The 144179-nt window shown below is 40.0% G+C and overlaps 1 protein-coding gene across 1 annotated transcript; it reads right to left on the bottom strand.

The window, feature by feature from the left end:
• Nucleotides 1–93019: 93019 nt before the first annotated feature.
• On the bottom strand, nucleotides 93020–143453 carry nomo (nodal modulator). The gene is made up of 31 exons (XM_052020972.1): nucleotides 143199–143453; nucleotides 140811–140900; nucleotides 140342–140387; nucleotides 138480–138580; nucleotides 138057–138160; nucleotides 137893–137965; nucleotides 137106–137258; nucleotides 136672–136809; nucleotides 134282–134371; nucleotides 132218–132323; nucleotides 130629–130779; nucleotides 130334–130508; nucleotides 129325–129466; nucleotides 127361–127492; nucleotides 127122–127258; nucleotides 125979–126066; nucleotides 121323–121386; nucleotides 121134–121229; nucleotides 118276–118485; nucleotides 116784–116866; nucleotides 114521–114677; nucleotides 112038–112164; nucleotides 110852–110965; nucleotides 108802–108929; nucleotides 105094–105235; nucleotides 103012–103095; nucleotides 100775–100885; nucleotides 100231–100332; nucleotides 99995–100114; nucleotides 95353–95445; nucleotides 93020–93584 (listed from the first exon to the last, which is right to left on the bottom strand). Exons 1-31 carry the CDS (start codon nucleotides 143412–143414, stop codon nucleotides 93453–93455), a joined length of 3705 nt encoding a protein of 1234 aa, XP_051876932.1. The 5' UTR covers nucleotides 143415–143453; the 3' UTR covers nucleotides 93020–93452.
• Between the last annotated feature and the right edge of the window lie 726 nt (nucleotides 143454–144179).

Below are 144179 nucleotides of genomic sequence, written 5' to 3'. Positions count from 1 at the left end.
GTGGCATAGATGTCATGAATTAGGCTGGGGAGTCTAGAATTAGAGGGCCGAGCCTTGCGATGAAGGGTCAGCCACGTAGAATTCAGATGAAAAGATATTCTTCTCTCAAGCCAGAGATGAAAATGAGCAAGCATGAGCCAGTGTTTTCTCATCCTTCCAGCATATGAGCACTCATGCGAATCGAGGACGCGTGGCTGGTTCATTTGGTATATAGTTTATACATGAAGAAAGCAGAATTTCTATTCATTTTATATCACTCCTTCTAACATGGAAAATGGCAAAGTATCTCACTGTTTTTACAGACTAAATTCATTTACTGACCAGCAGTCCTTGAAATTAGTAAGAACTATCCTGATGTAGACCACATACATTTGTGCCTTGACTTGGACACTGTCTAAAATGAAAGCACAACATTTCTGTTTCATTTCCTGTTTGCCTTTCAAAACTTCAGAAAGCTTCCTTTTTTGCTAAACAACGAGCAAGTCAAAGATTTGACCTTGACTAGCCCATGACTCTCTGCATCGAGAATCGGCTCCTTATATCACCAATCAAAATTACTGCTGCTTCCACATGAGGTCTGAACCTGGGTGTGGAGGAGAAATTAGTACCTAGGAATGGTAACAACCAAATAGTGAATTTTCTATCAGTTTACTTTTACATTAAAAAAACACATGTATAACAGATACAGCTATTCCTCGATTTTTGAGAAGGACAATGTTTTGTTTAATAAATTTCATAAATCATAAAGATTGGGTGTTACAATGTATTTCTATGCAGTGTGACTGGTGCACTATAGTGAAGAATAAATTTGTAAATTGAAGACATGAACAAAAATGTCAATGGCCTCGTAGCAGAAAATCAAAAGTTTGTAAATCAAGGAAGAGCTAAGGTAATGCAAAAAAACATTAAAAAGCAGAATTTTGCAAATGCTGGAAATCTGAAATAAAACAGAAAATGCTGGCAATATACAGTTGATCTGTGGAGAGGGATATCTGACCTGCTGTGTATTTTCAGCATTTCCTGATTTAACTTCATACTACTGAAGCTGCACATTCTGTACCATATTACAAATCTAATATCACTTCCAATATTCTAACATCCATTTTTGTTTGGATTATTCTTCATGTAATATCTGGAAAGGGAAATCAGAATGCTGATTCAAACTATAACAAAATTGTTCATGAACCTGCCCAGTGATTCTTTGTGATGGAGAACTGGTATGAATAGGAAAGAAAGCAAGTCAAGGTCCATCTTAGGTACTCAGAGGACCCACAATCAAGGACTTGTTTAAAAAAACATAACCAAAATCACAGGTAGTATGGAAGATACTTGGAAAATATGCACTCACTCGACCTTGGCCATAAACTTAATCCACTGGGTCAATGGTGAAAATGGGGATACCATAACCCCCTGGGACCACTCCATTTCAACCTCCACTAGCTACCATTAAGAATGTAAGAGGGAAATTAATGTCCAAACACTAAACCAGCAAGATGAAAAACACGATGATGCTGGAGGAGCTCAGCAGGCCAGGCAGCATCCATGGAGAAAAGCAGGTGGTCAACGTTTCAGGTCAGGACTTTTCTTCAGAGTTCTTCCAGCATCACAGAGTTTTTCATCTAGATTCCAGCATCTGCAGTCCTTTGTTTCTCCACTAAACCAGCAAGGTTTTTTTTTCATTGCAGCATGGACCTTTTATTGGAAATTCAGTATAAATGCAAGTTAAACATAGACAGCAGGATCCCATGACATGAGGCTGCCAACAATGAGCCCATTAATAATTGCACTGAATCCTGTTCCTAGCCCATCTCCTGCTCACTATTGTGCTGCTTGGGAGCTCCAATACTTTCTCTTAGTATGAAATGAGCTAATTTTGGGTCTTTGAGCCAACTGAGACAAACAAATTCAAGGAATTTTATGGATTTTCTTCAGCTCTTGGATTACTTCAGTGGTTACATAGGTGATTAATCATTGTTTTTGTAACCAGAGTCGTAACGAGTTCTCTTAATGCCTTATTAGCCTTAGACATTCATTTAAATTAGGAATAATTAAACTACTCCCTACTAAATAAACAACTCCCATGAGATCACACTGTACATATTTTTGACTGGCGAGTTGAAATGTAAGCCTACAAGATAAATGCAAATGAATAACAGCCTAAAGATTTTATTTACCTGGCCCCATATCTTTAAGCACTGTATGATCTGATATTATTATCTGAAGCAGATTAGCTTGGAGATCTTGTTCAAACAAAATGTCACCAGAAATTGGATTGGGCACACGTATGTGCTGTTCCTCTCAGTGTAGCTGAGGTTTTCCTGGCATCAGATGCTGCCAATTGATACATATTCATACATATTTCAGCCGATACCAACAAAAGCTGGAGCAGAAAGCTCCACACTACAAGCAGCGTGGAGCTGTCTCGTGGACCCAGGAGCACACTGTCTCTTTACTACTTGAAGTGACACTCTTCAGATTTTTGGAGCCCTGACTCGACATCTTCAGAACTAGGTGGTAGGCTGCTCAGACACTTTGCAAGATCCACAGAGGATGCTTAAACCAACAGGAACTGTTTGTTCCAGCAATTAGCCACCGAGATGCAGATTCAATGGGGCCCTCAGTGGTGATGCTGCTGCCAGCGCTCCATCGTTGGGAGGCAACCTCATAGCCACAACTTGTTGTTCAGTGGAGGTTGGTCATCTTGAGTCAAGAGTCAAAGACACGTCCATCAACATGGATCCTACTCCCACGGAGCTTTCAGAGACATCACATCCTACCTGTACTCACAGACACAGGTTTTTCAAGGTTTTCATCACTGAGGTATGTAACACTCAACTGGAAGATTGTCAGCCACCCTCTCCTGACTGGAATTCTTTCTTTGCACAGGTCGGGGTCATGTTCACTCTCAACTTCCTCACCACAGGAAGTTTCCGAGCAGCTGCAGCAGATCGTAGCCATGTTTCCCAGAATGCTGCTCACACCTGCATCAAGGAGGTCAACCTGACGCTGTACTCACAAAGCAATAGCTTCATTTAGTTTGATTACAGCGAGGTACTGGTGGCATCTCAGGAACTGGGATTTGCCAGCATTGCAGGTTTGCCATGAGGGCAGGCAGCCAGTGACTGAAACCATGTAACCAGAAAGGTTTGCCTTAATAATCCAGAGCTTTTTATTGAGCGAATTTCCACTTCCTCAATGTGCAGCTGATTGTAGATCAACCAAAGAATGTCCTTATGGTGAATGTCATGCTTCCAGGAAGCACACATGACTCCCTCATTCTTTGCCAGTACTTTCCACAGGGATGGATCCTGGGCCACGAGGTCTAGTGTCCATTTATCTGGCTCTTCAATAAGGAGCACTCACCCACCACAGCAGCTGCATGCAAATACAGTGAAAGCTGTGTATGCACCAGAGTCACAGTGAAGGCCACATGTTATTGTCTACACCAACCCAGCGGCACATGACAATGCTGATCAAGAAGTTGTGGAGGCTTCATTGTCATCTGTTGCATGTGGCACAACCTTACCAGCAAAACTGAAGAACAGGAATGAGGCTGGAGTTTGAGGACATTGAGGTGGAACCTGGAGAGCATCAGCCTTGCTCAGCAAAATAAAATTCCAGAATGTAACGTAAGTGACCCTTCACACTAACGTGGTACACCAATAATCACCGGGGAGAGCCCAGGTAACTTACAAAACCCCCTCACATCCTGCTGTATAGGTGCCACATACAACACATGAATGAAGGAATCCCTGATCTGTTACTTTTGTAGCTTGCTATAACAGTTCTGTGCTTCCCGATGAGGGACATTTTGACTGCTGGAACTCAGACATCAGATATCTGCATAAAATATATTTTTCTGTGGAGGATCTCTACCCCATAGGTGTAAACAATGGTGCACATCATCTTTCACATATAAAGATTTTCTTCCCCGCCCCCCCCCCCCCCCCAAGTCCTTTAGCCAATTTTATTAAGTCTGTGTCCTCCAGCCACCAACAATCTGGTGCCAGGAATCAACAGCTTCACAATGTCGCCATGAAAAAGAGCCAAGACCTACACAGGATGGTAATGCCACAGTGTTATGGTGGACTGGGTGACAATGCTTTGCCAAGAAAACAGGATGAGTGGCAGTAGGTTCTACTATCAGACACATAGATCATTCTGGTTGCATCTCAACTCTTGAGACATCATTTCACATATTCCACGCATGACTAAGAACGTTCAGTGATGCCCCAAGTTTCAGAGGAAGCTGGAGAACAGCTGAGAAAGCCAACATTCTTTATACTTAAGGTAGATTTTCTCCCCGTCTCCTCTATGAAGTTTGCAATAGAAAAGACAAATATGCCTTAGATTTGAATAAAATGTTTTCTTTATCATGACACAAAGTAACATTTTGAATGTGAATTACTAAACCTACATGAAATGTTTGAAAAGTAAATACACTATGAGGTTGACTGATCCTTCAAATAATAGGTTCGTTGGTGGAAAAGTCAATGATTTGAAGGTCACCTTACTTCACAGTATATATACAGTGTAGTCATCAGATTACTTTAATGTTAAATTACACATTTCAACATCTGACAGATGACTAGCTGCTCAAAATTTCAACAAAGCCAAATCTCCCAACAACACGCTCAAGATAATGAAAGGACTTCAAAACCATGTTGCACACCAGCTAACATCATTTATCAAGGAGACACAAAGATGAATCATGAAGAGACATGGCAATAATGAAAGGATTTGATACATTGATTTGATGGAAATATATACGTCCTGAGACTGCAAGTAATTAGTTCTCGTTGGAAAACTTTGAAGTCACTGGATGTTAGATCAAGTTCCAGCAGATGGAATTGAAAGATTTGAAAACTGTGGGAGGTTCAGGATTGAATCTATTTCTCTGGAATTTCTGCAGCCTGTTTGAATCATTGTCAAAACTCATTTTGTTGGGTGTCTGAATATAAGAGATCTGCAGGATAAATTATATAATCTCCTGAAAAACATTATTTCCTCGGACCTTGAGAGAGACTAGTGTAGAAATTGCAGGGGCCCTGGCAGATATATTTAAAATGTCCTTAGCCACGAGTGCGGTGCCAGAGGACTGGAGGATAGCTCATGTTGTTCCATTGTTTAAGAAAGGCTCAAAGAGTAAACCAGGTAATTACAGGCCAGTGAGCCTGACATCAGTAGTGGGTAAATTATTGGAAGGTGTTCTGAGAGATAGGACATATAAGTATTTGGACAGCCAAGGGTTGATTAAGGATAGTCAGCATGGCTTTGTGCATGGTAGATCGTGTTTAACGAATCTTGTGGAGTTTTTTGAGGAGGTCACTAAGAAATTAGATGAAGGTAGGGCTGTGAATGTTGTCTACATGGACTCTAGTAAGGCCTTTGACAAGGTCCCACATGGGAGATTAGTTCAGAAGGTTCAGTCAATGGGTATCCATGGAAAGGTTGTAAACTGGATTCGAAATTAGCTGAGTGGGAGAAGACAGAGAGTGGTTGTGGATGGTTGTTTCTCAGATTGGAGGCCTGTGCCTAGTGGTGTGCCTCAGGGATCTGTATTGGGGCCATTGTTGTTTGTTGTATATATCAATGATCTAGAAGATAATGTGGTAAATTGGATTAGTAAATTTGCGGATGACACTAAGATTGGAGGTGTAGTGGACAGCGAGGAAGGCTTTCAAAGCTTGCAAATGGAAAAATGGTCCAGAAAATGGCAGATGGAATTTAATGCAGACAAGTGTGAGGTGTTGCATTTTGGAAGGACAAATCAAGGGAGGACATACACAGTAAATGGTAGGACACTGAGGAGTACGGAGGAACAAAGGGATCTGGGAGTTCAGATACATAATTCCCTGAAAGTAGAGTCACAGGTAGACAGGGTTGTAAAAAAGGCTTTTGGCATCCTGGCATTTATAAATCAAAGTATTGAGTATAGGAGTTGGAATGTTTTGGTGAGGTTGTATAAGTCATTGGTGAGACCAAATTTAGAATATTGTGTGCAGTTCTGGTCGCCGAACTACAGGAAGGATGTCAGTAAGATTGAAAGAGTGCAGAGGAGATTTACAAGAATGTTGCCGGGTCTTCAGGAGTTGAGTTACAGGGAAAGATTGAGCATGTTAGGACTTCATTCCTTGGAGCGGAGAAGAATGAGGGGAGATATGATAGAGGTTTACAAAATGATGAGGGGCATAGACAGAGTTAATGCAAGTAGGCTAGTATGAGAGGACATGGCTTTGGGGTGAAAGGGGAGAGGTTTAGGGGGAACATTAGAGGGAACTTCTTCACTCAAAGAGTGGTGGGAGTGTGGATGGGCTGCCATCTGATGTGGTAAATGCTGGCTCGCTCTTAACTTTTAAGAGTAAATTGGATAGATACATGGACAAGAGAGGTATGGAGGGGTATGGGCTGGGGGCAGGTAGATGGGACTAGCAGAATCATGTTTCGGCACAGACTAGAAGGGCAGAATGACCTGTTTTCTGTGCTGTAGTTTTCTATGGTTCTATGGTTCTATTATGGAGACACAATAAACAATTAATCCAGGCCTGCTGATTGAAGTGCAGGCAGCTCACCAGCTTCATGCTATCTGGATATTTTAAAGATTTTGGTATCAAGCCAATGTTTATCAGTAACCTGGCTGAGTGCAGCACCAGGAGACCAATGGCATCAGTGGTCAGCACCAATTAAACCAGGCTGTGCTGCTTAAACCCAGCCTGTGCTTCTTACAAAGCAGGTGTGTGTCTGAAGCAGGCACCGGGTGCCCTGCAGAAAGTGAATCGGGAAATGGGAATGTGTGAAGATTGGCTCAGCCTGAGAGAGTGAGGGCTCCAGGAATTTGGACACAGCTTTAGATACCTGAGAGAACAGAAAATAACCTTAAGGCAAATACAGTCATTAGTTTCCATTTCTCTTTATTTTTGATAAAGTTTGGCAGTAAAGCATCTGTAGGATTGATAAACATTAATAATTTAGTTACAGAACATTAGTAAAGTCCACTTATTTGTCGGTTCCTTTTAAATGAGAGGAGCCAAACAATAATTAATCTTCATTTCCTTAGCAGAACAATAAATAATCCAGATGTTACCTCCAGATGAAAGAAGGATCCCATTCTGATATGTATTGGTCATTGAGGTAATACCTCAGGAAAACTGGGTTTGGGGATAACTAACTTAGGGGTGTTATATGATTAGGGGTCAAACACTTTTCATTTATATTTTATCCATAAACTTGCAGATGTGAGCGTTCCCACAATTATCAAATGACTTGGATTTTTAACATTACACATAGAAATTCTAATTCCAAATTTGCAATAATGTAATGGGAATCTGTGCTCATGTTCCAAAACCATATCGCAGTATCAGTATACAACTGGCAATATTTTAGGAAGAGAACAACTTACCTTCCGTTGCAATTGCACATGACTGAAATCAGATCTAATGTCCACTTATGTGGCTTTCAGTATGTTGAGAAAGCAATCTCGGAAGATGTCATAACAAATTATCAATTGCTTTAAGATATCAGCTTCTTTTCTCAAAACAATATCCAAAGTATTGTTCTTCTATAAAACTCATCAAGCTATGCTACATTTAATTTTCAGAAAAATCGTAAATATATTTCTTCAGTAATTTACCTGACCATTGGAATCTGTAAAAAGCAAATGGTTGTTTTAGCAGAAATGTAAGATAACCAAAGATCCAAGGTAATCACTATTATATCACAACATAATATAAAAAAGAAATGTTACAGTCATTTTACAATTTGAATTTAAAAGTAATACATTATTAACACAGTGAGGCAAAATAGCCATGTAACCATCATTCCCTGCAAAATTAATACTATACTGAATGTCTGAAATGGACTTCCAGGCAGAATGGTGAAGCCCAAAGCTCAGAAATCATTTGTGTAACAACTAAATCCAGACATTTAAGGTGGTGTGGAACTCATCTCAACTAATGAAACTAGCTGGCCTTAATGATCATCTTCACCCATAAGTATCTGGTGATTTTATAAATAAAGAACTTAACTACAATTAAACATTTCAGCAAGTTGTATTTCCACAAAATTTCTGACCCAGTCTCAAAAGTAAATAAGCATTAAAGTAAGCAACATAATTTGTCTGTGAACCAGTCCTTTTGCACAAGGGAGTTCAACAGCATTATGTTTTGAACTCAAAGGCTGTAGGACTTGTCCACTGAGGAAAGGTTAACCAGGTTGGGCCTACACTCATTGAAGTTCAGAGGAATTAGAGAACAAAACATTCTGAGGATCTTGAAAGGGTAAATGCTGCCAGAAAGTTTCACCTCACGGGACAATCTAGAACTTGGACCCACAGATTCTGAGTTTGGGGTCAAGTATTTAAGGCAAAGAAGAAGAGGAAGTTCTTCTCCCAGGGAATTATGAATCTCTGGAATTCTCTACCTCAGAGAATTTGGAGGCTAAATAATCGAATATATTCAAGGGTGATCTAGATTTTTGGATTATCAGGGAATCAAGGCTTATAGGGAATAGGTAGAGAAAAGGAGCTGAGGACAAGGTCAGATCAGCCAAAATTTTATTGACTAATCAAGCAGGCACAAAGTGCCATTTAGCCATCTCCTGCTTTTATTCCTTATGATATTACACTATTATGATAATGAACCTTTGAAATTCTCCACCCCACGTGATTGAGAATATTCAAGATTGAGATCAGTGGATATTTAGAATCCAAGGCATCAAAGCCTATTGGATTTGTAGCAAAGTGGAGATGAGGCTGAAGATAAGCCATGATCTTGTGCAAGGGCCCCTTTCCCTGCTGTAACCATTCTGTGACTCTGGTAACAGGAGAGCAGGCTCCGGGGACTATGTAACCGATCCTGCCACTGTTTCTTATGTTCTTCTCTTATGAAGGGAAATCGATTATTTAAGCCTAGTCCTGGACTTTAGCTCATCATTAAACAGATATTTATTTGGATCGAGCAAGAAAAATTCCAAATCTGGTGATGGCTTTAGCTGTGAAAGGTTCTTTATGGATGATGGTGGAACTACAGAGCATTTTTAACATTCTCTGTTCTTGTTCTAATTTTTTGATTTTTATACTTATGCAGAGCATTTAAAAATGAATCAGTGACAAGGCAATTAACTACCTTTGCTGATATATCTATTTTACATATTCATTAAAATGTGCATGGGTGGGTGGGGGAGGGTTCAAAGGTTTTTAATTTTTCCTTTTCTCTGATCACAATCTAATTTCAGTGGAGACACAAGAAACTGCAAACGCTGGAAGCTGGAGCAACAAACAATCCTGCTGGAGGAACTCAGCAGGTCGAGCAGGGTTTCCTGATGCAGGGTTTCGACCTGCAATGTTGACAATTCCTTTCCTCCCACAGATGCTGCTCGACCCACTGAGTTCCTCCAGCAGATTGTTTGCCAGTATACCAACTGCCATCTACATCAGAACAGGTCAGGCAGCTGCTATGGGGAGAGACATAATTATTGTTTCATCAGAGTCAACTACATTAGCCCAAATCATACCCAAGCACACTTAAACACTATTTCAAAGGTCACCCTTTACTGACCATGCAACTCCCAATACCCTCAGGGCCTTGTTGCTGCAACCATCCCATGATGTGGGGCAGTCCACATTTGTGGACCAGGCTCAGATGCCAGAACCTGAAATCCTAGCCCCAGGTTCCTCTAATGGCCTTGTAACAGCTTGTACTCTCAAAGGCTTTTTCAGCTGACTACATGTTGCTGATAATCAGATTTAGAGAAAGTTGAAGTACATTCTATGAGTTTTTTTAAAAAGTGCATTTTAAAAATAATTAAAAATAAAAGAAATAAGTTTAAGTAAAATACACTAAATTACTGCAAATTTATTAAAAATATAAATAGTGAAATAAAAAAAAGAACAAAAACAACCTTCTGCTTCATTTAATGAAGGTTGATCATGCATTAGACATGCCAGCCTAAAGCTGAGGAGCCTGATGTGAAGTGTATCCAGCTTCTCAGCTCAGGACAATCTAGAACCTCCCCTGGACTCAGAGGTGAGTTCAGCAGTGGGAGAGAGGTTAGATCGGTCAGCGTCTGATCTCCAGTACATTTAGGACTTCCACCTACAATAGGCAAGCACAAATATTATGACATTGACCATGAGAAGGACAAAGCCAGCAGTTCTCTTACAACCCACCTACCAAAGTTAAGTGTGATCAATCGCACCTTATCTTCCACCTCACTTTAAAAAAAAGTCTTCTCTTAATCTTACTTTCAGAAATGAAAATAGATCCATACAAGTTGAATTGGTACCTAATTTGAGGTCTATACTGTAGATACATTACAGCCACTCTTCAATCCTCATTATGTGTATGAAATTTAGATGCTCAAATCTATGCACAGAAATATCAATGGAAAGGAAGATCAGACTGGATTTAAGATGGACTGCTAATTTGCTCATGCTTATTTTGCACTACCATCAAAAACTAATTTCATGCCCACAGACTCTGGTTTGTAAGTCAATTAAAATTTGTTGTTACATATTCTGGTACATTAGCTTAAGCAAATATGTTTTAAGATCATTGTGATAAAGAAGACAGCAAAGCCCTAAAAGTTAGTTTCCTTATGCCTCTGTTGATAGTTTGTCTAAAAGAGAATTCCAGATATGGTCCTGGTTATGGCTTGGGTATTGCCCTGGTAACTTAGATCCTTGGCTAAGGGCTGATGTTCTACCCTAACAATATAATAGGATCCCAAGGCCAGCACCATTAAACTCCAATGAGAGTTCAAACCCCACTGTGACAGCTGGGAAATTTATGTTCGTGAAGTTAAATAAATCTGGAATCTGGGATGACATGGTGGGGCAGCAGGTAGTGCTGCTGCCTCACAGCTCTGGAGACCCTCAAACTTTGCACATTCTCTATCATCCAAGTACCCCAGTTTCCTCCCACATCTGATGGGTTCATTGTCTAATGTAAATTACCTAACTGAGTTAAATAACAGAAAAAAGGGGCAGGGTTTCTGAGTACATGTTAGAATAAGTTGCAGAGGTTCAGGGAAATAGGGAGAGTGGAATGAGATTGATGGGATTGCTGTCCAGGAAGCCAGCATGGATCTGATGGACCAAATGACTTCCTTCTATTTTCTGATCTGTGCAAGATGTTTGAACCAGTACGACCATACTGTATCTAAAGCTGCCCATGATATACAAACCAGTATGACCATATTACATACAAAGCTACTCAAGATATATGAATTAATTTGACCATATTATATCTAAAGCTGCCCTTTCGAATTTGTCCTTTGACATGCTTTTCATAAATTCCATAACCTTTCACTATAATGGACTGAATGCAGTATTTGTACAATTAAAATTCCCCCCCTTGTACCACATAAAAATAACTTGCTGTAACTTCTTGTTCTCCCACCTACCTCCCACAAAAGACCTTGATATTCTTGCAGGATTGGATCTGGAGGTAATACTCCACACGTAGCCTCAGACTAATACCCAAATGGAGAAATGTATGAGGAGAAATAACCTCACAAATGCAACCACGAAAATACCTCATTAATGGACAATTGATGTAGAATTTGACACTGAGGCTTGGGCAAAAAAAACTAATATACAAAAGCTAAATTGCTTGCAATCTATTTTAAAATTCATTAATAAAAGTGTTAGTTATGCTAATAAAAACTGACAAACTTATGAATCGTGATCGTACAAATGTAATCTTTATTTGTAAACAGACACTATTAATAATTATCAAAGCTGTGCTTTTGTGCTTTCACTTTAAAAATATATGGGCTTCTGTATAACTTATATCACTGTGATGTTTGAAACATGAATAAAGCACAAAATAGTAACTAAGCAAGACTAGTGAAGGAATGCTCCCATTGTTTTTTCTTGTAAAGGGCTAATTCTAACATTGTACTGAGTGCAGCCAAGCTCAATAGCATCCACTCATCTGGGCTTTAGGGAAACTGATTTGGAGGAACCTGGGTACCTATAAGAGTGGCAGCTCATTTTTCAAATATTATCATCTGGTTATACGTCCATGTTTAAAATTATTCATTGAATCATTGGTATACATGACAGAAGGAGAAACTTATCCTATTGACTCTACTCGTGCTCTTCCGTCTCTCATAGACCTTTAGCATTCGTCCTATAGCTTGTTGTCATAAGGACATTGGAAGTAGATGCAGGAATAAGCCATTCAGTGCCTTGATCCTGCTGCTCTTTGGCCTCAGCATCACTTTCCTCTCATGACCCCATGTCCTTTGATTCCCTTAATATTCAAAAACCTATCAATTTCTGTCTTGAACATAATTAGTGGTTGAGTCTCCACAGCCCTCTTGACTACATAATTCCAAATATTCATTACCCTCTGGGCAAAGAAATTTCTTCCCATTTCAGAGTTCTATCTTGCATCTGTGAACCCAGGTTCAAACACCCCAGCCAGGTGAAGAATCACACCTGTATCTACCCTGTCAAGTCCTATAAACATTTTATATGTTTCAACATGATCACTTCTTATTCTTACAATAGGACCAGCTTGCTTAATCCCTGCTCACTCCATTTCAGCAATCAATCTGCTGAACCTTTGCAACACTCCCTGGAATCACAAATACACCCTTCCTTAGGCAGGGAGACTGGATCCATGCATAGTACTCCAGATGTTGTCTGCCCAGGATCCTATCTAATTGCAGTAAAACATCTTTACTTTTGTACCCAAATCCTCTTCAATAAAAAGCAACACACCATTTGTCTTCCTAATTTCTTGCTGCATGTCAAAAAAGGGTGATTTGTGTACAAGGATACCACAGTGTCTCTGAACACCAGCAACCTTCAACTCAACATTAAAAAAAATCTTCTTTTCTACAGTATCTCACAATTTTCCACATTATATTCCAGCTGCCATGTCCTCACCCACTTGCCTTATATCTCTCTGAAGTCTCTGCATCCTCCTCATAGTTCATGCTGTCACCCAGCTTTGTATCATCAGCAAATCTGGATATATTACACTTGGTTCCCTCACCAAAATCACTGATATGGATTGTAAACAATTAGGCCTGTGGAACTCAATTAATCACAGCCTCCCAACCGAAATGTGACCTGTTCATTACGACTCTCTGTGTTCTATCCATTAACCAATCCTCATTCTTTCTCAGTTTAATTTCCCCTCTGAAAGGTGGCACACCCAACAGTGTAGCACCTACCCAGCGCTGCAGTGGAGGATGAGTCTAGGTTTTTTGCACTCAAGTCTTTGAAGTGGGGTTTGAGCCCACATTCTTCTAGACTTAAGGCAAGAGTGCGACCAATTGAGCTATTGTTGGAGCTTCCTGGGAAATGCTGACAGATCCCTAATGAACTGCTGGCATTTAGGAATATAGAAGCATAAAATAAAGAGTCAGGAGTAAACCACTCAGCCCTTTAAATCTGTTCCACCATTCAACACAACCATGGCTGATCCTCTATCTCAATGCCATATTCCTACTCTCTCCCAGCACCCACTGATACTTTTTTGTGTATAGAAATCTTTTTTGTGTATAGAAATCTATCTCCTTCTTAAATATATTCAACAACTTAACCTCCACCACCATCTGAGTAAAGAAGTTTCTCCACATCTCAGTCCTAAATGTCTTACCCATATCCTGAAACCTCAGCCAAGGGAAATGTCCCTCTCATATCCATTCTGTTGAGGCCTGTCAGAACTTTCTACATTTCAATGAGCTCGTAGAGAAGTCTATAGGTTCACTATCAATGAATGAAGAAATTTCTCTTGATCTCAGTTCTATATGCTGTCGGATCCGGTTGTTTTCGAATCTGCAGGTTCTTTCAGGAGTCCAAGAATGAGTTGAAAACAACTTGGTGCTTCACAAAGTTTTATTGGAAAAGTTTAAAACAAAGTCACAGAGCACATGGCACTAGCCTTACTACTAAGAGATGAGCCAAGACAAAGGATCTAAAAATGAGCTAAGGCCGGGGAGGGGGAGGGGAGGGGAGGGGAGGGGAGGGGAGGGGAAGAAAGCAAGAGAGAGAGATAAGCAAGAGGGTGATTAACAAAAAACAACACCTTTTATACCTGAGGTAAGAGGAGCTCCTTAGCTAACAATAGTCCAATCATAAAACCTATTAGATACCTGTGGCAAAACCAACCAATGAGAAAACACATATTCACCTGAGGGACAAACCAATAAGCTGAGAAGTGGCCATTCCTTGTACAGCCACTTGAGGTGTATTAAGCACTATACATGTTTAAAAACTACTTAAAGCAGTCAAATTCAACACTGCCTTACCCCATATCCTAACACTTTGGTTCTAAACCTCCTGGCTACATCCAGCTTACCAAGCCCTGTAATACTTTTGTATGTTTTAATGAGGTCTGCTCTTATTTTTGTCAACTTCAGTGAATTCTGGCTGAGTAGACCCAAGCTCTCCTCATACAGCCGTTCCACCATTGCTGGAATTAATCTGGTGAACATTTGTTGCACATCCTCTGTGGCAGGAATATATTTTCTTAGATAAGGAGATCAAACCTGACACAATATTCAAAGTGTGATCTTACCATGAGCTTGCTTTCAGTGTCAGGAAGGCCTGAACTTGTTACCCAAGCTCTGATGATGATTCCCCAGCTGTGCTCTGACATGGTCGCTTCACGGTTTAACCTGTTCATTTGAAAAGAAAGGATCAGTTGCAAGGAAAAGGAATTGAATTCCACTAGATTTTAGTGCACTAAAACATCGCAGTGTGATGCATTAACTCCAAATTGGAATCCCTGCAAGAAATTGAGAAATAAGACAAAAACAAGCATAAAAGAGTGAAAGAATGATGTACATGTATTAGAATTGGATGTAGATTCCTGAAAAGCCAACAGACCTGCCAGACCTTTTGAGGAAGAACCTGGCAGAGGTGACTATGAAAATCCATACATCATCAAGCAATGTCCTCCCAAGGTATGTCAGGATAACCTACCTATCGCATTTGGCACCTGCAAAGTGGAGATCCTCGAAGTACAATTTACATGAAAATCTCAGTTTAAGCTAGGCACCACTCGTCGGGAAATGCAGAGGTGACGTAGCAAGACATTTCAGTTACTGGATCAAGCATCCTTTCATTCATGAGTGATAATCAGTGCAGATGGTCATGCACAGTGGGAGTTGGGCAGTATTATGCCATCTGGTCTCCTATAGTAATGTGCATAATTTACATAGTAATATACGTAATCAAATGTATATGGTTAATAGCTGCTCTTTTCCAAGCTGCTGGTTGTTTCTGGGAGCTTTCCTTGTGCACAGGTTTGATCTTTGGCAGACACCATCTCAGTTGATCTCTGTAAAGGCAGACGTGAACTCAGCAGACTTGCAGAAAATAAACCGATTTCCTAAAGAACAAAACATAACCTCCACTTTTTTTGTACGTTAAGATATAATATATCCGTGATAAGGAACGTTGACCCGAACTCAGGAAGAGAAGCTTTTTCAACAAAAGAAGGGAGACAGATGAAACAACTGTCTGCTTTTTAAAAATAACAAGGCAAGGAAAATGGCCACAATAGGTCTGTTGCAGCATTTGACTCTCAAGCCCAGACACAGGAGGAAAATTGAGAGATACTGATGAACTTCTTCACTGCAAGTGGCATCAATGATGAAAATGAACAAAGGTCTATCCCAATTAGTGCAACGGGAGCCCCTGCATGTAGTTTAATGAGAAACCTATTGAGCCTGGAGAAATCTGGTAATAAAAATTGTAAGGGATAGGTGGATTTGTTGAAGAATCACTTTAACCCAAAGCTCATTTCGTTTGGTTTCCACTGGGGACCATGATTTTGTAGGCTCATTACAAAAAAGTGCCTCTCTGTTAGAGAGAACCTGAAATCCCACATGAACAATGCATTCCTCCCCCACCCATGTCAGGGGGGATGATATGGTGGACGCCAAGCATGGACATCTCCTTGGTGGCTTCATCTTTCTTCTGTTCCTCTTCTCCTGCTGATTTTCTGGCTCCACTTTATGATCCTCAACCTCTGGGCCTCCTTGTTCCTCTTCCTCTGGCAGCAGCTGCGGTTTTGAAGGTTTTGAAGTGGTAAGCAGAGGCCAATGAAGTCTCCACATCAACAGGCAAGTTCTAAAAGGAGCCCTCGTACTAATACGCACTACAAAATCCCATCTTCAGGAGACCAGTAGCATTTTCCACCATGACCCTGGAACTAGCCTGGCTCTCGTTGTTCCTACACTCTGCTGCCGCAGTTGGAGGGCGCACCATTTTAAGTAGAAGGTACGCCTTATCCCTCAGGATCCATTTCTCAGTGTCTGTCGCAGAAAATGTCTGGCAGTGCAGACTCCCCTAGGATGGAGGAGTCATCTGTTCCACATGGAAACATGACATTCACCATCAGGAAATTCTTCCCATGACCCACCAGCAACTAGTCAATGGTTATCTGCACCCCTGGGAAGCCAACAATGCTGACAGATCCCAGTGCCCTAGATGACACCTGTTCCTCTCTCAAAGTAAATGAAATAATTCCTTCATAAATATGGAGTCTGGGTAAGCAGCAAATTGAGAGAAAAAAGATCCGTTGAGACATTTGAAAATATCCTGCAGTGAGGAAGTTGTAATATAACTTGGCCTCAAACTCTGTGGAGAGAGCAGTCCAGGATCAAGAACGTGGCTGAAGATCCTCCGCAGAATCCCACACATCTCAGTGATGGCAGCCTCAGAAAAGCTGAGCCTGCAAGTTCATCGGAGAAGTGAATGTAGGATGTGGTGTCCATCAGGAGTCTGTACTGCCAGGCATAACATTGTCTGTAGTAACTGAGATCTTCCAGCAGTATCACCACTGAGGCACCCACTATCTCAGCAGCTAAAGGCTGGACAAAATGTGCACTGTCAGCTTAGTCAACTCTGCGGACCAAGGAAGGTCTCTGCACAGCCTGAAGTCAGGTCTAAGGCTACCCAGTGAGTTCTCCCCATGTCAGTAGAGTGTCCCTTTAAATAGCAAGAAAAACACCAAACTAGTGTGGTGTCCTCCAGCTATAGTGGTGGTTGTGTGGAGCTTGGAATGCCCATTTATGACTATATGGTGGAAGTCTGCATTACATAAATAGTGATGTTGTTGTGTGCATGCTTGCTGCCAGGAAAAGTTCAGGCATGCTAACACACACAGCACACAGAAGTGCCTGGTCCAATTTTAAAACTGGCCTGATTTCAGCTGGAAGTGATCACTAGCAGCAACTACTCTGGATGACACCAATAGTGGATCTTAAAAATCCAGTACCACACAATTCAATTTCTCAGCTATGGCAATTTACCAGAACTAAGAATTAATTTCAGTCTTTTACTTTAATTGAGCTCACATTGATTTAATTGATTGAAGGTGTTTTGAATGGCTTTTTGCTTACTTATTTTCTTAAGTTTTCAGCCATTTTCAGATTTGTCAATTGATTTGTTTATCTTGATGATTTTGCATGTTACTGAATGCTTCTGAACACTTTGTTAGGTTTAAGGTCTGCAAGACTGGAAGTGCAACCTAATTAGCTGACAAAGCTTTCTCAGCCATCTCGGGGTGGGGCATTCATGTACTTCTGCTTGGAGTACAATTGAAAGACCCCCCTGTCACACAGTGCCTCTCCATATTGAATTAAAATCCCTCATCCAAGCAACTTCACAACAGTGGATCTGCTAAAGTTAGATCCCAAGCACACTTATCAATGGCAAATCCAAGTGGGTAGCACGGCCAATTCCATCTTTCCATTGTTTCAAATGATTTAAGGAATGCAGTTTATAAGATTAACTATTTTGTTCAGAAAGTCTTCCGATGAAAAATCGCATTCCTTTCACCAGCTCTGATGTTTTTTTGTAAAATTAACAGAAGATGAATTTCACCAGAGGGAAACTGAATGAATATCCTTTGGTGTACTGGATTGCTCTGAAACTCCATCACCTCCATCAAACTCCTATAATCTAATTAATTTGTTCAGTGAACTGAAGTATGAATTCCCAATGGAATAACTTACAACAAGAGAAAAGCATAATAGAAGTTGCATTTTAAAATGTGATACATCCAAAACCAAAATGAAATTGCTTCTCATTTTCATCCTTTGTCAAGATTAACACAGTGTTTATTCATCGCATAAAAGAAGACAATTAGCAGGACAAAAACAAATTGCTTAAAATCTATTTTACAAGTTCGAACGGTGAGCTTTCTTTTCACCTTTCTTTCAAGGGCAATGGAAAATTTCCGAGCTCCTTCTCTCACCGATCCCCTTTCCAATCATAAAACCCTTTGCGAGACAGCAGATCCCACCATAAACCTAATCTCAGCAGATGGCTTGTAGGTCCTAAAATTTTCCATTGTCTCTGTGTTGACACCCCACATCGATGGAGTCATCATGGCATAGGAGTTGGTCTAGTAGCAGTTCAAGGAAGCCTTTGAGTTAACATGGATATTGAGCCTCATTTATGAAACAGAAGGTGACTTTCAAGTTCATAAAGGAACAGCAGCAGAATTGCCTTGACTAATGATCTAAAGACATGTGTTCTAATTCCAATATGACAAATGGTGAATTTTATTTCAGCTTGCTGATGAATGAAAAAATAACATCACTACTTGCCAAACTTGAGTTAAGTCTTATGCATATTAGGGTAAATAACCTGTGGATTGTGCCAGCAGAAATAATCCATATTTTTAAAAATTAACAGCTCTTGCAATAGTCAGATAATCAATTTTTGATCCTGTAAAATGTTATTGCAAACAACAAAGCAGGGCTGTTTTCTATCACTAGTTTCTTATTCCTGAATGACTAACATCAGTATGGTTTTACTATTTGATCCTTTTCCCAGTTGTCTGCATTAGCAGACATTGTACAAACTAGCCCAAACATAATTGGTTGACATTGATCTAGACAGACATGCATCAGACATTTTGATACATTGGTTTTACACAGAGATCATTTCTTTGATGTATGATTCACATTTCTTGACATCACTACATATGCATCAGTGAAAGTGAATTAGATATATTTCTGTTCAAGTAATACCTTAAATGGCATCAAAGGAAGTTATTTCTTTTATCCATCCTGGTGTGTTGTCTGCATTGAAGTATTGTCAGTGCAGTCAGTATGGTATTCTTTAATCTGGGGAAATGGTGCTGAATGGCTGTCTAGCCTAGTATCTAGGGATATAATAGACTGCCATGTAGCTATCAACACTCCAGAAGACAAGCCATGAACTTCTGTGAACAGGCAAGATTTTCACTCCATTAATATGCCGCTGGTGTGTGATAACTACAGAGCATTCATACAATCTGTGCCAGTTTCCCTGCCAGCTGCCATGATAGATTCACCCTGCGACACTTGTCAACTTTTCCATTTTTCCATTCATCCAGGAACATTCTGTCAGGCAGTGGGGGATTGCTTCTATGTTGTGGCTGATAACTTTCTCACCAGACCTGATCAGCTCACTGCTTATCACAGACAAGCAAAAACCACACTACAGGTATTTTGGTGCAAAGATTCAAGCACCTGGATGACTCAAGACTTCCTACAATGTGATACTTTGTAGTGTAGTGTGCTACATTCCATGCAGTTTGGATTGCAGCTCAAGAGAGAGCAGCAAGAAGAGGCATCATCTGTTGAGGAAGAACTGGCTGAAGGAGAGAGAGAAACAGAAGGATTTGTAGCACAAATAATTGGATCCCAAAGAGCCCAGATGGAAGGTAAAAGAACAGCATTTTCCTTTCTACTTTCATTGCACTTCCAGGTTAGTTGCAGAAAGCCCCTTGTGTAGTGGTTAGCGTAATGCTATTACAGCGCCAGCGACCCGGGTTCAATTCTGGCCACTGTCTGTAAGGAGTTTGTACGTTCTCCCTGAGTTTCCTCTGGGTGCTCCGGTTTCCACCCACATTCCAAAGACGTACGGGTTAGGAAGTTGTGGGCATGCTATGTTAGCGCTGGAAGCATGGTGATACTTGTGGGCTGCCCCAGAACTTTCTACGCAAAAGATGCATTTCACTGTGTGTTTCGATGTACATGTGACTAATAAAGATATCTTATCTTTAAGCATGCAGCCAACTTGTGCACAAATATCATTCAAATCATGAAGTTCAATACGGCAGACCAAAGTGCCAAATGTAATACATGTGATGCCAAACAAATAGTACCTCCTTGGTTACTTGTCATAGAGTTGTACATCACTGAAACAAGCCTTTCACTCAACACGTCCACACTGACCATTGTACTGATCTATGCCTATCCTATTTGCCTGTATTAGGTCCATAGCCTATCATTCCTTGACTATTCAAGTGCCTATACAGATTCCTCTTAAACGTTATTATGTCAGCCTCCACCACTTCATCTGGCAGCACGTTCCAGATATCAACAACTCTCCATGTGAAAAACTTTCCCCTCAGATCCCTTCTAAACCTCCTCCCTCTCACATTAAACCAGTGCTCTCTTGTTTTGGACACAAATATATAACAGCGGCTGCTCATGCACTTGGATTCCAAAATTCACTTACATTGAAGTCAATAAAGCATAGCCACCAGTATACACATCATGCATGCAACCAAGGATGAATTGCCAACTGAACAACTCCACTACTCCTTTGTTGCAAATTGATGGAGGAATTATTGCTCATGTTTGAGATGGGCAACATTGGGAACATCTTGGGGCCCAACTACAGGCTGCCGAGGGTCACTCTGGCCCAGTTAGTTTTCCGGCAACAATTCGAGGTAGCGTTTGAAGAATTGGTAAGTGAACAGGCTGGTTTCTCTGGTGATGGATTGTGCCAGTCCTGCTAAAAGTAACAGCTCCAACAAGTTTGGGGATCATCATTCCCATTGATCTACAAGAGAGTGACTTCAGAAGAACAGTGATTCCTTAAAGTCTGCAGCGTGGTAGGCATCAGTCTTTCCTAAATGTCCACTTCCTTCCTGGTGTCAGGACTGGGCTGCAGCATCCCTGAACTAGACTCCATTAGACTGAGCATCGAGTCCTGATGCTCTACAAGATGATATCATGCAGGGTGCAGGCAGACTCTTCTGTTGTTTTATCTGTGGTGCTGAAATTTAGTTGGCCTGTAGTATATCACCCAGGGTGAGTAAAGCAGATTCCTTCATGTTGTTGGGCCACTGAAGTCCCCATCACTGTCCTCCCAACAGAGCTGGGAAATGACCTTATCCCCGTAAACTGTTTCATGAGCTGTCAGAACCTACTGTGGTAACTTGTGCTTAGACACAATAGAACGACCAGCCTCCTTCTGTGCTCTGGCAATTCTTTCATTTCACGACTAGTGCGATATGTTGCAACACAATGAAGCACTGCGGGAGCACCATTTCCCTTTCTAGGTTCCCATGCAAGTGTTTACTTTGGAGCCCCTCGTATCAATAAAGTCAACATCTTTTTTTCAGTTTGACTCTGATCAAAGTCATTGGTTATGTAAATAGGATTTTAACTGGCACAGAGATAGTATATCAAAAATGTAATTTTTATTTAATAGATTATTCACAAACTCTAAATGTCACCAATCTCAGTATTATGGTCCATGAACGTAGAACTGCAGAAATATTTATCAAACAGCATTTTACTGAAAGATGAAAAGCATTAAAATGCATGATTCATTAAAACACATTTAGCCGAACACATGTCAGAGTCATGATGCCCTGGCTATTTATTATTCAGTACTGAGATGCCTTTTGAGATTATATATTTCCATTGCTTATATTTTAAGTATTATTTCTTTACATGTTAAAGTTTAGCATCATTCCTGATACTTTTTTCTGTACTATCCATTTCAAATCCGTTCAGACTTCAGATGGCTCCTGTGGCCATTTCAGATAAGGGCAGCTGCAGGTGTTGCCCAGATAACATCTGCCAAAGCTTCTGAAACAGATTGTCTGTTCACAGCTCCAATCACCCCAGTCATGGCTTTTAAAAGAAAGTTTGCATCTGAAGTTTGGAGCTAAATTGCCTGGAATTGCTGAAGGCTGATATTTTCTTTCAAGCCCTACTATCTAATGTAGAACACTTGCAGCTGCAAGCAGTCACACGTTACAATCGCACCGACCACAGTAAAGAAAGTTCTCTGAGCTTCATCAAGTTCAGGTTTGGCGTCCTCTGTGATATGGAAGAGAATGCCTGGCGCTGCAAGTTTTAATAAGGTGTTTGCTGTATTTGTACTCACTATCTCCAGAGTCTTCTTGTTTATTTATTGATAGACAAGTGTGTTGCTGTAAGGACATTTATTGCCCATCCTTAATTCCCCTTGAGAGGTTGCCAGTGTGTATATTAGAGAAGACCTTGCAGGAGGTGGCGTTCCCTTGCACCTCTTGTCCTCCTGGGTGGTAGGTGTGGGTTTGGGCAGTGCTGTCAAAGCAGACTTGGTGAGTTGCAGCAGTGCATTTTGCAGCCATGGTGTGCTGGTGGAGGGAGTGAATGTATAGGATGGAGGATAGTGTTCCAATCAAGTGGTCTCTTTTGTCCACTTTGGTTTTGAGTTTCTTGAGAGTTTTTGGAGCTGCATTTACACCACTGACTTACAGATGGAAAGGCTTCTGGGAGCTGAGTTATTCACTGCAAGATGCCCAGCTTCTAACCTGTTCCTGGAGCCACCAAACTTTAAGTGACTGGTTCAAATAGCTTTTTACACTTATCGAAAACTTACAAGATCAATGTTTTATCATTTATCAAAATCTTGCATATATAAACACAATTAGTCAGTACAATTTCACCCTGCACCAGATTCGATTGTGGTTTCTGAGACTTGCTACACCCAGAGAATTCTTTCATTTGTTAAATAAATGGGATTCCAATGTGTGCTGGGCTAGCCACAATTCAGCCTCTCCCTTTCAGCCTTTGAGGCAAAAAAGGGAAAAATTAAAAAACCTGACAGCAAGACGTGTGGAGAAGGAAACCAAGAGGAGATCCTTCCATAACCGCATCCTCCAGGATGTAACAGAAAAGATATGGAAAAGAATGAATGGCATTTTTAGATCACCTTTGCAGCAATCCAAGTATTTCTGAAGTGCAATCATTACAGTAATATCAGGCAGCCAATTTATACACAGTTTGGTTCCATGAACAGCACTGAGATAACGGCCATATTCTCCATTTTGTAGGATGTTGGTTGAGGGATCAATGTTGACAAGGGCATCAGGAAAGCTCTCTTCTCTAAATAATGCCACAGTTTCTTCTTTCTATGTGGGTTTTAGTTCGATGTCTCATCTAAACACCTCCGCCAGTGCAATACTCCTTCAGTGCTGCCTTCAACTATCAGTCTCTGAGTGGAGCTTGGATCCACAATCTCTGACTCAGATGTGAGAGCCAAGGTTATTTTAAGGTTTGTTTAAGGAGACAACTGTTCATTCCAGAAATACTGCAGAAACTATAGCAATAGAAATACAAAATGACCCAAAACCTGATGTTTAGACTGTTGCATGCAAACACTTCCAGCACAGTTGAAAGGTAGAGACACAAGAGACTGCAGATGCTGGAATCTGGAGCAACAAACAATTTTTGTGTTCCTGCTTATCTGCCTCCAGCAGCGGTCTCCCATCCTCACACTCCCCTCCCCCCTCCTTGCTCCGTCAATTTTATTTTCCCTTTTTCCTTTCTCTCTTTGTCTGCCTCCATCTACCATACACCTGCCACTGTCTTCCCACTCCACCCACTCCACCCCCGCTCGCCTCCCCTACCTGGCACGACCTGCCTGTCACCTCACACCCCTCCTCAGTTGACCAGTCACCTCAGAATCCTTTCTTGTCACTCCCCTTCCCCTCTCTATACCGGCCATCTCGCCCCTCCACCCTCAGTCCTGATGCAGGGTTTGGACCCAAAACACTGACGATCTCTTACCTCCCGCAGATGCTGCTTGAACCACTGAGTTCCTCCAGCAGATTGTTTGTTGTTCCAGTTAGAAGGTAATTACCGCCTGGCTGCAGACATGAGAAAACATAGTCAAAGGAACTGTAATAATCAGAAAAGGGCATCCAGATTAATCACCGTTGTGTTGGAAGCCAAGTCCAGACAATGCACTGGAAGATAGGGATCCTGTTTTTCCAGGGGGCCAAAAACCCTCCAAGTCACAACTCTGGGCTGAGCAGCCAAATTCAGAAGCTTGGTGTCCAGTGATAAATGGCTACATTAATGAAAGTTGTTCAAAAATCTTCCCAAAGTTGTAAAGGTAAGGATACGGCATCCAGCACCTCCGCCCAGCGCTTCACCTGTGAGTCCGAGGGTGTCATTTATTGCATCCGGTGCAGCCTCCTGTACATCGGTGAGACCCGACGCAGATTGAGGGACCGCTTCGTCGAGCACCTTCGCTCCGTCCGCTGCAACAGCCAGGACCTCCCAGTGGCCCCCACTTCAATTCCACACCCCACTCCCACACTGACATGTCTACCCATGGCCTCCTCTACTGCCACGTTGAGGCCAGATGCAGGTTGGAGGGACAACACCTCATATTCTGCCTTGGGAGTCTCCAACCTGATGGCCTCAACATCGATTTCTCTAACTTCCGGTAACCCCACGTCTTCTTTTTTTTTATCCCCCTCCCCCACTCCTTTGTCTTCCCTTATTCCTGTGGCTCCCCTTCCCCAGCCTTGATGACCTTCCCACCTCCTGTCCTCCCCTCCCCCATCTTTTATTGCATGGTCCACTATCCTCTCCTACCGGATTCCTTCTTCTTCAGTCCTTTGCCTCTTTTACCTATCACCTCTCAGCTTATTACATCTTCTCCCTCCTCCCCCACCCACCTACCATCCCCCTCTCACCTGAACTCACCTATCCCCTGCCTGTGTGTACTCCTCCCCCCCTCCCCCCACCTTCCTATTCTGGCTTCTGCCCTCTTCTTTTCCAATCGAAACATTGACTGTTTATTTCCCTCTATGGGTGCTGCCTGACCTGCTGAGTTCCTCAGCACTTTTTGTGGATTGCTCCAGATTCCAGCATCTGCAGAATTTCTTGTGCCTCTATCCTAACTACTTATACAGATCCACTCCCCTCAGCTTCCTTTTACACCCAACAATCATTGCACTGTCATTCATTCCACTTCCTTCTCCTCATTTACACAGTTACCACCAATGAAACCTTTGTTGTCTTCTGCCTTGTACCTTACACACTGGACCAGTCGTACCCTCTAAATGGTTCCCAGGGCTTCCATTGATGCCCGCCATCTCGCAGGGAAGTTCCAAGTTCTTGAGAACTGTTTGTAAGTCAGAAATGAATGGAAAGAGTGTGTGGGAGTAGATCACAGAAACAGCTGTGACAGGAGAGTGAGCAGGCACAGGAACAGCAGGGCTAGCCGACCGCACTGACTTAGCAAGTAAGTGTGCGGCCGCACTGACTCAGCAAGTAAGTGTGCGGCCGCACTGACTCAGCAAATAAGTGTGCGGCCGCACTGACTCAGCAAGTAAGTTTGCTCAGATCTCCCAGCTCTGCTCGGATCAACCCAGCCCCCGACTGTTGCAGCTCGGGCGTGGGGCTGGGGAGAGAATGCACACAGATATGCCCCAATCCCACCCAGCAGAAGATGCCTATAGCCCCACAGCAACTGGCAAATCTATCCCCATCCATTCCAGCAGCCTCCCAAACGCTTGTTCATGTGTACGGGGTGTCCATAAGTCAGGTGGTAGTAGGAGGACCTGTACATTGAGTTATTCCAATGTACTGGAGCTTTGAATCTCATTTAAATTTCTCTTGGTGTTGTTGCATAAACCAGTGTCATAAGCTCCAAACAAGTTTAAATGTAACAGAGGAAATTCAATGTGTTTGGAAAATTCTTCTCCATCTGCCCACATACCAGTTAGAGAATTGCAAACTTTTTTTGACTTTACAAGGAAACATTTATCTGAAATGGAATGAAGAACTTGCTCGAAAACAGCTAGATTACAGTGTGGGTGTGGTATGCATATCAAATATGATCAATCATATTGACAGAATCCACAGTGATATCTGTAGTGGAACAGAGAACCTAGTTTGTTTACATTATAATTTTGTCATCACAATTGTCAGCTGTGAAATCTTAATTATTCCTGTGCTTCACAGAATGAAAACTGAAAAATTCTACATTCCACTGAACTCCTACAAGGACGTTGCAAATAAATAAACCTGCTTAAGAATTTAAATGTAACAGTGATGAAGCGCTGTTCAAAAACTCTAAATATCTCTTTAATAATCCTAATATGTCCCACTGTGAATCTTTTCACCAAAATCAAAATACTTTGAAGGTAAAAATTGACTTTTTTCCTATAATAATGTACACAGACTAGCTAACTTTGTTCTTTCATACAGTTTCAATTATTTTGTCTTTCTTGAAATGCTCCAAAACAAAGCATTCATCCTTTCAAAGTAGCAGGTAACAAAGTTAAACTGTTTAGAATCTATTTTGAACCCCACCTTGTACACAGAGGGAGAAACAATAGCCACGTAACTGGCTTGAGAAACTTCATTGTCAATGTGCTTCTAGTTTCTATTGTAATCTCACACTGACACACGTTGCTCAGCAAGTTGGATAGCAGAATCACATCTGCACCATTTACAGACATGCCAGATGTTTGCAGCTGATGACATTAATTCTGGTCCAACATTAACCTGATGACAGCCTTGCCAAATTGGGCTGTGACTATTCAGTGATTGGGAGGGTAACCTGTTGTTTAGCAGCAGGAAGAATTCTCCACCTAAGCTACGTAGAAGTGCCCCAGGTAACTACTTTGGTAGACATTCCACTTAGCCTCCTGCATGGGAGAAAGAAGAAAGGAACTGAAGGCCAGGTTAACATGCCAAGAGAGAAGAAAAGGTGGAGGAGGATTCTGGCCAGGAGGCCCTATACTGCTTGAGAGTTTAGGGAGAAGGTGCCTTGTGTACAGTACTCTGGGCACAATGAGTTCAGAGACACAAATGTTCAAAGGAAGTGATGGCAGAGAGCTGCACCAAACTGAAGTTAGGGCTGTTTCCATGGAACTCTCCCTGAGATGGAAAAGTCACAATGGAGGCATTTTTCACATCTGGCATATCCAGGGTTGTGCGGGAGTCACTAACAATGTCTCCCAGCAGGTTGTCCTTTTACAGAGGCTTTTCGCTTAAGGAAATGCAAAATCATCACCTTTGACATACAGCAGCAGCCTGAGAATTCACACAATGCAGAATTTCAGCAAGGTTCCTCCCCTAAATGTGTACGTTTCAGAAGGATCCAACGAAAAGACCCTCATGATGAATACCTGTCAACTGGAGAGCTCACGCTGCTCAGACACTTCACAAGTGACAGCTGTGCCCTCTGTATTGAAGCCACAATGCACAAACAATAGCTGGCTTTTGGGGGACATGACTATCCCCTTTACAGTTGGCTCCCCACTTCAGTTAGGGCTCCAATTGCAAGGACTCCAACATGCTACCAAGAATATAGTAGAGAACCACCTCTGGGTTGTTGAAGTCCATGCTTTTGATGCCCAGACCACTTTGGAGGCACATTTTAGTATCGTCAATAAGAGTCTCTTATTGTGTGGTGTCTTGAGGAGGAGGGTAGAGAAGGCTCAGTTGGACATGTAGTCCAAGCCTGCAGCAAGATCTGCCCAACGTTCAGGCTTGAGCTGATAAGTGGCAAATAATATTCACACCACACTGATAACAAGTGTGATCATTTCCACCAAGGGAAAGTCTAAAATGTCCCCTTGTCATACATTGGAACTAGCACCGCCAAATTCACCTCTGTCTACTTGCCAGAGTTTACCATTGACCAGAAGCGTTGGCACTGTGGCTACAAGAGCAGATTAGAGGCTGAGTGTCTTCATCAGATGACTCAGCTCCCAAACCCAATGAGGCTGTCAGTCATCCACAAGGCACAGGTCAAGAGCATGAAAGAATATTCCACTCTTGGCTAGACGAATGCAGTTCCAACAACACTTAAACAGCTGTTGTATCATCCAGGACCTGACAGGTCATTTGACGGGCATCCAATCCATCAAACTGAAAATTGCTTCCCCACCACCACCATACATCACAGATGTTGTGTGCACCATCTACAGAGTGTGATACAGCATTTCACAAAGGCTTCTTCAACAGCACCTAGCAAAGCCCATCACCTCTTCCATCTAAAAGGACAAGCTTGGTAATCACATAGCAACTCCACCACCTTCAATCCTGACTTCTGCAATTCCCTTCTTAACAATTCTGTGGGAAAATTTTCATCACAAGCCCAACGGTTGTCCAGAAAGGTGACTCCTCACTGGTTTTCTCAAGGGCAATGTGAGATGGTCATTCAGTATCAGCAACACCCACAGTCCATGACTATCTGAAAATAAAGAAAGCTGTGTGCCTCATTGAACCACAGTTCCCTTACCTCCCTTCTACTGCTGACCATCCCAGTTTCTGCCTGACCATGATTGACATACAATCCACAACCAAAAGATCATTCCACAGCCTACTCATATACCCACTCCAGAACAAAGACAGCCTTGTGCATTTCCTTATTGTCCATCTATTGCAATCTTTTGCCTGTGTAAAGTTCCTTTGCATTCCTCCCAGAGTGACCAACGGGAGGCCTGGAGCAGAGGAGATGCAAATGGCCCTGACAGGCAACCTTGAGCAGCCTGCCGCAGTTGTCCTTGAACCAGACCATCTTGTCATGACTGGCAACTGTCCGTCTGTTAAGCCATCAAGACCAAATGCACTGACACTTGATCACTAATAATGACAGCCTCAGACAAGACGACAAATTTGTTTTCCTGCTATTCCCCACATGTGTACTTCAGCAATCCTAGTAATCTGAGGGAGGACATATTGTTTGTGTGAGGTGACATTGTCAAAGCTTCTTTCAATAATGGCAATCAGAGCCTTGATAGTGACATGTAAGAGAATTCAGGCAATGAGTTAGCCATGAGTCAGAGCTTCCACAGTGGCATTCAGATGCTAGGTGGCTTCTGCTTGTGCTGTGTAAGAATCCTGCCTTGAGAAATATATTGCACTAGAAAGTGACTGACATCCAAGATATCAGCACAGTATTGGAAGATGGTCCCTATGAGCACAAAGAAAGCCATCATTTGGCTTTTACATCGTACTACAGACCCATACAAGGATTCTATTTAGTTGTCATAAAATAAAAACAAAGAACCAAATCATGGACTTTAACTTGATAGTATATTTATAGCTTTAACAGATGAAGTTGGTTTTATTTTTGGTTGATTTCCAACATCTGCAGTTTTTAGCTTTTCTGTTGTCCATCATTTAGTGGATTTACAAGATAGGCGACATATATTGCATGTATAACACTTTCTGGAGTTTACATGTACACGTTCTCATGTATATACATTAATTTTATGGAAGTTCCCTATGTGACATGCAATCTAGTGATCCCTATTATCCTCCACTGGAACTGTGGAAATTCTATTTATGGAACTCCAGATCTGATCTTGATTGGATATGTGGCTGCTCACATGTAAGCTGTTCAACTGAATTTCCTTGAGCACCAGTAATGTTTTTCTTAATATAACACTACTTTCTTGAAATAAATTTGTGAAGGAATATAACTCTGTAAGATTCTGATTCATTTCTTAATAACATTTCAGAATAGTGCAGTCTTCTTGTGTTTTTTCAGATAGGCTTGGAGATTAAACAGCACTCCATACTGGTAGTGCTAGAAATACTCAGCAGGTCAAAAAGCAAAAAAAACTTCCAACATTTTCTATTTTTATTTCCGATTTCCAGCATCTGCAGTTTTGTGCTTTTCTATAGCTGTTGAATTAATTGCCCCTTCTCTTCCAGGAATGCTATCCTTGAAGAAACTCTGTTCTCCCCAACAGATGAAAGGGCATCAACCTGAAACCTTCAATTTGAGTATTTCCAGAATGTTCTAGTTTTATTTTAGACTTCATGTGACTGCAGTTTTTTGTCTTGCAATGGAACCATTCTTACGAAGGACAGTCTTCACATTGGGTAAAGTGTGTTTGCTTGCAGCATATATAGCATGTGGTAACCCAACTTTCATTATAATAGTGATTAATGTTGGGATCTGATGTTCCGAAGAAGGGATCACATTTTTATTGGTATTGGTATTGGTTTATTATTGTACAGTGAAAAGCTTGTCTTGCACACCATTCGTACATATCAATTCATTACACAGTGCATTGAGGTAGTACAGAGTGCATTGAGGTAGTACAGGGTAAAAACAATAACAGGATAAGATAAGATATCTTTATTAGTCACATGTACATGAAAACACACAGTGAAATGAATACGGAGCTAGTGGAATGACATATACCTTCCTTGGAAATTATGAAATCTTTAGCCTTCTCTGCCTGTGGTTTCCATCGTCTCTTCTGCATGACTCTGGCCACACTCTGGGAAACTCACAATTTAGAGTATAAACTGGGTGAGGAAAACTCTCGGTGAGACAGAGTCAGACACATTCTCAGTCCACGAATTAAGTGGATCAGACAGATTTGCTGTGTTCTCCAGGTAAGAAGGGAAATGGTAAAGCTTGCCCTAGATTCAGGCTTTGAGGTATGTGGAGCTAGATTGGAGCAATCTCAGCTCACATTTGTTCTACTTAAATCAACCTGACACATTTGCCATCACTTCATATCTATCACAATTCAGCAAAGTGGATTTTGCTTTAAGGCTTTTGAACTATGCACTTTTTACAGCAATGACCTGTTCTAGGTGATGAAAGAGAGGGTGAAGAAGTTCAAGGCACAAGATTAAGATTCTTGACAGTACTGTGGTTTGGGTTTCAACTCCACCACTGGCAGTTGGTACAGTCATGTGTGAAACCACAGATCAGCTCTCACAGGGGAGGAAGGCCACTTTGAAAGTGGTTCACTGACAGACCAGCACAAAACACCTGACATAGCGATGCAACAAATGTTAACTCCACAGATCATTGATTGGGCTAACAACCAAATATATTTTGCCATTTTTACCTACATAACTACATTGCAATTTGAAGGAGTAAAATAATGCATTCTGTTTCAAGTGTTATTGGGAGAGAAAAAACTCTCATTAGCAAATTTACATAACATTATTTTATTTGTATGCAAGACAATCCTCCTTAGAGCCTGTGTAGCACTGAACAAAAGGATGATTGTGACCTATGTTGATGTTTCATGGTTTATGTTACCCCCTAGAGGGAGGATGCAGCGGAGTGTACCACAATCTAGCACATCAATGCTTCCAACTGAAACCAAACATGACAGATTTACAAATCTGCAGACTGTTCAATTTATTATTTAATGCTTTCAATAAATATTTGCATGACCTGACATTGGGGAGGCTTTCTAATAATTCACAGCACCCTGTATGACAAATTGTACAGCATTAGACTCTCAAATCAGCGCCTCATTCTGCAATTCTGACTCATTTATTTATGCACATGCATGCACACTACATTTCACTGCTTTCATTATTCTACTGAATTTTAATTAGCAACATTCCAAAAATATTAAGTTTGTTGAAAGCCACTTCCATCACTGAAGATAATTGTGCCATGCATTTTGATTTTAAAATGCATTGGAGCTGTGGAAGAGTTTGCAAGCACAATTTCACAAAGTCACACAGTTATAAAATGAAATTTTGAGGTTAACTTTCTTCATTCGTGCACAGCATCTGGCTGTCCCTTACAATGCTAGCAGTTCTTGCTCATCCCTATTTGCCCTGAAACTAAATTGATTGCTGGGTCATTGTAGTCGCATGTAAGTTAGATCTGATAAGGACAACAGATTTCCTTTTCTATAGGACATCAGAGAACTAAATGGATTTTTATAACCTTGGATAGTTCCATGGTCCCTGCTTTGTATTCCAGGTTTTCATAATTAAATGAATTAAAATTCCTCAGTAGTGGGAATTGAACTTGTACCTCTTGCCCATTAGACTAGGTCTCTGGCTCACAAGTCCAATAATATAACCAGTACCTAACCATGTACTATATTACTGTACATTTTCAAATAGCTTCTTATGTTGGACTAAGAAGGAAATTGCCAATTGTCAAAATTTCAGGGAGCAAAATATAAATTTGGTGGCTGTAAATGAGATGCTGACACCTGGACTTCCATCAGAAAGGGCAAGGAAACAAGCGCCTAGCAACACAACTGTCTGTGGTTTCAAGTCCTGACTTGAACCTATTTCATCATTCCTTCGGAGCTGGGTCTAAATCCTGGAACTCCCTCCTCAACAGCATTGTGAGAGCACCTTCAGTAGAAGGACTGCAGCAGTTCAAGGTGGCACATCACCACCTCCCGAGAAATTAGATGTGGGCAATAAATTCTAGTAACACCCATATTGCATGAAAGAATTTTTCAATGTCTGATTATATTACAACATAAGGGATGCTAAGACTGATGTAATGTCAGCATTCATTAATTATGATCAGAAATATCAAGGCTTAAGGCTGAATTTTAATGTTGTAAAGATGCAAAGCACAATTTGTTCGATTAGAGCTCCCCTTTATCAGGGTATAACTCCATGCATTGCTTTGATATCTTTGGGGGAAGTCAACATCAAATTGTCTGATATTGTGATAACCTATTTTAGACAACTGCCAAATACCTAAGGCACCATCTAAACCTATTATCTGCCTTTACCTTTCCTCTCTGGAAATAAATGCACACACCTCAACAATTATTCCAAACACTCTCTGTTTCAGGGACACCACAAGGCTCATTTTTATGCAGAATTACCAAAGTAAAGTCAAGATGCAAAATACACAATAACTTGATCCTACACCTCATTATTAATATGAATGTTTAAAGCAGAGAATAGAGGACTTACTAGAACAAGAGCACATGAGAAATGAAAAAACATTATTAATTCTGGGCAAATCAAAGCAGAAAATGCAGACTGTTGTTTATCGATTACAGCTCAGTGTTCAACACCATCATCCCCTCAGTACTAATCAACAAGCTTCAAAACCCGGGCCTCTGTACCTCGCTCTGCAACTGGATCCTTGACTTCCTTATTGAGAGACCACAGTCAGTGAGGATCGGTAGTAACATCTCCTCCTCGTTGACAATCAACATAGGCCCACCTCAAGGATACGTGCTTAGCCCATTGCTCTACTCTCTCTACATCCATGACTGTGTGGCTAGGCACAGCTCAAACGCCATCTATAAATTTGCTGATGAATCTTTTTGGTAGAATCGCAGATGGCGATGAGGAGGCGAACAAGAGTGAGATAGATCGGCTGGTTGAGTGATGTCGCAACAACAACCTCGCACTCAACGTCAGCAAGACCAAGGAATTGATTGTGGACTTCAGGAAGGGGAAGTCAGGAGAATACACACCAGTCTTCATTGAACAGATTCAGCAGTGGAAAGGGTGAGCGGCTTCAAGTTCCTGAGCATCAACATCTCAGAGTATCTATCCTGGGCCCAACACATTGATGCAATCACAAAGAAGGCACGCCAGCAGCTCTACTTCATTGGGAGTTTGAGGAGATTTGGTATGTCACCAAAGACTTCTGCAAATTTCTACTGATATACGGTGGAGAGCATTCTGACTGGTTGCACCACTGCCTGGTATGGAGGCTCCAATGCATAGGATCGAAAGAGGCTGTAGAGGGTTGTAGACTCAGCCAGCTCCATGACGGACACAACCCTCACTGCCATCAAGGACATCTTCAAGAGGTGGTGCCTCAAGAAGGCACCATCCAGCATTAAGGACCCTCACCATCCGGGGCATGCCCTCTTCTCATTGCTACCATCAGGGAGGAGGTACAGGAGACTGAAGACCCACACTCAATGTTTCTGGATCAGCTTCTTCCCCTCCACCATCAGATTTCTGAATGGTTCATGAAGCCATTTATTCCTTGTTATTCCTCTTTTGCACTGTTTACTTATTTTTGTAACTTATTGTCACTTCTATGTCTTCATGTCTTGCACGGTACTGCTGCCGCAAAACAACAAATGTCATGACATATGTCAGTGATAATAAACCTGATTCTGATTCCGGAAACACGGATTTATCCTGTAGGCATTCATGAGGTGGACAGATAACATTACATATCTTGCATAGAAATTTCTTCAACAATGAAACATAGAAGCCAGAAATGTGTATTGATATAACCAGAAAAGAGGGGAAATATATATTTTATGTATGTATGTGTGTGTACATAGGCACAGATCATCTCAGTCAAGTAGCGGACAGAGGTATTAGTACGTGAAAGAAACAAAGAATAAGGAAATAATGAGGGAGTGGAAGATTCGTAGAAACAAGAATGGATAAGCCTGGTGAAAAGCTGAGGGCATTGTATAGAAAATGAAGCCTTTACTTCTCATCTGAGACTTCTATTCTGCTGTGGCCAATATGATCCATAATCGGTATTTCCATGTGACCATCCTTATCACACTCTCCCTCCTCTCTCAGCTGTGATAGTTGCCAACCAGTCCTTTCTTTTCATCTTTTCATCCTCCAATTCACCAAATCATTTGCCTTTTCTCCCACCTACAACATGACCACACCAACAAACACACTTGCCAGTGATTAGCTCAGATAGTTTAAGTGGTGGAGACTATAGATCTTAATGCAAGATCTTAATACAAGTGAGACCAAAATTCACCTTCAATAACCATACGGTGTGAAGGATGGTGAAAGTTCATCTTGTTCTGAGGTTATTTTAAGAAAAAATCTGGAAATATTACCTTCTGCGCCTTAAAACTCTCAAAAATCTCAGAGGACAATTTATAAATCTTTCTATTCCTGGAAGGTTTATATTAAATTGCACATATCCTTCCCTCTCAACAAATTAGCCAGCTCCATTTTGAAAGACTGCAGGAAATCCATGGTCATTCTTCAGTAATATATTCCAGAGCATAACTATAGCTGCATAATGAAGTATATCCTAATACTTCTCCTTTGCTCTGTGAGAGGTGACAACTTCTTCATTACAGTTAGTTGGTCCAACTTGAAGCCCTAGGATTGAGCCCCACCATTGAATCCTGGAAATCCAGCACACTAAATCCATGGATATCAATCCTCTTAAGGCCTAGGTTTCTAGTTTGCTGATTTACGCTATTTGAATTTTGTAGCTTTAGCGATTTGGAGATACCTTAACACAACCACCTCATTGGTGGAAAAATTCTTAATCACAATGTTAGGATCGTAAATCTCAACAACCTGAGAAAGATGCAAGTAATGGGAACATAAAGTGAAAGACTTTTAAGACAGCCAGCTATACGGCACTGAAGACTTACAACTGTTATAAAACTTAGCATGATTTTTAAAAACTTGAATATTCTTGAACTAGAATAATCGATTATCAATAATTAATCTTTTCATCCACATAAGCAATTTTTATTCATCTTTCTTCAATACTTGTAAACTACTTTCCTTACCATGTACATGATTCACTGGTCACCGTCATTTGCTTAGAATTCACAGTGTGGGTCCTGTAATACCAAAGCCACACAGTTCATAATCAATTCTAATTCATGGTGACATTTTTCACTCTCAAGTGAAATGAACAGTATAGTTTTGCCAGATTGCACAATTTGCACAGATTTTCACATCATAGGCAAAATTCCTACTTTTCTTTTTCATAGTATTAGGACTTTTCCTATAAAGTAAGCAGCACGTTGAGAGCTTTGCAAAGTGTCTGGGGTGAGTAAACGGAAATGGTAAAGTTAATGCATGGAAAACTCTAAGGTATCCATGCCTTAGGCTGGAGATTTCCCAGGCATGTTCTTAACCATCTGCAGGATTTGTAGCTTTAGAACTGGAGTTGTCTATCTATCTCCTTGGTGACCACAATACACGGCTGATGTAAAAGAAACTGACCTTAATCTTGGTACAATGTGTACTATTTTACTCAAAACATTTTACCCTTGGAGTTAAAAAAAAAGCTTGGACACATTGAATAAAACACATAGGTAGTGACTAGAAATCTTTGTTTACTGAGCAAAGCCTTCAAAACTGTGTCAAATATTTGCAAGAGATTTATTAAAGCATTTAGACCTGAGATGGATTTTCAGCTAGGATTAAAAGCTTTTCCATCTTCTATTGGCATATTTACAGGACTTCCGAAAAGAATACATGAGGCAAATCTTTAAAGCTCCTTTATTGATACTTTCTTTTAAAATTCATAGCCAATTATCTAGGTTTTCTGTCTGAAGCTGAATCAATCTACCATTTCTTTAATGCAGCATTTCACAAGACTATGTGAAGATAACTGATAAAATTACAGAGGATTTATAATCAATGCATAAGAAGCAACTAATGTCACGTCCACTTTGAATTCAAAGTTGCACCAAGCAAGAGACAATTTTTATGATGGTCATTATAAGGACATTTGTCTGGAATATATTACCATATCATTTAAAAGTGAGCAAATACTGTGAAAAAGTTATTAAAGTTCCATTTACCTCAAAACTAGATGTTTATAAGCATCTATCTGTACAATGGTATATGAGATCGCTAATTGACCCATTGCCTTCTCTATGGGTAAAATATGCTTTAATGTCAGAAGGCTCTTTCTGTGTAAATTGGATACAGTTATGGTAAGATGGACATCATTGCTGAATATATATCGAGCACTCAAGCGCATCAATTTCAAGCAACTCAGTAGATTTTAGTTCCAGCATTCCTGCAAATTAAGCCAGTAAATTCATTACAGTAAATTGCAAGTGTAATTTAATGAGCCCCTGGTGCAAACTGAATGTAGCAGAAATAGTAGTGCCCTCATAATTAAACTGTAAGCACCTCACACACTTGAAGTAAAAACTTAGAAAAATGTCCCTTAACTTTTAACACTGGCTCATTCTGAAGCAGAATTTTGATCATGATGCTTGTTCAAATACCCCAATTAAGCTATCTGAACCACATCCATTGCAAGTATTTTAATGGGACCGAATGTGCAGAGGTGAGTACAACTGACAGCCAATATTCTTGTACAATATTTAGCACTGGTAATTAAAGACGAGTTTCTCCTATTTCTTCACAGTGGAGAATCGTGATTATGGGAGGGATGGGGTTTTGGTGGTCAGCATCCATTTAAATGAGTTGCTATTTGAATGTCGGGGAAGGTTAAAAGGGATGTAAACAGAAAATGCTGGAAATTTTCAGCAGGTCAGTCAGCACTTGTGAAGAGAGAAACAATGTTTCAGGTCAATAAGTTTCCATCAGAACTCTCTTGTCACACAGTGGGGAATACAGAGAAATCCAGAGAGATCAATTTATTAAAACAATGCAATTTCTAATAGTAGATAAATATTTGAAGCAGAAGAGTATCCTGTGGTATGGATAGAGTGCAAGGCCAGGGACAAGTTAAGCATTTGGGGGATAGGTTGGGGGGAGTGAAAAGAAGACAGTCCCTCTGCACTTCCATGCAATCCCCCTTTAATATATCAAAACACAAGTATGTTTTACTAAAGACCATATGCTGGCCCTGGATTCCTGACAAGAGTCCTTAATATGGTGGGGTGCCTGGGGCTGTTTAACTATGAATTAATTTATCCACCACATAAGACAGTCCTAATATCTTCAACATGAAACATTACTTTTTCTCTTTCCAATGATGCTGCCTGGCCTGCTGAGTGTTTTCCAACATTTACTGTTTTTGCTATGCAATGTATTTAGTTTTAAACTGCTGCAGAACACTGGTACAGATTCAGTAGTTCACTGGTGCAATTCAAAGCTGTAAACTCCAGGGCAAGATCTCCATCCTTGGTCACAGCAAGCTCAACAGCAACTGCACAGTCTACCCCACTTCAGAAGAGCTGTTTTTTTTTACAACAAATGGAACTAGATTTCAGAAGTGGAGTACAACACACAGTGTTATACATCTTACATCTACAAGCTTGGACAAATTTCTACCAACTCCCCTCCTTTGTCTCTTTTGAAATTCAGCCAGGAACAAAAAAAATTCAAATCACAAAATCAAGTGAAACTGCAATGAAGGTTAAAGACCGAAAACACCTACCCTGCAAGGACTCCTCTCACATGTCAGCAGACTCCAGTAAATAGGAATTGGAGACTAATCCATTTGATACCTGCTCACAAGATACATTTGATTTCAACTACTTACTGGAACTAAAAAAAAATGCAGATTAGCACATTAACTCTCGACACATTCAATGTACATAAGAAGCACAGTCCTGCACACACTGGAAATTCAAAGCCAAAAATTATAAGGCTGAAGAAGCTAAGTAGTGAAGGCAGTCTGTGTCAGCAAAGCATGAGACATTTGACGTTTCAGATGGAAAAGCTTTTTTCCAGACTCCTTGTTGAAATAGATTTGTGCCAAGCACTTCTCCGTCTCCAAAATTTCTCGTGTTTTCTAAGATAATATCTGAAACCAGGCACAAAGAAAGCAGGGATTCATCCCAATATGTGGCAAAACGATATTTAATACTAAATAGTTTTTAGTTTACCCAGATACTAAAGAGAGGTAATCAGATTGCTTGCAAATTGCCTGTTAATCTTGAGGCTCGTGATGCATATGCATCACATGATTATGAACCTTCAGTTGAGTTGGTGCAGGCAAAGGTCCAACAGTGAATTCCAATGTGCTGGGAACTGAGTAGCTGATGTATTCATGGCCCAGATTCATACAGAATCCATTGCCCTTGTGATGTGCATGGGAATGAGCTTCAGAAAACAGTCTAAAAGCAGAAATCAGCCTGTGCTGAAGTCATTATTCAATTCATAAGGCTGAAACAATATTTACAGATGAAAATAAAAAAAACTGCAGATGATAGAAATCTGAAATAAAAAGAGAAAATGCTGGAAATAATTAGCAAATCAGGCTGCATCCATGGGAAGAGAAACAGATCAGGTCAAAGACCCCTTGCCAGAACTCACTTATAGAAAACTAACTCATCGAGCTTTGCTATTAGCAACCCTGAGCCCAACAAATGCTGAAGGAAATTTTCCTTTTTTTGCAATCAGTGCAGCTTTTTCCCCGAACCAAGGCTTCACACAACTTCTTGAAGGTTATCTTCAGAGTGAAAGGATTTTTCTTTGTAAAAGCTAATGTGCAAAAATTATTGCAATCAGATAGAATGATACTTGCTCTTCAAATGACCTTCTCTTTTGAAGGATTTGCTCAGAACTTGTAATCATTGCTAAGCTTTTTTATTTAGTAAATTCAATGTCTTGAATCATGCCATTGAATGAGTCACCTCCATACTTACACTGCAATGTCCGTGATCCCTTTTATGCCCCACAGCACAAGATGCTGATTGTTGAATCCCCACACAGTTCAACAAGGCTGCTAACCTACTGTTGTACAAGTGGCATGTACAGCCAGACTTGCCAGCTTGTCACAATACTTTTCCCACACTCTCTACTCATGCCAAAGGTGGTATATCCTGCAGAGAGTCATACAGCATAGAAACAGGCCCGTCTGCCCACTAAATCCCCACTGGCTATCAAGCACCTATTTACACTAATCCTACGTTATTCCCATTTACTCTCCTCACATTCTCCTGACTCCCCCGGATGCTATCACTCACCTACAAATTAGAGGCAATTTACAGTGGCAAATTAACCCACCGACCCACACATCTTTGGGATGTGGGAGGAAACCAGAGCACCTGAGGAAATCTACACAGTCAGAGGAAGGACGCACAGACTCCACACAAACAGCACTGGATGTCAGGATTGAACCTGGGTCGCCAGAGCTGTGAGGCAGCAACTTTATTAGCTGCATCACTGTGCCTTTAAGATCTGCAGTTGGCAGATTTTAAATGGCTGCTTGTGAATAAATTTGAGTTGAGTCTTTTCCAATTTAAACATAAAACTTTATAAAACTTTATTTATACAGTTTTTGGCCCAATGAGTCTGTGCCGCCCTATTACACCCATGTCAACATATGACCCTGTACGTCTTTGGAATGTGGGAGGAAACTGGAGCACCCGGAGGAAACCCACGCAGACACCTGGAGAACGAACAACCTCCTTACAGACAGCAGCGGGAATTGAACCTGGGTCGCTGGCACTGTAATAGCGTTACGCTAACCACTACACCACCGTGTTGCCCCCAAAATTAGACAAGATAAGATATCTTTATTAGTCACATGCACATCGAAACACACAGTGAAATGCATCTTTTGCATAGAGTTTTCTGGGGGCAGCCCTCAAGAGCCGCCACGCTTCCGGCACCAACGTAGCATGCCCACAACTTCCTAACCCATACGCCTTTGGAATATGGGAGGAAACCTGAGCACCCGGAGGAAACCCACACAGACACGGGGAGACACACTCCTTGCAGACAGCGACGGGAATTGAACCCGGATCGCTGGTGCTGTAATAGTGTTACGCTAACTGCTACGCTACAGTGCTACCTTACCAATCAGGATTTGAAGTATGACAGCTAAATGATGGAACTGCAGGACTTTTGATTCTGAAGGTCCAAGTCTGATGTTACTCCAGGAGATTCTGCAAAGGTTTGTCCCTTTGGTGCTGCATTTTACCATCTAACCACGATTCTTGCTCAAAATATGGCAGACCTTATCAGAAACTCATTAAGGCAGGTACGGTAGTGTAACAGTTAGCGTAACACTATTACAGCACCAGCGACCAGGGTTCAAATCTGGCCGCTGTCTGTAAGGAGTTTGTATGTTCTCCCCGTGTCTGCATGGGTTTCCTCCGGGTGCTCAGGTTTCCTCCCACATTCCAAAGATGTACAGGTTAGGAGTTGTGGGCACGCTATGTTGGTGCCGGAAGTGTGGCGACACTTGCAGGCTGCTCCCAGAACACTCTACGCAAAGATGCATTTCTCTGTGTGTTTCGATGTACATGTGACTAATTAAGAAACCTTATCTGGTAAGGCCTTGCCTACTTGCAGCAGCAGGCCATGGAATTCCTGATCCCTCCTCTGCTATCATTAATCAGATTCTACTAAATCCTCTAAATCATTTGTATACATTGCAAATGGTGGTAAAAGGCCCTTGCAGCCTTCCACTAGTTGCACCCCACTCTCCCAAAAATGTCCTCTTCTCCACCTACCAATCACTGACCTACCTTTAATCAATGTTAAAATATTGCTCCCAATCTCATGATCACTAGTGTTCTGTAATATCTTGCATAGTGCATTATCAAAAACCTACTGAAAATCCAACTATGTTCTATTCACTGGTTCTTCCTTATCTACACTGTTAGCTAAACAACAATAACAAAAGCAACTTGCACTGAAAAGCAGCTTTAATGTCAAGATCAACCCAGCACGCATTACAAGTGTTATGTCAAACTATGGTACAAATGAGGGCAAGTGACCAAAAACTTGACCACAGAGGGAGGATTTAAACAATAACATTAAAGAAGAGAGTGATTTAGGGAGGGAATTTGAGAACTTAGGGTCTTGGCAGTTGAAGGCATCCCCATTAGTAATGGAGCAATTATGTATGGAGATACTGAAGAGGTCAGGGCAGGAGAAGCAAATGATGATAGGGCTAGAATAGAGAGATGAATGTATGGTTGGATATAGCAAAGAAGGATAAGACTGGAAAACAGACATTATTTTGCCAGAAACTGATGTAGGCCAGAACGCTCAGGTGTGTTGGTAAATGGGAAAATGCAAGATAGGACATGATCAGGAGAAACATTTATTGCCCTTACCTTTCTATAAACTCTAACAGTTTGCTCAAATATTATTTTCTCATCATGAAACTACATTAACTTTGCCCAATCGTATTTTCACACTGCATGTTTTTGGACTGACAATATGAGGCAGTACGTTGCCTTCCAATTTGAACAAATGTATGTTTTGTATTTGTTTATGGGATAAAGGTAGGAACAAAGGAAGATCAGAAGAACCGCCCACACTCAATGGCCATGGACAACATATGTAAAGAGGGGACTATCCAAATGTCAACTGGGATACAGTTATATCAAGGTGCACTTTGTCTTTCTAATGCTGATGGTTTTGTACTGTTCCTCAACATTATTATGTTTGCATGCAAGTACCCAAGCTAATGGTTCAGGCAACAGTGATGTGACAGAGGTTGTGTGAGTGTTTCATTTGGAGCACTTATTTCAAGGAAGCAAAGAAAAGCAATTTGAAAGTAATTTTCAGGTAATTGGGTTTGACAATCTAATCATAGCAATATAATTTGTGGCATCACTCTAGATCTCAGCTGTTTTAGCTGTTTGTATTCAAATCGTATATTTCACTCTTTCTGAAATCATTGAGTAATTCATACTCTATAATAACATTGTACATGGTATAGTCTTCTTAAATTAAAAACAAAGAGAAAAATATCTCACACTCCACATTAATTCTTATTTTTAAAAGGAATATTATGAAAAACTATGTTCACTGCTACAAAGCCAAGAACACGACTAAGTCATCCAGAGGAAACGTTGTAACCAGCATTTCTCATTTGCAAGGCTAATTAAGCTTATTGCAGCTACCCAACATAAACATCACACTTCAAAAACACATATTTCAATTTTAATTCATAATTTGTATTCTGCTGGAATTGTTATGTAAACTTGTCCAACTGCTACAGAGAGTGACAAACCACATTACTACTTACATTAGTATTGCAGGATAAAAGGTATGCTGATTGATTTCAGCCAGTGGATCACTGCCGCTGGCTCTTCTGCACTTTGAACTACTTGAAAAAACCTCAGCAGTACTCCCAACAGAACAGATGGGAAATGAAAGGTTCACCTCAGTGTGACAGTCAAGTTCTGCCAGTATATGTCAGGAGCATCTGCTACGAGAAAGCTATTCTGAGTATGGTGTCAGTTAGCCAGACAATGTACTTAGCTCTGGGAATATTGACAGTACCATGCATTTGAGTACTTGAGACTCAAAAGGTTTGCACCTCATTTATGGAAAGTGAGTCACATTGATCCCACTGGCAAAGCAATATTGAGGATTTGACATTGACTGTAGGATGAACAGGATGTACTGAGGAATCTAAGTAACAAAGTTGTATTTTAGGAGCCTTTCCTTATTTACGGTTCTTCTGCGTCATATTTACATTCTTAGCTTTAGGAAGTGAGGCATATAAATTAGGGTCTCGTATATTTTTAATGAATTTAGTATTGTCACTAAGCTGAGAAAGGTTTAATGAGTGCTTTTTATTTGCTCCCTATAGCAGCAGCCAGTAACATTTCACCAAAGGCAGCCACGTGTTAGCTGCAGCATACACTGGCCAGTCTCCAGGGCATTGCTGGTACAAGGCACGGGCTGGTTCACCCAGACTTCAGTGAGATTAGAAGGACATGCTGCTCTCATGATCACCTGTGGGTTTAGGCAGCCTATCCCCTTAACTCACAAAGTAACAGTTATACATAACACCTAGTATACACAAAACCAATATACATACACCACATACATCATGAGTTTTGATAAAACTGTAAATACCAATGGACACATCAAGGATGAAGCTGTAAATGTTAAAACCCAAATTTGCAACAGAGTAGACATTTGTCAACACGATGCTAATTGGATAGGAAGCAGACAAATATCTTTTGATCAGCTCAGGTGTTGGAGGTTCTAATCTCATGCTTACCAATGTTGCGATTAATGGTTCTGCCCACAGCCAGAGTGTTCTGAATATTTTGGGGATGATGTACAATTATTTTCTAACCTGTTGATTAAATCCTTCATGCGACCTCAAAAGTCCCTGTGCTGCTTGTCTCATGTCCTTTGTGCAATTTCCGGCAGAAGCTGCAACTATTCTAAGGGTATTGCATAATGTTGTATCAAGGATATGCTGCAACAATGTTGTCAGAACAAATGGCAGAGGTCATGAAATACCAGGGAATTTATCACTCATTAAAAGTACTGACAGTGTTATGTAGGAATTCTGCTGTGTGCGAAGGAACACCAGTCTGAATCCACTTTCTGTCACTTGAAGCTCAGACTCCAAAGAGCGGGGTGGGTTACGTAGGTCACACCCACCTATGAGTATTAAATGCCAGAGCTCCTCACGGTGAAGCGATGAGTCGGACCTGATTACTTTGATAGTTGGAGGCCCAAGAGGAATAAAAATCGGAATGCATTTTTCACTAGGAACTACAGTCTCCAGTTACAGAATTCTACTCTGTACTGATTATTTGTTATCATTTTTGTTCTGCATGCTCCATTGGGACAGGATAAAAAGAGACAAAGGAAAAATTGTACAACAGCCTGTGAATGGATGTGAAGCTCATCCCATAGTAAGATACACAGGCCTATTTCACATGTAGAATGAAAATGGTACTAAACACTTTTCCACATGTCATTTTGTACAAACTATTTTCAATTTTGAAATTACAAGTCCTGACAATGCTTTTTTTTTAAACTTATTTGGTGGCTGGAGCAGAGCTTTCTGCACAAAAATTATTTCCTAAAACCACTCAAGTGAAAATAATAGAAATTCACTGTAAAGAGGTGGCCATGTGGCTCATTGGATCCATGACAACTGTACAATGCTATCCAGACCGGTCCTGCTTCCCAGCTACAGGTTTGTGGCCTCATCAGATGCTCATCTAAATACTTATAAGAACTTTATTAGTCACATGGACATTGAAACACACAGTGAAATACATCTTTTGCGTAGTGATTTTGGGGGGGCAGCCCGCAAGTGTCGCCACGCTTCCGGCGCCAATATAGCATGCCCATAACTTCCTAACCTGTACGTCTTTGGAATGTGGGAGGAAACCCACACAGACACGGGGAGAACGTACAAACTCCTTACAGACAGTGGCCAGATTTGAACCCGGCCTGGCTCTGTAAAGCATTATGCTAACCACTATGCTACCATGCCTGCCAATGAATGTGGTAAGAGCTTCAGCCTCTACCAGCCTTTCAGGCAGTGAGTTCCAGACATCTGCCACCCACTGGGTAAACAAAAGGCCTTAAAATTACCTTAAAATTATTGTCAACCAGTTACTGACCACTCTGTTGAAGAAAATAAGCCTCGCACATTAATCACTCCTGGCTCTCTCATATAATTTTATACATTTCCATTTAATAATGCCTAGGCCTCTTCTGTTCCAAAGAAGACAAACTCAGCCTAACCAATCTTTCTTGTTTACTTTTATCTTTTGTAGCTGGATTTGAAAAGGTAAGAAATAGTTGGGCAGGAACTGTTAGCATAACACTATTACAGCACCAGCGACCCGGGTTCAATTCCAGCCACTGTCTGTAAGGAGTTTGTACATTCTCCCCGTGTCTGTGTGGGTCTCCTCCAGATGCTCCAGTTTCCTCCCACATTCCAAAGGCATACGGGTTAGGAAGTTGTGGGCATGCTACGTTGGCGCCAGAAGCATAGCGACACTTGTGGGCTGCCCCCAGAACATTCTATGCAAAAAATGCATTTCACTATGTGTTTTGATATACATGTGACTAATAAAGAAATCTTATCTTAGTTCTCCTTATCTTTACTGCTGAATCTAAATGGGATGAAAATAGAAAATCTGAGTGAAGTTTCTAGTGTTTGCAATTTACAACAAATCAGGTCCTATTATGTCAAGCCCTTATTATATCAAGCCCCCAGTTTGCAAAGGCAAGGTCTTAGGGGTGAAATTCATCCTGGAGACACAAGAGACTACAGATGCTGGAATCTGGAACAACAAACAATCTTCTGGAGGAAGTCAGTGAGTCGAGCAGTATCTGTGGGGGGAAAGGAAGTGTCAACGTTTCGGGTCAAAACCCTGCATCAGGATTTATCCTTTTTGTTTGCAGTAAATGTGCTATTTAGTACACATATGCATTGAACATTTCAGACTTGGAGTTCAGCCCACATATGTTGCCATATTACAGATTTAGCATGCAGCGGAAAAATAGTTCCCATTGTCTTTTTCAGGTAGGTGCTATGAATGCCTGTAAATTACAGGCTTTCAATGTTCCGATTAGTGCATATCCTGAGGAAATCACCCTCAGAAACTTTAGGCCTAAAACCTTTCAAACAATGTCAAATCTCTCTCTGAGTCTCTTGATTCTAGGTCAAAATCCATTAGGAAAATATAAATTGGTCACAGTGCTATGTTAGTACAGAAATATTTTTAATTAAGTCTGTACAACTTAAGATATCATGCCCTCCAATATTTTGGTTACTTGATAGGCTCTGCTCAAAATTCGTGCTGTGTCTTGCTCCTGAAGATTTCTGCCAGTTCAGCATTACTCAGCAGCAATGATGGGAAAGCTCAGTGAAAACTGATCTTGACACTTTTTTATTGTATGCTAGAATCTTTCAATCGATATTGTACTCATCTTCCCAAGAGCAAGGACAAATGCAGGAGTCTTTTGTGTCTGCCAAGCTGTACCAGGCCCTGGGGGAGAAAGAATGCAGACATTTGAAGAAAATTGTTGAATTAAAGGCTTTTAAAGTGGCTATTGAGTTTTGAGCATGGAAGTGTGAAACTGGATCAGTTTTGATGGTTAGTGGTGAGTTATTTATGTTACTGTACAAGAAAGATGGATCTGATAAGTCTATTTGTTGATACCATTTTACAGATACACTGCAGTTTGCATTAGCTGGTTGAGACTTCCAAAGTCAAAGTGGAAGATATAACTTCCTAATTTATTTATGGAACTTAAACAATGAATGCTAATTCTTAATTATGAAAACAGTAATTGAAATTTAGATCAAAAAATTAAATGTATTGTTTTTTTGCTGTGTCATTGAATCAACTTTCTTGCAAAATAGCTGAATGTGGATTTATCAAATAATGTAGCAGAGTGGAAAAGAGCAAAGAATATTGGGTCCAGGAGGCCCAGAACAGTGTGTGATGGCATTGTGGTTATGTTTCCTCCGCAGAGTATCCTTTATTGTTATTATTGTGCATTGGTATGCAACTATTTTAATACTGCTTATGCTGCTACATCTGGAGGCCGACAAATAAAGCTGGTGCCCCATGGGAACTTCTAGGAGGAGCTCAGAGTGATAGATACAATTGCCATCTTTCTATCATTATCCATCACTTGGTTTTAGTTTTTCCTTTCTCCAAGTGATTCCGTTTTGATGGTAGGAGCTGAGGACATAATTCACAGTAAGGCTAATTGCAAGTTTTCCCATTTGCCTGGTGTTCAAAAGAAGTAAAAAGAGGTGAAAGATAGAAAAGTGTATATTTGATTTGATGCTCCCATACTGTGCCAATTCTGTGATAGGTACTTGGTTGAAATTTTACATTGCATTTCTATTGCCCAACTGATGAGCGAGGCAGGCACGGTAGTGTATCGGTTAGCGTAACGCTATTACAGCGCCAGTGACCCGGGTTCAATTCCAGCTGCTGTCTGTAAGGATTTTGTACGTTCTCCTCGTGTCTGTGTGGGTTTCCTCCGGGTGCTCCGGTTTCCTCTCACATTCCAAAGATGTACAGGTTAGGAAGTTGTGGGCATGCTATGTTGGCGCCAGAAGCTCTGCGACACTTGCGGGCTGCCCCCAGAACACTCTACACAAAAGGTGCATTTCACTGTGTGTTTTGATGTACGTGTGACTAATAAAGGTATCTTGTCTTGTCTTCAGTCTCTGTGTAAGTCTTGTACTATCAGGAATACATTTTTTGGGGCAATGATTTGTTTGAGAGCAAATCTAAAGAGTCAGTTTTAACTTTGCATGGTGGGAATAATGGTTGATCTCATAATAAGAGGGCAAAATGCTGAGATCCTCATGGATTTCAACAGGACACCATTTCTACCACGCAGTCGATCCAATGGTATAATTCAGATCCCAATACTATTTAGTCCAAAATCATAACCGTCTTATCTAGCTGCAAAAGCCCAGTAAGATCCAGTCAGCTTCAGAGTGCCTTTTCTTATAATTTGTCCCTGGCTTACTATCAGCGAGCTCCATCTACCCAGCATGGCCATCACTGCTATTTGCATTTGGATGGAGGAAGAGTAGAAGTAACCTTAGCCTCAGCAACCATCACTTTCCAGCAGTTATTCCTTACAAGAGCAGTGGCTGAAAGAAGTTCAAGCCACTCCAAAGCACTCCTCTTAACCAAGCTTCAGGGCACCCCTCAAAATTTCTTCTTAGATTTCTCAAATTTTATCAGTAGTTGAATGTGGAGAATGGAAAAAGGACTTGCATTCATATAGCACAGTTTACTATGTCAAAACTCTACAACCAATGAAGAGTAATCAGTGCTGTAACATTGGAAACACAGCAGACACTGCACACAGCAGGCTCACACAAACAACAAAGGGAAAATGACTAGATAATCAAAGACTAAGTTATCTGCTTCAGTGGTACTGAAAGGAAGTGGGTGTTGATTTTATTTGATTAAGACACAGTTTGAAAGGGCAGGGTAAATGTAGCCATACACTCAAATGGCTCCATTTTGCTGCTTCGCAATATACATTGCAATTTTCTTAGCATGCCAGATGGAAACATAATAACACTGCTAAACCTGATAACATTGCTGAACCTGACAACAACAGCGGTATATAATTCAAATGGCACAGTTAATTAGAGGACAAACAAATATCTTCTCTGCTTCGATGTTAATTCACCATGTAAGATCAAAGAAAATAAGAGCACCAGGGTTCATTGCTGTTTGTATCATTCTGTGAGGATCCTCATGCTACCATTATAGACTTGTATACCTGAATGTAGACAATCCCTTTGTGCATTGTTGTTTCAGTCATAGATCTACTTATCTGAACAATATTAAAAATGCAGCAATAATTTCACCTCTAGTCACTTTATTTCAAAGTGGGAGAAAGAACTCTCACAACAAGATTTAGGGGGAACATTTTCACTCAGAGAGTGGAGGGAGTGTGAAACGAGCTGCCATCTGACATGGTAAATGCAGGCTCACTCTTAAGTTTTAAGAATAAATTGGATAGATACATGGATGGGAGAGGTCTGCAGGGTTATGGACTGGGTGCAGGTCAATGGGACTAGCAGAATAAAGTTTCGGCACAGACTAGAAGGACCAAATGGCCTGTTTTCCGTGCTGTAGCATTCTATGGTTCTAAGAGATAATGTGAAATTGTTACAAGTAGATTCTCATCAATTTGTGGATTATAATTACGGTAGCATAAATTTCTTATGGAGGATCCTATAAGATCTCACTAAGTGAAGTTGCATTTCCCTTTCTCTTGAACTGGTTGCTAACATGACACCATGGAAAACCTTAGGCTAACTTGCTGAATGACATTCCTTTCAACAAAAATCTCACCCAAGAAATAAAGGCTACATCTCGCAGCCTCCATCTTCTCAACAAAGGCATGAAGTATACCTTTGTGTTGGTGGAATACTTGAAAAACTATTTGAAATTGAATATCTTTTTACAAAAATCTCTTTGTGAATCAGGCACAAAACTGACCTTGAGCTCCAAACAAAAGGCCTCACTTTGCAAACCAAGGATGAAAAAAATTGAAAAGTTCTGACAAAAAGTGGAGATGAAAAGAGTGAGCTGCTAGGAATATGTTGGCAGAATGTTCCTGAATGTACATGAAAATATAAAGGAACAACCTACCCATCACATATATTTGTTTGTACTAATACACGTATCTTATTTTTGTGAGGACCTGACTGTCCACTGTTTTGCTGTTACTCTCTCTGAAAAATACAAACTGACTATAATCTCTGCAAAGTCTTGAAGAGCAAATGATATTAAAATGGAAAGAATAGATTATATTAGTTTATTGTCATATACACCAGGGTGCAATGAAATTCCTTGTTTGCATGAAGCTCATGGAGTAAACAGTATACATGGTAATAATGCATATAACAATATATACGAGTGCAAAACAGCAGAATAGTGCAAAAATTGTAGTTCAATGCAAAGATTGTAGCCGAAGATAGGTCTCAATTAGCTTAATATTCAGTAATGCTCTAATAACATTATGTTTTTGTTGGCCTGGTTATGTAAGTGTACAATGAGATCTAAGAGAGTATATTTAAGAAAAAAATATAACATTAGAAATAGTAGCATGACCTCTTCCACCTACTTAACCAAATACAATTCCTCCTTGAATTAATATATATTTTGTAGTGAATCAATGCTCATTGTTAATATGTTCCTGTTCAAATTTGCCAAAAGCCTGACCAGGGAGATTGGGATGCCCAAGAGCCCTTGATGAGTAATGTTCAATTAAGTGATGTCCTACTTTATCTGACAGTTCGAATAAATGATTTGACCTGCATGATCAGTCCATCCGTAAAGCAAACACTGAACTTTCAAAACAAAGTGCAATTTTTCCAGGAATTTATTCTTAATATTGGAACATCCTTTACCATCCTTTTATCATGCTCACAGCAAAAAGCAGCCCCACAGTGGATTAGTGCACCTTGGAGATTAAAATCTACAACTTTATATATATATATATATATACATACACACACACACACACACACACACACACACACAGAGGGAGAGAGAGAGAGAGAGGGAGAGAAAATATATTTTTCATATATATATTTGAAGCGTAATCACAATTGCAATGTGGGAAATGCAATTGGCAATTTATGCACAACAAGCTTCCCCCAACAGCAAGTGTATCCATCACCCACCTGGGAGTGCAGACATTTTCTTGCGTTAGTGTTCTAAGACCGAACCACCATATTGCCAGATATCATTGGATTGTCAACCTAGATTGTTGTGATTAATTCACTTAAGGGGGACTTGAAACCACCTCTTGTTTACTTAGGGGCAAGTGCATTAACATCTGAGCCACAGCTGATCATTGCTATGATGTGGAGCTGCTTGTAGATCACATTAAAAGAAGCACAGGAGCAGGAAGAGGCCATCCAGCCCCTTGGTTTGTACAGTTAGGTAGCTAATCTGAGTCATCACTCATTCTCCCACTTTGAATTTGGGTTTCTTGGCACTCTTTCAATCATAGCTTTGACATTTTTAACTACTTAGCTTTAGCGAGGTTTTGGGATGCAAGCTCCAGATTTTCACTATCACTTGAGTGACGAAGTAATTTCTGACATCACCCGGGGCTGCCTCATTCTAATCTTAAGGTTATGCCTCCCTGCCCTGCACTTCTCCACCAAAGTTAAGCAAACTCAACCTGATCAGGAAAATGATCAAAGCAAATTAAAAGGCTGCCTGCTTTCAAAACTAGTAGCAATCTCTGGATGGTTTTTGAAGACAAGGTAATTCTAGGCAAAAGTTATTCACTTCCAACAATCTCACATAACGAAACTAAATTAGAAACAAATCCATACTATAATAATAGAACGATCATTTACTCTTATGCTTGGTCACTTATTCTACCATAGCTCTTGTTTTCAAAAAGGCAGAGAGGATCCAATAATCACTCCATTCACTACATGGATTGGTGACCTTTCCTTTGTGACCTTTGGCATCCAGAGCTAATTATGGTGATGCTCCATCACACTCTTGCTCTTCACTGATGAGTTCAGAAAATGATGAATCCTGGTGCCAACAAGATGGGTGGAAGTAACAACAGCCACAAAGAGAGAAAAAAAAATCAATGCTGTAGTATGATTGCAAGTGAAGTAGAACGTAGATTGACAGTAAGAGGCAGTTCACCCTTGTGAAAAACAATGTGTAAATGCCAATGACCTTGAACTGCTCACTGTTAGCACAGATCAATTGCTCTAACTTCGTGAAGAGTTGAGATTACTGCAGGTCAGCAAGTATATTTTGCATTACCTGCTTTAGACTGATGTTTAAGCAGTCCTTGTGAATGAAACACAGAAAACCAACACATAAGTGCAGCAGGTAATAGGAAAGGCTAAGGGAATGTTGGCTCTTATTTCAAGTGGGTTAGTGTATAAAAGTAGAGGAGTCTTACTGCAACTGTGTAAGGCTCTGGTGGGACCACATCTGGACTACTATGAACAGTTTTGTTCCTCCTGATAAGATAATATATCTTTATTAGTCACATGTATATTGAAGCACACAGTGAAATACACCTTTTTGCGTAGATTGTTCTGGGGCAGCCCGTAAGTGTCGCCACGCTTCTGGCACCAAAGTAGCATGCCCACAACTTCTAATCCGTACATCTTTGGAATGTGGGAGGAAACCGGAGCACCCAGAGGAAACCCAGGCAGACACAGGGAGAACGTAGAAACTCTTTACAGACAGTGGCCGGAATTGGACCTGGGTCACTGGTACTGTAATAACGTTATGCTAACCGCTAAACTACTGAGCCTAAGATATTATTTCATAGGAGGCAATTCAGAAGCGGTTCACGGGTATGAAGGAAAGATTGAACAGGTTGTGACTGTACTCATTACAGTTTAGAAGATTGAAAGGCAATCTTATATAAATACACATGATTCTTATGGGACCAGACAAAGTAAACATGTTGACAATGTTTCTTCTCATGAGGGAGTCCATAACCAGAGGCCATGGTCTCAGAATAAGGAGAGCCCATTTAAGTCTGAGACAAGGAAGAATTTCTTCTCTCAGAGGACTGAGTCTTTGGAGCTCCTCATCACACAGAATTAGGCTTACTGGGGAGAAGTCAAGAGTCCTGTGCATATTTAAGGCTGAGACAGATAGATTTATAATAAGTAAGGAAATCAAGATTTATGGAGAAAGGGCAGGAAAGTGAACTTGAAGAACGTTGTATCAGTCATGATCCTATTGAATGGTGGAGCTGGCTCAAGAAACTCAATAGCCTACTTCTTTACCTTCTTCAGTGTTGCAGTAAAATTAATTTGTTCTTATTAAGTTAATTTGTGGCCTTCAAATCAACAAGTGATATGAATGAGGAAACCTTTACATCTAATGTTATGGTAATGTGGTATTTGGTTAATTTAGGGCAATACTGTGAAGATAAGTTTTGTATTACTGGCCTTAGCTATTATATCAATAGAAGTTGAATGGCCCATGGCCATTGTCCACAGGTTGAAGATGGTAAACCTTGGCACAGAGTTTTCTGACATCAGTGATCCCCGCACCCTCTCTGTCAGATCTGGACTGACCTCCAGCAGATCTTCCAGCAGTAGATTTGTTAACAAAGATGTCTCCAACATGGTCTGTGAGGTCTTGCACAGTACAGGGCTTTCAGCTGTAAAAGGCAAGCCCCACCCACAGAAGTGCCTTGACATCCAGTCGGCCACAATCCCAGGTTTAACTGCATCAAAATTTGAGTGCTTTTGAATATCTTTAAAAATTAATCACACAATGAACATTTTTTATTAAAGGTACATAAAAATTAGAAAATGTAAAAGCATTAAATACTTTTCAATTAATTCAATGTGCTCAAGGAATATAAAAATACCTGGAGCTTACAGCTCCCACATTCTTCTCCATTGAAATGAATGGAGCTGCTGAACTTGAGCATTTCAATAAGCAGATTTCCAAGCATAATTGCTGGGAAATTGCAGAAAGCTAGCACTCTACCAGCCACCAGGAAATTGCCGCAAGAACCAGTCAGGATATTTGGGACTTCCATGGAGTTCTAAGCTCCCTGACAGTTACTGAAGGAAATGACGGTAGTTCCATGTGACATTTCTTAGGAAAATCCAGACCACTATCTTCATGTTGTTAGTTCTTATGACTTCAAAGCAAATTTACTCTTTACCGATGGCATGAAGTGGACCAATAAAGAGTGGTAGCCTGTTCCACTGGATATAATGTCCGATGAGCTGCTAGCTCACCAGTGTGCTCTTTATGTAGATGAACTTAACCAACACACCTCCAACCCTCTCACCCTAACAATGAGTATGTTTGTTACTTGTGAAGGCATTGGAATTATCACTGATACACTATGCATTTCAACTGCATTCTCTGGAGTTTATTTCTATATTAGTGAGAACCAGGCTCTTCAAAATTAAGCAAGTTAATTGGGGGCAGAACATTTTATCCTGCTGTGTTGATGAAGGAGGAGGAGGTGGTGGAAGAAAGGGAGATAGATGGCTGAAAGCAGAAACAGGAAGGAGGGAGCAGAGAAGGAAGGAAGGAATGATAGAGAGGAGGTTAAGGAGGTTCGGCTTGTCACTGAACACTCTAACAAACTTCCACAGATGTACTGCTGAAAGTGTCCTGACTGGTTGCGTCATGGTCTCGCATGGCAATGCGAATGCACAGGGACATAAGAAGCTGAAGAGAGTAGTAGACTCTGCCCAATACATCAAGGGCACGTCCCTCCCCACCATTGGTAGTATTGGTACTTGCCACAAAAAAGCAACATCTATCATCAAAGATCCCCACCATCCGAGCCATGCCATCTTTTCGCAGCTACCATCCGGCAGGAGGTACAGAAGCCTGAAGTCTCACACCACCAGGTTCAAGAACAGCTACTTCCCTTCAACCATTCCGTTCTTAAACCAACCAGCAAAACCCTAGTCACCACTAGTTTAGCAAAACTATGACCACTTTGATCACTTTGCACTAAAATGGACTTTGTTGTTTTTTTGTTCTAATTGTGTTTTTTCTTGTAAAAATTATGTATAATTTATGTTTAATTTATGTTTTTCTTGTGAATGATGCTATGTCCCTGTGATGCTGCTGCAAGTAAGTGCTTCATTGCACCTGTGCAGACATGTGCTTGTGCATATGACAATAAACTCGACTTTAATTTGACTTTAAAGGAAGGACAGAAGCTCAACTCCGGAAAAAGCATGATGGTGCTGAGGTGAATTATTCAAAGATTGCACAAGCCTTGCCGAATCAGGACTATCAGCAATTCTTAGCTAGGAGGCAGTATGAAAACACTAAAAATGATTTTAAATTTCAATTAAGTCATTCCATTTTCTCACCTTCATTCCACGTTACTGTTTTGCCACCAGATTGTTGTCATGTCAACAGCAGGATTTGACAGACTTATCACCATTGTCCTCAAGTTGTTTCAAATCCCCTGTTTCATATTCCAGAAGCCTTAGGGTGCACATTCTGAAGAGGAAACTGAGACCTTTAATAGATAGAATGGAACACTTTACAATTAATGTAATGGTAAACAAATACAAGACAATTTTAATATTCCTCCCTAATGTACGCTAAAATGCACTGAAGAATTGAAGTGTTTCTTCAGACAGCTTAGCTGGAAAATGATCAGCAACCAAACTCAGCTGCAAGCATAAGGTGATCACATATCACATCATGGACACAGAGAAAAATGACAGTAACAACCCATCACCACAGCTCCTAATAACCAATTCAAGAACAGTATTGATAAAGTCACAATGTAAGTTTTTTTTTGGACTGTCAGTGATAGCTGGGAACTAAATTAAATACAAGACATTTTTATTGCCTTTTTTCTTAAGGAATATTGGTAAAAAAATGGCCAGTCTATCAGGTACACTCCACATTGACACTGTTTATAATTATTCTATTATTGGGGTCAAATTCCTGAGGGATTCTCCTGCCCCATAACTTCAGGAAAACAGACCAGTGAAGCAGGAGAATTCCCGAGGACATTTATCCCATAGACTTCTTCAAACCCTCTGCCCTTTTGGCCCCTAATTGAGGGACAGCTGAAGTAGAAATTTACCTTGGTTGGCAGAGTGAGAGGGCAGGAATCTAAACAGGCAGATCGTTCAATGAACTGCCAAGGCACTATCTCTTGTTTTTCACCATCTCCTGGGTAGAAATAACTGCCCCATTAAGTTCGTTCCTCTAGGCAAGTGGATTTTAATTAAGTTAGGAAAGGAGTAATCTATTTTTGACCTGAAAAAGGATAAATCAGATTGCTTTCTCAATGGCAGTGGAGGTTTTGGCATCAACGTGCAGGTACAAAAAAATGACCAAAAGGTACTAGAGTAGATGTGGCTAGAAGTAATGCTGCAGCTAGAGAAAGCCCTGGTTAGACCATATCTGGAGTACAGGCAACGGTTCTGGCACCACATCTTAGGAAGGATATTGTGAGCTTGGAAAGAGTGCACAGTAGATTTGCAGGAATGTCGTCCCCTCCCACTGTTCTGTCTGAAAGGCTGCCTGATTCCCCTGTGATACCTCGCGTCTCCCCTATTTTTTACTTCAAGGATCTAGAAGCCACTGAGCTCTCTCCCTCGACTGGTGCACCATCCTTCATGATTAGCCTTTGTTGTTGAATGTCTGCATCTTCTCTATGAGGTACAGTTTGCTTTAAGGGGGGTAGTCACTCATTATACTGTTGCAGAGCCCAGGCAATTAACAATAAAGCTCGTGCTGGCTGAAAGTTAGAGTCAGTAGCCTCTACTGAATGAGGGTAGGCTTATCGAGCATCACTACCCCACAGTCCCTTTGTGGGGTTCCCAATTTCCCCTTGTAGGTTTCCTGAAATCCGACACCACCTTTTAGAGGTATTGAGTCAGTCCAAGGATAGCTGAACATGTGCAAATAATGCAAAATATTCTTCAATGATCAAGAAACAAAAAGAATTAATTATTTATCACAAGAGTGGCTAATATTCACTTTTACCAACTCATGGTGATTTAAGCTGAAAAACAATAAAGATTATTCTATTTATGTTAGCCTGCAGCATAAGACAAGATGCCTCTGGCCCTGTATTACTGATGTCTTTTATCTGTGTTAAAAAAAAACATGCTGTTACCAATCATTTTTACTAGGGATGAAAACTCCTGGTGTCGCCAGTTTCTACAGCAATCATCATATACCAAGTTTCTATTTCTTTCAGGGCACCCCACGAAGGGGTGTGGGGATGCTCGATAAGCCTACCCTCATTCAGTAGCGGCTACTGACTCCAGCTTTCAGCCAGCACGAGTTTTATTGTTAATTGGCTGGGCTCTTCAACAGTATAATGAGTGGCTATCCCCCTTAAAGCAATGACTGTACCGGAGTTCGATAAATTGTCTCCTGAGGAAAGGAAACTGTTAACCTGAGCTGATAGAACCACTTAAAACAGGTGGGCAGTTATATCTGCTCCCAAAGGACAGATTCTCAGGGCTGTATCCTACTGTTATAGGAAAAAAAAGCAACTTCCTAATGCTGGCCCCTGGGGAATACCAAGATTGTTATTCAATTGTTTAACAGCTTTTCCTCCATCTTTGACCCTGTCTTTCTGCATGTTTCTGTCATTGTTTGAACTGTGTCCTCTGGTCTGTTCACAATTGTCCGCCTGTAGTCCAGTGAGTTTCAGACTTTCTTTTAGGTGACCAACTTTAACCAAATAGTTCACTCATGTCACCCAATAATAAAAGGGCCCCAGGTCTGCGGCCCAGCATTTATTTAGAGATTGCGACCCATTTTTTAACATCCTGTGACCTACCCAAGGATCAAGTTCTCCACCTTGAAAGCCACCAGTCCAATCTGTAAAAGGATTATTCAGAACCACTCTCTGATTTTTGTCTCCTCGGCAATTTTAATGACATGAGCTTCAACTTTGTTGTCTGGCCTATTGAATCAGGCACTTTTTGAAGTTCAATCATGTTACTTTCATTCATCCTTATTGTTCCTTCATCAATGAACTCTTGTCAAACGTAATTTGTCTTTAACAAAAATCAAAAAGCACTCCCTTTGCCTCTCTCGCTTCCTTTTCTCAGTTCAGCCCTGTCTTTTTCTGTATTCAGTCTGATTTACTGATATATAATGAACCCATCAGTTATTATACTGTAGGCTTCTTCTTTCTGTTCCATTTCAATCTCTGTTGCCTTGAAATTCACCTCCAACCTGTAACACTAAATGCCTTATACAGTAGTGCTGCATATTCCATTCCGCTTCCAAAACCTGGTTTAGCTTTACCAGCCTGGTAAACCTTTGACTTACATCATTAGTCATCCAGGAAGCTCTAGCTTTGAATGCACTTCCTTCACCCATCATGGTAATGCATCATGTGTGACCCCATACTACCTCTTCTTTAAAAGTATCTCATTGCTTTTGATCTGTTTTACCTGTTGTAACGTATTGGTGCTCATTTGGCTTCTTAACCTTTGAATGAAGTCCATTGCTGAATGCACAGTCACATTGAATATGAAGTGTTCCTCCAGCATTTTGTGTTTTACTGAGGAGTTTAAGGTCTGACTAATTTATTCAAGGGTTCATCACTGACTTTCTCTGGACCTCCCTGTAAAATCTTGTTGCAACCCAAGGAACAGTTACTCACATGACACAGTCATTAAACTGGAGGCAACAATAAAATAACAATCAATGCAACTTACAAATACTAAATAAAAACATAAAATATTCAGAGCCAGCCAATGATCAAGGATAGTACATGCAGTGAAGAAAAATAGGTCAGTGTTTCAAGTCGAGGTTGTTTCATACCATGCCTGTCAGCACTGATTTCGACCAAACTGTGAAGAAGGAACCGGTGACATATTTCTAAGCTAAGGACAGTTTGTGATTCAAAGAGGAACCTGGAGATAATGATGCTTCCACACACAGTTGCCTCAGACCTTCAAGGTGATGGGGTTATGGGTTTGGAAGGCATTGACATAGAAGAGTAGCACGGTACTGTAGCAGCAACTTGTAACAGTGCAGGAAGAATTAGATGTTTGTTGGTAGATGGTGTTGAGACAGAGCTTTGGAGTACATTGTTTTCTGAATTGTAAACATGGCAGTGTTATTGTTGCTGTGATCTTTCAGGCAAGTGGGGAATATTCCATCTCACATCCAACATATACCGTACCTTGTGGGTGAACATGCATTGGGGAACCAGGATCTGACTCACTCCTGACAAAATTACCTAGTCTCTGACTTAGCTCTTTGTGAGCAAACCATTATCTGTCTTGTTCAGTTCTGTTTCTGGTTATGTGTGACACTGGGAAATTGATAGTGGGAAGTATAATGATAGCAATACTATTGAATATCAAGGGAAGTGTGGTTAGCCTTCTCTTATTGATAATGATCACTGCCTGACATTAGTATAGTGAAAGTACTTGCACATGGCAGATTACATTGAAGGCCAGGTCTTTCTGCACATAGGCATAGACTGCTTCATGATCTAAGGAGTGGTGAATGGAACAGAGGACTGTAATCATCAGTGATCATTCCTTATATTGCTGCAGGAAAGGTTATTGAAGAGACAGCAGAAGATGGTTGAGGAAAGGACACTGTGACAATAACCCACAGGCTTATGTCTCATCGGCTGAACTTTGAGGTCTTATCTGCTCCCTTCAGCGGTGGAGGATATTTCCACCCAATTTGTATTTCCAAAAGTGAAGGCATTTGCAGAATAAATACCAGATTTGGCTGAGGCTACAAATGTTGTAATTTAATGTTATCATCATGCAGAAACGTTAGTGGATAAATTACTCCTCCAGATTTCTAACTCATTTCGAATATATATCTCATGGTCACTTTTGTAGGGAAATTCACCACCCACCACGTCCTTTGCCTGGAGGGCCTTAGTTACAGTGGAATATGGTACTGACAATACCAGCAATCTTTAATATCTTGGCTGAACGGTTTATTCTTCACCTATAACCCTGTATGGGGTCAGCAATCCAAGAACACAGCTTCCAAACTTGCCTCAAAAATGTTCTTATTCTTCACCTCACTCTGAACAATCCACATAATGAGCTTTGCTCCATGGGGATAGTCAATATACACAATGGAACAGTCACTTGGCCTCAGCCATTAGTAGTTGCTTAGTTCTAATTGCAATTTTCAAGCTTGTATTAAATCACAGAGTTTTTGTGAACAGCTGATGAATGCTGGTAATTCTCTCTCCCTCCTGTTGAGTCAGAATTGCACACTAGAGCAGTAGCTCACAGTGAGTCCAATTACAGTTTTAAAAAACATTTCCTGCTTCCAACAAGCACATACATTTCCAAAACAGCGGATGTTCATTATTCACTTCTATATTTTCACTTGTAGACAACATTTTTCAGAAAATCACGAAGCTCAAGGTAAGTCTTGCTGCTAACCTTTCATGCCCCTGTCCTTTGCAATGGTATCTACCAAGGAAGCATCCATGTTCTACCTTTGGGAGAACAATATAGGATTGTTCACTGCAATGTTAGGATATCTTTATCATTGCATTAAATACACATTAGCACCTCCATCCAAATAAATTGTTTTAAGGGCTTTGGAGAAGAAGTCTATTATAGTGACTGCACATTGCATTTGATTTCTTAAATATGGTTCCATTGAAATTAATAGAATCTGAACTTGGGGACTGGAGTACAGTGTAGGAAGTCCAGAATCAGATTTATTATCACTGACATATGACGTGAAATTTGTTAGTGATAATTAATCTGATTCTGGACTTCCTGCACTAGATAGGTCCACTTACAACACTGGTGTGAGGAGTGTGACCTTGGCCTCAGATGTAGACAGTGGGTCAGCAGAGGAGAATGTGAGTGGATATATTTCAAAGCAGCCAATAACTCGAAGCTGACTAGCTCAGTCCTGTGATTCAGCCCAGTTCGTTTGGCAATTGAAATCATGCTTGTTTAACCACTCACTGACTCAGTGAGATGAATTTCATTTCAGATGGGAATGTTAATTATGCCTAGTTAGTATATATTTCTCTTTCTCTTTCAGAGGTAGGTTAGAGGAAAGGAAAGAATTTGCACTGGAATTTTCCTGGAAAACACATCACGCTTTGGGAGGGATAAATTGGAAAATCAGGTAAGGGGAACTTCTCTGAAGTGCACTCCCCAAAACATTGTTCTGTTAGCTTCCTCCCAACCCTGTCTGCTACGTGTAAGTGAAGATGGGCGCAAGCTGGGATCCCCTCCCCTTAATTTCCCCTCACTTTCTCTCAACCCCCAACTTCAGGAAATGGCAGCACTGTGGGGTAGTAGTATTAGAAACAGAAATTTGGGGATGTGTGGGTTTTAACTATGCTCCTCACGATTTTATAAACCTCTATAAGGTAACCCCTCAGCCTCCTATCTTCCCTGGAGAGAAGGAGGTTAAGGGGTGACCTTATAGAGGTTTATAAAATTGTGAGGAGCGTAGTTAGGGTAGATGGCCACAATCTTTTTCCCAGGGTAGGAGAATCTAAAACTAGTGGGCATAAGTTTAAAAAGAGATGATAAAGATTTAACAGGGGATCTGAGGGACAAGTTTTTCCACACAGAGGGTTGTGGGTATACGGAACAAGGTGGTAGAGGCAGGTACAATTACAATGTTTTAAAGATATTTGGACAGGTATGTGGGTAGGAAAGGTTTAGAGGGATATAGGATATGGTCTAATTGCAGGTAAATGGGATTAGCATAGATAGGCATCTCAGTTGACATGGACAAGTTGGACCAAAGGGCCTGTTTCTGTGCTGTGCTACTCCATGAATCTAAAGTTAATGGTTAAAGGTAATGTTCATGCCATTTGAAAACAATGTATCAAAAGCTAGTTGCATTGACGCAATGTAAGAGAATGTATTGAATTGATGGCACAATGAACGTAAGGAAAGACATGTCCTGACTGTATATATTAAGGTGCAGATAAGACAACCCTCCATTTCCTCATGGAGTCTACATTTGCCAAGAAGGTATGCAAAGGGATGCAGTGGTCCTTGTTGAGATTCATCCCAAGCAGTTCCATAACACAGGACTCTCGGGTCTATGGACTGTTCCCAGGGAAATATACAGAGACGAACATCAACTGCTGCTGAAAGACTGTCAACTCAGTGAAAGACACATGTTGCTCTGCCCATTTGTAACCAGTTGTCCATAAGTGATTGCTTCTGACTTGCACATTCCAAGATACAGGAATATGTGCTGTGGGATGTACTGAAGCTCAGTGTAGACACCACAGAGGCTTTGTGAGGAAGAACCACCGGACACTGAGAGACTAGGTCCTGTGTAACAGCTTCTCATATGCCTTCTGGAAACATGAGTGGCTGAAAATGTATTGAATCGACAGCGCAATGAATATAAAGTAAAACACATCCTGACTGTATTTGCCGTATGTATTATGAATACAGTATATTTTTTGAAAAACAAAATAAGGTCTGATTGCTGGATAGAATGCAGCATTTAAAATGAAATTGACTTCAGGAAGCTGCGGACTTCCCTTTTGGAATTCAGTTTCCCGTACCTTCCTAAGGAATAAAGGTTGGAATTCATTGGGAGAGGTGTGTTTGGGATCTGGCATCATATCCACAGGCAATCCCTAACTTACCCAGGTCAGAAGATTGACAGGTACAAGGAGTCAGAGATTGATTTCTCTGAAACTGGTTGCTATTAAACCAGTGCATACCTTTGTTGCTGATTGGAAAGATAGCAGCAGCTTGAAATTTTTATGCCATCACATATTTCTAGATGGCCTCAGGTGACCTAGGTCCCATAAATCAGTCAGGGTGCAGATGATGAATGTTCTTTTCAAGCAGGCCTTAGATTTCATACATTCTCCATAGACTTTCTGTAAAAGAGAGCTACACACTGTCGTTTTTCAACTGATGGCTCGGATGTGCTATTGAAGGCCCTTTCTCAAAAACACCAGTCAAAGGGGCTTCCATTTTGGTGAGTTTGCAGTTAGTGTGTGATGCCAGCACTACCTGTCTACTAGTGAACACACACTATTCATGAAAGCTGTCTTCATCTATTTGTTCTCCAACAGATACGTGCATTCATCAGTCTATTCAATGCACCGAATGGTTGCTGAGAGACCAAGGTTCCCTATTCAAGGCTGATGAGGCCAGTCCATTAGAAAGACACTGAAAATGGCAGCAGGTTCAATGAAGCCCCCATAATGATATTTCACACACAGTCTCATCAGTATACAGCATTACTGATTTTCTCTTCATTATCTCATTTTACTGTTCAGTATCATGTGACTATTTCTTGCAACTAAGATGTTTCACAAGAGAACCCTTATTACTCTTAACACCTCAATGCTGTAAGATAGACAGATTTTCATAGCTGAATTTGTGCCAATGGAGCAGTTGAAGACTGAGATGACCTCTTGGGAATGCTCTCCTCCTTGCCAGTCCTGCTTCTAGTCTTATACTAGTCACATACTCGACTTCTACCAGGTTCTGGCCAGATGTATACCAGCGTGTGTGCTGGCAATGATGGGGCTGCACTATTGCAGGCACGTTACGATGAGTGTGAGAATCAGCTACATCTACAACTGTTTGTGGCCATGTGCTTGGCCAAGCTGATGAGCTGTTTGAGATTGGATTAGGAACTGAAGGAGACAATGTGGCTGCCACTACAAGAGCACTGATCACTCTCAGATCCTTCATCTGCATCCTGGTAACTGCTGAAATCTCCCAGACTACCAGCTTCTCTTGGGCACACTACATGCAATGCCTGACCTCCTGCAATAGGTTCCACAAAGGATCGCAAACTCTTTCCAATTTACCCACTGGGCTTCCTCCAGGTGCTCCAGTTTCCTCCCACATTCCAAAGACGTACAGGTTAGGAAGTTGTGGGCACACTATGTCGGCACCGGAAGCATGGCGACACTTACAGGCTGCCCCCAGAACACTCCATGCAAAAGACACGTTTCACTGTGTGTTTCAATGTACATGTGACTAATAAAGATATCTTAATCTTATCTCCAGTACTTCATTCTGCCCTGGCTAATAGAACCACCGCAAAAACGGTTCTCCCAAACAATGTCATTTGAGGATTCCTTGGGCTCAAAGTTCAGCATATATTGAGGAAGACACAGGTCTTGGAGTAAGCACATTTACATGCAGCTCCCAACAAGTGACCAGACAGCAACATGATGTGACACACTAAAATACTATCCCATCATCAAAAGTTATTTCTGAAAGGTAGCCAATTATGTATTAGCATTTCTATTGTCTACAAGTTTGCCAGTTTATTTCAGACTACTGGAAACCTATATTTAAGTTTGAACAAGTCTTTAATGGAAGAGGATAGATGTTAATCATGCCCCTGCAGCTTGCTCAGTTCATTGATGCTGGTACAATGTGGACGTGTCATCTTCAGAATGCAATTCTATTTCAGTGCATTTCTATGCAAATCCCATCACTCAATCCTTGCGCAGCTGCATTTCCTCGATAAGATCCAGACAGCAGATAATCAGTGCCAACCTCAGTTAATAATAGGACTGCCAGGGAATTTTATGCTATATTTACACTTGTGAACATTGTGACTACTTTGTATTTATCGAAGTTTTTAAAAATTGTATGCCTTGTGCTGATCATGGAGAACGGGGTGTGTTACTGACTAGGGTGAAAGTTCTCCCTGTGACTGCATGGGTTTTCCCCAGAACATCCAGCTTCCTCCCACATCCCAAAGATGTGCGGGTTGGTAGGTTAATTGGATATTGTGAATTAGCGCTAATGTAGGTAGGTGACAGGAGAATCGGAAGATACTGAGAGCCAGTATGGACTCAATGGGATGAATAGCCTACGTTATAAGGAAAAACCTGAAAGACGTAAGAGAGTGCAGCACACCCTTGGTACTATACTGGAGATTCAGCCTGGATTTAAGTCTCTGAACCTGGGTTTAGTGTCACAGTCTGCTCTCACAGGGTGACAGAGCAGTCACAGAGCCCCAGTGACTGCACATAGTATGATCTGCTAGATCCACTGACATTACTTCAACAGCAGCTCTCAGCCTGGTTTCCATACCACTGAGGATTCATCAAATAATGGGGGAAGACCACCTCCTTCAGTTTCCCTTCAAGTCACACCCCATCCTGAATTGAGTACATCTCTGCCATTTCATTGCCAGTGCTGGGACCCCTCCATCATCAGATTTCTGAACGGTCATTGAATCCATGAACACTACCTCTTTATTCCTATTTTTTGCACTATTTTGTAATTTATAGCAATTTTATGTATTTGCACCATACTGCTGCTGCAAAACAACACATTTCACATCATATAAGACAGTGATAATAAATCTGAATCTGACTCTGATTACCTGGATAATGCCAACATAGAGTGGGGGGAAGGAGGGGAGCAGGTACCATTTGGGGAAAGCCAGGAGCACTGCCTCAGGACAACTATGGATGGACATTAAACATGGCCTTAGCATGACATTCTGAGACAACTTAAATAAAAGTTCTGCCCTGGCTCCCCTTCAATCCACGTTGTTTATTTTATATAAACTGCCTCGATCCTTTCATGAGGTGACCTGAAGTCAAAATATTCATTAACTTTAAGGTTTGAACCAACAGTAGACAGCAATTTTCATTTCAGCTCAGCGCAGCACTCTATCTTTATATCTCAACTGGAACTGTTAAATAGCCGAAGCCATTCATTACACGTTGCAGAGATGAAAGTCCCCATTAACAACTGCAAGATGATTGAACAGGTCGAGGTGAACCTCATGCCAAGTAGAGGTAGCACAAAACTGTAGATATTGGAAAATCTGAACAAACGGGACTGCTTTGTGCTGTTTCCCACACTATGGGGAGAAGTCATCAGCTTTCAGTTTCAATACAGCATCAGAGTTTTACATACAGCACAGAAAGAGGCCCTTCAGCCCAGCTCGTCCATGCCGACCAAGATGCCCATGGAAGCTAGTCCCGTTTATCTGTGTTTGACCCATATCCTTCTAAACCTCTCCTAACCATGTACCTGTCCAAGTGTCTTTTAAATGTTGTTATTGTACCTGCCTCAACCACTTCCTCTGGCAGCTCATTCCATTTACGCACCACCCTCTGCGTGAAGAAGTTGCCCCACAGGTCCCTTTTAAATCATTTCCCCCTCACCATAAACCTATGCCCTTTTGTTTTTGATTCCCTTTCCCTGGGGAAAAGACTGAGTCCGTTCACCCTATCTATGCCCTTTATTACTTTATACACCTCTATAAGGTCAACTCTCAGTCTCCTAAACTCCAAGGAAAAAAGTCAGGCCCTTGAGTCTCGGCAACATTCTCGTAAATCTTCTTTGCACTCTTTCCAGTTTAATGACATATTTCCAAGAATAGAGTAACCAAACCTATACACAATACTCCAGGTATGGCCTCACCATTCTCCTTTTAGTACAGTCTCCTGTCTCAAAGATCTGACACCTTCACTTTTTCCTAGATACTTGCCAGCTAAGATCCAAGCCAAGTGACTTGTTTATACTCTAATCTCAGATATCCAAAAATATTCCACTACTTATTAATTCTCCTGGAGTGTCTGGCCTAGGAATTCCTTTACACGTGCTGTGCAGTTGAAAATCTGCACTATTGTGATGATTTCTACCTGTCCTAGCAGCTTTGGGAAATTAACCCTGGCAGTTTTTTTTTACTTTTGTTTGCCCTAGCACTTTTTTTCCCCAGCGTTGAACTCCCCAAGTGACATCAGCAGTGTGCAACACCCAACATATGTTGCCAGAGTGATTGTAATAGACAGCTGGACAAGTCCTTTTTAATATTTCCATTTTCAATCTGGTCTGGTCTGAAAAACAACTCTTCTTACGTACTCACTGAAGAACTGGGCTTTGCTAACCCACTCTCCTCTGAAATTGGCATCTAAACAGGAAACACTTAAGTCCGGTCCTTGCCCACACCGAGATCTGAGACCCCTTGAACTCTCAAAACACCTACACAGACCACTTGACTTTGGAGATCAGGGCCAGTTTCCTGGCCTCAGGATCATTCCAGTCAGAGATCTCACAGTTTGTCACTCACCGGTGCATTAGAAAAACACCTGGCTCAAGGAGAGAAGACTTCAGATCCTTTAGCCTTTTCCTGAATGCTTGCCTACCCCAAAGTGCAGGCATTGTGGAATACTATGCTCACATGCAAAGATCCCAGCAAATCCCTTCCTGGAGGATGTCCACAGTTCCATATCAAATATGCTTTCTGCAAAATGTTTCACACCCATTTATCCAGATCCCAGTGATGCCCTGGGAGCATTCTCCCAGCCCACTTCCATTGTTGCAGCAAATATTCCTTCAGTAGCAACCATCCCCTGAGGTCCGGAGATTGCTACTTGTATTCTGGTGTGTCCCTTTAGGATCTTTAAACCAAGATCACAGCTGCTAGGCTATATGTGTGCAGCTGCAACAAGTTGTAATAATAGAAACTAATACAGCAAAAAGCTATCCAGTGAAACCTAACAGCACTGTTTTGTGTGCATTCTCTATCCCAAGTGATTAAACTAAAAAAATTGCAGACGGGAACAGCATGTCCCATGTTATACCAGGTAATAAATGGTAATTATCAATACTGCAGCTCCAGGACTTCATTTTAATGAAATTTCTGGCAATCTTCTGAAGTAAATTGAACACCCAGATTCAGCTCTCATGTTAATGAAACCTATTCCAAAACAGCAAAATGGAAACATGAAAAAGAATTTGTCCATCTGGTCCTCGCCATCAATCCTCTCCTGTATCCAAGGTGGTTGTTAATGACGAGTTGCCATGAGAAAATACTCAAGATCAAGACTGCTCTTATTATTAATGGAAATATTTACTTTATTGGATTTGCACATTGCACAGTAAGATTGTAAGAGTCATTTATTTGTAGCATAAATTCTGACACTGACTCTAATCGAGGTTCGATGGTAACATTTGGGTGGTGCACCAGTGTCATTGTCACCATCGTCAGTAGGGTGAAGATCAGCAGCGTCTGATAAAGTAAATAATCATGGTGAGGGAGGGGGGCATAACCCAGTTGATAATGGCACAGGCAGCATGTGCCTCCTCCGCTGCCAGGAGAATTCCAAACGCAGACTGGAGGAACAGTACATCATTTTCCATCTTGGAACCTTGCAGCCTCACAGCATGAACATTGAATTCTCCCGCTTCAGGTAATCCCCCCCCCCCCCCCCCCCACCATGCTTCTTCTCTTCTTCCCTTTCCTAGTCTCTCTCTCTTTTTTCTACCCCCTTTTCTCTCCTTACCTTTGACCCATCCCCCGGTGGATCTGCTCTCCCCTCCTCCTCCACACCTGCCTGTCACTATCTCTTACCTGCATCTACTAATCACCATCTTGTGCCCACCCTGCCTCCTCTGTTTTGTTCACCCATCACCGCTCTGCTTTTCTCTCCTATATTGGGCTTCCCCTTTTCCTATCTTCAGTCCTGAAGAAGGGTCCTGACCCGAAACGTTGACAGCCTGCTTTTCTCCATGGATGCTGCCTGGCCTGCTGAGTTCCTCCAGTATCATTGTGTTTTTCATCTAGATTCCAGCAGGCTACAGTCCTTTGTTTCTCTGTGCCTCTATAATACATCTCCTGCAGTGTCCGCCCATCCTGACCCACCACTCCAGTTGTGAGAAGGATCAGACATACAGCCAGGCACTACAGGGCTCCTCTCCAGCACCAGATGGGTAGGTATGCCTGTCAAAATTAGGGAGCAGAAACGGTACGGCACGTAATCCACATTAATATGATTCCGTGCATTGTTGTGCAAATCCCCTGGCATTAGACTGTCATCACGCACACAGCCCAAGGTCTTGGATGTGATACAAGATCTCGTAAAGGACTTTCCTTCTTTTGTGGAGCTGGCAGAATAAGTCAGTTGGGCTCCAGATCTGCAGATCACCAGGGATGGTGGGGTGATGGAGAGAGGACTGGGGGGGGATTGAAAAGATCAGGCCAGTCAGATGTGTAATTGGGGCTGCTGGTTGGTCTGGCAGCTGACCTAGAGCTGTGAGAACATCGGCAGCAAGAGAGACTAAGTGAGGTGGTAGAAGAAACTATCTGGAAGCAGGTGGATGCCTCAGGTCCTCCAGCAGCAGATCAGGTCCCAATGTGCATGGAATTCTGTGAAAGTGATACCAAAATGGGCACCATAGTCCACCCAGAATCACTGAGCAAACCTGGGCAGCCAACATGCACATGGACCTGGAGTCCACAAAGTACCTAATCATTGTTAGCGATCAAGTCAAAAGGGAATCACATGCAAAAGAATTTCTAGGGCTTGCCGTTTGCAGGTTTCTATTATCATAGTGAACTGTGTTGAAGAGTAACCACAAATTCCTCTGTGGCTTCTAGTCAAGGTTTTGCATTTAGAGTGACAGTGTGGTCAAAAGCATCACCACTGGTAAATCAGCTAACAACTTGTGGAGCAAACACAAGTGCAGTTAAGCATGGAAATCCAGAAGTTATTCTATCCCTTTACAGACTCTGCTATAACAGACCCCACTGATGGATAGTTGTGTTGGGGTTTGATTTACCCATTAATTATCACCTAAACATTCTAGAAGAAAAAAATCAGGACTTGATTATTCAGGTGTAAATGAATTGTTCTTGGTGTGATAACTCAGTTACTGCTGAACTATTCCTCTGGCACAGAAACCTCAATTTTACAAGTGTTAGACCCTCATTCCTTCAAAATGTAATTAGTATTGGAGATTTTAAAAGCACAATAATGCTTCAGTAAAAACAAAGTAGCAAAATAACAATCTAAAATAAAAGCAGATGGTGTTGGAAATACTAAACAGGTAAGGTTGCATCAGGGGAGACAGAGACACACACATTTTTGGTCTCTTTTATATCTGTTTTGTAATTCTATCTTTCCTTTTCTCTCCATTTTATATTTTATACCGGATCTAATTAATGCAAGTTATGCTTCCTGCTTTATCTCGAGGAGGATTCTTTAATGATTGAATGAAGAGCCTTACTGCTTGTTCTGCTCATCTGAACCCCAGAGGGTGTATGCTGTTTCAGATGCCAGGTCCCACAGAGGGTGTATGCTGTTCAGATGCCAGGTCCCACAGAGGGTGTATGCTGTTTCAGATGCCAGGTCAGAGCAGAACTCCCCTTGGAAGCCCTTAGAAATGTGGTGCAGGCAGCTGCCACCATGAAAAATGGTGACAACATTCCTTCGCCATTGACTGCAAAATCAAAACTGATACTTCAAACACTTGAGAGCACAAACAAGAACACAATTCTACAGCAGAGATTAACAATTCCACAGGAAATGCAATACGTTGAAGATTTTTTAGTGATGTACATTAGCAAAACTCAAGACGGATTTATGCTCCATTTCCAGTTTTTCCTACACCAGTCAATGACCAGAAAATTGAAACTGAGCATAAATCCATTTGAGAGTTTAGCTCCATTTGAGTAACTATAATTTTCTTTTCAGCACAGTCACTCTAGCTGAAAATATTTCATGTACTGATAGCTTACCTTCCCAGTCCACAGCTCCTGCTCCCTTCCACGCCTTTACTTATTCTCTCGACTCTCTGCTCTCCTGAATTCTTATCTCTTGTGTGTGTTTCAGTTGCCCACTGACCCATATGTGTTTTATACATGCTGCCTTCTGCTATTTCAGCATGAGAATATAAGACGATTTCTCCAAGTTAGTTTTGGACTTAAAATGGCTACAACTGCAGTGTTATTTTTCAGTTAACAATGAAGTTATATTTTACACAGTTCTTTACATCAATTGAATGTTCTCTTAATGTATAATATGCTGCTTATTGGTATTAAACTATCTTCCCTTTCTGTGTTGCTACAATTAACTGGCAGAGGGATTACAGAAGCATTTATTAGATATGGGTAAGGATGCAAAGCATCCAGTTTCATGTCACTTGCTCATAATACAATGTTCAGCTGCTCCAATGTCAATAGTACTGAGCATCAGACGTCACCTACACAGCACCAAGAGACATCCACCCATTTGGCATTTCTCTCTCATGCCTGGTTTCCCTTGCTCCATGATGAAGATAATCTGGTCATGATTGTATTGTTGCTTGTGGAGGCTTGCTATGCACAAATCATCTGCCACATTCCCTGTATCACAATAATTACACTTCCGAATGATGTCACTGGCTGTAGAACACTATGGGATGTCCTGAAAAGGTTGCAAAAGAAACTACAGAAATGCAAGACTTCCTTCTTTTGTAGAGTATTTTAAAAACAACCGGTAGCTCAGGCCAAGGCAACAGTTCTGATCAATGTTAGGTGAATGGTTAATTACCTTCACTGAACATCTAGTTGCACAGCTGAAAGTGTCATCACAAAAAAAAACTTTGTGTATGTAAGATTGCAATCATTAGTTTAGGAAATCAACTTCAAGGTTGGCTCTTTACTGGTGATTTAATCAATATTTGTAAAATCATAACCAGATTACACAACTAACTTAAATTTATTTCTAGTTACCCTCTGTAATGTTGCATTCATGTGATAAACAGAAAAACATTTTTATATATATTAAGTGTGAGTTTAACAGTTGCTTTTAGTCAAGCACTCAAGATTATTGTCTGATACTTTTGCCTCAAAATAGCTTCTAAACAAATAATCATCTTAAACATTACTCACTCGCTGCAAAAAACCAGGAAGTCTGGATTAATTCTGCAAACATGGTTGACAGTGGATTTCTTTTGTACTTTTACCTGTCTGTCACCCACTACCAATCTTCTTCATCTTGGACTCACTGCCCTCCTCTCTTCACTGAATCTGTCCCCTCCATCCACACATCGACGGCCCCCCCACTCCCTCCACACGTCGACCGCCCCCCACTCCCACGTTCATGAGAGTATGGTGTGATTTTGTGTGTGTGTGTGTGTGTGTGTGTGTGTGTGTGTGTGTGTGTGTGTGTGTGTGTGTGTGTGTGTGTGTGTGTGTGTGTGTATATAAAGGTGGGGGGGGGGGTGATTGAAAAGATATGAAAGCTGAGGACAATATAATGTGGTGCTATGATGATTTCTTCTTTTCCATGAAAATGGAAATGTATGTCAGGGTGTTTCTCATTCAGACTCTCTCATAAAATGTGCCTGTACATCCCGAGACATCCAAGTGGGAAGTCTACAGTGTGTCTACAACATGCATAATTTTTGAGGTTATTCCCTCTGGATGATCCAGTACCGACTATCAGATGCCAAGTTTTCTATGGCACGAGATGTGAAGCTTACATTTTTTTAAGCTGGCTACAGTTGAAAATTTAGATGAAACGCATTGAAAACATTTGTTACTTTGATCAAACAGGCTGCATTTTCAGGTTAAAAAGCATCTCCTGGTGCTGTTGTAATATGTGCTTGACAGAGTCACCCACAAAGCTTTGGAGAGAGAAAATAGACACATGATGTCAGATCCCACCTTCAGAATATTTTAAAAGGGTTTTTTTTCCCAGCCTTAGTTTCATAAAGCTCTCCCTTGTTATACGGAAGATGAACAAAAAGAGTTAGATTGATGCTAGTTTAACTAATGTAGTGCAGCTAAAACAATTCTTTGTTATTTTGTCAAACTTGAAATATAATTTTCACTCACTCATTATTGTCAGAACCAAATTAAAGTACAGAGCAACATTATCCTAAGTTACTAAGTTGTTCTCAATCATATGTATCTTCTTTAATACTTATATATGGGTTTACCCATGTAATATAACAATTTGGTTTTATATGACTTGAAGAAAATCTGTTGTTACAATTTAATCTTTTGTTGGTTATATCATCAGCTTCAATATCAAATAACGTTCCCAATAAGACAACAATACTAAACAAAGTTCCATCAGTGAATAATTAAATATAAGCAGAATCACACAACAATATGGTTCAGTTTTCACTGGCACCAGCTCACTGTCCACAATCACCAGTCTCCTAAACTTACCTAATCTAGATGCAGGAGGTGTGCCTTGCCCAAAGCATCCTAGAGTCCAGCAACAAAGTCCTGAAGTGGCTTCAAATGATATATTGGAGTGATGTGGATGGAGTAGAACAAACCCTGCCAACAAAAACTCCCCCAAAGCCTTGAACAGCCAGCAAAGTTCTGCCCCAGCTTTGCACACTATCAAAGCTATCAGGGTTTTTAATTGTTCTTCATTATCTCTGACTTCCAGAAATATTTAAAAATGATTAAAAAGTAAAATTAAACATTCTTGAATGCACTAAATTAATTTAAAATGATAAAAATAAATAAACTCAAATAAAAGCATGTAAAAAAGATTTTACAAAATAAAATCATTAAACAAACCAGAAGTGCATTTAAAAAAGCAATTTACCTTCTTGCCTTTCCTTCCACAATCCCCGTTAAAGTCAATAGAGTGTGGATGCCACATCAGGAGTAAGGTTGTACAGTTGCTGAGAGCCATTTCCCCAGTGTAAACTGCAGGGAATCTCAGCAAGATCCAGCTCTGTGTAGAGTTCATTTGTGGAGCATATTGAAGGTGCAGCACAAACTATCCAGACCAATCTCCAGATTTCCACATTTAACATGATATGAACAGAAACCCTTGACTTGCTGGGACAATGTACATTGAGATGGAAAGTAAGTAAGTCATTCTAGCACATTAATACATCATGACAACAGAAGTTATGAGCAATGCTTAAATATTAGTTCACAATTTATGTTGTAGATCAGTACATGCCATTCTTTATTTACACAGCATTATTGATGCAGACAGCTTCCTTTGACATGGGACTCAGGAAAGCCAGCAGATATATAGTAATCTAGCAACCAAATTTATAGGGCACAGCATGAGCCAGAGATTGTGACCCTCAGAGACCTGATGGCATTGTGCAAAAATAGTTTTACTATTCAAAAAATACCATGGATAAGTATAAAACCAAAATAAGGGCTCAGGTACACATAATAGTGGAGTCCTACTGACTGGGACAGACTTAAACCAGATTTTGGTGGGGTGCAAATGACTTCTTAATGCACAAATCAGCCAGCCAATTGTAAGGAGCCAAGACATTCCTAAAATGTGAATTGTCACAAATCACAAGCCAATTTTCACTGTTCTTCAGTAACATTCATGTTCTTTTTGTGGCTATTTCATATGCCCATTAAACTCTCCACAGAAAGTTGGTTCTAATAATCACCAGTGTAAATATCCTTCTAACAATGTATTGGGAGTGAAAGGATATATAGAAACCCCACAACAGGAAGACATTGCCTTCAAATTAGAGTTAAGCCATTTCAGGGTACTGTTAGCAAGCAAGTCCTTCTTCACAAAAGGCAAAGTGAAAGCTTTTCCCCCAAAGCTGGATCAGCTGAACATTCTTCAGCCTAGACTGCTAGCAACTCAGGTGGGCAGAGTTATGCTACAGATCAGCCATTCACATCTGTTCCTACCCTTATTCTCCTGCTCTCATTTCCAAGAATCCATTGCTTCAAAATTGTAAGTCAATTATTTTTAAAGTTATTTGAAAGCCAAAAATACTAATTACAGTCAGTGGCATTTTTTGGCACAGAAATAATTTGTAGTCCTGATTTTTTTATTCAGTGTTTGCACAGTAATGACTACTGGGGGAAAAAAAACACTAATAACCTCACTGAATATAAACCCCAGTCTAAAATAATTATATCTTAATCATTGTTTTCAAAAGATGATTTTAAATTAAATTCACAAAATATTTGTAATTTACATGTTTACCAAATGAAATTGCACAGGACATTAGCTTTTTCACAACATACTCAATTCTTTTTTTGTTTATGGTTTTGAATTGCTATTTCCCTGATTTTGCCATTTGATTTGCATTCTCTTCATCTACTTTCTGAAACATGATACTTAACTGGTTACTAAAATGAAACCACTTTGGAAGTGAGGACTATATTCTTGGTAGTGCATGACTGACAGGTGTTCTGGTGAATAAACCAATGAAAATGCCAGATTTGGTGGAAGGCGGGCCCAGCAGGAGTGTCAGCCACCTGACTGGATAATTGCTGATCCCACAGGGACCTCCAAAATTAATATCATTCTGATAAAGTAGTTCTTCCTTAATGGGCCTGTCTTGGCGTGTGGACAGCAACAGTTCAAGAAGACTGCAAAGCCTATATTGGAAAGTTAGCAATAAATGCCAGCCTTACCGGCAACACCCAAATCTGGAGAAAAAAGTGCCAAAAATAAGGTAAGATTGTTAAAGATATGTAAAAGAAATAAAGTAGTAACTTGTAAAATAATTGCTACAAGTAGGAGATTTGAGATTTGGAATCAACACCATTGACCTTAGCTATCCATTCACAAAGTATTGTATCCTGTTTTGCTACAAGTTCAGCTCCTCTCTGTGTCTTATCCAATCTCAAGCCCTAACATTGCCTGGCACCATCCCTCTCTCATCCTCCCCACCAGTTCATGCCTTCATCATTCTCAAAGGTCAGTTCTCTGGTTTATGGCATGGGACAGAGGAAGATCAGGAAGGGAGAGATCAGTTTGTAGCCACTTGAGTTGTTGGTGGTGAGACAGATTGAGGACAGGGGTGGAGAATTGGAGCATTTGGTGAGCTGCAGGTTGTCAGGCGATGAGCTCTATATCAGGGATCAACAAACTGGGTGGGGGTGTCAAGGATTCAGTGAGCAGGACAGGAGGAACCCATCAACTTGGATAAGTAAAATTACCCATAGATCTGGCAAATCAGTGTTGAGGTGCATGCGGACTGGCCATCACATGCATCCCTGATGCAGAAATTATATTAGTTGCAAGGATGACTTGGTATTGGTTTATTATTATCACTTGCACCAAGGTACAATGAAAAACTTGTCTTGCATACCGTTCATACAGATCAATTCATTACAGAGTGCATTGAGGTAGAACAGAGTGCATTGAGGTAGTACAGGGTAAAAACAATAACAGAATACAGAGTAAAGTGTCATTTCAGGTAGACAATAAGGTGCAAGGTCAAACAAGGTAGATTATGAGGTCAAGAGTCCATCTCATTGTATAAGGGAACTATTCAATAGTCTTATCACAGTGGGATAGAAGCTGTCCTTGAGCCTGGTGGTATGTTCCCTCAGGCCTGTGACAAGGCAGGCCCAAGTGAATTTCCTGATTGGGCTGATTTGACATAGAACTTTATTTCAAGTTAAATTGATTTTCAATTGTTGAAAATAAACAGCGATCTGAATCCAGGCACACACCAGCATGTGTGCATCATCACTAGAAATGTTCAAACTGTCCTGGTGACAGCGTTCAATTGACTATTACACTGACAAAAGATGTCCTGCATTTGATATAAGATTTTAAATAGTAAGTTAATAACTGGGACTCCACGCAAGAACCGTTTTACCACCATTCCTGATGATATCTTTCACTGATTGCACAGTAGTGCACAGGCAAAAATACTTAATAAACAACAAAGTCTGTGGATTTTGCAGTGCTACAGTTCTGCAGACAACATCACAAAGCGCAAAGGGTCTGTCAAAACCATCTCAGGAATGCTATGCTCTGCTAGTTATATTGGCTGAGCATGCAAATAATAAGTCTCTAAAGAATTAGACCAATACTCCAGGACATAAAATAATTCATTTTGTTTCATCTGCCAACTTATTTTTAATTCCCTAAATGTCAGGTTTCATAAACTAAGCAGACTTAGGAATAAAGTGACCTGAAGAGAACTGGAAAGAAGAAAAATGGGTGAAGAGAAGAGACCAAGAAAGAAAATTGCATTGAAATAGAACATGAGTGAGGAAATGCTTTAACATGATGGCAAAAGTATGAGTACATCTGTGGAAATGGGTTAAGGTTGTATTATGGTATTATTTTGCATGTTTAAAATGTGTTCAACATTAAATGGGATGTTCTTCAATCCAGAATCAACACTGTTTTCCAAAACAGAAGCTGCAAGATTCATGAACAAAGTTAGGAAGAACATCAGTAAACATAGCTGGGAAAAAAAATTCATAAGACCCACATTAAATCAGTTTGGTAGTTTTAAATGTAATGATGCTGAATTCTGTCTACCTTATCAAAAAAATCTAAAATATTTTCAATAAATGTAAGTGGATCAAAGATGGAAAGAATGAATGAATCTGTTTTATGGCTCTATACAACTATTTTAGTTCATTTTGATTTTCTAAAGCAATTAAGTTTTTTGCTGGTTGAGAAACAACTGATGATTAAGTCATTTTGTAATTCAACTAAATTTAAAATCCTATAAATATTTATTCAATAAATTGAAGACGTTCTAAAGATTAATTTCTATGATATCATTGAACAGTTTAAAATGGCATTTTTAGTTTAAATAAAAAGCTCCCGTGCAAACTCCTACATCACACCGATTATACTTTAAGAGTGTTTCATTAGCTATAAAGCTCTGGATTATCCTAATGTCATGGAAGGCAACGTACACACACATGTCTGTCTTTAATCTTTTATTAACATTCAAACATGCAAGATTAAGCATCTGCAATAGAACTGTTACAATCACTCCATTAAAATATATGAATCACACAAAAGCAATAGATTCACACAGATAATAATGTAAGACATTTTGCTAAGTTTTCCCAAAAAAGGCCGAAGACTACTTTCAAAGTGTAGTGTAAATTAGGCTTTCAAACCTTGTACTGTGGTTGTTGTCCTTCCAATCCCAAACATTATGGATTTTTTAGAGTCTTGTTACGTTATACATTAAAAATGATCTACTGCAATGAAGTAATCCAAAATGTATCCTATTGAAATATTTCTCCAGTGGAAAAAAGAATTAGAAATTTTGAGGATGTATCAAAGGTTATGTATAGATACACCTACCTAAGGGTTGTGTGTACAGCTTTGAAATAAATGAATGTGAGAGGCAAAAAAGGCATAGGATATCCAAGGATGATGCCTCCCCAAATGCTTGGGTTGTCAAGTTTGAGAATGAAGAGGATATTTTTCTAATTAGACAGCTAGGGCTTCCTCCACTGCTTCCTCCCAGCCACTGAAGACATGCTCCCTGGATCACAGAATGGATTCTGTCTGTCTGCAGGACTGTGGCTTTGATCTTCACAGTGCAACAACTCGGGGACCAGCACCACGTGGCCTTTTTCAACCTCACTAAAGCCTTTAGCTCCATCAATTGGGAGAGACTGTGAAGCAGCTTCCTCAAATTCAGCTGAGCCCAGAAATTCATCTCTGTTTGCTTTAGGATGACATACAAGCTCAACAAATGATCCACAACAGAACCAATTCCAGAGACGTCTGCTTCAAGCAAGGGTGTTTCATTGCTCTGACACTTTTCTCAATTTTTATTGCTGTATTGGTGCACCTTGGCTCCCCTAGAGTGAAACTAGTCTACAGGCTGAGGGGGAAACTGTTCAACCTATGGTGTCCACACTTCAAAACCTAGGTCATACCAATATCAGCAGTCAAACTGCAGTACTCAGCCACTTGCATCTGTGCACATTCAGAGGTGGAGCTCCAAGTTGTTGTTGACTCATTCACTGAAGTGTTTGAGAGGATGGACCGTATACTTAACATGTGCAAGGCAAAAGTCCTCGATCAACCCGTCCCTCTTTACAAAAACACCCTGCAGGGTGAGGCTCTGGAAAATGTGAACCACTTCCCACATCTTGGCAAAGGCAGGCATTGTTGATGAGACTTACCAGTGCTTTCAGCGCTCCAGTGTAGCCTTTGGCCGTCTGGGGAAAAGGGTATTTGAAGGTCAAGACTGCAGACCTGATGTAAAACCTATGGTCTATCCATGCCCTCCTGTAGGCTTGGACTACCTACAGCAGGTATCTCAAGGCACTGAAAAGATTTCACCAAAGCTGTCTCTGCAAAATGCCCCAAATCCATTGGAAGGGTGAGCAAACAAACATCAGCATCATCTCCCTAACCAACATTCCCAGCAGTGAGGCCCTAGTTATACCCAGCTGACTCCTATGGGCAGGGCCCGTTATTCATTTGTCCAACTCTGGTCCCAAAACTGACGCTCTAATCCAAGTCCGGGCGAGCACTCGGCATTAGAAGTTCCATCCCCAAAACACCCTTGATGGGCTTTGATATAAGGCAAAGCTGGGCACAAAGTTTAATCTTCAGTCAAAGCTGTAATGAGTTTTTACAGTATGTAAATGCCTCTGACATACAGTGACAATGACTTTAATGAAGTTAGAGGCACAGGTATCTTATTGTAAAATTCCAAGAATACCTAGCGTAATAATATAAAACTGTTTTGCAATTTTATGCAAATATTTGGAATTTCAATGCATAAATAATTGCATAAGGTGAATTAGGCCCGAAGATTTATATTTCTGTATTGTATGTATTATTGGTTGATACCACTTTACAAAGCTGCAGTAAGAAATGTTGTTTTGCACAATGCAAGTTCTTGTATAAATAAAGTGCCATTGTTAGTTTAAATGACTGGCTTCAGTGTCCTAAAGAATGAAAGAGAAAATATTGAGACACTTACAATATGCCATCTTAAATGCTGTTAAAAGTTGTATAAAATTAAACCCAGTATAATCTGTGTCATATTTGTTCATTTTTGTCCATTTCATTCAAACAGACAAGAATTGTGCGAAAATAGTATGTGAGTTATTATCAACTCTTTCATTAGAACTGAAATCTGAATCCAAAATAGTGTTTGTGAAACTTTTGTCCAATAGCACAGGTTACACCAAGTGAAAGGTATGTTACAGGATGGCACAGCAGTACAGGTAGGGGACCTGCTCCCTCCCATCTCTAGCAGATGGGGTTCAATGCTAACCTTTGATGCCGTCTGTGTGAATGTGTCAGGTTCCCCTGGGTGGCCCCAGTATTTTCCCAACATCCCAAACACATGCCCCTTGGTAAGTTAATTGGTCATGGTAAATCGCCCCTAGTGTGTAGTTGAGTGGTAGAATCTGGTGCGTGTTGATGGGAATGTGGGGAGAATAAAATGGGATTAGTGTAAGTGGGTGCTTGATGGTCAGTGCAGAGTTGGTGGGCTGAAGGGCCTGTTTCTGTGCTGTATGGCTCTATGATAGAATTAGGGTCTACTGACCATGTTAGCTGCAGCAGTGGGAGGGAGTTTAAGTTATTTAGGGTAAAAAATATAAGAGAGGCCCAGATGGCTTTTGCAATATCTTTCAATGTTATTAACTACAAAGTAAAGAACAATGCATGACGTTTTCTGGAACAGTGCTCTAATTATGCCATTTATTTCCTACAAGTTTCCACCTGAAATACTCCACCTTGTAAATGTCAGGAGTTTTGATCCAATAGGTCAGATTATTGATCATTTCCACAAAGATGCAACTGCCTCCCATTATTAATTAAATAAGAAAATTTTCTATAGATGTTTGAGAATACATTTGGAACTAGACATTCCCTTCCACAACCAGCTGTTTAATTTTGAGGTTAATACAATTGTTTAGGACCTTCCACTTTTTTATGATGTTAAAGCAGCAGTAGTTGCAAAGTTTTCAATTATTGTATGTGTCCAACATAAAACATTAATAAACCAAACCGCATATCACATTTTTGGCAAGAATTATACACAGTGCAGGTGTTTGCTGAACTTGTATTGGTGTATGTATATAACAGTATAAAATACACCTGTAAGAAAATAAAGCATGTACATTTACAGTGGATTCAAACAGCTGTGACATTCAGAGCTGCTGATGGACCTGAAGTGCAGTTATTTTCTTTAATGTGGTTCTATTATTGTCAAAAGCAGAACCTATGATAGAAGAATTGCAAGGCAGAAAATAACAGTGGTTTATTGCTCACTGACTCATCTTTCTGTACCACATTATTGACTCGCCTTTCTGTGCTAATATTTGCAATAGAGGTGCAGAGCCCTGGCCAAAAGAAAAATTATCTTTCTTCAGCAAAGAGAAAAAGATTAAACTCTTTTTTTTCTTTCCCTCCATCAATCTTCATCATTAAGGAATGTGCATGTTTTCACACACTCTGTCAATGCTTCTCTTTGGTCAATTTTTGACCCATTCCGTCTGAGAATGGCGAAATCTGTCCCTTGGGGAAAACCAAATACAAGTGATCCTGTTTTCTTTAGAAAAGAGGAGACTTAAAGATGATCTGATTCACATTATCAAAAATATGGAAGTAATTGATTGAGATGATTCAAACAAATTGGAGAAGAAAATTCAAATTTTGTTAAGAGTAAGAAGGAAAGTCAAGGTAACATTACTTAGCAATGATAATAAAAACATAAATACAGGGGATATTGAAGTGGAGCCTTCCTGCACAAGTATTCAAGTCCAAGAATCAACCATATAGATGCCATGATCATCTATTCGTGCTTCTATCTGATGTAGATTCCTTGTCCATTCCATCCATTTGTAGCCAATACACTCCAATTCATATAACGTTTGAAACAGGGGTTCAAATGCAATGGTTTAGCATTGTTGCTGCCCTATTCTTTAATCGATATCTAAAGCTGATTTAATTCAGCACAATCCTTCATCTTAAATGGCAGACAAAGTGACATCCACTGCAACATTTGACATTCGTGCAGTTCACATTCTGTGTTTCTGAAGATTAGACAGACCTTTCTATACACAATTATAATTACAAGCTGCAAGCTGGTAGGGACTATAATTGTCATACTTCATGAAGGATTCCTGACAAGCTGACACAGGATGAGCTTGACATTTTGCTAACCAAAATTAATTTTGAGACCTTTGAAGGAACATTGAATTATATTATAGGTTTTTCATTTAAAATGCAATATTTGGTTTCAGTGTCCTTTGACAGAGTACAGAGAGTTCTGACGGTGATAAAGGATTAGAGCATGTCAAAATCTGATTAGCATCAAATGGGAGCTGTTCTGGCAAATCAAATTCTCATGATTGAGATTCTATAGCATAACAAGAAGAGATGTGGATGCAACTGAACATCTGCAGTCAGAATAACATATATTTTCTCACAATTATCGTCATTTCAATTTCATTGATGTTGCTTGTGTGCAAAGGAGAGTTCTGTCCCATTAAAGTTGACAGTTTCACAATTGCAGATGGACGCAATTGACAACCAGATTGAATGAATACTTTTGCTAACCTAACACAGAGATGTGGACCATTATAGGGAAACATTTATAATTTCCACTAAATTACATGCAAAAAGTTACCTCTTTTAAAACCAGCAATACTTTGATCAATGAAATGAATGACAGCAAATTGAAAAGAACAAAAGGTAGAAAGCACAGTTTTGGTATTGAGCAATTCCAAATCAAGAGACTCATGAGGATCACGTGAAGTATTTGCATGGCGGGGAAGAAAACACTTTTTAGTTCTTCAAAATATAAACGTTGTTGGTTATACAGATGAGGAGAAGAAACCTTCTGATCTCTGAAGCTGCTTATGTTTCAATTTAACTACTTCCAGATGACTCAAGACGCTTTCTGTTATTTATTCATTTTCGAGGTGTGGACATACCAGCATTTACTGCCTGCCCCTAATTACCCTTGAGAGGTTGTCAGCCACCACCTTAAACCACAGCAACCTCTCCAATGAAGTTGCCCCGATAGCAAGCGACTTCCAGAAAACACTTCAGGGATGTTCTCTAAGTCTCCTTGGGGGGAAAAACTGTAACATCCTCTTCGTCTTATGGGAATTCCTGCTGTGTCCAATCAAATGGACACGGAGCATCCAGAAAGGCACTAAGCACCTTGGGTCCTTTGACACAGGAACACATGGAAGCCAGTTAAAAATAAACCTCCCAAACAACCCAACCACCCGACCCATCCAGCAACCCCTGCTCCAACTGAGGAAGAGTCTACAGAACCCCTAGGACACTTTAGCCACCTCAGAACCCATGAAGCTGAAGTGGATGCAATTCATCCTTGACCCTAAAGGGTTGCTTAGGAAAGAAACTCTCCTAAAGCTGTTGGGTAGGGATTTAGACTCTGCAGTGATAGAGAAGCGATAATATGTTTCTGAGTCAGGATGTTATGTGATTGAAAGGGAAACTTGGTGATTGTGGTATTCCCATGTGCCTGCTACCCATCTTAGTGATAAAGGTCATGGGTTTGGGAGGTTCTGTAGGAGTAGCCTGGACTAATTACAATGTAATTTCTAGATGATGCATTTGGCAGCCCTGGTGCATGAGGAGAGGAAGGAAGGAACTTTCAGGACGATGGATGGGATGCTCATCAACTGCACTACTTTATCCTGGATCTTGTTTAAACTTCTTAAGGTTTGTTGGAGATGCACTCATCCAAGCAAGTGGAGATCATTCCATCGTTCTTTTGACGTGCCTTAAAAATGGAGGATAGGCTTTGGGGTGTCCATATTCTGGTGCTTAGAATGCCTTTCTCAGGCATGGATGTGTCAGTGTTAGGGTCTGGGATATAAAATGCTGCAAGTGCTTCCTTGTGCTTGGGTTGAGGTCAGGTTTTAAATTTATTCATGGGCAAACCTCAGGGGAGAGGAGTGGGAGAATGGATCTCAGAAGCAGTCGATATTTACCAAGTTACCTGGATCTCAATGGGAAACAATGTTTGGAGTTTCTGCCCTTAAGCAGGGACCTCTTCACTGAAATCTCCCATAATTTGCAGCCACAACAGCCATCTCAAAGCAGGGCAAATAGCAAATGGCCATTGGTTGTTACAGCACTGAAGCAACAATCATGTGTGGTTTGTACTGGAGATATCTGATGTGTACTTTACATTAGTGAGATCACAGATGCTCTTCAACTGAAGAGAACTTGCTACATTCCAGAAGCCGACAGGTGAAGAGTACTACTGATCACACACGCATTGTTTTGAGGCTGTCACGTCTCAGTTCTTCCACATACTGGAACCAAAAGGGATTCCACTCTCGATGTCCAGCTGGTGCAATGGTAGGCAGCAAATCACACAGATCAATGCCCGGCGTCCTGGAAGCAGGCACCTTGGCTTCATTCAGCAGTGGTCAACCATGCCAGCTGCACCTGAGCACTGATGCAAATCAAAGGATGTCCACTGGATTGATGGGGCTTTCCACTGCTGCACAGGCCATGCACACAGCACATGCAGTGGGAGGCCTGATGTTACACAATCCATGATAGAGTAACTCCCACTGGTGTGCTGAGAATAACACCTTTGTCTGAACTGTTGTGGAGGAACCCTTGCTGTACTCAGCAACATGGGGGGTCAAGTTCATGATGGTCTTCTACACAACCTCGCCATCATGAGGGCCCTGGCTTTGCCAGCAGCTACAAAGCAGCTTAAAGGCAGAAGGATGAGGAAGAGGTGTGGGAAGAAGAGGAAGTGGATGAGTCAACCAAGTCGGCCCATTTCTGCCCAGGCTGTTTGCAAAGGACTCATTCTAGTGGAATGCCAGCAACCAATGCCCCATTCACCAAAGCCCCACTCACCAATGTCCCATTCACCAATGCCCCACTCACCATTGCCCCACTCAGCAATGCCCCACTCACCATTGCCCCATTCACCTATGCTGCACTCACCAATGCCCCATTTTACCATCCCTGTGTCACTGATGAGCAAAGAAACCAATGCAAAAATCCATTACGAAACAAAATTCCAAACTCCATATGAGAATTGATTAATCAAAGGTTATCTGCCCTTCACATGTGTTTCCCTATCCTGATGCTCCTACACAATGCTTTCTCCAGGGCTGCAGCACAGCCAGCAAACATGGAGGAGACTGAAGGTGACCTTAGACCATGACCTTCTCTAGCCCTATGCTGAGGACCAGTGCAGCCTCCAGCATCTCAATGTGGGGTTTCAGCAGCTGGCCTGGTTGGCTGCAAGGTGTGAATGGGAGGTTGAAAGTGGACAGTAGGCTCTGCCAAACAGTGCCTCAGCGATCCTAGTAACCTGTGAAAGATGGATAGATTATTGGACTGCTGTCACACCCTGCACCTTCCATGTTATCATCTATGATGACAGCAGTGTCACTTTCTATCTCCTCCAAAGCATTCAGTGCAGCATTCCAAAGTGTTGCAGTCCATAATCTCCCACAATGTACCATTCTTCAGTTAGTCAGGTCAGATTATTTTTATATTCCAAAATAAACTTTATTCATCATAAAAAACAAACTATATACAACAATAAAACAGTGCAAACCTTTACATTCATGTACAGATCAATCATTAGTGTTACCTTTTTATATTAAAAAAAAAGCACTGATGCCACACCATGTGGCTCCCTGGGGTGCTACCCCAATCCCATATTTACAATATTTAAGGGGCTTCCTCACCTGACCCCACCCCTCCCTCTCCAGTGGCAGAAGAATCTTAAACTGTAGTCCTTCGCCACTGAGCCCTTGTGTTGGCTGCACCCAGTTTCAATGCGTCCCTCAGCACGTACTCCTGCAGCCTGGAATGTGCCAGTCGGTAGCATTCCCCTACGGACATCTCGCAGTGCGGGGAGACCAACAAATTTTGGGCAGACAAAAGGGCGTCTTTCACCGAGTTGATGACCTTCCAGCAGCAGTTGATGTCCGTCTCTGTGTGTGTGTCCCCGGGAGCAGCCCGTAGATCAGAGAATCCTCTGTAACACAGCTGCTGGGGATGAAATGTGACAAGGACCCCTGCATCTTTCGCCACACCCTCCTCGCAAACCCACAGCCCGCAAAGAGGTGGGCGATCGTCTCGTCCCCAGCGCAGTCCTCCTGGGGGCAGCGCGCGCTGGGAGTGATGTTTTGACCATGCAGGAAGGATCTGACTGGGAGGGCCCCTCTCACCACCAGCCAAGCGAGGTCTTGGTGCTTGTTGGTGAGTTCTGGCAATGAGACATTCTGCCAGGTGGTCTGGACAGTCTGCTCAGGGAACCACCCCACAGTATCCATCAAGTCCTTCTCCTGCAGTGTCTGCAAGATGTTACATGCTGACCACTGCCTGATGGACTTGTGGTCAAAGGTGTTGGTCTGGAAGAACTTTTTCACGAAGGACAGGTAGTGCGGCAACGTCCAGCTGACTGGGACATTGCATGGCAACGGGGCCAGGCCCATCCTTCGCAACACCGGGGACAGATAGAACCTCGGCACGTAGTGACACTTCGTGCCCACGTACTTTGGATCCACACACAGCCTGATGCAGCTACAGACGAAGGTGGTCATCAGGATGAAGGCGACACCGGGGACACCTTTGCCCCAATTGTTCAGGGACTTGTGCATGGCAACCTGTCGGCCATGCTCTACCTTGGATCCCCAGATAAACTGGAAGATGGCATGAGTGAGGAGCGAGGAACAGGTCACACCTGCGCCAAGTATAGCAGCCCTGAGAACAGCTCACACCTGATGACCAAGTTCTTCCCAGTTATTGAGAGGGAGCACCATTCCCACAGTCCCAGTCTCTGCTTCACCTTCCCAATCCACTCCCGCCAATTTTTGTTGCACACCCCGGCCCCTCCCCAGCACCTTCAGGTAGTCAGGCCTGACGGTGAAGGGGACGTTGGATCGGTCGGGCCAGTTGACAAAGAGCATAGCATCGCTCTTCACATGGTTAACTCTGGCCCGATGCCAACTCAAACTGGTCACAGATGCTGGTCAATCTGCGAACTGACCTTGGGTCCGAGCAGAAGACGGCGATGTCATCCATGTACAGGGAGGTTTTCACCTGGGTGCATCCACTGCCTGGCAACGTCACCCCTCTGATGCTCTCGTCCTTCCTGATGGATTCGGCAAAGGGTTCTATACAGCACACGAACAATACAGGGGAGAGAGGGCAGCCCTGCCTGACTCCAGCCTTAATGGGGAAACTATCTGTTTCCCACCCGTTGATTTGGACTGTGTTACTGATGTCTGTGTAGAGCAGGTGGATCCAATTCCTGATTCCCTCCCCAAAGCCCATTTTGTACGCATGTCCAACATGTACATGTGTGATATCCTGTCGAAGGCCTTCTCCTGGTCCAAGCTGACCAGGCAGGTGTCCACCCCTCTGCCCCGCATGTAGGCGATGGTATCCCTGAGCAGCACGAGGCTGTCAAATATCTTCCTGCCAGGTACAGCACAGGTTTGGTCCAGATGGATCACCTGTCCCAGAGCAGACATGACCCTGTCGGCAATGGCCTTGGACAGGATCTAATAATCCACATTCAACAGTGAGATGGGTCTCCAATTTCTGACGTCCTCCCTCTCCCCCTTCTGCTTGTAGATGAGAGTAATGGTGCCCTTCCTCATGGATTCAGATTCATTGGAAAAATGACTGCTGGCACTTGCTGGAGTTGCCTGTTCTTTAAAACGTGCACTTTAACTAGCACAGCACACTTTAACTCAATCTGACCAGTCACAATTATACACAGCCCTCCACACTGATGCATTCAGCCAAAAGCACTGGCTGCACACTGAAATCACATTCATATATGCAGGCAATAAAAAGGTGGCTTATTGCCTGCAGTCGATCAATGGGAGCAGGTTAATCACACATCACAATTCCTCCAACTGATTTCTGGGGCTATCAAATTTTTATCCCCCCCAAGGCTGCATACACATTTGGTTGTAATTTACAAAACACTTTTGACAAAACACTGTCAAAGGAAGTTTTTATTGCTCTCTGTAAGCAGACTCAATTATATTTTCCATCACCTTCATCCTTCTTCTATTGAAAGGCATGAATCATCCTAAGGAACACTTCTGTGGGTGGTGATTCCCCTCTGTTAGAGAGATGTGCAAGCTGAGCAGATCCAGAGTGCTGGAGATGGCATCTTTCAGATGAGATTTTAAACGGAACCTCTCTATACATTATTGCAGTTAGCTGGCCATCATTTAGCACTCAAGTATTACCACCATTAATTGGTCATTTATCTTAGTTCTTAATGGAACTCAGTGCTTGCATATTTGCATTTGTTTTTATCACTTTATCAGAAGCAACACATCAGATGTAATTTGTTCCAAACCATGTTACGATGGTTTGAAGATGTCAAAGGCATTCCATAATTATTGGGTCCAGTGTTCCCAACTTTCAATGTTTACTATGTGAAGGCCTTTGTTAATAGAGTTCCTTCTATTTAAAATATTTTGAAATGGTATTTTCCTGATTATTATGGATTTTAAACATACAGTTGAATAAAATAAATCTGTAGTTTTCTCAATATGCATTGGAAATCCTGATCTGAAAAACAGTCTGATGGGTGTTCCACAGACCAAAGGCATTTGCTGAAGTTGTGAAGTCACAATCACTGTTGTTTCTATAAGGTTGAAGAGAGGTCAATGCTCTACAGTTTCTACATTGTGTAATGTCATGATAAATGTAGTTCTGTGGTTCACACAGAATGAACATTAATACCTGGTGTTATTACTCAGTACTGAGTTTGCACTGAGGCTATGCATGCATCCAAAATGGCAAACTATGTTAAATCACATTTGTAATATTTATAGTTGTGTGAAGTTGGGAAAACAGAAATGAAAACCAACTCAGGATTCAAAGGGATTAATTTTTGAAGCTTAGGAATGTCATTAGGGCTGACCAGAACTTAGTACAGTAAGCAGAAAAGCATTTCCAATCTCAAAACTTGCCCAAGTGACTTGCCCAAGCTCATAACTTGCCCTACTTACCTCACACTTTAGGTACAGAAACTCAGTGTGAACACTTTCATGTGCAACAAGTCACTATACCTCAAACTAATGTACTGAGCAACTAATGATAGTTCCAATGCATCAAAACCTGGGATTTACTTTTTTCCTCATCTTTGCCTAATGATCTTGTTTCTCTAAAATTGGTCATTATTTCCTGCTCTAGCCATTCCATCTGCTCATTCTTAAACTGAACAGCACAAGCTCAGCAGCACCTGATATATCACTGGTATTATCCTCCATTATCAGAATTGCATCAGCCAAGTTTGAGCAGGTTTCCCTCCTTGGTTCAATCTTTCTATTATTCCACAAATATACTGGAGATGTAGGCTGGTAAGGTATCTCCTCAGATTCCTTTTCCATTTTTCCTCTCTTCAAAATTTAGTGTAAAGTATTCATGGACGTTTTGCACAATCTGTGCAGTTTAATCAGTAGCCATTCTCAATCATCCCATTCTCCACTTCCAGCCATGCCCACTCTAAATGTATGATATCCATATCCAAGTCTTGCCCCTTCAACCTCCAATCCCCCTTTAACTCTATAACTCTCAATAACCAATGTGATTCCAATATAATTAATGGGTTTCTGTCTTGAAATTGATCAAATTTAAACTCCTCACATCATATCTTCAAGACTATTGTAGGATTCCCTATCTCTGCCTTTGTCTCGTTTTGGCCTTTTAGCTACTCCTTTTCCTCCCCTCTTGGTGGTAGACTTTTCATACACTTCAGCTCCAGACCCTAAAATCCTATCCCAAAACATTTATATTTTACTTTATGTCTCTCCACTTGCAAAAGTCTTCTTAAAACCAACCTACTGAACAAACCCACAGGTACACACCCCAACTCTTCCACATTGGCTTGGCATAAATTTCATTTCCTCTTCTATAAAATAGAAGAAACTAAGTATGCTGTCCAGTCCTTTCAGCCTGTTTCAGTGAGATCATTGTTGATTTGGAACCTAACTCCATCCACCAACTCTAGCTCCACATTCACTTAATACAAATTGAAAGATTATTAATCCCAGATTCAAATTTATCAACAACATCAACTCCTTCCTTATGTGGGGGAGCAATCTACACTTGAGGATGAAAAAGTATTTCTACTCTTCTGAAGAGTGCTCTTCTGATTGGAGTCATCTCTTGTCTAAAGACCCTTCTGCCAGTGAAGACATTTTCTCTATTCTTACCCTTTCAATTCCTATCGAAATTCTAGAAACCTTAATCAAATCACCTCTGAATCTTCTAACCCACTTCATACGTTCATCCATTTTTAAGGCACTTTATAAATGTTTTTCAGTCAAGAACCAAAATCTTTTCAAACACGCTACATTGGTTTTTGCATTACTCATTACTGATGTCCCATTTGCTTGTTTTACTTAAAAAAAAACTTTCCGATAATTGACTTCATTTTTTTTTCATGTTGTTACTTAATTTTCACTCAACTTCACCTCTTTTATTGTGCTACCAATTTCATTCTCATCTTTATCTCTCCAGTATTTCTCTCTTTGTAGATTTTCATTACTAATTTCTGTCTTACATAAAACAGAACAAGTGTTTTAAAATGTTAATTTAAGCTTCTTTAGGAAATAAAATTATAACTTGAGCAATGGCCCTTGAATTATTACCATTCTAATTACAGGAGATTTATTCAAAGATATTTGGTAAATATGCAAATAAAATTTTATTACCATAGATAGTACAATTACTGAAAAATTGATAAGCCTTAATGAAAAACAAATGAATATGACATACTACCAAGAAGAATCATGCTGTTTGCAGCAACAGAATACTAACAATGTGGAACTAACCAGTCTTATAACAACCTCGATGTAATCTGGTTCCAATCAGTTCCTATGTGACTTTAATTGGCCTTAATTTAAAGGAACAACAGAGTTTCTACTTATTTTTGGTATACAGCATCTATAATTGAAAATTTTACGAGGTTTGGTGGTAGCATTCTTAACCAGATGTTCTCTAAACACTGAGCCAACATTCAGCAGGATAGTCCAATTTGGGGAGAGTGTCCAATGGGTCAGTTGTAGTACGTATGTCTGCATTAGGTATAGCAAGAAAACTAATTTTTATGTGGCACATTTCACAAGGTCCAAAAGCATATTTTAAGGTAAAGAAAAAAAGCAGCAGCCAATTTGCATTTCAGGGTCCAACAATCTGAAAATAATCAGATGACCCTTTACTGATATTGATTGAGGAATAAATATTGTCCATGATAGTAGGGAAAATACTGTTCTTCTTCAAAATATTGCCATGTGGTCTTTTATGTATACCTCTGTGTAACACTACATATGAAAAATAATAATAAGGAGCTGATTCAAGAGCCACTGCCCCACAACATCACTTGAGGTGTCCATTTTTTCTATTTCAGGGCCACAAGAGATCCTGCTGCCTAATTACAATTCTTCATTATTAGGTTTCAGAATTAGTATGTCATCACTCTATCAGATATGGCCATCTCCAGTTTAATTTACTTTAGTTTAATTATTGATGAAGAATACATTCCTCCCTCACTAAGAACAGCAAGTGTTTATGCATCTTAAATAATTAAGCCTTCTATACACTTATCATCCATGTAGTGATTATTGTTTGTTAACTACATTTTCAAAAGGGAATCACAGCAGTTACTGCACTTCCCTTCTGTCCTGAGTTTAAAATGTCAAAAGCATCTGTTGTTTTAATAGGATAGTGGATAATTATAATTGATCTACAAGCAGTATTACTGACACTCAAATATGTCAGCACAAAATGTTAATGATTTATTGTGCCATGTACCAATAGTTAAATAGCATTTAAATTCCAAATATATTTAAAGAAATATAGGATTAACTATGTATTTAATCTTTTCTCATCAAATTACTTAACTTTTTTTTAAAAGGGTATTATACTGATGCACAATGGAGCCTCAAAATAACAAGTAATCTCACTGAATTTCTTATGTAATGCTAATATGATGCATTAAATAGAGGCCTGACAAGGGAAAAGCTAGGATGGTTTTGTGTATTGCAGTGCTGCATCTCAATCTAGTCAGCTCAGAGCTTCCAAATGGATAAACTGATTAGTTGCCCTTCTGAAACAGACCACCCTAGTAAATATGGTATAAGAAAATGGCAGAAGTGGGATTGTCACAAAGATTTCATCAAAATTGTTTATGATTTAATTTCTACAAGAGTGAATTTATATCTCCTATCTGGATAATATAGCCTATATATTTCTTTAAAAAGTTGTTTGACCATAGGTATGACCACAACCTAATATGCCTTCTGGGAATGGGCAGATTTGGATTGGAGACCAAATTTAAAATTTAATAGCTTAAATGAAACATGAAATCAACTGGTTATAAAACAATAATAATAAAGACATAAGATGCTGGAAATACTCAGTGGGTCACGCAGTATCTGTGGTCTTCTACCTGAAACCTACACTGTTTTTTTCTCATAGACACTGCCTGACCTGTTGAATGTTTCCAACATTTTCTGTTGCTAATTTCAGATTTCCAGCATCTGCAATTTTTTGATTTTCATTTTTAGTTATAAATCTAACATGGTTGACAAAATACCAAGTATTTCTAAATAAAAGACGATTTTACCACAAATCTGATCAAACATTAATACAAGCCTTTGGAACCTCTATGTACCTAATCATTTGCAAATATATGTAGAACAGTGACAGTACTTTGAATGCAAGGGTTTTGTAAGCTATAGTACAACTTAGCAGCTATGTGCCTACCATTAAAAACACTTGGTAGCATGTTGTTAGAAGATTGAAAATACAGTACACAAACCCAGCATGACTCAGGTCCTTGGTCATAGAGTTCCTACTGCAGAGGGTCTCAGAGTGTAATGACCTGCACTTCAATCCAGCCTCTATGCATAGATTATGTAGTCTGCTGATTATGTTCTCAAACAAGTGTATGATCTGCTGCTGCTGAGCTATTAAAATTTGTAGGTAGGTCTTCTCCAATCAAATACCTGGGATCATCAGCTGGGATAATCTGAGCCTTTAACCAACAGATTCTAGCTGTCCTTATCCCAATACTTTTCAGGCTAGGCCCTTCTTGGCCTAATACCTGGTAACATATAAAGCAATGCAACCTGTTCTTTGGGTTGTTGGTGCCTAAACCAACAACACCCCATCCTCTCCTCCCCACCACCCTAGGCTAGCCTAGGTAAGGATAATGTGTGGCTACCAAGCAGAACTAAAACCAAGAGCTGGAAAAGTGGTGATCAGGTCCCTGCAAGTCGATGGCCATCTGGAGATAATTCACCATGCTGAAGAATCACTTGTTATACAAAGCAAGTCAGCTTCTTTCACACCAGATCAGTCAAGGCCTGGGTCAATAAAGACCACATTCTTCACTACTGCTGGAATGGAAGATGCATCAACGTTTGACTGAATATTTCATCCCATGACTCCACTCCCCTTCTCAAAGTGTATTTGTGCCAGTCTTGGCCACTGCATAAAGTGGATTGGACTAGGTGCTAAGGTAACTAAATTCTACCCATATGGCAGTATCATCTTCACTGGGCGAAGTGTTACAAGCACAGGAATAGGATACAGAAATACACGGAGCTGCAATACAGGGAACAGCAAATAGGCCAGATCATGTCACTGTTTATGCAAGCCAACATTTTCAATCACATTTACACAACTTATTCTGAAAGCCCTTCGACTCTGAAAATCGTCATTGGAAGTTGTCAGAAAGTATCTCCAAACCTTTAATCATTTTTATAATTCTCTGAAGGCAAAAAAGAATATTCCCATTATTTCTTTGTATCGTTGTTTACTGGCAATGGACACAATCCTAAAATCTGCATTGAGGTTTCTCAATTCTCCCCTCAGTGTGAAGCCCAACACTTCGCCCAGTACTTGTTAGAGCTTTAAAGATTTACCATAACCCCTTGGCTTTTATAGTTTACAACCCAAGATACAAATTGGAGTACTATGATGGCCTCAGAGTGAGGGGCTGTCTTGTGAACTGGTATGCTCCAAAGCATCAAGCTTATTTCAATTTAAGTATAACCATCAGATAATTTAACTAAACACATATCCCCTTTCAAATTATTTGCTGGTTACAGCTAGCTATTTTTACATTAAATATTTTTCCAGAGAACAATACATAGGCCATGTGGTGTTCAATTATGAGTTTGCTGAATGGTCAATACTTACTCTAAGTATCTTGGAACGAAAATAAACCATTATAATAATACAGAAGGCAAGTCAATATTCAGCTAAACTTTCTCGGAGAACTAACATTTTTTAAAATATTTGTTTTATTACTACTAGATAACCACCATGATCATAAATGATGTGAAGTTACCAACTAAGGGAATGAATGTGTAGAAGGCGAAATAAACCAGAATCATGCTATTCAACAAAGCAAAAACAGCCAGGAAATAAAATGGTGAAAAATCTTTTTTAATGTAGGAATTCTATTTTCCAGGGTTTATTGTCACCTATTGAACAGTCATTTTACCACACATTCAAATGGCTCAGTTCAGATACATTGCACAAGCAAATATAAAACAAGCAAGTTGTTTTTGCTTCTTGGTTGAGTTCTCACAACAGCAAAAATAAATTAACATACCAGCTGTTAAATCAGAATTCTGTCCAATGTTTCTCAAATCTTTAAATCAATTCAGATCACTGATCAAAAACAAATGTAACCTCAATTTGTTATAAATACAATCAAAGAACATTAGGAGGTCAGCAGTTTAAAAAAAGACTCTTATCATGTAACAATGAGTGATTTCAACAGAAATTATTTCACTGTATGAATCTGCACTGAGCGAGAACTCCATGGAACTGATATGTAGGTCTTTCATTGTTAATTATGTATGCCTTGTCTTTGGTCTTTTGGCTTGTCTCTTTGCTTCCTCTTGACTAATACCACCTGAACCACCTTGGCTGAGAGCCCGCACACCTTGTAACCGATTTACCAACTGCATCAGCAATGGGATAAGCTAGAGGAGAAAAGGTCACACACATTATATTTAATGTGCTAAACTAATTACCTAAATGGGAATGAAATCCTAGTGATGAAATTATCTCCTGAATTAAACTTGATTGTGAGTTATGAGTTGATCACTTATTTTTAAGAAGAGTCTACCTTCAAATCTGGTATCAATAATTAGAGGGAAGATCTGATTAGATACTTAACAATTTTATTTTGGCCAAAAAAATCTTTGCAGAAATTCATTGCACAATGACTAGTACAACTCATCCTCATCATGTTCTGTTTAAAAGAACAAGCAGTTATAGAGAACTCTCAGTAACTTAAAGGCAATAATGATGAGTAAAATACTGAAAAGAATAATTTCAATTTCTGTGCATAGCTTAATCTTTAAAATAGTGAAAAAAATAGCTTTAGCTCAAAAAAGCATAATGTGGTATGTATATTTATTATTACACACGACATAGTAGATAAGAGCTCCATGGTCTGCCAGAAAAATTAATGCCACGTGAAATTGGACTGCATGAACTGCTTTCAGATCAAAGGTGGTACAAATGAAGTATATTCACTGTGCACCTGATAAGATTACAAGAAAATCTTTCTCACTATAAATCTGCCACATGCAAGCATTTTATAGCAGCATCACAATACAATACTGCAGCAATAAAAATGTATTTTCATTCCTTGTGCACAAAATTTGTAGTAGTAATCTTAAGGGTTTATAATTGCCTGTGTCAAACTAAGCAACTGGCTTTAATAAAAGTTAACAGTTCCCATACCTTCCTATTAATAGCATTATTTGGTAATGGTGGAGCTGATAGAATTACATTGAATGCTAATTACTGGATTATGAAGGTAATAGAAGTTCAGAGATATAAACAGCTCACAGCTCTATTGGAAAATTTTAATTCTTGCAGTAGCGCCTGTAATTTCCACTAAAAATATTATACAAGTTATGTCCCTAATTCTGCTGTATAAAAGATCAGAATTTGAAAACCCTGCAAGTCTTCTCACTGCTGAAATAATTGGTATTCTGTTGTTTCTCAAGAACTATTAAATGTAACTGTTGTTTTCTTCTGTTTCTAAAAAAAATTACCATAAATTTGAAATACTGCAAAGCAGGCAATCCCTTTAAATAAAAAGTGGTAAAAGTGAATTCAAGTATTTGTTTTCTTTGGCTTACTTGATCAGAAACAGACAAAAATCGAAACTGTCGTCAAATTGTCAAAAAATCAGTAATTTAGCATGCCAAAGCTTCATATATGACTATATGTTGTTAGTTTACCAATAAAATAAGCCCTGAATTGTCTCTTTGAAATGCCTTAAATGACAAACTTAACAAATATAATTGGGGCAATCTTGAAATGAATCCTACAGTGAAGTACTGCTGACAAAAAAATTGAGAGGTATTTGACTGCAACACTGAAAGGCTGTCTCAATGACCCATGCACTTGCCTAATGAGCTCCAACAATAGCTTAAAAAACATAGTCCTCAAAATATTCAAATTTTGAGCCTCCAGTGAAAGGCTTATCTGTGTTTTCTTGTTTTTTGTGTTAGTTTGAATAACTCATAATTGGATCTGATTATTTTTTGCATTGAACTTGAATTGCTATTTGCATCATTGGTCATGAGTTTTCATAATCTGGTGTACAGCTGTTCTTAATTTTAAGCACTTTGTTTTTAAAACAAAAATATTGTTTTCTGTCATAAAACCTGCAATAAAATGCCCATATGCTGCATGAAACACATTTATAAGTGCTTGAAAACAGAAGCTTACCTTATCATGATTATATCCAGCCAACAGCAGGAGCAGAGTAAGGGGCAGAGCAATGTATGACCCCTGGGCAACATCCTGCTCAGGTAGTTTTCTCTGGAAAAGGACAACATAGCAAAATGAGGCTTCATCCAGCAGTGATATTTTTCAAGACCACAGTGGCATTTCTCCAAACTATCACTTGATGTATTGTTGGTAGAAATACCACATGAAGGTTGGCAATATAACTGTTTTCAATTAAAAACAGGTGGCAGGTTTATGACCCTGAAAGATATCTTGTATGTGCACTTGCACAGATGTCCATGTGAGGGAGGAAGTGAGATGGGGACAGAGTTATTTAGGAGCACAACATAAAATAGACAAATATAAACTAAAAAATTGAGCGACTCTCATAAGCTTGACTAACACCCTGAAAACCCTTCCCTTCTACTCACCCCCCACCACAAACACACATTGGTATTGATTTATTATTGTCACTTGTACTGAGGTACAAGTCATACCGATCGTACAGGTCAATTCATTACACAGTGCAGTTACATTGAGTTAGTACAGAGTGCATAGATGTAGTACAGATAAAAACAATTACAGTACAGAGTAAAGTGTCACAGCTACAGTGGAAGTGCAGTGCAATAAGGTGCAACGTCACAAGGTAGATCGTGAGGTCATAGTCCATCTCATTGTATAAAGGAACCGTTCAATAGTCTTATTACAGTGGGGTAGAAGCTGTCCTTAAGTCTGGTGGTACGTGCCTTCAGGCTCCTGTATCTTCTACCCAACGGAAGAGGCGAGAAGAGAGAATGACCCGGGTGGGTGGAGTCTTTGATTATGCTGGCTGCTTCGCCAAGGCAGCGAGAGGTTAAAAACAGAGTCCATGGAGGGGAGGCTGGTTTCCGTGATGCGCTGGGCTGTATCCACAACTCTCTGCAGTTTCTTGCGGTCCTGGGCAGAGCAGTTGCCGTACCAAGCCGTGGTACATCCAGATAGGATGCTTTCTATGGTGCATCGGTAAAAGTTGGTGAGAGTCAAAGGGGACAAACCAAATTTCTTTAGCCTCCTGAGGAAGTAGAGGCGCTGGTGAGCTTTCTTGGCCGTGGCATCTACGTGGCTTGACCAGGACAGGCTGTTAGTGATGTTCATTCCCAGGAATTTGAAGATCTCAACCCTCTCGACCTCAGCACCATTGATGTAGACAGGTGCATGTACACCGCCCCCTCTCCTGAAGTCAATGACCAGCTCTTTTGGTTTGTTGACATTGAAGGAAAGATTGTTTTCATGACACCATTCCACTAAGTTCTCTATCTCCTTCCTGTACTCCAACTCATCCCTGTTTGAGATACGGCCTACAACAATGGTATCATCTGCAAACTTGTAGATGGAGTTAGAGCAGAATCTGGCCACACAGTCATGAGTGTATAGGGAGTAGAGTAGAGGGCTGAGGATGCAGCCTTGTGGGGCACCAGTGTTGAGAATAATCATGCCAGAAGTATTGCTGCCTATCCTCACTGATTGCGGTCTGTTTGTTAGAACGTCAAGGATCCAATTACAGAGGGAGATGTTGAGTCCTAGGTCTTGGAGTTTGGTGACAAGCTTGCTTGGGCTTATAGTATTGAAGGCAGAGCTGTAGTCGATAAACAATAGTCTATCGTAGGTGTCTTTACTGTCCAGATGCTCCAGAGCTGAGCGTAGAGCCAGGGAGATGGCATCCGCTGTAGACCTGTTCCGACGATAGGCGAATTGCAATGGGTCCAGGTTGTCTGGGAGGCTGGAGTTGGTGCGTGTCATGACCAACCTCTCAAAGCACTTGACATAAGATGACATAAGTAGCAGTTCAGAACTTTCTCAGCAAACTGCCCAAGCTGGATGATGTTAGTACAAAGTTACTCAAATTGCTATGAATCAAAAATGTGCAATATGTACTCAAATTCATTTACTTGACTTCTATAAAACTCAAATCCCACCAGAGAGACGCCCAACACAGATTGGGTGACCGCTTCGTCGAGCACCTTTGCTTCGTCTGCTGCAACAGCCAGGACCTCCCGGTGACCACCCACTTCAATTCCACATCTCATTCCCATACTGACATGTCTATCTACGGCCTTCTCTACTGCCACGTTGAGGCCAGACGCAGCTTGGAGGAACAACACCTTATATTCCACCTTGGGGGTTTCCAACCTAATGACCTTAACATTGATTTCTCTAACTTCTGGTAACCCCTCCCCTTCTTTATCTCCCCCCCCACCCCCAACCACTCCCTTATTCCCATGGCTCCCCTTCCCCCACCTTGATGACCTGCCCATCTCCTCTCCTCCCCTCCCCCGTCCTTTATTCCACGGTCCACTGCCCTCTCCTACCAGATTCTTCCTTCTTCAGCCCTCGGCATCTTCCACGTATCATGTCTCCATTTATTACATCTTCTTCCCCTCCCCCACCCACTACTTTCCCCCCTCACGTGAACTCACCCATCCCCTGCCTGCGTATGCTCCTCCCCCTCCCCCCATCTTCTTATTCTGGCTTCTGCCTTCTTCCTTTCCAGTCCTGATGAAGGGTCTCGGCCCAAAACATTGAATGTTTATTTCCCTCCATGGACGCTGCCTGATCTGCAGAGTTCCTCCAGCACTTATTGTGTATTGCTTCAAATTACACCACAATGCCTTCACAGAATTTCAACAACTGAAAATTAGAATTTAGTCTCTCTCTCTCTCACACAATTACAGAATCATTTAGTCTGATTACTATTGGAATGACATTTTCCAGAGATATTCTTACTGCTTTCAAACCAAATCACACTAAATAATTCTTCAAACAAAAACTCTAGTTTAATTACTAAATTATAATTGCATAATATCTTGCAAACCCTCCTCCTGACAAAATGCATCGTAAGTACATATTGGGAATAGCCTTTACATTTTAATAACATCTGATAGAACAAAGCTGCTTTATGAATTTATTTAACACCAATTACAATCATAGTTAAGGGTGGTAGTTCATATAATAGATTTTGGTACTTTGGTATCGCTGATGAGACTAGCGACAACTGCCTACACCCAGTTACCCAGGAAAACCATTAACTTCAGCCACAAACTTCCTTGCCAAATGATCAAAATATTAACCAGAGGTGAATAAATGGAGTTGCAATGTACCTTTAATTAAATGGAGAAGGATTGAGGGACTGAATGGCCACTCCTGTTCCAAATATTCTTCAAGTCCTCAGCCTACCTGTTCAGATGCCTCCATACCCTGCCTCTCCCAAACTCTGTAATCTCCTCCACCCATTCAACCCTGAGAATACTGTACCCTTGAAAATCAAATAAACTGTAGATGACAAATTCTGAAATAAAAACAGAAAATGCCGGAAACTGTTTTTAATTCTGTACCTTTCCTTTCTCTTGTCCATTCCTCAAAAATCGGCAGCTGTGCCTCAAAATGTTGAAGTTCTAGATTCTGGAACCATGCCACTCATTTCTCTTCCTTTAAAAACCTCCTTAAATCTTTCTCTTTGACCAAGTTTGCAGTCAAATATCCTTTCATTTCCTTTGCCTCTGTCTCATTCTGCTCCTATGATGCACCTTGGGGCACTTCACAAGTATATAAACCCAAGATTAAAAGTTTAAACAGCAGAGCCCAGTAGTTCTAAACCGAAGTGCCTTTGGAACTGCTGACTCCAGCCAGCAACATTCACCTTAATATTTCAAGTTTAATTTGAAAGGATTGCAGTGCTGAGATGCAGTATAGCGCACTATGAATGGGTAATCGGATTTTGTTGATTCTCATTTACTTTAGCAGATTAATCTCTCAGCATCCCGGAGTTGCAAGACAAAGCTTTATCATGCTTGACAATCTTCTTGTTACCAAGCTAATTTGTGCTGCACCACCTAAAAATCTTTTATGTCAATGGGAAAGTTGCAGTATAAACCATTCTAAATTTGTTTAACTACTGTAATGAGACTAATGTTTATAGACAAATAGCACACATGAATCAGTCAGCATGCCAACTGATAAGAAAGCAGTCTGCTTAAAAAGCAACTCTTGGTAAGTTTGTTAAATCCAAAATAGTACATTTAAAGTTAATTAGATAACAGCAGTTAAGCTTTAGGATTTTGGTTTCCAAAAGGCTTTAGCCAGAAATCTAAAATGGTGAAGTAGGGCAGTGTCGATCAGGGTAAAAAAAACACTGATCAGCAAAATTTTAATCTTTTGTATTCATAGAACAGTAGAGTACAGGAACAGGCCCTTCAGCCCACAATGCCTGCACCAATCATGGTGCCAAATTAAACTAAATTGCTTCTGCCTGTACATGATCTATATCCCTCCATTTCCTGCATATTCATGTGTCTAATCCAAGAGCCTCTTAAACGCCACTATCACATTTGCTTCCACCACAACTCCTGGCAGCCCATTCCAGGCACTCACCATTCTCTATGTGAAAAAAACTTGCACCACACATCTCCTTTAAACATTCCCCCTCTCATCTTTATAATTACTCAATTAATTTTATCTTTGGTAAAGTATAATTCTTCCAAAGAACAGTCACATCATGAATCTCTTGTTAAAGTAAATATTCAATATTTCTTAAAAATCAGAACAAAAATAAATTACTTTGCACAAATATTCTGATCGACAATCTTGAAAATATTCATTTACTTACCGAAGGGGTAAACATTAGGGTAACATGCTTGTGATAGCCTGTTGCACTGAAGGATATCTGGGGTAAGGTGTACTCATAGAGTGATTTGGGCAAAGTAGACTCTAGCACAACTACATAATTCTGCAGGAATAAACAATAAAGCAGCTTATTCTTTTCCAAACCAACAAAATTTAATTGTATAAGTGCACAACATTACTTTGATGCTGTCCAATTCTGCAAAACGAAGTATCTTTTACCTCTCCATCTCTTAGCAGCGGTGGGAAGTGGAAAAAAAGGGACTGACCCAGTGACACAGTTTGAATGGGGTTGTCCAAGTTTTCACTTTTATACAGCACCACCTGAATAAGTTAAACATATCTATTTTAACCTTCTTGATAAACAAATTTTAGATATCAAATAGTTTGCATATATTTATATTCTACTAGAAATTATGGAATGTTAATAAGTTCACAAAGCTACAACTTGTCAGCCAGCAGCAGCTTTATGATAGCATTATGGATGTCATCAGAGGTTTAACTCCATGTTCCACGGTCTCTGTATCACTGCAGCAGTGAGTTACAAACTGTGAAACAGATGCTTCATCAAAGGGAAATAGGAGAGATGAAACTGCAAAACAGTCATTAATTCTCCATCTCCCGTCTCGTAGGTGATAAAAAAAAAGTATCTTTGACAAAAAATGAGATCAGGTTATTTCCATAACTGACTGAGATCCAGGAACTGAGACCATCAGGAGAAAATAAAAAAGATGGGACCTTTTGCAAATGAACCAATGAGACTTACCCGCAAAGTAGAAAGATGCTCTGCTGAAGTGATAATATTACCACTTAAATCAAACTGATTAATTTGCCGGAATGCTAGAATATTCACACCATCAATATCGCTGCTCTCAACCTGTACCAAAGATTTTCAAAAAGATTAAATGAATTTGATTTTTAGTGTTATCAGGTTACTAACCACACAGAACTGGTAAGGAAAGAAGTGTGATATACTAAAATATTTAAAAACAACACCTACTCTGGGGCAGCCTCCTGTGGAATTATATAAATATGATTTTTGAGATGATTAAACTGATCTAATCGGCTGAATTGTGCTGACTGTTGCCAGCATTTCTGATTGGCACCACTGGCATTCAACTGAATCTGTAGGTTTGCTCCGCCTCTGCACTCCACAACACATAGAGACAAGGTCAATGGGGAATGTAGGGCAATTATTTAGGAGGCAAAAGGGAAGATGGGATTCTTTACTTAAATTATTTTGTTTCATTTTAATGCATAATTATTTGGGTTTTATGAATTTTTAGTTAATTTTCATTTCTTTAAAAAACATTTTCTTTCACATTTTAATACAGGTTGAAACCTTTTGGTCCAGCACCCTAGGGAACTTGACTGGTGCCAGACCACAGAAAATGCCCCCAATCATCTTCCTCTGAGCAAGAGAACTGTTCTTTTTAAGTATAGACACTCCCTGGGTCACATAAGGGTTCTGAGTTCCATCAGTAACCAGAAGTTTCCACAAGTCAGAAACGTTGCCAGCTGAGATCGCTGTTGGCTGAGATTGCAGAAGTTGCATTGGTAAATTAATTAGCTACAGATTTGTACAGATGTTAGTTAGAATTAATTAGTAGTTTCAAAACATGCCAGACCACAGGAGCTGCTGGACCACAAAATGCCGGACTAGAGAGTTTCAACTGGTAGAATTTAGATACTTCTGAACATTAAAAGTTAATGAAATTAATAGCCTTTAAGTAGCCTGCAAAGTCCTGCTAGAGGCCCAGTCACTATCCAGATCACATCCCTGCACTGCAGGCTGCGGACAGCCAGTGACAGGCTCCCCACATTTGGCCCAGATATGGGCAGACGTGTTGGGACCACAGACAGCTAGTCCAGGTTAGGGGACCAACAAGGTCTGGCCCCCAAAGACTCTTTACAGAAAGACAAAGGTTACTGTATATTGCACTGGTTTTAGAAATAAATTTATAAATGTACAGTTTACAGAAAGAACAAGTTCATAGAACTAGATTTTATATTAAACATTTACCCCCTTTTAATTTAGCAACAGGTCTAATGCCATAAACAGAAGAGCTTTATAGGTCAGTGGCTAGAAGCTAACATTATTTCATCTTCCTCTGAATTCTCCTCACCACTATTTGCAAGGAACAGCACTGCTGCACACAGGGTTGATTTACTCGAGTAACAAGTGTATCACAGTACACATTTGAAGATGAGCAAGTGGCATTGCTTGAAAAGTAGGAAGCTCTTGCCAAATAGTTGCCAGAAGCAACCCACCCACTTTGGGACCTATAACAGCAATTACATTACAACTCAGTGGGATAAAAAATACAAAAGTGCTTTCAATTCATCAATGAGAAACATGTATGAAAAGCACAAAGGATGATAAATACAGCTTATCCATCACGGGGACAGAAAACGGAAACACCGATCGATAGCACTGTCACTATAGTGGAGGTTAACTGGAGGTGACCTTCTGACCTACATCACAGTTGCTTCACTGGTTCCCTCCATGATGGTATTTGCAGAGTAACCCTAGGTAACCGCCAGGTATAAATGGCAAGGCTTGAAGATAAGGTTGGTCCTATAATGATGGGTAGGCTCTGGTTACCACAAGTCCCTGTAACATGCTTTTCAAACCTGTGCCACTTCAACCATGAAAAACTGTTTGCTTTAAAACTAGCTGCCATAATCACCTTAAGAGCAACTTGCTGACTTCAATATATATTTGTTAAACTTTGCTCATGTTCAGTTCTACCTTAATCTCATGCTTACGTCTCAATCTTTATTTTGCTTTCTGTAAAATTCTAAAATAAGCATGATATGTGGTTCTACATGTGTGACAATTCTTCAATGTGTCTGTTGCTCAGCTAACACAGAATAAAATTGATGCCAGGAAAAGGAAAAATCCACAGCACAGAAATCACAGACATTCATGGCTAGCTTTCTTGTAGGTCAGCACCAGGCTGACAACAAAATCCAGGCCAAGAAATTCCACATTCAACAAACCTGTATGGCACGATATTGTGGAAGAGCCCTTTCTATGTGGTCATTGCCTTCAACTTTCAACTGAATATGATATACACAGCTTGGCTATAAAGAAAGAACAGAAAAATTAATCAGCTTCCTATTAAACCAGATTTGAAACTGAACATTAGAAACTGATGTACTAATGAAGAATTCCAATTAATACATTTACTGCTGACCAGCCAATTTGCATGTGAAATTTACAAACGCTAAAAAGATAGTTGCATTTAGCCTCTAATGCACAATACCTCAGTCTCTTACCCAAAATGTTCCATGTTTCTGAATTCAAGTATCTGCTGCACTGAAGCAATGAGCAGAGGATGGACATGTCCCCGCAATAATGGAAGCAAAACAAAAACAGCCTGATAGTACTTTTTTTATGTGGTCAGTGACTTTAATAAGAAAAATAAGGGGTTTTAGCTGATTAGGTGGTCCACATTAGAATTCTGGCACATAGACCTATAAAAATCTAATCTAATATTGTCCACAAACTACTTGCCTGACCAGTTTTCTCTGCATAATATGTTCTGCTCTGCATTCATGGAAACTACAATTTGCTGAAAACTCAATTAAAGGCATTGGGAGCTACACCTGTGGCTGGCACGATGAGTGTGGTCTATTACTAGGGTCATTGGGAAGATCCCAAACCCTAAAAATGGGATTGCCACATGGTGTGTCAATATAAGTGATCACTGGGGGAATGTCCATATTTTGTACTGGGCCCATCTGAATATGTCAATTGCAAAGGTGCTTCCTAGAAAAGAAAGTTGGAAAACTTTATGTTTTATATCACTGTATGTGAATTTTGACCACATACCACTGATTCTTTTAATACATCAAAATAAATAATAGTGAATAGAACCCTGTTTAGGACTACCCCAAAGAGTGACGATTCATTATAATGCTCTTGATCCTGGAGTCTGAACATTCACAGGTACAAATGCCTGTGAGGGCTGGTATTAGACACAAGACATAGGAGTAGAATTAGGCCATTCAGCCCATCGAGTCTGCTCCGCCATTCAATCATGGCTGATTTTTTTCTACCTTCTCCCCGTAACCCTTAATCCCTTTACCAATCAAGATTACCAATCATAAGTAGGCTAGGGTGGGCAGTATGGTTGTTCAGCACAGAGATATGGGGCTCAGGCCTGCATACAAATCAGCACGGTAAATACAGGGCATTGCTCAGGGCCAGCGGTAACCTTTCCATGTGTGTCACTGAACTTGTTACCCTAGAAAAATCACTCTGCCGAGGTGAACAGTGCAGTCAAACAAAGAGAGGAGGAGGTAGCAACTTCCATCACGTTAAACAGGAGATGATGAGAGAACCCCAGGATCTGGGCAGTCTTTCAGTTCACGGAACAAGAGGTGCCAGATCCTAATAATAGCCCACACACATCGTGCCAGCCACGGCGCAGCTCCAGCCTCGTGCTGAGCAGTCACATTGCACACCCCAACCTGCCCAACATCAGCACTCACTGGCAGCCTCTGCACAGGGTCTTGGTTCCTCTGCTCTACAACAAACCACGTGACGACAAGATCAACTATGTTTGTGGCACAAGTAGCAGGGAGGCAGGGGTTCACACCAGCTTCCCAGGATAATGCCGCTCTCAGTAATGCATCTTAAAGTACGTAAAGCTATAATGCCTACTTTTAGTATTGATTCCACTAGCCCTCATGTTCCCAGGAACATTCTGAGTATTAGAAGTGCATGACTATGCTCTCTTTAATGAGTTTGTGGCGACTCACCGTTTAGTCGGGCAAACCGGCTCGGCAGTCGGGTCGCGCGGCGTTGGAGCGACGAGGCCCAAGATGGCGGCGGGCCTCGTCTTTCCCAAGCGACGGGGAGAACCCGCGCACGCGGGAAAGTCTTGATGACGTAGTACTTACGTCATTGCCGGTTGCTTTGGGCGGGAACAGTCTCCCTTAAAGAGCCCGCGCAAGGCGGAAAAATAAACCACTCCTTGTTCGATAATCCTCCGACTAGCGTCTTGTTTTATTTCGCAGTAGCAACCGCTACAAGTTCATGATTAAATTTATGACAATTAAATTCTTATCCATTACCAGTAGACCACGGAGGCGAAATTTTCCATCTTCATCAGTCACAGTATCCTCTCCATAAATACTGCAATCCTTTTGGCCAACAGCCTCCACTGCAACTCCTTGTTCAGGTTCCCCATTCAGTGAAGATACTGTTCCATAGCAGCTTTTGTTTAATAAAATATACAGGTCAGACTTGTAAGGTTAAATTTTAGACCATTAAGAATGCAAGAAATAGCCTTCCCAAAAAAATCTTGCTTCCCATCTGAAGTCTTTTAATGATAAAAAAACAGTTGAGGGGCAAATCTGGTTAAGTTGGTAAATTGCCAGCTTTCAAGAGTCATCATTGGTGCTCATCAGAATTTGCAAGACTTAATGACTGTATGTTTTATCACAGAGTAGACTTGCAAATGGTACTAATGGAACACTGAAATGCATCAGCACTACAAATATAAAAAAGTGGATAGCAGGACAGCTAACAATTTATTTATCCTGGGGCGGTCTTGAATAGCCTTCCAAGAAAACCAAATTAAAACAAAAATACTCTCATATCTTTTTGTATACACCATCCTTGGCTAAACAACTTTTCCCTCAGTTCCTCTGAAGGTAACTGCTAAAAAGTTCATGACAGCAGCTTAGCCTGTTACTCTCTCTCATTCCCATGGGGTAATATTTGATTTACAGTCCACACCACAGAGATCAGAGAATCCTGTATGAGCAACAGGCAGCAAACTCACTGGTCTGTGGTGGTTCAGTGAGATATGCCACTGTTTCCTTTAAATCGGACTGTTGAAATTGCAATGAAAATCTGAGCACTGGGGATTCATCCCATATGAATAAAGGAGAATGCACCTCACAGATAAGCACTTACACTCACTGATTCTGAGTTTCACATTTAAAAATGTTCCACTTCAGTTCAGCTATAGTAGAATGGATTTACAATCCATTTTTTGAAGCTTATTTTAGGTTTTAACACACACTAAAGTAGAGATCACAGTCATTCAAACATGAAGCGTTAAATGAATTCTCAATAAATGCACTATTAGTTTATTGCCTGTAACATCACTTTCACCATTCTGTCAATCAGTAAATTGAACTTGCTTTATTAGTGACTTTTTCCTCAAATTTTCATTCACAGCAGGTTAGATTTTTACATAACATAGAACAGTTCAGCACAGGAACAGGCCCTTCGGCCCACAATGTCTGTGCTGAGCACAGTGCTAAATTAAATTCCCATCTGCCTGCACATGATCCATGTCCTTCCATTCCCTGTATATTCATGTGCCTGTCTAAATGCCTCTTAAATGTCACTATTGTATCTGCTTACAACTCCCACCACCCCCACCCTGGCAGCATGTTCCAGGTATGTACCACTCTCTACGTGAAAAAAAAACTTGCCTCTCACATCTCCTTTAAACTTTCCCCCCTCTCATGTTAAAGTTGTGCCCCCTAGTATCTGATATTTCCACCCCGGGAAAAAGACTCTGTCTACCCTATCTATGCCTTTCATAATTTTATAAACTTCTATCAGGTCACCCTCAGCCTCTGACACTCCAGAAAAAAACAATCCAAGTTTGTCCAACCTCTCCTTATAACTAATACTCTCTAATCCAGGCAACATCCTGGTGAATCTCTCCTGCACCCTCTCCAAAGCCTCCACATTCTTCCTGTAATGCGGCAACCAGAACTGGGCACAATACTCCAAATGTGGCCTAAACAAAGTTTTATGCAACTGCAAAATGACTTCCCGACTTTTCTACTCAATGCCCCAACTGATGAAGGCGAGCATGCTGTTTGCCTTCTTTACCACCCTATCCAATCGTGTTGCCATTTTTAGGAAGCCATGGACCTGCATCCCAAGGTCACTCTGCACATCAATGTTCCTAAGATTCCTGCCATTTACTGTATATTTTTTCCCCTTAGATTTGACCTTCCTAAGTGCAACACCCTTGTCTGGATTAAACTCCACCTGCCATTTCTCTACCCATATCTCTACCGATTGAGATGACGCTGTAGGGCTCACCTGTCTATAATTAGCTGGATTATCCCTATTGCCCTATTCCTATTGATAGATCCAATCAGGCCCTGGGGACTTATCCACTTTAATGTTGTTCAACAGACCCAAAACCTCCTCCTTGAATCAACATGCCCTAGAATATTAGCATGCGTCACAATGATCTCACTATCCTCCTTGTCCTTCCCCTTGTTGAATACCGATGCAATACATTCATTTCCTCTGCTCCAGGCATAAATTCCTTCCTGTGTCCTTGGGAGTCCTAACTCCCACCACCCCCACGCTATTCTTTTTTTGAAAAAGTATATAAAAAAACCTTGAGATTTTCATTAATCTTACTAAGGACATTTCATTGCCCCCTTTGGCCTGCCTTATTCCCTTTTTAACTACCTTCTTGCGTTCTTTATACTCCTTAAGGACCCTGTCAGACTTAAGCTTCCTAAGTCTTAGTATGTGTCGAAATTTACAACATCTCTCAGCAGCCAAAGTTCCCGAACCTTGCCATCCTTGTCTTTCTTCCTCACTGGGACATGCTGGTCCTGAGTTCCGATCAGCTGACTCCCACATGTCAGATGTAGACTTACCAAATAACAACTGCTCCCAATCTACTCTCCTCAGCTCCTGCCTAACAATTTAGTTCTTTCCCTGAGGTCGAGGTCCAGACTTATCCTTATCCATAACTATCTGAAAACTTGAGACGTGATCACTGTTCTCAAAATGCTCTCCCACTGAAACCCAAATCACCTGGCCAGGCTCATTCCCCAATACAAGGTCTAACATGGCCCCTTCACTGGTTCGACTATCTACAAACTGTTTCAAGAATCCCCCTTGCATGCACCTATCAAATTCTGATCCACCTAAGCCTCTTGTACTAAGGAAGCCCCAGTCAATACTGGGGAAATTAAAGTCACCCACTACGACAACCCTGTTACTTTTACATCTTTCCAAACCTCTCTACGTATCTCACAGTAGTGTAGTGGTTAGCATAACACTATTACAGTGCCAGCGACCTGGGTTCAATTCCGGCCACTGTCTGTAAGGAGTTTGTACGTTCTCCCTGTGTCTGTGTGAGTTTCCTCCAGGTGCTCTGGTTTCCTCCCACATTCCAAAGGCATACGGGTTACGAAGTTGTGGGCAAGCTATGGTGGCACTAGAAGCGTGGCGACATTTGTGGGCTGCCCCCAGAACATTCTACACAAAAGGTGCATTTCACTGTGTGTTTCAATGTACATGTGACTAATAAAGATATCTTATACTTATCTTAACTTGCACCTTATCTGTATCTCCCACTAGCTACCGGAAGGCCTATAGTATAATCCCATCACAGCGACAGCACCTTTATTTCTGAGCTCTACCCATACTGCCACAGTGGATGAGCCCTCCAGCATGTCCTCTCTGAGTGCAACTATGACATTCTCCCTGATCGGTAATGCAACTCCCCTACCTCTTTTATATTCCTTTTTATCACGTTTGAAACATTCAAATCTGGAACGCTGAGCTGCTGGTCCTGCCCCTCCCTCAACCAAGTCTCTGCATTGTTATTTTATTCTGCAGGAAAACACTGAGATTTGCAATAATGAACGCAACGCCATAATTGCTTTCACACAAGAGCTATTCCGTTTGCTACTGGTTCCTATTGTAAAACTACATGTTTTCCATTTCAAAATCCACACATTATTTTTGTGCACAATATGTAGATTGGTTCTACCCTCACAAACCTGTAAGCAGTCCGATAGCCAGTAACTTTGATTCTAAGAGATTGTCCTTCTTGCACTTCGATCATTTGGGACGCAGGTTCAAATCGAAACTCCTTCATCATTGGTTTGAAATAGTACTGACCAGGACTCTGCAACGCAATACAGATTATAAATACAGCATAAAGTTACTCAATGCTCTGATGAAGAAAGGTCAATGACGCAATTCAGATCTCATATTTAGAGTCACAGAAACTGTCCCTTTGGTCCAACTTGCCCATGCCGACCCAGCTGTCTACCTGAGCTAATCCCATTTGCTTACTTTTGGCCTATATCCAACTAAACCTTTCCATCCATGCACTTGTCCAAATGTCTTTTAAACACTGTAATTGTACCTTCCTCCACAGCTTCCTCTGGCATATTCCATATACCCACCACCCTCTGTGCAAAAAGTTCCCCTTCAGGGCCCCTTTAAATCTTTCTCCTCTCTTAAATCTGTGCCCTCTGGCTTTAGACTCCCCTATCCGGGGAAAAAGACTGACTATTCACCTTATCTATGCTCCTGATTTTATAAACCTCTATAAAGTCACCATCAGCCTCTTACGATAGAGAAAAAATCCCCAGCCTATCCTTGTAACTCAGGAGCTCCAGCCCAGGTAACATCCTTGTGAATCTTTTCTGCACCCTTTCCAGCTTAATGACATCCTTCCTATAGCTGGGTGACCAGAACTGCACACAACATCCAAGTGTGGTCTCACCAATGTCTTGTGCACAAGAATGGAAACATGACGTCCCAAGTCTTGTACTTAATGCCCTGACCAATGAAGTCAAGCGTGCCAAATGCCTTCTTCACCGTCCTGTCTACTTGTATCGCCACTTTCAGGGAACGATGTACCGCTACCCCTAGGTCTCTCTCTGTTCTACAACACTCTTCAGGGCCCCGCCATTTACTGTGCAAGTCCTACCCTGGTTTAACTTACCAAAATGCAACATTTCACACTTGTCTAAGTTAAATTTTGTCTGCCAATCTGGCCCACTTTCCCAGTTGATCGAGATCCTGTGTAATCTTAGATAACCTTCTTCACTGTCCACCATATCACCATTGTTGGTGTCATCCGCAAGCTTAATAAGCATGCTAACTACATTCTCCTTCAAATTGTTAACATAGATGACAAACAACATCAATCCCTGTGGCACACCACTGGTTACAGGCCTCCAATCTAAAAAAAACAACCCTCCACTACCACCTTCTGACTCCTTCCACCAAACAATTTTGTATCCAACTGGCTAGCTCACTCTGGATCCCATGTGATCTAACTTTTCCAACCAGTTTACCATGTGAGACCTTGTCAAAAACCTTGCTAAAGTCCACGTAGACAATGTCTACTGCCCTGCCCTCATCAATCCTCTTGGTCGCCTCTTCAAAAAAAAACACTCGATCAAATTCGTAAGGTATGATTTTCCACTCACAAAGCCATGCTGATTATCTCTAATCAGTCCTTGCCTTTCCAAATGCTGGTAGATCCTCCCTCTCAGAATCCTCTCCAGTTACTTCACCACCACTGATGTTAGGCTCACTAACCTGTAGTTCGCTGGCTTGTCCTTGCAGCAGAGCAATGTTTCATCAATTTTTTTTACCAGTCAAATGCTGTTGCAAATTTGTTTTTAAGTACACTTAAAAAGGACTTGGTCATGAAATATAGTTTTTGTTTTAAATATCTGGATTACTGAATTTGTGAGAGAACTAAATTTCCCCCACTGTCCCAACTAAAATTAATCCGAGCAGTATCAACTCAGTTCTTGAACCAGGAAAACACAATTATTTACAATTAGGGAAACAGACAGGGAACATCAGGTGACAATAACATCACACTACTTTACTACAGTCAATTAAGCACATTGTTAAGGCAAAATAATCTTTGCTATGCTCCTGGATGCTTCTTTAAATGGTCTGGAATCTCCTAATACCAATTCTGGCACCAAAAGTAGAAAAACATTCTGCAGAATAAAATTATCAGAGAACTGTATTTAGGATTTGCTTAATGAATTCACATTTTGATGAATTAAACATTACCAGGTTTGCAAAGGTAAGCATGCCATTTTCTTGTGTGAGCAGATTAGAGCGGAACTGTCCTCCACTAAGAGACAAAAGGACTCCAGCAAGGGGGTGATTTTCTTCAGTTTTTATCTGTTTACAAATATAGTAATATACACATTTCAATGAAGTATTAAAATTCATAATTTCACAAATACAATTAATTTCATGATGTGTGTTATAACCAAATCATAATCAAGTATCAATGAATTGGTCTATTCTGTTAATGAGATCTATACAAGTTATACCTATTTTAAAGGACGGTATAGTCAGTAGGCACTAAGATTTTAAAATACAAGCTCTTAGAATTATATGAAAGCACCACAGCAAATAATCTAAAGAATTAATCCCAAACTGATTCCCAACTATTGAATTACTTGCAGATTTGCAGTTACTAGAAAACTGAACAGACACATCAACTTCATAAAGCTAATACCAGCCTACCACTTAAATAGTTTAAACACTAATCCACAACTAATTTGAGGAAATATATATCTCAACATGTAGCAATTTAGAATTCAACTCCCAAACAACTGTGGTAATCATTAAATTAACCTGTTAAGTAGTGGTTTTAATTTAAAATTATGAAAATAGACAACATTTGGAAGAATTAGAGGAACTAGAAATAGGGTTTCAGATTCAGGGGAATAGATTTAGGATGTAGATGAGGAGAAACTGCTTTTCCCAGAGAGTAGTGAATCTGTGGAATTCTCTGCCCAGGGAAGCAGTAGAGGCTACCTCATTAAATATATTTAAGACAAAGTTAGATAGATTTTTGCATAGTAGGGAAATTAAGGGGTTATGGGGAAAAGGCAGGTAGGTGGATCGGAGTCCACGGCCAGATCACCCATGATCTTCTTGAATAGTGCAGCGGGCTTGACAGGCCAGATGGCCCACTCCTTCTCCTATTTCTTATGTTCTTATGTAATTCTAGATTTTAAATACATTCCTCTGTAATGAAAGGCAAAATATATCAGTATTGTCAGCTATTATGGTCATATAAATTTAGCTCTCCTAGGAGCCACGTGTCACACAACTATACTTATTACCACGTGCGGCAAAACACATTGTTCAGCAGCTTCCATAAAGTTAGTTAAAAACTAGGAAACAACATCAGTGCACACTCCGTGGTAATTATTTAATATGAATTACACACTTATCTTACCTCAAAAGTTATTCCTGCTAATGCAAAAGCTTTAAAATCACCAACTGTTCCTTCTATTGCAGTCAGAACAAAACCTTCCTTTTGAGCAGTTATGGAATACTCCTGGTCTCTGTGTAGTGGTCCAACCCTTGTAAATTGAACAAAAAAAGATAATTATACCACTTCTGTCCTTTCAAGTGCCTTAATGCAAATGTAATACTCCTGTTCAAAGAAGACAGACAGAAAGCAGGAAACTCAAGGCAAGCCAGCCTAACATCTGGCTTTCAGAAAAAAAGCTAGAATCTATTATTAAGTAGTAGCAGGATATCTGTAAAATCAAATACAATCACCCAAAATCAACACATTTTTATGACAGGGAAATCATCTTTGACAAATGGAGTTCTTTGAGGATGTAATAAGGCAGGTGGACCAGTCAACGTAGTATATTTGAAGTTACATAAGAGGTTCAACAATTAATAAGGTGCCACATAAAAGGTAACTGCGATAATATTAGTAAGGACAGAAAATTGGCTGGTTAACAGAAAACTGAGGTAGGATGTGACAATTTTCAGTTTGGAAAGATACATCTTGTGAGGTACCACAAAGATTAGTGTTGGGGCTAAACTACGTACAATTTATATTAATAACATTGATGAAGGAAAAGCAAAAAACTGCAGTGGCTGGAAGTCTGAAATAAAAGAAAAGCACTGTAAAAATCGGACAGTATCAGTGAAGAGAGGAAGTGTTAACGTTTCATCACATAGTTTAGCAAGTTTTGCTGATGTTACAAAGGTATATGTAGAAAAGCTAAGTGTGAGGACACAGTGTCTGCAAAGAGATATAGGTAGGTCAAGCAAGGATAGGACAAGATTGGACAAAAATGTGACAGATTAGGGAAATGAGAATTATCCAAATATTTTGGTGTAAAGAATAGAAAAGTAGAATATTGTTTAATTGGAGACACTACAGAAAGCTCTTGCATAGAACCATCTGGGTAGCATACAAATAAAGCAAGTAATTAAGAAAGTGAATGGAATGTTTGTCTTTATTGAAAAGGGGATGGACAACAAAAGGGAAGTCTTACTATAACTGTAGAGGGTGCTGGTGAGACCGCACCTTGAGCACTCTGTATAGTTTATGGTCTCCGTACTTAATGAAGATATACTTATATTGGAGGCAGTTTAATGGATTGTTTTCTGGGATGAAATATTATCTTATGAGGAAAGATTAAGCAGTTTAGGCCTATACCAGTTAGGTGAACCGGAGGTGATCTTCTTGAAACATGCAAGATTCTGAGAGGGCTTGACAGAGTAGTTATTTGCTGAGAGGGAATTTAAAAGGCATAGTTTCAAATAAGCAGCAGTAGCCCACTTAAGTAGAGATGAGGAGGAATTTCTTCCCTTTTCGTGAATCTTTGAAATTTTCTCCTTTGATGAGCTGTGGAGGCTGAGTCATTGAAAATACTCAGAGCCAAAATGGACAGATTTTTGTTCTACAGAGCCAAAATAGGGTCAGCCATGATTTTATTAAAGTTCAAGGGACCACATGGCCTACATTGTTTTAATGCAGGAGAGGGGAGAAGAAACAGGTCAGAATTATCTAGCTTAAACACAAGATAAACCATTTTGACATTCAGAACTCCAAATGATTCTTATTATAAATAAGTAGCTAATTAATATTTCGAGCTCTGACCAAATAGTGCTTTTGTTTAAAGACATGGGAGATGCTTTGGAAAAATTTCTCAAGGATATGGCAAAGTGGGATGGAAATTGAGACAACTTGAATGGATGGTTTCTATCTTAGTAACCAACCATATTTGTTGAAGGTGAGAGTGGAGGGACAGAAGAGAGAAGTTTAAGGAGATGGCTGATAATGAAAAAAATAATGTATTGTGGGAAAAATGTATAAGATAAAAATATAACAATAGTAGGATCTCAAGAAACAAGGCTCATTTACTTTCTAACAGAACTTTGCAGCACAATCTAAACTTATACAGAGAAATATGACATATAGAAATTCCAATAGTAGTAGAATAGGCGCTTTCAAAAGTCTATTTTATTGTATCTCACTGCTTACAATTTTGAACTGAAACAGAATTATAGAACCCGTTCTAGTCAAAGGTCCACACTGCCCCCCAGTGGCTTCCTTAGTCTTTATGAAAAGCTGAGAATCCAAAGACCGTAAAGCAACTTCTCACTAGAAGGATACCCCAACTTCGAATATTTATTCAAAATCTGTACTTTTCATCATACCACAATATTCAATAAGGTGTAAAGTGTATGGATCTGAATACCTTGGGGACAGCATATACAACTCATTTCTGGTTTTTACATTGTAAACTACATAGCACAAACAGTCTTGATCCCAACATGTGCACAGCTTAGCTTTCTCTTAAGAAGCATATATTACTAAATAAAATGATGGGAAACCTTCTAGTCCACTGCAGCACCCAAGGTTTATTACATTTATTATACTGAAACATCCATAAGAGTTCTTCAGGTTACCTGTATGACCCTTCTTCATTAGTAAACACAGTGATAAGTGGTACTGTGTTTTTCTCAGAGATGATTATCTCAACACCCTCCAGTGCTGGGTGTACCAGTCCTTCCAGAAATAGGCCAGCTTTTCCCTGAATTTCTATTAACCTTCCCGGACAAGTATCTGCAACAAAATGTTATCTATTAATTGGCAGCACTAGATTGAAAATGCTTCATGTAAAATACTTAAACATTCTTAGACTGTTTACTATTGAAGGTAATCAATGAAAGGTACATATATTATATATGTGTGTGTGTGTATGTATGTGTGTGTGTGTGTGTATATATATATATATATATATATATACACACATACACACACATACACACACACACACACATATAGATATATATACACACACACACATAAAATAATATATATAAAAAATATTTTTTCCCGCTGATAGCTGGATGCAACAGGTATATTTTTTTTGTTAAGAAAGCCAACAATCCATTCAATTTCCTCATCAAGATAATTATAAACCCTGCAAAATGAAGTTACAAGATATTACTAAAAAAAAGCCTATTCCATTCAGGTCAACCTACTATTAGAACACCTCTGGTAAAAATTCTGAGAATAAACCATGTCAGAGTCAAGTACTACATGCATAGAGGAATTACGTAAAAGAAATGATTACAAGGGTCAAAATGATTACATTAACAAGATGAACAATACATACTTTACATACATCAAATATCTTTCTATGCTTCACCTTGAAACACTTCCATTTAATCATCTCAATATATATGCAGGGTACAAGTTTTAATCCAATGCAAGTTATTATAATAGCTGATCATTAATACATGAAGTAGTTCCTTTTGAGTAATAAAACTGAAAGGACCGAGAAATTTTTAATCATTTAATCTGTGGTAAAAATTTGTTGTCATGACAGCAAACTTGAGAGTGCAAATTGCCCAAACTGCAGCAATAATTTTTGGAAATACATCAGATGTGATTTATCTGATAAGCAAAATTATTGTACTCAGAATTTAACTGAAAAATTTAAATGTACTTCTCAAAAGTCACTGATGCTGCCATGTATCATCCCAGAACAATTGTGTGACTAAACTTTACTTGTATTTCAATAAATTGATGTCAGAAGAGAAGGAATATTAGCAATCTGAACTTTCAATTAAATACTTCTAAGTGGTGAACTCAAGTTTCCTTGAGTTTCCTTGAACCAAAATGAATGTTTTGGTAATGTTCGTCATCAGCATTTAAAATTTGAGCTATTTTCCTTCTTAGAGCATTACGTGCCTTGATTGTTATCTCAAGTATTACCAACGCTGCTATCCAAAATATCAGTATTATAACAAAGTTTATTCTAAAAAGTGCATGCAATTACTTAGAACAGAAGGTGTTCAGACAAATGCATGCACACCATTTCCAGCCCATGAATCTCAGAAACCCAGTCCTCAAACCAAAGCATCTGAAGTCCATCTGCATTTATATTTATCTTGCTGATTTATTACACTTGAAATATGCAAGTCTGGACTTTTGAGAAAACCTAGCGATATTAGCATTACTACCCAAATTTTAGATAGATGATAAATTATAACAGTAAAATCTGTTTATTAGTTGTGTATAAATTAATGGGCACATTAATTTAAATCTGATGTACATCTAAGCAGCTTATAAAAACCAAAAGGTTAGGCAGCTAACTAGAATTACATTACATTTCTGCCGGTGGCTCAGAGGTGCTGTTCTATATTGGAATTATAATTCTTTCCAATTCATTTCTAAAATGACTAATGACTTCTTTTAATAGTCAGATAAAAACACAATTAAACAGTTCAACCATTATATTTTTTTCATCTCTGGTTAATAAAATTTCCAATTTTATTTCCACTGTCTGCTTTATTGTCTTCCTCTGTCAATCTAGGAGGACAAGTCATTTTCTACAATTATTCTTCTGCAACCTACTAACCCCTCCCCTACATATCTCTTGTGGCAGAACATTCCTGTAGCAACAGTTGATGGCACATTTATTTCTAAATCACAAGTCAATGGTCTGCAGGGACATGACTACAAAAATACAGAATGACCCAACAGGACAGTACTGTAGGAAAACAGCATCAGAGGTTCTGTCTTTCAGATTAGAGATTACACCAAGGACCTGTGTGTTTTACCAGGAGGATATAAAAGATTGAAATAATTGAGTACAAAACATAAAAACTGCATTTTTTTTCCTATCTTTACTATTTAATCTTTCAAGGTAATAAAGGTTACCTCCAGTGATGACTGCCTCCACTGACGGAGGGTAGAAGAGAAGTTCCCTTGATGAGGGTGTGACTGCAATCTTTTCTCCAGCTCTACCAGAAAATCCGAACAATTGCAAGATTAGAGTTAGCACTGCTGACAAAAATATTATTAATAGCATCTATACATCCAAAATAATATGGTTTAGATATGGAAGCTTTGTGATATCTTAGACCATAAAACTTAAAAGCCAAGCAGTTGAGAATTACAAAACTAGTCTTTGTGGAGAAAGGACAATGTACTTTATGCTTTAACTACACGATCAAATTCCCAGTAAAGTATGGGTTAAAGCCAACTCAAACCAGGTTATTCAGGAGAGTTAAGACAAAGGAATAAGCCCCAGAACCAATCCACTCCACATGATGTAGAAATGAATTGGGGAGATGACCATGAAACTAAAGGATTGCCATAAAAACCCATCTGGTTCAATTATATCGTTCAGGGAAAGAAATCTGCCATCCATGCCCCATCTAGTTAACAAGTGTCACCAGACCCACAGCAACATGATTGTCTCTTAGCTGCTTTGTGAATTGGCTGAGCAACCTATTCAGTTGTACCATACTTTAACTCATTGGTTGAAAGAGATGGCTCACACCACCTTCTCTAGGCCAGTTAGGGTTCGTCGGTAAATACTGGCCTCGCCTGTGATGCCAACATACCAAAAAATGAATAAAGAAAAAAAATACACAAGGCCAACTTCCACTATGATGGATTTTTTAAAAAATTAAAACAGTCTAAAAAAACAAGATCATTTACATCCTTTAATATTGAGACACTAATTTAAGTTAGCATCTTTTCAACCACATTTTTATATCATACATACATTTACTGAAAATATTTAAGTACACATTTCACAAGGTTTCCAAAATTTGTCATACAAGTTTCAAAGAACAAAGGTGATAATAAGAAAATCCCTCATCAAATTAGACAAATATACGGCACAATATTTTAAAGTTAAAGCAGTGCATATTCAGAAATGTGCTTTACTCTTGTTTTGAAAGCAATCCAGATGAAGAGGGAATTTTTCTATTTCTATAATAAATCTGAACCAGCAATTTATTTTATATAGACAAGACCATTTCCCACAGACAACTTAATAGAATTGAGTGCAATGGACAGAGGACATCCAAAGAATCTGGCTAAAATCCGATAAGATGCTTAACTTAATAAATTGACAAAATAGTACTCATAAATCATAGTTAAACATAAATCATCCTATTTCTAGTGGAGAAGGTTGCATTGATGCTTGCAATATATACAATTAACAGGATTTCCATGTCATTTAATATTCTAAAAATGAAATCGCAGCCAGCTAATTTTCTTGCTCATTTTCACATTTTAAATGTAAAATAAATTAAAATGCAGTCCTTTTTTCTCTTTTCTAGTGTTTTAAATAGCTGTATATACACAATAAGAAAACCCTAAATGCAATTGTGGATTGTTAATTACCATAAGATCTTACCTTGCCCAGTATGAAAATTCATAAAGAAAAGGTCCCTCAAGTTCCTCGACAATTTCCTGAGCTGGAGGCTCTCTCTCCACTTCCTTCTGGCCCTTCTTTTCACGCTCAAGTCTACGGGCTTCTATTTCTGCCAGCTGCTGCTCCCGTCGCTGTTCCTGATGTGACTTCAAAGGTCCCAAGACCAAAGCAGGTTCACTATCAATTGAAGATCTACAGAGGGGAGAAAGGGATAAACAATAATGAAGCAGATAGAAATTATGAGCATTAGAATTATTTAAAGGAAGTTCTGTATTTACTGAATCACAGTAGGTTTACTGAAAATCCTCAGTGTCAACAATGGTTTCAAATTCAAAGCAGTCTCAATAATCCAAAGACCCCTTCACTCATCAACGCTTACATTTTAATCAGGAATACGTGTAGCATTCTTCTAATCAAGTGGCTAGAGCATTTCACCCACTCTGCATCCACTTGACTGATGAAGATTACAAATTGCGACAGCAATATAATTCTAATTATTTCTTGGTTATTAATTTGGTAAACATTACACTTCCAAAACATCATAACGTCTCTATTCCTTTACCAGACACTAATTAAACAGCTATGTATTTCTAGCACTTGTTATTTTTTCCTTCAAAGACATCCATTTTTAACAAAAGCATAGTCACTCATTGGACAAATTGTAATATCAAAATCAAAGGGCAAGGTAGTATGGTGGTTAAGTTACCGAACTAATGTTCGGAGAATTGGACTACTCATCTGTAGATACAAGATGAAATAACACCATGACAGCTGAGGAATTTAAATTCAATTAACTAACTGGAATGAAAAGCTCAAACTATTTGCAAAATGCACTGCAGTTATTTGCTAGGCAATGAAATAGTACCTGCCTAACCAGCAACCTCTATTACCAAGGACAAGAGCATTAAGTGCAAGGGAAACCACCTCCTATAAGTTTGTCTCCAGGTTGCATACTATCCTGACTTGGAAATATATTACTGTTCCTTCATCATCACTGGTGCAAAATCCTGGAGCAGTGTGGCAGATATCTTCACCAGATGGACTGCAGTGGTTCAAAAGGTGACTCACCATCACCTATTCAAGACAACAAAGGCTGGGCAATAAGTGTTGGATATTCCAGCAATGCCCTTGTCCAGGAAAATTAATAAAAAGTCATGGTAACCCTTAACTATAAGAGGTGCAAACAATGTCACTTATATCCAACAGTGAATGACATCCTTAACGAATCTGGCCAAAATGTGACTCCAGATTCATAGCAATGTAGCTGATTTGAGCCACCTAGAAATGGCCTAGCAGGTTACTCAGATTAAGTGGAATTAAGGAAGGATAATCCATAACACATAGGATCAGAATTAGGCCATTCGGCCCAACAAGTCTGCTCCGCCATTCGATCATGGCTGATTTATTTTTCACTCTCAACCCCACTCTCCTGCCTTCTCCCGTAACCTTTGACGCCCTTACTTATCAAGAACCTATCGACCTCTGCTTTAAATATACCCAGCTGTCTGTGGCAATGAATTCCACAGATTCTCCACCCTCTGGCTAAAGAAATTTCTCCTTACCTCTGTTCTAAAGGGACGTCCTTCTATTCTGAAGCTGTGCCCTCTGGTCCTAGACTCTCCCACTACTGGAAACATACTCTCCATGTCCAATCTATCCAGGCCTTTCAATATTCGATAGGTTTCAAGGAGATACCCTCTCATCCATCTAAACTCCAGTGAGTACAGGCCCAGAGCCATCAAACGCTCCTTACATGTCAACCCTTTCATTCCCAGGATCATTCTTGTAAACCTCCTCTGGACCCTCTCCAATGCCAGCACATTCTTCCTTAGATATGGGGCCGAAAACTGCTCACAGTAGTCCAAATGTGGTCTCACCAATGCCTTATAAAGCCTCAGGATTACATCCTTGCTTTTATATTCTAGTCCTCTTGAAATGAATGCTAACAACGCATCTGCCTTCCTTACTACCAACTCAACCTGCAAGTTAACCTTTAGGGAATCCTGCACTAGGACTTAAGTCCCTATACACCTTCAATTTTTGAATTCACTCCCGTTTGGAAAATAGTCTATGCCTTTATTCCTTCTACCAAAGTGCATGACCATAAACTTCCCTACACTGTATTCCATCTGCCACTTCTTTGCTCATTCTGCCAACCTGTCCAGGTCCTTCTGCAGACACCCTGCTTCCTCAACACTACCTGCCCCTCCACCTATCTTTGATTCATCCGCAAACTTGGCCACAAAGCCATCAATTCTGTCATCCAGATCATTAACATAATAAACGTTAGTCTAGCTAGCAACACCTACATTCAATGAAAGAGTTAAAAAATTAAAAGCACAAAAGTTGATAAACATATGGATATAATATCTACAATTCAGCATCAACTGCTGTAGAATTTTTTAATATATTCAATCTCAGAATATGGACATTATTGACAAGGCTGGTCACTGGCTGCCCATCTGTAAAGAGTTTGCGAGCCATCTTTTGGAACCACTATAGTCCCAGTGATGATTGTAGGTAGAGATTCCAATATTATGAGCAAGCAACATTTAATAATACACATTTTATTCTTAAAGTATCTTACTCAACATTTATATATGGTTTCATTCTGTTTGCAGATCTAAGGTGCACACAAATTTGCCAAATATGAAAAAAGATTAAAGGAACACAAATCATTGAACACCAAGCCATAAGGTGCCTGCCGAGTAACTATAAGGTCATATACCTTGTATTAAAAAAAATCCAATATTATTTTTACCATTGAAAAATAGTACATTTTCTAACTCGAAGCTAGAACAGCGAATGGTTTAATAAGATTTGTCTTTGGCTACTCTTACCTGATAGTAACGGTGACATCCGTTAATTTATCTGTCACGATAGCACCAAGTGCATGATGTCGGGTCGCCGTTAAGGTTAAAATGGTGGGTGCTGCTCTAATAAATAAATAGTAAAATAATACTTTTGAGAATTAATGATAAAGCTTAAATATATTGGTGTTGCATGAGTAAAGAGGCTTGAATACTCACGTGTCATAGATGTAAAATTCTTGTTCAAATTGATGGCATGAACGAGGGGTTACCTTATAGACACCTGGCAACAGAATTTTATAAAAATCAAAGATCTCTCACTTCTCAGTGGGTTACAGAACACATTATTTTATGCCAAAAGGAATGTTATTCCATGTAACATCAGGCTGATGATTATCATAACAGAATAAGTACCAGACAAAAGAAGTTTTGCATATTGTAGAAAGGGGTAGAGTGCTGGCAGGGAAAGGTCTTGGAGAAAACTGGTCTACAGTGGGGAGACCCTGAAGACCTTTGGCATTGTCAAGGGAAGATACTGGTTTCCTCGGATTTATGAAAAATTGGGAACATAAGGAATTTTTTAGGAGATCAACCAATCAGCCTCAAGGTTGGTAAGTTTTTTTTTATTGGCTACTTTAATAAAAGAAAACATTAAACATGCAGTGTTCCAACATGTGCCTCCTAAAGCAATGAAAAATCCATTTATGTTTCCATGTGTACTAATGTGAGATGAATTGCAGCACAAAAGATGGCAATCTTAATCATTTCCTCCCTTGCATCCAGTGTGTCAACCTAAAGTTAAATTAAGCATTTTATAATTTCAACAAAGGAAGTTCAAAGCTTTCTGAATCCTGCACTAATGGGGATGTTACCTTTCAGAGAAGATATAAAAACAGAGGAACCAATCAGCTCTGTAAGGTGTGCACTAAAGATCCTATCTCAACTTTCAAAGAGCAGCAATACCATTCTCCCAGTATCATGGGCCAATCTTTATTCCTCAAAAGATATAATAAGACATTAACTGGTCACTAATTAATTGCAAATGTTGGAATCTTTCTATGTGCAAATGTAACTGCATAAGTTATGATAAAAGGCTTTCTTCAGGAATAATTTATTAGCTGTAATATAGTTTGGAATGTATTGATAACATAAAAGATGCTTATAAATAAAGTTGTTTCTTTTTACAGTTGATCTTGTAAGCTTTGTTCCAAATTTGTAAAGACGTACTTAAAGACATTTGCCGTTGCAGAAACAGTTATCTTCCAGTAATTTACACTTTACAAACTCTTCTTTCTTGGGAAATACAGCTGATGTCACTGCAATTTCTGTCAGCTGACTGAGTGACAGGACACAGAATACAATTTGTTTTAAGCCAGAAATTATGACAGATAATGGCCTCCAAATAAAAATGTTAATAAGCAGCAGTCAAAGAAATTGTGCATCCAAAGTGAATCAATTAATTTATAACAAACTGAATCATGTTATAAAAAAAATCTTATCAGTTTTAGAGAACTAAATTTCAGAGAAAGAGACTTTTTTTACTTTTGCAAAGTAGATTGAATTATTCAGTTTGTTTGCCATCTGCTTCCTAAATAGACTATGCACATAAATCAGATAAATGTACACTGAAATGGAACAAATTTGCACAGTAATCAATAGGGTACAATGTAAAAGTATTTTGACTAAGACAACACCATCTTTAAGTCTTTGATGCAATTATAAATTTTAAGAGACCAAAAAATTGATTCAGAGGCTTGACATTATGTTGGACTATGAAGATATGACCAAAGAGGGGAAACTTCAGTCAAAGGTGAGTAGCCCTATTTCCTTCAAAAGGATAAACTCAAGTTTGATAAACTGTTGAAGTAGCTTGGCACTATTGGCAATTTCCATTTCAAGATCCCATTCAGCATTAACCACTAGTCTTTTGAGGTTTATTGTAAATTTTATTATCACTACGTTCAGGAGGTAGCATGACCAATGTACCTCCAGCTTTTCTGGGCACTCATCTGCTTTTATACATTCTGTTCAGATGCACTATACTTTTAAAGATTCATGTTTCTTGTTAAGATTACCACTAGTTACAAGTCATAGCACAGTTATAGAGGATTCTATAGCTTAGGGAGCAGTCAAAAACATGATTCCTCAATGATATGTTATCTCAGTACTCAGCCTCCAGTGTTTTTTCTAATGTACAATAATTTAGACTTGTAGGGAGACGATTAAAAGGCTGCAGAGGATACAAAATCTAATCTTGTTGCCACAAAGAGAACCTTTAGACTGAAGGAGGGTATCAATATTCTGGTCATTGGATAAAAGAGTGGCAAACAGAACTTAATCTAGAGAAGTATAGTATGCATTTGGGTACATGCAACAAGGCAAGGGAATGTAAACAAAATGGCAAGATAATAAATGGTGTGGAGGAACAAAGGGATCTTACAGCAGGCATCCAAAAATCCTTACAAATAGCAAGACAAACCAATAATATTATTAAAAAGGCAAACATGAAACTTTCCCATATTACCCAAGGCAGAGAAAAAAAAGTACAAAGAGATTTCGCTGCAGCACTAGCTGGACCACAGTGTGAGTAATATATACAGTTCTGCACCGTATTATAGGAAAGATGTGATTGCACTGGAGATGAGATTTATCAGGTTGTTGCAAAGAATGGAAAATTGTAGCTATGAAGAAAAATCACAAAGCTAAGGCTGTTTTCTTTGGAATAGTGAAGACCAAGGAAGAGATTTAATGGTGGTGTACAAAACAAGGCACCAAGATAAAATAAGTAGGAAGAACTTATTTCCCTTAGCAAACAACTCAAAACAGGGACCATGGGTTTAAATAATTGGTATTAGAATTATAGTGGAGATGAGGGAAAAATATCACCCAGAGGGTGGTTGGGTCTCAAATACACTGTCAAAAGGATGATGAGGCACAAACCTTATACATAAAAGTACTTAGATGATTACTTGAAAAGCTGTGACCTGCTGGGCTATGGACTTAGTGCAGGGAAGTCGGTGAGGCCACATTTGAAACATTGTGTTCAGTTCTGATTGCCCTGCTATAGGAAAGATGCCATTAAGTTGGAAAATGTAGAAAAGATTTACAAGGATGTTGCCAGGAATCGAGGCACTGAGTCATAGAGAGAGGTTAAGCAGGCCAGTCCTGATGAAGGGTCTCAGCCCGAAACATCGACTGTCCATTTCCCTCCATAGATGCTGCCTGACCTGCTTAGTTCCTCAAGCATTTTCCTCCAGCTAGGACTTTATCTGTTGCAGCTTAGGAGAATGTGGGGTGAGCTTACAGAGGTGTACAAAATCATGAGGGGCATAGAGAGGGTGAATACACAGTCTTTTTCCCCATAGTTGGGGAATCAAGAACTAGATGGCATAGGTTTGAGATGAGAGAGGAGAGATTTAATAGGAACCTGAGGAGCAACTTTTACACCCAGAGGGTGGTCCGTATATGGAATGAGGAAGCAGTTGAGGCAGGTAAATTAACAACGATTAAAAAATATTTGGACAGGTACATGGATGGGAAAGGTTTAGAAGGATATGGACCAAACACAGGCAAATGGGACTAGCTTAGATGGGCATCTTTTTCACCAGAGACCAGTTTGGCCAAAGGGCCTGTTTCCATGCTATACGACTCTATGACTCGAAGTTGTATTTAAGCTGTGGAACTCTTTTTCAACTGTCACTGTCACAAAGAGCTAAATGTCCTTCTTCTGCATTGTAAATTTTCTATTATTCTATAAAAACAAAATCGCAAGCAATTTAAAATGAGAAGGCATATTTCAGCATACTCATTTTAAAACTTGTTTCTGAGACTAACTTATGAACACCAGTATTTGGAAAGTTCCACCACACTACATCATCTTGTCCATGGCTCATCTCAAAGACGTCGTCTCCAGGTGGTATCTCCTCTGCTTTTATTGTGATTCCCAACAATCAGAACAAGCCTTCAATTATTTCTCTTATATGATCACTTAGTTTCCAAACAATTCATCCTTGGCCCCCTTCTTTACCTCCTCTGCTCTTCAGTAAGTTGGTCCGCATGCACCAGCTTCCAGACGTATTGTTTTGTGTTCCGCAAACTACTCGTTAAAAATTTCCTCAACCATTTCTGAGCTGACAGAGATAAGCAGCTGTTTGGTAGTTACACTTCCTCCAACTGAACACTCAGAAAAGCCATAGCCATTATTTTCAAATTCCATCAAAAACTCTGTATCACATATCCCAGACCCTGCTTGATTTCTTTGAAATACAATTTCCTCAACACTTGCTTGCAGCCTCTCATCATTTATATCCAGTTCCAATCATAAAATGCTCTGATGCTCACATCCACTATGCTAAACCCCACATTCATCGCAAACCACACTCTCTGACCTACATTAGCTCCTACTCCCAAAAATAACCAATTTAATATTCTTAGCTTAACCTGCATATCCAATTTCCATTCCCTTCTGTGCTTCTTTCCCACAACACCCAGGGTCCTCCTGCCACACACACCCCACTTTTCCCACTCCTACCACAACGATAATTGCACAGCCTTCAGCTATTTGGCTCTACTCTCTCCTGAGAGCCTTCTGCCGTCCTACACTACTTCACACTGTTAAAGGCTTCTCAATGAATCTTTCTTCAACTAAGCTTTGTATCTTCACGTAATACTGACTCAGCAGCTGTTGTTGACTACCTTCTGCAAAGTACTTTGGAACATATTCCTATATTACAGCGCAATATAAACACATATTGCTTTGCAATGGTTTCAGTGAAAATTCCATCAGAATGAAAAATCAAAAAGGAGAAAGATTTGAAATCATTTCTGAGCAAGGTATAACAACAGAATCTTATACCAAACACCAAGATTTTATACCTGGTTTAGAGAGACAAAATCTGTTCACTCCTTTTGTGAGGTTATATACACCAACATTTTCTGGGCCACTTCCATCTTGGTAAAACTCCTAAAAAGCAGACAGCAGGAAGAACAATTTTAAGCATGAGACAAATGTTACATGCGATCTCTAATACCAGTGCTAAAGCCATGGAAAATCATGCAAAACAACCATTTGAAGTAACTGTCTTACTTGCTTTAATCAGCTCTCAATAAATAAATATTTAAAAAGTTAATAAGGCTGCAGTTTGTGAATTGTCTACAATTTTGGTCACCCTGTTATAGGAAAGATGTTATTAAACTAGAAAGAGTGCAGAAAAGATTTACCAGGATGTTGCCTGGACTTGGGAGCCTGATTTACAAGAAGACGTTGCGTAGACTAGGACTTTATTCCCTGGAATGTAGGAGATTGAGGGGTGACCTGATAGAGGTACACAAGATCATGAGGGGCATTGACAGGGTAAAAGCACAGCCTTTTTCACAGGAAGAGGGTGCTAAAAACAAGAGGGCGCTAAAAACAAGAGGGCATAGGCTTAAGATCAGAGGTGAGAGATTTAAAAGGGACATCGGGGGCAGCTTCTTCACACAAAGGGTGGTGCATATTTGGAATGAGCTTCCAGAAATAGTGCTTGAGGCGAGCACATTGGCAACATTTAAAAGCCACCTAGATAAGTACATGGATAGGAAAATTTTAGACAGCTATGGGCCAAATGCAGGCAGACGGGACTAGATCGCTGGGCAACACAGTCGGCATGGATGAGTTGGGTTGAAGGGCCTGTTTCCACGCTGTATGACTATGAATCTAAATATTAAACATATGTAAGAGATTTATGAAAACATCTCTCAGTGCTCAGCTATGATAGACCCAGCGATGTTCTTTCCTTTGGCTGAGGTATCTACAACCAAGAGTCATGCAGAATAAGGAGCTCCCATTCAGGACAGAGATGAGAAGTAATTTCTTCAATTAGAGAGTGCTAAACCCTTGGCATCTCTATCTAAGAGGACTATGGCGACTCAGTCACTAAGTAAATTCATGAAAAAGATCCACAGATTTTTAGTTATTAAGAGAATCAAGGTTATTTGGAATTAGTGTAGGAAAGCAGTGCCGAGGTAAAAAATTCTTACCAATGTTATTGCATGTGAGAGTGCACATCGAAGCATGTAACCTGTCTGTTTGAACTCTGTGCTGGTCAAATCCTGATCCACAACCTCCAGCTCCAGAGAGCGGTTCTTCCAGCACCATTCATCATGAACAATATTCACTATAAAACAAACCACAGCAAGGCAATAATATTCATTTGAATGAATTACTTGCTTATAAGCATCCATGGAGAAATTTGTGTATCCAGACATAAAATTCTTACCTTTGTATTTCCCAGGTAAAATGTCATTAAAAGTGAATAGCACAGAGTCAGCACTTCCTGAGAGCTGCAAGCTTTGTTTCTCACCATGGCGACTTAAGGGTTGAAGGGTCACAGCTAAATCACCGCAGGAATCTTAATGAAAAGGAATTAACTCATTAAAGAAAAATAAAACACCTAAAAAAAAACTTGCTCATACTTAAAGTTGAATACTGCAGTAATTCAATAAAAACAAGCACAAAACATTTTATCCATTCTTCAGCAAACAGTTGAAGAAAAAGACTGAAGCATAATTGAACTATTTCCTGACCTGAGTCCCAAAGCCATATAAAAAGCTCATTGTTCATTACCCTGCATCATATACACTGAAAGACAAATTTTGTTCACTATCCAATATTGTAACCACATCCTCTAACTGACAACAATTGTAATCTTTTTTAAAGAACAAAACCATAAATCATTTACTTCCAGAAATCCTTTCAAGGAATATCTGAAAAAAGTAACAGTATATAAGTGGAGGAATACTCACTGATGTTGAGCCAATGTTTACTTTCACCTTACCCAACTGTCCTTGATTAGAATGTTACCAACATGTTGAAAAGTAATTAGAGAATTTGGAAACAATTCTAGTTCTCAGACAATGCTTTTTTTCATTAACTATTTAATAAATAAATAGATGTTCTTTCGCATGGGGCCATAGAATCACAGAAAGATTACATCATGGAGGGAGACTATCCTGTCGGTTGAGTCCATACCAGACAATGAAGAGCAAACCAGCTGGTCCCTCTCCTCAACCTCTCTGCAGTATCCTGCAAATTATTTTCCTTCAGATACTTATGCAGCCCTCTAAATGCTAACATTTAAACCTGCCTACAACATTACCCCAGCAGTGCGTTCCAGATCCTAACCACACGCTGTGTAAACAAGTATTTCCTCACACTGTTTTTGGTTCTTTTGCCATTTGTCACCAGTCTACATTTCTTGGTTCTTGATCCTTACATAATGGGAAGATTCCCTCTTTCTACTATGGCTAAACCTTTCTTTGGTTTTAAATACCTTTAAGAGATCCCCTTGCATGATCAGCGATAGATCCCAAAAACAGTTTAATAACAGCTTGGAAGAGGAGCCACATAATCTCACTACCTGATCTGACCTGTCTCGAAGAACCCAACAAGATGACATGGTAGCTAAGTCCCATCGTTGGACAGGCAAGTGGGAAGATGTAATTAAAATAGTGACTCATGTGAGGTGTTCTTCAATCCCTAAAGTAGGGTATATAATGATAGGAAAAGACCCAGGGAAGAAAAGATGCAGGTTGAGGGAAGAAAGGACTGCTGCCAATCAGACGAAACCCTACCACGCTGTCTGTCTGATCTGAGGCTGGTAGCTATTTCACTGGTCACTAGTTGTATGATTACCCTGATTAACGTTATGATTACTTTTCAACAGCCATTTTGTTATTCCTAAACCCCTTGAGCTATCTACAATTCTTCAGAAAAAGTTTAAATCTTATGAAGTCATACACCTTGATCACTATTCATGAGTTCTTTATGAAAGGCTCATAAATAGAGGAGAGCATAGCTAAACAGAACAAAAGCTATTTGGTTAAGAGTTTCTGCCTTCTCTCCCAAATGTTCAAAATGCAGGAATTCTATTTTATCTGTTCATCATCTGATCATGAATTAACAAATAACATAGATTAAAGCACATAAAGTGACCAAAGCTGTCAATTTTGATGACTTAATATTATATAGATGTGCTTAATCTGGCAGGACTGTTTCACTAAATGTGAATAAAATTCTCTCTCTATCACTCATGGAATATTTTAATTTTTAACCAATTGAAAGGAATCTGATCACAAGAGTGAAAGTAAGGGGAGGACTGGTTTCAGTGACGATGCAATTTTAGCAAAAAAAACAATAAAAGTTTAACACGTCTTACTTAATAAACTCCAAACATTCACTTACCCAGACATAGTACTTTCCCAGAAACAGATGCCATAAACTGGATGAAGGTAAGGTCCATTATGGGTGCATTTGTTACTGTGACTATTTGAAACTTTGGCTTCAGTGCAAGTCCTGCTTTTGCTTCAGCTTCACTGATCATAACCTATTGGAATTCAAAATCAGTGACAGCGAAGAAAATGTGTGCTAAACACTAGATATGGTTTTTCACTCATTATTGCACTAAATCAATCTTCTTAAAATTCTTCAAGTGCACACTACCTGCAGCATGCAGAGGTTATTATGCTTACCTGATCAGCAAAAGGAGGACAAAAAAAAATACAAAGTAGTGAAATAAAAAAAAGACACCTATTCATTCAATTACTTTATCAATAAACCCATCTTTTCTGTTAGCCAAATGTGTGAAGATAATGCCCATAGTCCCAGCTTTGATTCACATGTGCTGAGTTAGCTCATTGCTGCCAAGAGGTAGTCTGGGTGTTAATTAACCATTGCCCCTTAGCTAGAGAATAAAATCAGCAAGAGTTCCAATCTTCAGCTCGAACCTAACTTCTGTGGACTGGAGTATCAGAACGATAAAGCTTAATTCTGATGCATCCATTGCCAACTGGCTGCCAACATTTACTGTCTAGGCTGCTTCATCATTACACTGGAAGTTTACTGCGAGTGTACAAACACCATAAAAAGGAAACAAACCTGGAGGCACTTGCTTGTACTTGATCCTTACATTATTACATTTCCCCATTTGGTCAACAGCTTCAAATTCAAATGTTACAGTTATTGTCTTTAACATCTATTAATTTTCTCCATATTCACGGCAAGATCTTTGCGCAAAGCTCTTAATAGATGGAAATGAAGAACTAAATATATGGCAATAGATAGGATTCCCAAGTTTAGAAAGTAAAATGAAACACATAATACTGAGCCAACGTTGTATTGTCAGATAAACAAACAACCAACCAACCAACCAACCAAGCTTCAGTAAAGCATATATCTTTCCAAATATCCTCACCTGAATGCTATAGGTTCCCATTTTGGCCTGGAAACAGAATAATCCACGAGAATCCGATTCTGTTGTAATTGAAGACTTATCCTTATTTTGAGCAACCATTGCTAATTTATACTTGACTATCTGTTTTAATCCTTCAGGGAAACGTTTGACTGTCACTTGCCCACAAACACTAAAGCTGTGGAGCAACAGAAGAAAAACACAAAGTTGTGTTAAAATGAAGTTTGAAAGATATAGCCTGCTGTACTAGATATTAATGTATATACTGTTTATCTTGTCTATACCGTAATTCTCCTACCTCGTGGCCAGGATATCAGCCAGTTGAGGTGTATTAGGGGCAATCTTCACAGTAACCGGTTCGAAGAAAATGTGCTCTTTCTGTGTATTTATAGTATATGTGCCTGCTGTCATGTTTTCAAGCCTGAATGAGCCATCAGCCTTTGTAGTCACTGTACAAAAATAAAAGACGAGTGATAAAACATGAAAGCCATCCAGAGAATGGAATCAATTGAAACTCTAAGTGCAAATGCCTCTCTGATTTCTACTTATCACATTGTTGTACAAGTTGTTCTAATCCTGCTAGTATAAGACATCTGCTGTTAAAGAACCATCCCCATTAATTTACACAGGCTGTGTACAGAAAAGACTTGGATAAAAAGGGATACTGGTGGAATTGGCTATGCTAGTTTAAGTATTCATAGGAAAGACAAATTGTTTCTGTAGCACTCATATCCAAGTGTTCCAGAACTGTATTAGTAATGTTCGCCAACTGGGTACAAATCAAAGAAGAAAAATTGCACAAATAAGCTTCCAAGAACAAATTCTGCCATTGCAACTATAGCTAGAAAGAGCTATTTTTCTTCCTCTAACATGAGTTACTTGTTTTGATCTTACTCTTTTGCAAAATCTTCATCTCTGCACAAGTTTAAATGAGTGATATCTCTAGCACACCTCATTAAGAGTGATCAGAAATGCTCTACTGTAATCTCAGACTTGCATCCAGGCAGTAACCAAGTAAACACACCAGAGTCAAAACAGAGAAACACGATGTCATTCAATTCATTGTTGTTTAACTAAGCATTGACTATTACAGATGGCAACAGAAAGAAGATGACATGAAGTCATTAATGTTCATCAATAACTGAATGCAGTTCTGTTGAAGTGGGGAGATTTAATTTTTTTTAGGCATTTTGCAATTTATTCAAATGGAGGTAGCTTGTTCTCCAACAGACCAATTCTCCAGTTATACTGGACCAATCATTGCTGATTGTACTTTAACAGCAATACCAACAAAAAAAGTTTCCTATTACTATGGAATTGGAAGGAAAGAATTTTATAGTGTGTTTAAAAATTGAAATATCTAGCGATAATTTTAGTTAAGCATTTGCCTTCCTCATCTAGTATTTTTTCTTGTAAAGTAGTTCTACATTGGACTGGTAAGTACTCCTTAATAAAAAAGTAAACTTTGCACAGTCTGGAGTTATGCAGTCGGTAAGGCGATCTCAATGTGCTGTGGTTTTCCTGCCTCTGCAATTTCCTAAAGCCCTTTTAGCATTTGTGCATCAAAAACAAATAGCACCAATCCCAAACACATTTAGAATCTGAAACAAATCACAGTTGTATTTACAATGAATAAATTTGAAATTAATAAGTAGAAACGATATATGACACTATAATCAGTGAGCTTCCATAATGCATTGTCTGATTTTCATTTTGTTCCCCCCCCCCCCCCCCCCAAGTGGTTTTCCAATGATTAACAAGAATTAGGAATTTCAGAGGGATGGGAGAAATATCTTTCTCTGATTAGTGCAATTCTTCCAATGATATTTGAACTTCACAATGTGTCCTTCTCAGAACAAACACAACAACGCTCCAATTTTTAAATACCTTTGATCTGGTTATTTAGGGTAACAGTAGCATGATGAACTCCTTGTCCATTAGGCCCATTCAAAACCCGGCCAGTAACAGAGAATCCCATCACTCGAAACACTGGCTGCAACAAACATAATAACATGAGAACCATTAGCAGGGTGAGGCAATTCAACTCCCTGCTCCACCATTCAGCAAGATCATTCCTCAACAGTACTTTAGTGTACAAGCCCACATCCCGTGATTCCCTGGATATCCAAAAATCCATTGATCATTGCCTTTAATATACTAAGTGACAGAGCCTCCACGATCCTTTGGGTGAAGACATTTCTTCTCAGTCCTGAATGGTCAACCCTTGTTAGCATCATTCTCATTAAACTTGTTGCTGGCGGGCAATGTAGCCAATGGACTCAGTACATAACAAAAGAATAGCAGTCTTTAACCCCTTCCAGAAATTTCCATTATCGTTAGATGTTGACATTGCAGATAGTTTCTCTTGGAAACACTGCTGAAAATCATGAATGAATACATCATGGAGAGACTTGATATAGATTTTCTTTAACATTGATTTAATTTGTTTATGGTGGCTTAAGGTGACCTGGTTATTCATAACGTATCTAACAAGGTGATGGTCTATTCCATACTTGGTCTTGGTGAGATATAATTTTTTTTAAAAATCTCAAGGTCCCACAATATATCAATAAAATTCAGAGCAAGATCATCTTATACTTCTCAATCTATCTACATGATGACCATGTCACATTCTGTGCCTTTGTTCAGAAATTTAAAAAAACATTGGAGTTGGCCTTCCTTACTCATTTCCCAGTTGTGCCATTCCAGAGATCTGAATTTTGTTCAGCTCTGGCTTTGAAATGTGAAGAGTGATCTTGTCCTCCTTGGGAATATTGGTCAAGATCAGAGACGTATTCATTGACTTCTTTGTCAGCATCAACTGTTTGGGGTGTATGTGTTGATGACACCAGTAAGCAAGTTATTACACAGGCAAAATTACTACTAGGAAGACAGAGAACAAAGAAAAAGCATCTAATATAGAATGGCTGAAATATGCTCCAATCTTCATTATCCCTCCACAAAGACTGGAATCCCCAAGAGATCTACAACTGATCTTCAGTGTGTCCTCATGCAACCACAATGCAATCCTTTCCACAAAGGAGAAACCTAGAATTCTCATTAAGGTGCTCTACAGCCTATCTCAGGCCTTGCACATGACCCATCATATTTCATAATGAGGGACAGACTTTGAAGCGAGCTGAGCTTTCTTTTGAAAACTGATCCCATGCACTTTCACTGTTCCCAACCTTTAGAAAGACGATAAGATCCAGGCCCATAATGCAGTTTTCATCCCTACCTTACCCTATGGATGTAAAACCTGGGCAACCTATTGAGAACATCTCAGGAGACCAGAGAGATAACACAAGAACAGAAGAAAACAGACGCAGATGGCCCCTCAGACTTCCCCTGCTATTCAATGTGATGATGGGTGATCTGCCCCAGGCCTCATCTCCTTTTCTGTGCCAGTTCCCCATAGCTCTCAATTCTGATCTTTCAAAAATTTATCTAATTCTTCTTTAAAACAAAACCAGTGATCTAGCCTCCAGAAGATGCTTCTCATCAAGAAGAAAGATTGATGAAAAAAATCCATGAATTGACATTGGGGCACAGTTAATATTTACCCAATATTACAGAAAATTGTATATTCCATTAACAGCACTGGTTTCCAATTAACACCACACCCACGATAAGCTGTTTAGCTGCACTATTTATCTGGACAGGTGGCAAACTGGAATTACAGACTAATGATTCTGGACATCTCATCAATAATTAAATGTTCAAAAACAGCTTCATTAATTGTGAAGAGGTTAAGGAACATAATATTATTTTCCTGCAGCCACTAACTAATTGTTTGGCCTTGTATTAAAATCAACATGACATGCACATGTAGTGATCATGCAAAATATTAATTACGGTTTACACAGCAATAAAAAAACATGATAACATATGCCAAGGTATGCCTCAAGCTTTCCAAACACATGCTACACATGACATTTTACAATATCATACCTCAATCTTCAAACTATCATGTCCCACAGAAAAATCGAGCCTTGATGGAGCAACATCAAATGTGATTCTTTCTCCTCTGTAAAATGGTATCTAGAATTTAAACAGTACATTAAATTTACAGCCTTCCAAATTTGGTAAATAAAAATCTGACTCCATATCAGAACAAATTATTGCAAAAAGACTTCAAATCTTTTCGTAAAAATTCACAATCTAACCCTTTTTTTTAAATATACTGCAGAGGTTTAATAAATATGGATTAATCCCAAATGATTTAAAATAACTTATAGTTGATGACATGAGGGAAAGAAATTCACCCTGATGCATGTATGCTAAATGCACAATATGGTAATGACTAGGTGTCATACTCAAATACCAAAATTCAGTTCCATTGACATCAACTTAAATCTGGGCTCTTAGCTTACCAGCCCTTCTGTCACTGGAAACAGCTTTTCTTATTCACTAATCACAACCATTCAAGACATGTATAATGTGCAAATGTGATAAACTCCTTTTGAATGCCCGCATATGTAACACATGCGCAACTTTCATTCTGCACATCTATATTTCAAAGCACCTGCTCCAGGTCTGGGATTAGCTGAGTGACTACTTTCCAGTTACCACACTCCACCAGCAGGAAACAGTCTTGCTGGGATTCCCTAACACTACACAGTTATAAAGACAGGCCAGATAGGTTGGGAATTTTTTTCCCTGGAGGGTAGGATGCTGAGGGGTGACCCTTTAGGAGGTATTATAATATCATAAGCGGCTTAGATAAGTGGACAGTCAAAGACATTTCCCAAGGTAAGGGGGTCTAAACCTCGAGACATAGATTTAAGGTACAAGGGGATAGATTTAAAAGGGACCTGAGAGAAAACTTTTTCACAAAGAAGGCGGTGGGTATATGGAACCAGCTGCCAGAGGAAGCTGTAGAGGCAGATACAATTACAATGTTTAAAAGATATTTTTAGACAGGTACATGGATTGAAAAGGTTTAGAGGGATTTGGGCCAATTACAGGCAAATGGGACTAGCTTGAATAGGCATCTTGGTTGGCATGGACAAGTTGGGCTGACTGAAGGACCTGTTTCTGTGCTTTATGACTCTATGACTTAAATGTATTTTCTTTTGTTCTATTTGTGTTCTTTTGTGTAAAAATTGTGTATAATTTATTTTTACGTTTTTCTTGTGAATGCTGCTTATATAATGCTACATGCATGTGATGCTGCTGCAAGTTTTTCATTGCACCTGTGCATACATGTATTTGTGCATATGACAATAAACTCAACTTTGATTTTGACGTTATGACTTCAACAGATCAGTTGAGACATCTGGTGGCCAAAGCTAGTGATAGCAGATAGTTGAAAGTAAGTTTTGTGGGGAAACAGCATGGTCCTGGCTGACTTATTATGACACAGGAGGTAATTCGACCCATCAGATCCATGCCTCTCCCAAAAGAGGAATCCCGTCAATCCCACCCAATCATCATATTTCCTTATAGCCCTGCAACCTATTTTCTCTCATATGCCCTTCAATTCCCCTTTAAGGGGTAATTTACAGTAGCCAATTAATCTACCATCTTGCCTTTGGGATGAGGGAGAAAACCAGGACCCTGAGACTTCCTTTTAAACTCACCATGACCCTCTGTTTCCCATGATTCCAAAGGCAGCAGCAAAAGGTGGGGAATTGGGGGAGATGGGGAGGGGAGCATCCCGGAAAGTCAGAAGGCCATGGGGCCCTGGAATCAGATACAAGAGCAGACTAAATGCTCTTGGAAACGAGAAAACTATATGCAGCAAAACTCTGATAATCCAGCGCCCTCAAGACTTTGGTGGTGTCAGACTGGCAGATTTTCCACAACAATTGGAGGTTATTCCTATTAATAACCCAAAACACTTCAAATTCACCTTTCTTCCTAAGCTGTGTCACAGCCATATATTTCCCAGTGAACCAGGTGAGTTTAAAGGGATCACGGTGAACAGGGTCTGGTGAGTTTAAAAAGGAATGTGGGAATGCAGCCCCAGTGAGTTTAAAAAAACATGTTGAACCGGGCCCCAGTGAGTATAAAAAGGAACATGCGTATCAGGAGTGCAGGAAACAGGATCAGGTGAGCCAGTTAGCAAACCAATGGAATTTCTGTCAGTCCAATAGCAGACTTTCGGAGTTTTACTGTAATTCAAAATCAAATGGAAATCAAAAATGCAGAGGCAGGAAATCTGAAATAAATCAGAAAATGTCTCCCTTTCCCAAATTATGCACAGATACCAGGATGGTTTATTGTCTTTACAATATCTAAATGGATTTGTCACATGTGCATTTGTAATTTGATCCTTATGAACAGCTTCAAAACCAAAAAATGGCAATACTGCTGAGAATTATTCATCATGTACTCACCACTGTATATTCTCCACTGGGGAGGGATGAAAAAATAAATGATCCATCTTCTCCTGACACAACACTGCACAAGAAAGATGATGCTTCATCTGCTGCTTGAAATCCTTCAACCGGAGATAAATTACATCCAGCAATATCCTACCAACAAGGAAGGGAATGTTAATTGTCAAAAGCAATTACTGCACAAGATGAAAAATAACAGTAATTTAAATGCTTTCAATGAGATCAAGCATAGTTTCAATCTTCTCCTTGAGATTACTCCTTCCCATTTAGACTCTCAAAGGCTTTAGAAAATAAAATGCATGTATTTTTTTAAAAAGGCAAATTATGCATAGATTTAAACTGTAACTAACTCATGAGCTTAACATATTACAAAATACAATGCATAGCTTCTAAATGAATGGCTACATTAAAGTCACATTTTTCTCCCTCACCTCCTTAGAGACTGATGAGGAGAACAGAAGGAACACTACACCCTTCATTGGCTCACCATCACTTCGCACAGAGCCCAAAACATCATATCCAGCAACCACAAGAGAATCAACTGTGTTTGCATTAGAATTCATCACCTGCACCGAAGTAGATGCCTGAACAACAAAAACAATTTGAATGAGTTATAATTCAAAATATCTAAATGCAGTTAAATAACTTCAAGTTTCAACTGAAAATTCCAATTGTGGTCAAATTAATATTGTAAATTACCCTCCTCCTTAAACAGCACAGGGTCCGAAAACTCACTCATTAAATATACATGGTATAGTTTAGAGAATGACAAACATAAAGTCATTTACAATGCTAAAAATCTAATTTAGGGGTTCAGGCAAGAACAAAAAATGTGTAAAACTTGAGCGGTTTATGGCCATCGTTTCAGCCACAGGGTTAGGCTGTGGTCTAGTTATGTTTTGGTATCCATTCTTCTCCAAATATATACTATGAACTTTACAACTTGATGTAGTGCTTCTACGCACTGTGTATGCATGTCCTGAAGCTAACAGGCCAGTATCAGTGATGCGTGAAGGCATTTGTTAATGAATGATAATGGCATGGTTATATTTCATTGAGATAATCTGCTGCAATCAAGAAATTCTATGGCTATCACACATAATAATAATTACACATTCTGAGTTCTGCAGGGATAATCACATAAAAATAATTCACTTTCAAACTATCCCACATGACCAACTTCAAGGCATTAACCAAAACAATTATAATCAAACCTACTTTTTGAAGGGTCCAGGTAGGGTGAGAAGCAAAAATTTCATAGTCACCAGGCAACACCCTTGTAAATGCATATCTACAAAGAGATAGAAAATACTGATTCCTTTTAGAATGAACCTGGAGTACCTTTACCATCATGCTAAAACCACTATTAAGCATGTACATACTTTCCACCAATTTGAGTCAATGAAGTCTGATCCACATCTGTTCCAGCCTTTCTTAATGTAACATGAACACCAGCAGGTCCTGAACTTTGACCTTTGCTTAACACCTGAGAAAACAAGGCACATTAAAAATCTTTGCAAAATTTACTTTATTCACTGGCAATGTGTTAATATGATTTCAAGAACAAATGTTTAATTTCAACTGCAAGTTAATGCCTAAATTACCACCAATGAAGATAAAATCAGAATCATGGATATTTAAAAGAATTAGAAGTCTTCCTCTAAAAGGTCTGAAATATCAGAGGCCTGCTCCACCAAATACAGTAAATCATATCCAGTCCCATGTTGTTCTACAATGTACCATGCCCCCTGCAAAGGATATTTGTTCGAAATTTATTGATAAACAAAAATAAAAATCCTTCTTACCTTTCCAGAGACAGAAAATCCAGTAAACATAAAATTTATGTCCTCGCCTTTGGTGCAAATGTCGTTAACACCATCTATATGAAGATCCACATTTGTAGGCTCTGGTTGCATGGGGGAGAAAAAGTGTTCTTTTAAAGGCGCCAAATGCTTGTAAAATACTAGCAAATTTCTTATGGCATCACTCAAAGCTAGACAATAGAGTTTCTTAAGACATATTGTGCCTCCTTTTTGTCATGAAGTCTAATTATTACTAAGTAAACAGTTTCAGAGTTTTTATCAGTAAGAGAACCGATATCCTTTTTATATATGAAAGAACATATGAACGTAAGAAAAGAAACAGGTGCAGGAGCAGATCAGTCAGCTTGCAAGCCTGCTCTAATATTCAGTAAGATCATAGCTGATCCAATCTTGGCCTTACCACCACTTTCCTATTCTCTCTCTCCATACTCCTCGACTCCCTTGCAATTCAAATGTCTCCACTTTGTATGTTCAATGACTCCACCTCCAAAGCTATGGAGTTAGAGAACTCAAAAGAGTCACAATCCTCCAAGAGCAGAAATTCTTTTTCATCTACGTCTGAAATATGTGACTCCTTATTTTGAAATTATGCCCCTCAATTCCAGATAACTCCCACTACAAGCAACATTCTCAGCATCCACCCTGTCAATCCTCATCAGAATCTTGTGTTTCCATAATAACATGTCTCATTCTTCTATACTCCAATGAGCATAGCTTTAACCTTTCTTCATATGTCAATCCCTTAATCCTAGGAATCGATCTAAAAAAACCTTCACTGCACTGCCTCCAATATAAGCACATCCTTCCTTAAATATGGAGACCAAAACCATACCCAGTACTCTAGGTCCAGTCTTTTCAGCACGCTGTAAAGTTCCAGGCTGCTAGTTAGATCTACCTAGTGGTTAATAACTACTGTTTTATAAAAACTTGTTTTGAATAATACTAAGTTTGATGTGACTGGCATAAATTGGAATCAGTATCAGTTGAGGGCTTTTTGTTTTAAAAAAAAGCTCTTAAGAAACTTAAAGAATCAGTTGGACATTTAACATACAAAGCATGTTATTTCAAACAGATTTATTTCAAACTTTTCTCCAATCTGTTGCCTTCCAAAAATAGAACTATTATTTTTAAACACTTCCACGAAGTGCTTTAACATTTGTTTAAAAAAATTGTTTCCAGATACAAAAAATCCTTATCAAATAGATCTTAGGAGATTTCATAGCTACACCATTGAGAACTGACTCTATTTCAGGGAGCTTTAAGGCAATCATCAAATATCCCAAAAGCCAGTTGACAGCTGCCACAAAATCACTCCATGACAACCTCAACAAAATTAAATCAAATCTTTTTATTGTTCTTAATGGTTGGAAATTTGTTAACCATACTCAGTCCGGCCTGCATGGTCCAGACCCATTAATGAGGCTGACTATTATAACCAGTTCTTTAATTGAGGTGCAAATAGGAACGGACAATCAATGTCAGCATTGTCAGTAACATCCATATCATATCAACAAATAAGATATATTCTGCAGTTGGCTACTGCTTGAGCCATTAGGTTCAAGTGCAGGCAGACAGGGTTTAAAAAAATCCATATACAAGTTCAGCATTCATCCATAATCACAATTCACTATAAACAACATTAGCTGTACAAAGACATTTACAAACAAAATTGTGACCCTGGCAAAAAATGTTATGGTACTATTATTCTCTAATGGTTATTAGTTTAAACTGTACTGTCATTCATAGTCTTTATCATGCAAAGAAGCGAGTTAGTTGGAGAACAGTGCAGGTATGTCGCCAAAATGAGAGCTGATTTTTGTCAGGCAGAATTGAAGAGCACTCACCAAAGCTCCACCCTAGGGGAGGCTCAATCTTTAAAATGAAATCCCCCTAGAGAGGAAAGAAATACACCATGTAATCTCAAATATTAGAAATTATAATAGACATTGTGCAACAAAACACACTTATACACAAAGAAAGTGGGCAATTCACCAATGCAATAATTAATCTACAGATGGTGTCAATGTCAGCACAACACTCCAAACCAGAATATCTAATAACATTTAGAGAATGGATTCTGCAGCAATCACATACATTTGTATGGAAAACAACTTTTTTTTCTTTAGTAAAACCACCTGATCATATTACCATTGCACGAGCTGATCATATTACCATTGTTCAAATAACTAGCCTGTACTTCTCTCAAAAGTGAGATGATCACTAAGGATTTTGTCATAAGCAAACAGATAAATTCATGAGTACAACTTTAGTCATCACTGTAAAGGCAATATCAATAGCTTATAATATTGCTACCTTATCATACAGAGGAATCATGAAGTAACCATTGTTGGGAGCACAATCCGTCTGGTATTTCAGCGTTCCCTGCTTTGTGTACAGTTTAATCTGTGAAGTAATCACAATTTTCCTTTAATGTAGAAAAAATTAGTATTTCTTGGAATGGCAACACAAGAGAGACTGCAGATGCTGGAAATCTGGAGCAATGAATACAAAATGCTGGAAGAACTCAGCAGGTCAGGCAACATCTATGGAGGGAAATGAACCATCAACGTTTCGGGCCAAGACCCGAAACATCGGCTGATGAAGTGTCTTGACCTGAAACATCGATTGTTCATTTCCCTCCATAAATGCTGCCTGACCTGCTGAGTTCCTCCGGCACTTTGTGTTTGTTGCTCCAGTGTTTCTCAGAAACCTCATTTCAGAGAAAATTTGATTGATTCCTTTCTTATGCTTGTTAAACAAAATTAAAACATTCCCAATAAAATTTATTCCACATTTACATTTTAACTCCAGTATAAAGCAGCAAGTATGTGATGAAGTTATCCACAGACCAACTTCATCAATGTAGTTAGACCAGTACAGGGACAGGTACAAGAAGAGTCCAAAATTAGCATCCCAGCAAAATTCCATTTCAGATTTACATCAGCCATAATATACATGAATGGCAGGACAAGCTCAAGGAGTTGAATAACCTACCCCTCTTCCAAAGTTTCCTCCTTTTCTGCAGCAAATTTCATGCCCAACATTTCAGCTTTTCACATTCCCCTTTTACAGTCGCACAAGCATCCCATAGGAATTGCCAATGTGGTGAAGCAATTGATAGTTGACAGCTATGGTTCAATGCTAGTGCTCTCAGATTGTGGGATCAAGTCCCACTCCAAGTGCAGATCAAAATTTAATTCAAACTTGATCAAAGGAATGCTCCAGAACATATCCCACAAACATCAAGGAAGTAATGATCAGATTATCTGCTTGAGTAAGACAAAAGTTCACCTGTACAGCAGGAAAATTTCTCTTGTAGTGCCAGAAAGACCAGGATCCTTCATATTATAGCCTGAGGCAACAGGGAAGGTCACTTTTGTGCCAAATTTGCACTTATATAAGAGACACATCATTGGCAATTAGTGAAGTATACTTAACTTTATTCAATCACTTAATCGCAAAGAAAGTACAGGCACTCACAACTTGCATGATTTACAACATACACATCAAGACATGAGGTGAGCAATATCAATTAAACTTGTGGCTTCCCTATGTTCTGAGTCCCAGACTCAGGATTCCTCTTTTCTGAGTGCTGGTCTTAGATTCTCAGTGATCTCAGGTCCTCATGCAGTCCTTGGTTTTGGGAAGGAGTTAAAACTTCTTTTCAAGACCCATCTTCCTTCTATTCCTTCTCTTCTCCAATGAGACAGTACTACATTGATAGACCAGGTAACCCATTTTGCCCATCTTCATCCCATTACATCCAGACCTGTGTCACTTCCAATTTCCACTTAAAGAATTGTGCAGCATCCTAGTTACTGGTACTGATCCAATCAGGTACAGAGGAGTGTGGAATTGTTTACTCCTGACAGTTAACACAAAGACCTTATTCCCATGTGGATCTTATCACCATGTCTCAAAACATAGGTATTTCACTGTCTTAACCTAAGCCTCTGGTTCTTTCTTATTAATGCAGTAACAGCCTGCCTTGGATGAAATTGAAGATGTCTTTCATTCCTGGTCAGTCTTGTTCTTTCCGATTCATTGGACCTCTGAGGCCTTGGTTCTCAGTAAAGCAAGCTAACTTCCCAATTAGCTACTGCAGCTTAAAGAATGTAACATTGCAACGCTGTTCCTTATCTCATGCCTGTTCAGTTCAATCTTTGATCAATCAATCCTGGAGTTTTACATCTTCAGCAAAGTTGCTATCAATCTCCTTGCTTATATTTTCTTAACATCCTCAGAGAACTTCACAGACCATGAAACAGCATTGCATGGGAACCTCCAAATGTTGGTGCAAAGTAACAAAACTACATTCTTCTGTTCTTTCTGTACCAGAATTGTTGCTTTTAACCCATTTACTACCACAGGACTGGGGAGGGGGAGGACTGGGAGGGGGGAGGACTGGGAGGGGAACGGGGGGGGGGGGGGGGGGGACGGGGGAGGCACCGGCAGTGGATGGGGGCTGGGAGGAGGCACCGGCCGGGCAGGGCAGCGCCTAATGTCCCAGTGAAAGGACGCGTCTCTGACAGAGCAGCTCTCCGGCGGTGGGTTATAAAGCCCTACAGGACCCCCGGCGTGGTGAGGGCGGCTTCTCTGAACCGCCCGGTTTCCCCCCTGCACTGACCACCGGGCGCCCTGTGGGCGAGAGCGGCCGCACCCTCCCGACACCGGCTGCCCCGCTCGGGGCTTTACACTCACCTCGATCAGCGAGTAGTTAATCTCCACATCGGACTTCACGAATCCCCCACATCCCACCACGATATCCTCGCCCTGAGCCAAACGGCAGCTCAGCGCTGTCAGCAGCACCACCACCAACCCCGTCCCCCCCGCCATTCCCAACCCGCTGCCCCTGCCGCCGTCCGCGCGCATGCGCCTGCTGCGGGCCCCGTTTGACGCCCGGAGATCCCGGGACATCGCCACCAAGCGGCACCGGCGCCTCCTGCAATGAATGAATGGAACAGCCCAGCAGAGAAAATAAGGGTATTAAAAATGAACATAGAACAGCACGGGACAGGCCTTTCGGCCCACAACGTTGTGCCGATCGTGATACCCTTTTATACTAAATGTCCTTGTGAGTATTATCCATATCCCTCCATTCCTTTCATATTGATGCATCTAAAAGCCCCAAACTCCACCAAACTGCCTTGCTTCCCTGGTAACCCATTCTAGGCACCTACCACTCTGCATAAAAAAAACACTTGCCCCTCTTGCAGTAAATCTTTGCAGTAAAGTAGCCCACTTAGTTGAAAAGGTTTTGAGCATGACACAGAATGGAGACACATAAGACTGCAAATGCTGGAGGAACTCAGCAGGCCAGGCAGCATCTATGGAGGGAAAAGTCCATTTCCCTCCATAGATGCTGCCTGACCTGTTCAGTTCCCCCAGCGCTTGTGTGTTGAGCATGACCCAGAAGGCTACTTCACCCGTTTGAAATGAGAAAGAATCTTATTTAACTGTGAGGAAGAAAGTTGTAGAATTCACATGGGCAAAAATAGTATCAAGTGGAATTCAGTCTGGAGAAAGGTAGTTTGGGAGTTAGGATTTTAGGAAAATCAAACAAGGCAAGGGAATGCACAATACACATTTGGCTCTGTGTCTATGCCAATCAAAAAAGAGCTACCCAGTCTAATCCTACCTACCAGCCCTAGGTCCAAATTGGGATTGGTTTATGATTGCTGC

This window comes from Pristis pectinata, chromosome 8 (assembly GCF_009764475.1).
Source record: "Pristis pectinata isolate sPriPec2 chromosome 8, sPriPec2.1.pri, whole genome shotgun sequence".
In the NCBI taxonomy this organism is placed as follows: domain Eukaryota; kingdom Metazoa; phylum Chordata; class Chondrichthyes; order Rhinopristiformes; family Pristidae; genus Pristis; species Pristis pectinata.
This window is presented reverse-complemented; position numbering and strand designations above follow the sequence as displayed.

What these genes read in the sequence shown, in the direction of transcription:
- nomo (XM_052020972.1), bottom strand. Translation starts at nt 143,414, where the DNA reads ATGTCCCGGGATCTCCGGGCGTCAAACGGGGCCCGCAGCAGGCGCATG. An exon ending in CCTAAATAACCAGATCAAAG is followed by an intron (nt 130,780 to 132,217) that starts GTATTTAAAAAT and finishes ATTTTTGTACAG; the next exon opens with TGACTACAAAGGCTGATGGC. An exon ending in CGCTGCTAAGAGATGGAGAG is followed by an intron (nt 100,115 to 100,230) that starts GTAAAAGATACT and finishes TTATTCCTGCAG; the next exon opens with AATTATGTAGTTGTGCTAGA.